Source organism: Heteronotia binoei, unplaced genomic scaffold (genome assembly GCF_032191835.1).
Source record: "Heteronotia binoei isolate CCM8104 ecotype False Entrance Well unplaced genomic scaffold, APGP_CSIRO_Hbin_v1 ptg000811l, whole genome shotgun sequence".
NCBI lineage: Eukaryota > Metazoa > Chordata > Lepidosauria > Squamata > Gekkonidae > Heteronotia > Heteronotia binoei.
This window is the reverse complement of record NW_026800103.1, coordinates 55,756-199,934: the sequence shown is the minus strand read 5'-3', so window position 1 is coordinate 199,934 and position 144,179 is coordinate 55,756. Positions and strand designations below refer to the sequence as shown.

Sequence of the window (144,179 nt, the reverse complement as noted above, 5' to 3'; positions counted from 1 at the left end):
GGAGAATAAATAGAGGTGAGAACAATGTAAGTTACTTTGGGTCCCCCCCAGGATAAAAAAGGGGTACAAATAATAGTTAATAAATAAAATGCACTTCAATCAGTTTGGCTTGGCTTAATCAATAATGAACATGCAGTTCAAATAGATCCATTCTGACCATTTAACTTATGTTCACTTGCAGGCTGGGAAGAGGCTGCTAAACTGGTTTGTCCAATGAGGTCTAGGAATACAAGGAGAGCTGAAGGTAAGAGATCAAAGTAGAATAGCGGGTTTGGGGGCAGGTACTTTGTTTTGCGACTGCCCTTAGTCTGAATTGCCTCCAGGCATATGCCTGTTTCTGCATATTAATAGTAACTACTAAACTCACACATTCGCAAATAGCCAGACAAAAATATTCTATATCTTCAGGGCACTGAACAAACCTGTTCCTAGAAAGACCCTAGTACTCAGAGGAAAAAGCAGGCAAAATTATATTCTTGTGAGATAATGCACAGACAGAACATGTGACTGCCCCCCTGCTCCATAGAGCCTTCTCTTGCTCTGTCCTGCATGTGATCCCTCCAGCCTCAGCAAGGTAAGAGTTACTTCATTGTCTGCAGGTGTCTCCAGCCTCCTGGTGTAGTGATTAAGAGGGAAAGGGGAAGGTCCCCTGTGCAAGCACCAATCATTTCCGACTCTGGGGTGATGTTGTTTTCACAACGTTTTTTTTTTTAAAACTTTTTATTGAATTTAATAAACATACAAATAAAGCAATCAATGACTGTATCTGCAATCATTCTTTGTGTATAAGCATAGCATACCAGCAGAAAACAAAAAAATATATATATACACAAAATACAAACAAAACAACAAAACACAATATATATATATATATATATATATATGTGTGTGTGTGTGTGTGTGTGTGTATACACACACACACACACACACACATATATATATATACACATACACACACACATACATAATTGGCAGCTGAATTAAAAAATAACTACTCTGTCCATATATTAATTACATCAAATTAATAACGTTTTCAAGGCAGACTTTTATGGGGTGCTTTGCCATTGCCTTGCCCAGTCATCTACACTTCCCCCCCAGCAAGCTGGGTACTCATTTTACCAACCTCAGAAGGATGGAAGGCTGAGTCAACCTCAAGCCAGCTACCAGAAAACCCAGCTTCAACTGGGGATTGAACTCAGGTCATGAGCAGAGCTTAGGACTGCAGTACTGCAACTTTAACACTCTGCGCCATGGGGCTCTTGTGTGATTAAGAGAGGGAGACTCTAATTTGAAGAACTGGGTTTGATTCCACATGAAGCCTGCTGGGTGACCTTTGGTCAGTCACAGTTCTCTGAGCTCTCTCAGCCCCATCTACCTCACAAAGAGAGGGGAGAGGAAGGTGATTGTAAGCTGCTCCAAGACTCCTCCAGGTAAGGAAGGGCAGAGTATAAAATCAATCCTTCTTACTTCTCCTCCCTGGCTAACTTCACCGGCTCTGCTTTTATCCACTCACCAATCCCATTGGTTAATTAGCATTTTGTTTGTTTAAATGACAGAACATGTGACTGCCCCCCTGCTCCATTGGTTAATTAGCATTTTGCTTGTTTAAATGCTTTGCTCTTCTATGCAATGTTTATTGATGTTGTTCCAGCTCCAGGTTGACTCAGCCTTCCATCCTTCCGAGGTCAGTAAAATGAGTACCCAGCTTGCTGGGGGGAAAGTGTAGATGACTGGGGAAGGCAGTGGCAAACCACCCCATAAAAAAAAGTCTGCCATGAAAACATGAAAGCAGCATCACCCCAGAGTCGGAAACGACTGGTGCTTGCACAGGGGACATTTCCTTTTCCTTCCAGCCATTATCTCTTTAGTAAGAAGAAAGAGAAAACTCACCATTGTTGATTGTTGTTTATAACCATGTAGCTGTTAGAACACAGCGTAGCATCTAGGAATGTATTTTTCTCTTTTATTTTCATCCAAATTTTCACCCTTTCCTATTTTTCAGTAATGTATTATGTGTTTGTATATAAACATAAGCACAGTGTGGCTCTTGTTTGTGTACTTAAAACCTAACTTTAAACATAAAATCCCAAGACTTCTACACCTGGCCTCTGCCTCACAAGCATAGCTTGCCTCTGCCTGGCTTGCCCAAGTCAGAGAGTAGGTAGGAGCAGGATCATATCAGTAAGATCCACTCAGACCAATGTGGTTCCTTGGGATGTGAGCATAGAGCTCCTGCCAGTACAGTTTTATGGCTCTCCCCATGCCATCTGGAGTGCCTGCATTTTCAAGGTTTCTAAGTGTATCCCGAGAGTGCTAGACATGTACCTGTGGAAGTCCATACCTTTAATGGATATATATAAGTTGGGGACAAAACTTCCATTGGCAATTCCTTCTCCTCCTCTTCGACATGTTCAATGAATATATGTTTGGAATTTCTGAACGGAACTTGCCTTGAGTTCCAATGCTCTTATTAAGACGTAAGCAAGGCTCTGATAAGATGAACACAGAATTCGGAACAAATCCTTCTGAACAGGCTAGGATAGGCCTGTAAATGTTAGTGTGGTGTAGTGGTTAGCCCAGGCTAGCCTGATCCTGTCAGATCTCAGAAGCTAAGCAAAGTTGGTCCAGGCTAGTATTTGGATGGGCGACCTCCAAGGAATACCAGGGGCAGGATGCAGAGGCAGCCAATGGCAAATCACCTCTGAAATGTCTTTTGCCTAAAAAACAAGTCTAGCTCACCACCTAGTGGTGCACAGTGCTAAAAGAGCTAGACCTGGGTGCCAGACAATCTTAGGATCTCTGGTTAAACTACACATAGAGCCATATGATAATTAATTAATTACTGTTGGACTAGGATCTGAGAGGTTCAGATCCCCAGTCTGCCAGGGAAGTTTGCTGAGTGATATTGGACCAATCACTCTTTCTCTTAGCCTAACCTACCTTTCAGGGTGGTTGTTGGGAGGAGATAATTGAGGAGGAGAGAACATTGTGTCACTTTCCTTTCGCTATTTGGGACAAAAGCAGGCTATCTAAATACATTAAATAAGCACAGGACTTCCTTTTGGAAAAAAAGTAAGGTATTTACGGTAAGTTAAATACATTCAATAAGATCGGCAGATCTCTGATTTCAGTAGCAGGAGAAAAAGTTCTTTAGAAGAACTTTTAATTACGTAGTTCATTCATTAATTAAAAACATTTCCATTCAAATAGGATCTCCTTTAAGGTTAATTGCCTTTAACCAATTTTAAAACAAGAAGCATTGCCATTACCTCAATTAACTTCAGAGCAGTCTCAGCAATGTCATTTCATATACAGTTTTATAAAAAATGTTTTACAAAGCTGTGATTGTGAAACCCACTGTAATACAAATCGAAGTACAGAAAAAGAAATATAAATTCATAAGCCTTTATAGAGCCAACATTCTCAACACGAGACAGCAAAGCCAATCTCTGTTAATTTGCATGTGTTTATTTTTATTTCAAGGCTGACTCAGCCTTCCATCCTTCCAAGGTTGGTAAAATGAGTACCTAGCTTGCTGGGGGGGTGGGGGGGAGTGTAGATTACTGAGGAAGGCAGTGGCAAACCACTTGTAAAAAGTCTGCCATGAAAACATCATGATGCGATGTCACCCCAGAGTCAGAAATGCCTGATGATTGCACAGGGGACTACCTTTACCTGTTACCTTTATTTTTATATATGCAGATACACAATTGGCTTTGGCAGTAAATGGTCAGATATATTTAAAATCAAGATGGCAACCAACAACATTCTAGAAATGGACTGTTGTACTCCCTCCCCCTGCTCCAGTCACTGGCCACTGATGCTTAGAATAATTCACATGGTTTGGGTTTGGAATGGAAATGGTTCTGTTGAATTTTCTGCACATGAAACTGGCTTCTCCTTAAATTTACTTAAATGCCTAGCCAATCAGGTTCCAACATTTGGAAAGCCTTAATTTCAAACAAGACTATATGATTCACTTCATTTATAGTACCATGCCTTACTTGATTTGGGTCACAAAGCACCTTACATTGTTTTCCTTTGCTACATTTTATCCTCACAACAGCCCTGTGAAGCAATTTAGATTGAGAATTTGTGATAGACTGTGGTACTGGGATGGCACCGGGAGGGACCCCCAAAGGAGCAAAGGACACCAAGAAGGATGGAGTCACCAACATGAGAACCAGAGAGCTAAAGAGAGTAAAAAGTGAAGTGACCAGTGGGTTGAGTGTGGCCAGGAATTCCAATACTGGGGTAAAGAGGCCATGGACAAGGGAGGAGGGTCCTGCTCATTAGGGTGGGATTTTAAGGAGGCAGTTCTGAGGATCTGGGTATCTCTGGACTGAGAAGGAAGCCAGAGAAGTTAACTACCTTGGACTGAGAAGTTAACTGCCTTGGGGAACAGAACTGGGGGAGGGGGGGGCTCTCTGGTATGAAGTATAGCGTGACTGAAGGATGGTAAAAGGATGTGCTGAAATCACTGACTGAGTCTCATCTTGGGGCAGGTGAGAACAGAGCCCCAGTCAACACCCAGCCTATCATCACTGACATCCCTGCAAGTGCTATGTCAACCCACCCCAATTATGGCCTGATCACACTGACTGATGGTCACCCAGCAAGTTTCCATAGCAGAATGGGGATGTGAACCTGTAGTCCTAACCTGTAACTGTAACCACCGCACAACACTACAATACACAGGCTCTCATAATATGTTTTCCCTAATATGGCTTTTTTCACATAACAGCAGGATCCAGCAATGCACAAGGAGAAAGGAAAGTATATAGTGTGAGGCTCCACTTGTGGAAACAACTGCACAAGAGTTGCAGCAACACAGAACACTTAATTGTTAACAGCTCAACAGTGTTCATATGGAGTGCTGGAAAGTACAACAGATGGTTTATTTGATTTTATCCTATTATCTTTTTAAATTGTTTCAGAAGAAATAGCTTGTGCTATGTCTTGCTTGGGTGGAAAAAGATAATCCACATACAGTCTAGTTCAGATAATGGTGCAACTTGCAAGATAATGGTGCAGGCAGACAGCAAGGGGTAATTTTAGCACTTCCATTTCTGCAAGGAATGTTGCACAGGTGGAAATCTTCCATGGAATCCAACCCAACTTACACTGTCTGGTTTCTCAAATAGATGTTTAAATAGATGGAATGTGTGAACCACACAAGTGCTGATATGAACAACAGTAATTCCTGTTTAGCTTATATTAAAAGTTTACTAGGTCAGGATGGATGTATAAAAGCGCACTGGGAATTGCTACTGGCCATGTGCGTAGGTGCTGAGTTCACTCATTCAGGGATAGCCTTTGTGATCCAGAATGGGTCCCCAGAATCACTGGCAATACACCCTGCCCCTGAGGACCAAGCAAAAGACAGTCCTCATTTCATGCGAGATGGGCAGAGCTGCTGCTGCCTACAGAAGCTGGCTGCCCAACCCCAGAAGGGGTGAGTGCAAGCAGCCACTACTACTTTTAACCATCAGGGGGACAGGGGCATGGCCGATTAGTCTCCCCACATGGGTTCTGGAGCAGCTGCCCCATGGCCCAGTTGTTAAGACCTCCCCTACATCCAAGTGTACAGAGCCGGATTAACAGGCCAAGTAGGCACTGCCCTATGGACCCCCATACCTTTAGGTGTCCTGGGCTGGCTTTCCCCCATGGTTTTCCCCCTGCTTGCAGCCTTCCCAGCCTGCACACGCATCCAGCAGCTGAGCTGCTCTTTGCCCAACTTGCCTGGTGCAGCTGCTGGTGGTGTCACCAAGTTTGCCTCTCTCTGCCTCTCCCCTGCAGCTTTGTCAAAGGGGCTTTTAAGAAGGTGGCTGCAGCGGGGCCCATGGGCAATGGGGCCAGCACTCAGACGCTGAGATAATTTGCAAGGGAGCCCCCAAGATTTCAATTGCCTAGAGGCCTCCACAGTGGAAGTGTATGCAACATGTGGGGTGGGTTTGATAACATGGAGTAAAAGTCATGTGAGTCGCTCAGAGGTGGATTTATGTGCAAGCTAAGCAAACCACAGGTTAGGTTCTCAAATTATCAGGGGCCTCTATATACAAAAATGACTTGAGTTACCTTTCTAAAATGTCTTTTTTAAAAAATGCTATGAGGCCTCTTAAACTTTGATATAGTTTCAGACCTCAGTATTTCTTAATCTGGTCCTGGTGCCAATCCTAGGAAAAGCCAGTGAAACGATTTCATATGATGTTATTATTCCTGTCAGCATCTAAATTGGACTTTTACATAATCCCAAAATGTGTTAAAAGGCCAAGGTAGGAACCACAGCTCTGTTTCATTCTGAGCAGGGAGGCAGCTATTTTAGCTTGTGAGACTGAACTGTTAATTATCTCCATAGCAGTTAAAGATCTTGGTTGCATAAGAATCAGCAGGTACTGATCAGCAGGTACACCCCAGCTCGGATGGTATCTGGATAGGAGCCAAATGACTGGGATTCTTTGACCATTTGATATAGTTGTTTTAGAGAGGAAAATAACATTTTACGAAACTGAGCATTTTGGCTGGAAGCCTAAGCCTCTTATGCTTGCACACCAAGGCCTGCAGCTGTTTTGCTACAGGTACTTGTGCCAGTGCACACCCACTGCCATGTGACAGCAATCCCAGATGGTTACATGAAACATGAATGCCACAGGCATATGAACAGGGCCAAAAACATTATAGTTTGGCCTCACTTCCATACAGAATTTGTGTGGAATTGCATCATGTGAAAGTAGCTGCCAGATATGAAGTGAGTGGCAATCAGCCCTCCTGAAGTGGACTTTTTCAGTGTGCTTCCCATGAATTGAAATCAGAACTGGTTTCAGATTTTGGCTAGTGATGAGCTCAACCTGCATTTTGCTTTGTGGCTGAACCACTAACCGAACCATAAACTGATACGTTGGTTCACGAATGAAACTAGTTTGTATCAGTTTGTGACCCCTGCTTTCTGTTCCCCCCTGTTTTTGCAAGTTTTTTCTGAGTGGCAGCAAGCAGAAAGCAGGGGGTTAAATGGCTCCAAACAGTTTCATCCCCTGTTTTCTCCTCCCCTCGAAAAGCTACAGGGAGAAGAACGGGAGTAAAATGGCCCTGAGCCATTTAATCTTCTGTTTTCTGCTCCTCTGCTTTTCACGAGGAGCAGAAAGCAGAGGTTTAAATGGCTCAAAACCATTTAAACTCCTGCTTTCTGCTCTTTGTGAATGGTCACAAATTGCCTTAAAAATTCATGGAAGTTCATGGTGGCTCTTTAGTTTATGAACATCACTTCACTAAGCAGGAACTGGCCCAAATTCGTGATGAACTTTAGTTCATGAGCTGCTTCATGCTCATCCCTAATTTTGGCCTTCTTCTTGAGTTTCCCTTCCTGCCCATCTACCTACATGCCCCCCTGGGCTGTGCTTACCACCAGTGCTCACAGCCATTTGCCCCCTCCCACAGACCTATCCTTCAGTGAGGGGGCAGTGTGTGTAGCAGGGAGTGTTTCCTCTATGACTGTCAGAAGTGCTACCACCATTGTGCACCACCTCCTGCCCTTCCCTGGTGACTGGGAGCACTGGGCACACTTGTGGACTGCTTATGAGTGAAGCGGCAAAGGTGCATGGGGGGGGGGGGTGCGGAAGAAATGTGTGTGGGGGGGGGTAGGGTTGCCAGTTCTGGATTGGGAAATATCTGGAGAGTTTGTATTGGATATTTTTAGCAAAGCTATGTTGCACAGCCGAAAATAAAGTGGACACAGACAAGTGTGTAAATTAGCTTAATTCAAAAGTTTACTAGAAAACAAGGGAAGAGTTACTATATTTATTAGCCAATAGTAATCCCCAAACTCATTTCATTATGAATTAATACCTCCTCTTTTCTGCTGGAGAGTACTGGTGAGTGTTGCTAAACACTCACACACAAAGCCCTATCTACACATACCATTAGACTGACCATCATAATGGTTTAGAACCTAAGTAGTTCTGTGCTAACACCTAAGTGGTTCTATGCTATCAGTATTTGTATGAAGGTGCGCTGAAGTACATCAGGAAAGCAATTGAACTAATGCCCCCTCTTTTTGTCTGCTCTCGCCCAGAGAGGAGAAAAAAAACCCTTTAAAACTCAAAGTGAAGGTTTTGTTCATTTCAAACCTGCAAAGACAAAATGTGTTTATCACAGACTAAACAGTTTGCAGTACAAACAGCCAGAAAACTCTAGACCTGTGGTCTTAATATTGCATGCAAATCAGACACATCCATCAAGGTTAAATTGACTTTCCTAATGTACTTGAGTTGGGTAAAGGAGCTGATATGGGCAGAATTTGTACTTTTGGAAGCTGAAAGGATGAACTGGATGTCAAGAAATCATACATGAGGGACACAAAAGAACAGTGCTACCTGTATCTAATCAAGCCATGAGTCTTAAACTATACTGTGCATCAAGCATTTAGAAACATATGATCTGGCAATAATTTATCAACCATTAATTCAGATTTTCAGATCTACTATGTTGCATCTTTGCCTCCAAAATCCTAAATTGTAACAAAGGCTCATAAATGTGAGCAATGTGGATGCAGCTGTAAAGAATGAATGTTACACTTGACGGTTGACTCAAGTGAAGATGTAACTTAACTGAACACAAAGGAGAAAACCTGTATTCTCAAGTTATCCCAGACACTCATGGAGTAAGAAATGTCAATTATTTGGGGGCATAATTGAGCATCCTCATAGGATCTACAGCTAGGCTCCTATGCTGCCATAGAAAGTATGTGCTCATGTTTCAAGAAGCAACAAGATTAGTCTTATGAGATCCATAATTAGATCTCTTGAAATCTTAAATTTTATGCAATAGCAGTTTTGGGAGAGATTTGGATTGGATCCAAGGCATTAAGTAGGGGGTGCTTCCTTGCATGCACTGTTTCCCTGAAAGAAATGGATCCCCTGAAGTACTATTAGCACTAATGGCGCCCCCCCACCCCCTTATTTTCCCCCTACTATTTTATTGTTTATTCATCCCATCCTTTCTATAAGGAAATCATGGCAGAACACATGGTTCTTTGCTCCTTTACTATATCCTGTCACTTACATTGTGAAGCAGTGTACAATTTATGAAGCAGCTTATATTGAAAGAGCCAGTGTGAAGGTACAGAGATTTTCCCAGTAGAGGTCCCCTGAACCAGTCATCCATCTATGAAGAAGCTCAACATTATGAGATTCCTGGTAAGTTAAACAGGTTATGATGTTCAAGCTAATGGTATGTATAAATAGGGCTTGTGTGTGTGTGAGTTTTTAGCAACACTCACCAGTACTGTAAGGGGAAATGGTGGAAATTAGTGCAACCGCATATATATAAGTACCCAGGGCTGGTTTTGGGATTGTGTGGGCCTCGAGTTAAGGCATATAACTGAGCCCCTACCCCCTTTTTATTGCTGAGAAATGCATCGCTCAGTTTGTAAAACAAGTTACATCTTTGATACAATTGTCCAATAAATATCACAATCCAAATCTGTAATTGTTGGGTTTTATATACAAGTACTGTTTTTTAAAACAGATGTGTATTTTTTTTAACTGTTCATTACTTTGATGGCCCCGATTGGGTACAAAGATGGTCAAGTACCTTTTTTGCCTGTGTGTACCCATAATGATCAAGATGTGTACCATGTGAAAACACCTCTAACTAGATGTGGCAATGGCAACAAAGCAGCTTCTACTCCAACATGTAGCACTCCAAGATGTCTGAGACGGAGCTTTCAGGGTCAGTTTTGGCAAATGTCATATGGCCACTGTTAGGATTAGCAAATTTGCAACACTTCAGTAATTATAGAGTTAACCTTGTTTTTGTTAGTCAACTGGAAGTCACATGTGTTCACTGTAACCTATCTGTTAGCTAAAGAGAAAGCCCATGAAAGTCTGTAGGAGGTTCTAGTTAAATGACCTGCAATTAAGTGTTGTGATTGGAAATCAGTGCATTGGCTATTCTGCATTTTATGGTTCCTTTTCTTCCCTTTGTCTAATAGATCCAGGTGGCAGCCGTGTTGGTCTGAAGTATTTGAACAAAGCAGGAGTCAAGTGCACCTTTAAGACCAACCAGTTTTTATTTAGACCTTAAGTTTTCATGTGCTCTCTAAGCACACTTCATCGGACGAGGGGATCAGGTATTGTGGCTGGAATGCATGCAGTTTGTTGATTAAGAGGGCAAACTAACTGATCACATTGTCGCATAAAACAGTGTGGCTTGGCCATTTGGTCTGGATAGCCATAAAAGGTAATAAAATTCCCTGCCAAATGGTGTTTCTGCAAATCTAGGTAAAACACAAAAGGACATGTATATCCTAGTTGTAGTCCACCCAATCTAGTTATCAACATCAATCTATACATTATAAAAATCATTCTAGTCTGCCATTAGAAAACAAGAATACATAAAATGAAAATGGATTAAGTATATGTAATGAGATAAATAGCCAATATCCCTTATTTGAGTATGTCAATATAAAACATTATTCTGATACACTATTATAAAAGAGAAATACATTGGAATATTGTGGATGTATAGCTATACTCACTGAGAGTGGGTTTAGCATATGTAATGAGATAAAAAAAAATATCCTTGTTCAGTCCTGAGGAGGTTTTTGTTCCAAGTTTCATAATAATTTGTTATTCAGCAATTTCTCTCTCCATTCTGTTCTTGAAGTTCCTTTGCAGTAAAACAGCTAACTTGAGGTCACCCATTGAATGCTTTGGAAAGTTAAAGTGTTCCCCCACAGATTTCTCAGTTCTGTAATTCCTAATGTCAGATTTGTGTCCATTTATCCTTTGGCGTAGGGTTTGTCCTGTTTGCCCTATGTACAGAACTGAAGGGCATTGTTGGCATTTAGTGGCATATGTAATGTTGGAAGATGAACAAGTGAATGAACCTGAGATGGTGTAGTTAATACTGTTAGGTCCAGTGATTGTGTTGCCTGGATGTATGTGGCAGCAAAGTTGGCACTTGGGTTTATTGCAAGCTCTGGTACCAATGTCCATGCTCAGATGAGATGTTGTATTGTTGTGGGTGAGGAGTTGTTTGAGATTAGGGGGGCTGTCTGTGTGGAAGAAAAGGTTTACCTCCCCAGTACTTTTGAAAGAGAGTTGTCACTGTCCAATAGAGGTTGTAAATTGATGATACGTTGAACTGTCGAGAGTTGTGTGTGACCATGAGTGGTGTTCTGTTATTATCTCTTTTGGGTCTGTCTTGTAACAGGTTTTCTCTGAGTATCATTCTGGCTTTGTTAATCTGTGTCCTGACTTCATCAGCTGGGTACTTTATTTCCAAAAAGGTTTGTTGCAGATCCTTCATAAGAACATAAGAGAAGCCATGCTGGATCAGGCCAATGGCCCATCAAGTCCAACACTCTGTGTCACACAGTGGCAAAAAATTTTATATACACACATACACTGTGGCTAATAGCCACTGATGGACCTGTGCTCCATATTTTTATCTAAACCCTTCTTGAAGGTGGCTATACTTGTGGCCGCCACCACCTCCTGTGGCAGTGAATTCCACATGTTAATCACCCTTTGGGTGAAGAAGTACTTCCTTTTATCCGTTTTAACCTGTCTGTTCAGCAATTTCATCGAATGACCACAAGTTCTTGTATTGTGAGAAAGGGAGAAAAGTACCTCTTTCTCTACTTTCTCCATCCCATGCATTATCTTGTAAACCTCTATCATGTCACCCCGCAGTCGACGTTTCTCCAAGCTTCAGGTGGGATCTTTCCTTTTGTCTAAGTTTGGAGAAGAGAAGCCATTTCTATGTTTGTTCTCTAACTGTAAAGATGTAGGAAGTCAGTGTCTGTTATTTTCTTCCCAGTTTTACTCTTCCCTTATAGTTCTAAGAAAAGGAGTCATATTCTTTTAAACACACACACGTTCTCTGCATATTCTTTGCTGTGCTGCTAATTTCTAATTCTGCTAAATAGTATTTTTCTCTAAGAATATCCAACAGCCACTTTCCAGCATTTTGTTGCTCCAGAAAAAAAAGTGACGTAATGTTACCTCCCCCCCCCCCCCCACCCTCCAATCCTTTGCCGGGTCAGATGCATTTGTAACATCCATCAGCACAAGATTCCAATTGTGTGGAGAGCAAGGCACAAAAAATTCCTGGAGATTTTTCTCCCCCATAGAACAATGGTTTACACTCCTTTGGCACCACTATTAGACAGCAGCAATCCATACTTTTATGTCACCCTGCCCAATACAATACTTACAAGACATTCTTCCTTTGTATCTGTGACATACAGAAATCTCAAAAAAAAAAAAAAAACCCAACAAGGGCCACTGATTTGCTGTTAACAAAAGAGAAGAAGTATGTCATTGAATGGGCAATTTGTCCATTGACACCTTGGCGAGAACTTAGCATCCATCACCATAAAGTAATAAAGCTGCCATTTTCCACTTTACTTTTGTGTAAAGATATGGAACAACTGATTGGTTTAGAATAGGAAAAGGAGTTCGACAAGGATGTATATTATCACCCTGCTTATTTAATTTATATGCAGAGCACATCATGTGGAATGCTGGTCTGGATGAAGCACAAGCCAGAATTAAGATTGCTGGGAAAAACATCAACAACCTCAGATATGCAGATGACACCACACTAATGGCAGAAAGTGAGGAGGACCTAAAGAGCCTCTTGTTAAGGGTGAAAGAGGAGAGCACAAAAGTAGGCTTGAAACTCAACGTCAAAAAAACTAAGATCATGGCATCCGGCCCCATTACACCTTGGCAAATAGAAGGGGAAGTAGTGACAGACTTCACATTTCTGGGGTCCAAGATCACTGCAAATGGTAACTGGAACCATGACATTTAAAGACATTTGCTACTTGGGAGGACAGCTATGGCGAACCCGGGCAGTATAATAAAAAGTAGAGACATCACCCTGCCAACAAAAGTTCATATAGTCAAAGCAATGGTATTCCCAGTAGTAATGTATGGCTGTGAGAGCTGGACCATAAGGAAGGCCAAGCGCAGAAGAATAGATGCATTTGAGCTGTGGTGCTGGAGAAGAATCTTGAGAGTCTCTTGAACTGCAAGAAGATCAAATCAGTCAGTCCTAAGGGAAATCAACCCAGAATGTTCTCTGGAAAATCAGATGCTGAAGCTCAAATACTTTGGCCACCAAATGAGAAGGGAGCACTCAGTGGAGAAGATCCTGATGCTGGGAAAGACAGAAGGCAAAAGAAGAAGGGGATGGCAAAAGATGAGATGGCTGGACAGCGTTACTGATGTAACAAACACGAATTTGAGCAGACTTCGGAGGATGGTGGAAGACAGGAGGGCCTGGCGTGACTTTGTCCATGGGTTCGCAAAGAGTCGAACTTGACTGTGCGACTGAACAACAACAAAAAGTTTGCAATGTGAGGGGGAAAATACAATTATTTCACAGCAAGGTAAGACTTGTCACATGTGTCCCATCCCACCTAGTACTGACACAGATGCTATGAATACCTACACTTTCTCTTTTTCCTTTTAACAAAAAGCACTGTATGTAGAAAATGGATCTGAGAATTTTTTTTATTTTATAAAATTTATATCCTGCCTTTGTGCCCTCAAATGGGCACCACAGCAGTTAATAATTTAAAATGTACATGATAAAATCACATTTTAAAACCATTAAAATCAGCCCCTCCCAAACCACACATCAATAAAACAATTAAAAACAGTTAAAAATACATACCAAGAGATAAAAACATCAATTATAATTTACGGTTTTTATTAAGAAATCTGTAAAACAAGTGATTAGATTTCATGCTTTTCTGGAAAATTTGTGAAACCTTTGTGGAAGGGTTTTTTCAACCTCACAAGGATTCTAGAAGTACACCAGGATCTGAACATCACATTTCACTCATAAAGGATCTTCTCCAGAAAGCTCTAAATAAATGTGCACAAGTTCAGCTACAACAGCCTAGGTGAAACCCAATCTTGACCCTAAGTGTCTTGGTCTGAGTTACACAAAGGGTGCGATCACACGTACCATTAGTGGCAACACAGCTCCATCTCGCTGATGGATTAGATATGTTCGTCCAGACATCCACATCTGGCAATCGAGCGTTTGGAGGTGGGAAATCAAACGTTGCTTCAGAGGCAGGGGGAAAGGGGGAAAGTTTCCGGAATTAATGTTGCCCAAACACTAAATCAGAATCCTTACTGAAAACGTTTGCATAATCTGTAACCACAGACCACATATATACAGAAGAAATTCAAAACTTGGCAACACATATACACATATCTTCTTTATTTAGTAGATTTCTGCCCACCCTCTTCCATATAGCCTAGGGTTACATCTAGATCTTCAGCTTTATCCTCACTGCAACCCCAAGAAAGGCTGAAAGTATGTGATCGGTCCAAGGTCATCCAGCCAGCTTCCATGGCAGGGTGGGGATTCAAACTTGGGTCTCCCAGATCGTAGCCTGACATTCTAACCATCACACCATACTGGCTATCTGTATGGAAAATTAGCAGAGCACTAAAAATGCACAGTGGAATAAAAACAGCACATAGTCTTATGTGTTTTGTTATAAAGAACACTTTACTAAGAGATAAAAGAGGGAAGGATACATCAGAACTGAAAATAACAAAGCATAACGAGACTAACCAGCTTCTCCTGATCTAAACATCATCTTAGCTAAAACCCTTGTTATCTCTAGAACAAAAAAGAAAGAAAGCCCCCAAAACTGCCCCAATAGAACTGTTCAACCAATAGAGAAACTTAGATTCCTTTATTTAGAATACTACCTCTCTAGCTGAGAACTTCTACACAATCTCTAATTGGCTAATTGGTTCTATGCTAATTAACTACTAGTTGTAAACTCCAACAACAGATTAACTCTTTCATGACAGATGTAGGGATACTTGCAGATTCCAACAAAAAGGTGACTATTCAGTTTATTATAGCATCAAAATGCATATATGATTTATTCTCAGGTAGCTGTTAACCCATATTTTTGTTATTCTATGCCATTCCAAATAACGCTGCCTAAGATATCTTTAAATAATGTTTGAGTTCAAACTTATTATTTAATTAATTCACCTGTCCCCCAAAGTGGCTTACATCTTTCTCCTCTCCTCCATTTTACCCTCACAACAACCCTATGAGTTAGGATTAGAGTTGCCAGGTCTTTGTTGGAAAATAACCTGAAAACTTTGGGTGTGGATCCAGGAGAGGGTGGGGTTTGGGGAGAGGAGGGGCCTCAGCATGGTACAATGTCATAGAGCCCTCCCTTCAAAGCAGCCATTTTCTCCAGGGGTAAATATCAACAGGTTCCAAGTGAATAATAAGTGAAAAAACACCAGAAACAGAGGGAGCAATTAACATTCGTTGATCCAAGTTGTTGAATGTTGTACTGAGGCTCCAGGATAAAACACTGAGAGAAAAAGGCTGACAAAAGTCTGAAACCGTGAGGAACCCTGGACTGCAGTCCCTTACTCTCTCGGAGACAAGCTGTGCTGGAGATTTGAGAACTCCACCCAAGTTGCTGAACATAAGGGAGAACAGCAGGAAGGCAATTGCCTCTGAGGAACTGTACCTTATTAACTTCAAACAGCAGACAGTGTGGGGGAGTGAAAAGAACTCTTTTTCCAGCTATGTTTGTATTATGAGCATTTGTGAATTTAGTATCAGGAGTGGTTTATAATTTACTAATGATGACTACTGCTATGCATGTATTTTGATAAATGTAGGTTGCATAGACACTATATTGTGTAAAAGTGTTATTGTTATTCCGGTGTTTTTCCACTTATTATTTTCTCCAGGGGAGCTGATCTCTGCCAGCTGGAGATCAGTTGGAAAAGCAGGAGTTCTCCATGCCCCATCTGGAGACTGGCAACCCTAAGGCTGAGTGTGTGTGACTTGCCCAAGGTCACCCAGCAAGCTCCCATAGCTGAGTGGGGACTCACAACTGGGTCTCCCAGTATACCACACTATGCTATTAATCAGACTGAAGCTGCTGTGTCCTATACACACTTATTTAGTAGTAAATGTTGTTTAATGGAAGCAGCAGAAACAATCAGAAATAACTCTGTGCTTAACAAAGGACTTAATTGTTCACAAACAAAATACTTGGGAGATTCAGGGCAAAACTGACACTGGTGCAATCAACAACAAAACATGTAGCTTGTAATTTGGACCTAGCTCCTCCTACATCCTTTAGATGAATAGCACCAGCTAGCTATTCCTGAAAGCCGTGTTTCTCTTGCTGCCTTGCTGTACTACAAAATTGCTATAAAGCAACTGTATTGCTGGTATGAAACAATCTGCCACAAAGCATGTACAGTCTGCTGCTGAAAAAGCAGGAAGGCACAAGAAACCTCACTGAACTCAGTATGATGACTGAGAAAATGTACATAGGATCAGACTGGTACATTGTTTAGTGCAGAACATCTTTTTCAGTAATCTCTTTGGTGTAGCCCAGTTCCCTGCAGTTTTGAGCAAGGGGGCCACGGTGTTTTTTGTTTTCATGTCTCACCATGTCAACATAAAACCACAGGTCTATGTCTAATTTATTTGTTGATATTGTGTAATCTGACAATGGTAGAGTTGCTAGCAGGTGACTGAGCAGATAGTGAAGAAAAGTGGCTCTAAATGTCATCTCTGATGATGTCCCCAATCAGTCCTTTGCACCAGGTAAGACAATAGAATTACAGTCAGTTCATACATGATGTTGCAATTGCAGTGGAAATTGTTACCATTTCTTTATTAATAAATTGGCATGTTTAAAAATGGCAATAATAGCCTCACCAAATGCTTCTCAGTGTATTGAACAGTCATGGGATATGAGGTTACAGATTGGTATCTGAAAAAAGCAGAACCAGCAGGTAGCAAAAACCAGTAGGGGTTTTGCAGTTGAGAGAGGTGAGCAGTGGAGTTCCCTTTGGGATCTGTGTTGGGAGAAGTACTGCCAATATACTGAACACAGGTGTGACTTTGTACAATAAGTGGTTGATTTGTGGAACTCATGGCCACCTGATATAGTAATGGCCTCTGACTCAGATGGATTTTAGATGGGGATGGGAGTGGGACAGATATCTGGAGGACAGGTCATGCTAGTTGAATGAGGTCTTTGGATTCAGAGGTTCTATTGCCAGATACAAGGGGATAGGTATAGTCTGTGGCCAAAGGTACGTGGGCTTCCTTGTGGCACAGAGAGGGGCCATGGCTTGGTGGGAGAGCATCTGCTTGGTGTGTAGAAGGTCTCAGGTTCAACCCCCAGCATATCCAGTTAAAATGATCAGGTAGGAGGTGATGTGAAAGACCACTGCCTGAAACTCTGGAGACTCATTGCCAGTCTGAGTAAGCAATACTGACCTTAATGGACCAACGGTCTGATTCAATATAAGGCAACTTCATGTGTGTTCATCGTACGGGCCACTGTTGGAAAAAGGATGCTGGACTAGAGGTCTGACCCAACATGGATACTCGTATGTTCTTACGTAACATGGGAATGAATGTCATCTAGGTCCAAGGAATAACTGGAATGAGCAAATAATGTGAATACTGGAGAAAACAGCTACTATGCAAGCACCCTGATGGGCTTTCCTTCTGACACCTGCCAGACATTAATACACACTCATGCCTATTTGGCCCTACAGAACATGAACAGAAGAAAATTTCTGTTGCAAAAGAAAATGTGCATCACAACCACAAACTTTGGATTAGGGCAACCACAATTTCCACACTGCTCTTGGTGATCTTTCATTAATCACAGAAGTTACTTCCTCTTCTTCAGAGCTTACAACATAGCCAGCTAATGTCAGATTTTTACGCACAAAGACTTGCTTAAATGGCTTCAATACAATATGATGGGGGAGGGGGGGATTCTTCTCTGCCCCCATCACCAAAGTTTTATGTCTATGCCAGCATTATTCTTCATGTACCAATTCATTAACATCCAATATAAAAGAAGGTAACTATTGGATATTACATTCATATTGTAATGATTGTTTATCATTTTTGTTGAGAGAGTTGTTTCAGAATGAAAAAAGTGATCTGATATAGTATTATATTGTAATTTTCCTCCTTTGGAAATAAACTGACCTTTCAAAAAAGAAGTTATCTATAGGAAGTATCTATAATTATTCCAATCAACTTAATATTTATTGATTTATTTTATTCTATTTTTATTCCATCCTTCCCATAGAACAGGCTCAGGGTGGGTTACATAATAAAAACAATCAACAGTTAAAAACAATAGAAATATTTAAAATTGAAAATTACAGAATAACAACAGAGACTAAAATGGCAAATTCTATCTCACAAACATGGCCTATTGTCCAGGTCCAGCGGGTCCTGCAGCACTGTGATGGAATAAAAGGGGGGCGGCCGATAACAAGTGACATCTACTACCTTAGCTGAAAGTCTGGTGAAAGAGCTTTGTGGCCCTGAGGAATTGAAGTAAATCCCACATGGCCCAGATCTCTAGGGGGAGCTCATTCCACCAGGCAGGGGCCAGGGCCGAAAAGGCCCTGGCCCTCGTCGAGATCAACGGATGTCTCTGGGGCCGGGTATCGCCAAAAGGTGTTGGGTCGCTAATCATAAAGACCTACAGGGCTCATAACTCATACAGTTATGTACTCCGCACTTCACCAAGCAGGGAGAAGTGCCACGGACAGGGCTTCCTGCGTTTGCCTTCCTTTGAATGACAGAATATCAAGGATATATTATCTTATGGTTTTATGAACAATAATATAAGTGGAGTGAAGCAGGGGGCAGTAGGATCAGTCCTACAGTGCCTGGCAACCAACAGGTGGGGGCATTGTCTCAGAAGATAAATTTTAAAAAAGACTTTGGGTACATTCACACACTCTTTTGCAAATCCACTTGCAAACAGTCACCATGTGAAAGCACCCTTTGTCTGCTTACAAGACGTCCCTACCATATAGCTTCTGTCAATTCCTAGAGCTACCTGGAAGCCCTGCCTATAAGCTGCATATCCCCCATCTCACATCAGAAAAACAAACAGTCATAAGATGCTGTCTTATACAAACCCAGTTCACATGTAATGGTGAACACATATATGTGCATACATCTGTTTGTAAGAAAGAGCCAATGTATGTTTACTATGCAGTTGAAACCAGGAACCAGTACCTTCAGGGTTTGTATCGTGCATCCAACTTGATGAGTGTTGAAGGTTAAATGAGCATTAATTAACACACACATTTTTAAAAATCAAGGTTACAGTGTACACTGATTGTAGGTGTGTTCACTGTCTCGTATCTCACCCCCTGTGACCTGGCTACAGTCACCCATGCAACGGTTACTTCCAGACTGGATTATTGTAACTCTCTCTCTGTGGGGCTGTCACCTGGAGAGCAATTGTAATATTGGGCTCTGGGCGATTTGCATCAATAATAGTGGGAGATCTCCAGCCACTACCTGGAAGTTGGCAACCAGGTCAGAGACCACTGATCCAGCAGGAACCATCCCTATTTAGAACCCAACAAGGCCATTAACAAACATTCACATTTTTTCATAGCCCTCCCTCCCACATCCATTTCCTTCCAATTGTATCTCTTTAGTCAGAACCCTAGACCCACTTATAGTAATCAGAGAACAATCCCACATCAAGCGAGGCTTCGGGGCATTCAAAGCACTTAACCTAAGAACAACTCAGTAATCTGTACCAAATCCTGGTAAAGTAGGTTGGTATTATTTCTATCTTGCAGAAGGGGGAGCTGAGACAAGAGATAAGGTCTTGTCTGAGGCCTCCCAGTGCGATATCGACTGAGCTGATATTTGAGGGCCTGCATGCTGCAGCTAGATGATTTCCCAAAAAAGTAGGAGAGAAGACACCACAAAAAGCAACCTGCAGAAAAAGCAGGAAGACAAATGATTAGCAGAGTGAACAACTGGATTTTCTGTCCCCAGAACGCATGCAGTGCGTGCTCACTGCAGTGTTATTTACTGTACTGTTGTGGGAGGAAACTGACCATCCAGAAACACTCGAGTGAGTTTAGCAGATGGGCTCATGAGCAGCTCAGAGTTCGCTAACCCTCACAGTAACCTCATGTGTCACGAGCATGGAATGCTGATGCATGTCTGAGGGTTTCAAAATAGATCTGTGCAGGCATATGAGTCTGGGAGGCAGGTCAAGGGGGGGGGAATGAATTCAGGGAGAAGAGAAACTGCAGCCTACAGATTGTTTAAAGCAAAGTGGGATGGGGGGGGGTGTGCTACCCTAGATGGGAATTTCTGTTGCATCTGTTTTAAAATTCAGTGCTGTTTTAAATGCTCTTTTATCATGTGAGATTTGCAAGGAGCTTTTCCAACATTCCTTTCATACAGAAGCAGCATTTGTTTTTGAATGATGACTAGTGCGCTTATTAACGGGATGGACATGCTGTTGCATTGATGAACAGGAACCACTAAATCACTGCACACCTGATTCTAAATATTTATCTGCCAGCAACATGAAAGTTGCATTCTTCCCATGCAACTGTAGCAAGAGGCTTAACTGCCACCTTCCTTCAGCCCTGAATCTGCTCTCAAATCAGAGCAATTAAACACATGAAATAGTTAAACTGTCTATGAACGCCTGTGAAGTTTATTCCTATTACCACTGAATAATTGCAGCCTATTAAGGTTGCCAGTTGTGGGTTGGGAATACCTGAGGATTCGGGGGCTGGAGCCTGGGGGCAGGGTTTGGGTAGGGGAGAGACTTCAGTGAGGTATTCTGCCCATAGAGTCCACCTTCCATAAGGACCATTTTCTCCAGGTGAACTGATTTCTGTCACCTGGAGATTAGTTGTAATCCAGATCTCAGCTACCCCCTGGAGATTAGCAACCCTAAACCCTATCCTTACCCACATCTGGCATTTGGGGACAGGGTTTTTGTTTTTTGTTTTTGTCATGGGATGTGGTTTCATGAACACCTTTCTCGGTAGGGGTGAGTGTTGGCACCTCACTTTTTGAGAAACTCAACACCAACTTTTTGTGATGTTGCACTCAGTAGTTATTGACCTTCCATATTTGCTTTTCATTTAGGAAGAGATAATATGGGTAGTTATGCTCACAGAACAATTTATCTGTCTCTTGATAACAACTGTGAAACAGGACCTAATTGTAGAAAAAAAAGGAAATTACACCAATTGAAATAAAAGATTATTGTACACAGGGCTTTTTTTGTAGAAAAAGCCTAGCAGGAACTAATTGGCATATTAGACTACACCCCCTGACATCACCAGAAATAACATTCAGTAGGTTATGTCCCACATATTGACACAGAACAGTACAGTGCCATCAGCTGCATTTCATGGATGTGTGTTCTCATACAGCCCAAGAAGAGATCTTGTTTCACTCCCCCCTCCACCAAACATGACCAGAGAGAAAGAGAGAGCCACATGCAGTAGAGCAGACTGTGGCAAACCCAGCTGCTCCCAGGAGGGAGCACTCATGGGTGGCTCCACATCTCTTGCTCTCTTCTCAAGCCTGTTGGAGACTGGAGGCAGCAGAGAGGACAGAGCACATAGTCTGGGAGCACAGGGCTGCCTAGTGCCTTCCTTCTGCCGACCTTTTTTTGAGCTGGAGCCCAGGCCAAGCCAGCCAGAATGGCATTCCTGTACCTTCCTGCTCAAAAAAAGTCCTGATCATACATAGAAGGGATTGTGCATATGAATTCTTCATGTGTCATTCAAGATTCAAAAGAAGTTTTATGGATTATGAACCTACAACAAAGCATTGGCTGAATCCAAGGGAGGTACATGCAGAATGTCCTACCTGTTCTAACTAGTTTTTACTTAACATCTGCATGCACAGGGTCTTGATTAAGCACTTTATCACTCCGAATGCTTCTTGAATTGCATTTTTACTATGTAACTTGAGCTGATGTACATGTAGACTGAAATATGTTCCATTGTTAATGGGGGCTAGAGATAACAAAGGCTATGGTCAGGGTTTCATTCCATTTGTACTGGCTATTACCTTGTCAGGTTTAAAATAAAACAAATGCAGTATGAATGGCTATATTATACCATGCCACATCCTGGTTATCATAATATCTGGGGACAATCCTGAGCAGATCTACTCAGATGAAAGCCCCGTTTTATTTGATGGAGCTTAATTCCAAGGAATTCTTAGGTCTGTCATAGTTATTCAATGAACTGGTAAACAAGCCTCTCTGATATTTGTGCTTCTGTTCAATAATCAATCACAGCAGATCTGAAATGAAAGGAGGGGCTGTGCCATTGCCTTCCTTAAATAAGGACTCTGTCTGTTCCTCATATTTTTCTCCTAAACATCAAAAGTATAATTGACTCAAAGTTAAGCACTGTTGAGTCAAATTAATAGATCTCTTTAAAAAACAATGAAACTGACAAATCAATAAGGTTGGCTGCATTGTGTCCACTACTGTTCTCACATTACCTTTTCATATATCTATAGACTTTGATATGGTTCATGATTGTGCACATTATGGTGTTTTCAGAAGGTATGCTAAGAATGTTTTTATGAATGCCTCAGATGATGATAGCCTTTGTGAATGTTGTTACAGTGGAGCTGAAGAGGAACCATTTTCAAATCATGTATCCATACCTGCCAATACACAGATTTACAATCAAGGATCATCAGCTCAGATATCTTTCCTCCTGTATATGCCTAACCAGAATGCAATACTGTGAGTATTCTGAAGTGTGCACACACACATTTTAAATTAAATGTTAAATCTAGACATTGTATATCTCTAAGGCATAAAGCTTTTTGATTCCAGAAGATAGCAAGGTTCAGAAACCATCACAAATTAATTACAATTCCTTGAGAGTAAATCTTTCTCGAATCAATTGGTCCAATTGTTTAATTGACTTTGTAACAGATCCATAACAACCATTTAGATATATCATTGAAAGATGTAAAGTTCTTTAACGTGAGTGGCCGTGTCTTGAAATGAAGCCAGGATGCCCAGCTGTGCTTTCATTTGAAATCCAGTTCAATAGAAGTACCTGGCTGAATGTCCATAGCTGAGTGTTTCTGACAACTAGGGTTGCCAATCCCCAGTTGGGGGCAAGGGATCCCCTGATTTGGAGACCCTCTCCCCACTTCAGGGTTATCAGAAGGGTAGGGGTTAAATATCTGCTGGGCACTCCATTATACCCTGTGGAAACCATTTCTTATAGGGTATAATGGAGAATCAATCTGTGGGGCTCTGGGAAGGCTTTTGAGGTGGAGGCTCCAAATTTTCAGCATAGCATCTGTGCCTCTCCTCAACCCCCCCCCCTCCCCTGGTTTCAAAAAGATTGCACTGCGGGTCCAATTCTATGAGCCCCCAAAGAAGGTGCCCCAATCCTCCATTATTTTCAATTAAGAGAAGGCATTTAAAAGGAGTGCTGTCCCTTTAATTGTGATGGCCAGAACTCCCTTTGGCATTCAGTTGTGCTTGTCACAACCTTGATCCTGGCCCCACCCCCAAAGTGTATTTCCTGAGTTGGACCTGGCAACCCTATTTCTAATAAAACTTCTCAAGCAGTTTCTCCTTGAGCCAAACTAGACATTGCAGTGACCCCAGGTCCAATCCATGACATCCAATACAATTTCACAGAAGAATTTGGCCATTGGAAAATGCCAGGATGATCTTGTTTCCCCACACTCAACCTCAACATGTCTTTTCAAGAGCCAGAATAGGGCCCCTGAGATATTTAAACAGCCAAATCCTTCTCTAAAATGACCTCTGTAGCCATGGATTGAACCTGTGATCCACATAATGTCCAGATTGACCCCTAGACTACATTAGTCAACATTTGGTCAGTGTCAGGAGGCTGGAGACCAAGAGACCAGACCATTGCTGAGGCCAGTTGCAGTCAGACATGGCTCTTAACACACTCTTGGAATGAAATAAAAGTGAGGCAGTTAAGCAGAAAATAGCCTTGGCCACAATGAGGCAGAAAACACAGCCCAAATTGTTGGTAAATTGAATGTAAGAAAACAAAACCACCCTCAAAATCCAATAGAGGGATGCAGGTGGAAACTTACTAATCAAGATCAGGCAGGGAAAATTCCCTGGCATTTCCTTTCCTTAGAGGAAAAACCCAGCTGCTTATTTGATACCCCACCCCCAAAAGAAAAGGGTGTGTGTGTGTGTGTATTTGTTTGTTTTAATGGATGCCAGAGCCATATGGAATTTTCTCTACTAAATCAATACATTTGAAGTAATGTCTAGGATGGGGAATTTGAATCTGCCTCTAAATTAATGTATTAATTAATGTGCTTTTAAAATATGCAGTTGATTGTGGTTCGATGATTAAGGGGTCAGAATCTGGGAGACCCAGGTTAGCATCCTCACTCTGTCCTGGAAACTCACTGGATGACCTTGGGCCAGTTACTGTCTCTCAGCCTAACCCTCCTCACAGAGTTGTTGGGAAAATAAAACAGAGGCAAGGAGAACAGCATGAACTGTTTTGGGTCCACCTTGAGAAGAAGGAAAGGAAAAGGAAAGGTCCCCTGTGCAAGCACCAGTTGTTTCTGACTCTGGGGTGATGTTGCTTTCACAACGTTTTCACAGCAGACTTTTTACGGGGTGGTTTGCCATTGCCTTCCCAAGTCATCTACGCTTTCTCCCCAGCAAGCTGAGTACTCATTTTACCGACCTTGGAAGAATGGAAGGCTGAATCATCCTCGACCCAGCTACCCGAAAACCCAGCTTCCACCGGGATCGAACTCAGGTTGTGAGCAGAGCTTAGGACTGCAGTACTGCAGCTTTAACACTCTGTGCCACGGGGAGAAGGGTGGGTATAAAGTCAATAAAGAAATGCACTTAAGTTGATTTTTTCTTCTGTGAAAGGCAATCCAGCTGTAATGGCATTGCGATGAACAACTTACGTACCATCTAGATTTAAACAATGTTCCTATGGTTCCCTCAAACAAATGAGGAAGAAAATAACACTGCACTGGTGAGTAGGAGAAAAAGAAGAGGAACAAAGTGCAAGGAGGGAATAGTTTATTGGACCTTTTAGGTCCCCAAATCCTGTGAGGACGGTTAGGCTGAGAATATGTGAGTGGCCCAAGGTCATCCAGCTGGCTGCCATGTCAGAGTGGGGATCTGAACCTTGTCTGAAATTCTATGCACTGCTCACATTGGCTTTTGTAATCTAAAAGGTCAAGTAAACTACTTTTCCTTCTTTGTTCCTCCTTCCCCCCCTCATTTTCCTAACAAATAACCTCCCTTTGTTATTTGGAGAGACTGGGATAGTTTCCCAATAAGCAAATAGCCCCCAAACATCATGATGTCCTGACCTGGATCACCCAGGCTAGCCCAATCTCGTCATATCTCAGAAGCTAAGCAGGGTCAGTGCTGGCTAGAATACCAGTGTTGTGATGTGAAGGCTGGCACTGGCAAATCATCTTTGAATCTCTCTTGCCTTGAAAATGTTATGGGGTTGCCGTAAGTCAGCTGTGATCTGATGGCACTTTCTACCAAAATATTATGATATGGTGGAGATCTTCTCTCAAGGCTTTCGTGTAGATGTTTTTGATGGCTGGTGTGGCTACTGACTACCGGATACGATTTGGATAGCAGCTCAAGGAAACTGTTTGACAGTTGGAAAGTAGCCAGGAAAGAAGGGGGGAAATGTTAGCTTTAGAAGCTAGCAAAAAACAGCCATGAGTAAACAGATGGCTGCTTTGATGATTTAGCAGTGTCTGCTGCACATATTCAATAGAACAAATACTGCCAGCCTCTGGCACACATCCCCAGTAATGGCATGCTAGTCTGTTTTGTATGGCACAACAGCTCCCCAGCACAAAAACAGGAGTGTAATTAAGCAAGGGAAAACATGGTCAGGCTACAGTGGGGAGATGGAAGGGCAGGCTGGAAGCCAGCAGGATTCTGAGGTGGGATCTCCTTCCTGCTAAAACAGCAGTTGTTTACAACCAGAATCTGCAGAGTGGTAGTTCTGAGAATGAAAGTTTGAAGTAGTCAAACTTTGGTCAGAAAAAAGGGGAGTCTGTGTCTTGGCAGTTAGGGCATCTGCTTTGACTCCAGAAACTCTGAGGCTCAGTCCCCCACATCTTCAGTTTAAAAGGGATCAGGTTGTACATGATGTGAAGGACCTCTGCCAAAGAGCAGCAAATACTCCTGTCCTCAATAAACCAACAATCTGGTTCAGTAAAAGGCAGTTTTCCTGTGTTCATGTTAGGGTTGTTAGGTTGTTCCTGTCAACCAGTGGGGGGTTGGGCGGACTCACCAGGAGTGGAAGTGAGACCGTGTTGCAGGAGATGCAGTGACATCATCATGTTGCCAGCGTCACAGAGACGTTTTGGTATTTGGCAACCCTAGTTTATGTGCTAGCATACCAATATCTTCACAAGTAGACTTTCCCCAACCCACACACACACATATATATTTTATCTGTGTGGGTTGGGAAAAGTCTAAAAAAAGATAAAAGTAGTCCCCTGTGCAAGCACCGGTCGTTTCCAACTCAGGGGTGATGTTGCTTTCACAACGTTTTCACGGCAGACTTTTTTACAGGGTGGTTTGCCATTGCCTTCCCCAGTCATCTACACTTTCCCCCCCAGCAAGCTGGGTGCTCATTTTACTGACCTCGGAAGGATGGAAGGCTGAGTCAACCTTGAGCCAGCTACGTGAACCCAGCTTACACTAGGATCGAACTCAGGTCGTGAGCAGAGCTTAGGACTGCAGTACTGCAGTACTGCAGCTTTACTAGTCTACAACACAGCAGTAGTCTACAGCAGTTCAAGCTAGCCTGCTCTGTCCTAAACCAGCAGATTTTGTGACCTTTCCTTAGTAGGGGAAAATGACACAAGGTTCTTTGGAAGTTGCCCAACCCTGGTTCTGACTGCCTGTGACGTCAAGCTGGTGCAATGAGCCCGTGATTTCCTTTCTCTAATAATATAGCTGCTACTTTACAAAACCTATAGTCACAATCACAGGAGCAGGTCACAAAACTATGCCTGATAGTAAATGCCTTTGTAAGGAAAAATTGGCTGGCAAATCTTTGTGTACGTTTTATAGGAGAAACCTAGATGCAGCAGTAAATAAACATCTTTTGTTTTTCAGGCATGTAGTAGAGCTGGAAATCCTCTGGTTATAATTCTGGTTACCCAAGTCACCTGGATGGCAGGATAAATGCACTATATTGTTCCATAACCTTAGGGCAAATACCACACCTGTTGCTTTAGAAACACAAGCAAGCAAGAACTAGAACTGGCACATTATGCCTTTGGTAGAGAGAAGCAAGCATTACACCACTTAATCCAGTGCTGAAGCGACTTCTCTTCCAAAAACTGAGTTTCTGTGATCTCTTCTTCTTCAGCTTTCCATCCAGTTTCCTTTAACAAGAATGTTTGAATGGGACATTGCCAATTCACATGTTTGTAAGGATGACATTCCTGTATTACAGAGTGGTCCATTAAATACGGAACATTATTTTGGCATTCAATGTGGAGCAAGGGGAGCAACCTGTAGAAGTTGCTCTTCTCCTTTGCATCTGTTTCTCTAGCAAGTCCTAACAAGCTCATTATCATTCTGCAGTCTAGGCATTAATATAAACAGGACTTTAAAAAGAAGAAGAAGAAGAAGAAGAAGAAGAAGAAGAAGAAGAAGAAGAAGAAGAAGAAGAAGAAGAAGAAGAAGAAGAAGAAGAAGAAGAAGAAGAAGAAGAAGAAGAAAGCAGGAACGCACAGGAATGTAGTTCCAGCTGGCTTGGTGTCAGGGGTGTGGCCTAATATGTAAATGAGTTCCTGCTGGGCTCATAAATGTCTTTTACAATCTGAATTATCAGCACCAAAGGTTTATATGTGGAGGTGTTGTGTATGACCTCTTTAAGAGGGTAATCCAGAAGGCCTCAGCACAAGCAGGAGAGAAAGTTCACTTCCCTTCTTAGTAGGCTGCAGGGCCACTGGGCCTTCATGAACTGTTCAAGAATAGGCAAGAACAATCCTTAAAGTTGCCAACTTCCAGGTGGGGGCTGTGGATCTCCCAGAATTAGAACTGATCTCCAAATGACAGAGATCAGTTCCCCTAAAGAAAATGGATGCTCCAAATGACAGAGATCAGTTCCCCTAAAGAAAATGGATGCTTTGGAGGGTGGATTCTATGGCATTATACCCCATTGAAGTCCCTGTCCTCCTTAGGCTCCAGCCCCTAATATTCAGGAGTTTCCCAACCTGAATCCAGCAAACCCACATCCCTTGCCCAATGGCCACAGCAGACCTAGGAACTCTAGATCCACCTGTTGTTAAAACACCCACAAGCTGCCAGAACAAATTTGATACCAGAGCAGCTTTCCTTTCCTTTCCTTTCCTTTCCTTTCCTTTCCTTTCCTTTCCTTTCCTTTCCTTTCCTTTCCTTTCCTTTCCTTTCCTTTCCTTTCCTTTCCTTTCCTTTCCTTTCCTTTCCTTTCCTTTCCTTATGACTGCTGGATCTCTATGGCTGCACTGGGCCATATAGAAGAATTTGATGTTAGTCAACCAGCCTCTTGGGACTCTTATGCTGAAAGGCTATCTTGCTATCTGTTGTTCAGTTGTACAGTTGAGTCTGACTCTTTGTGACTCTATGGACCAAGTCACACCAGGCCCTCCTGTCTTCCACCATTCTCCAAAGTCTGCTCAAATTCATGTTAGTTACATCAGTAATGATGTCCAGCCATCTCATCTTTTGCTGTCCCCTTCTTCTTTTGCCTTCTGTCTTTTCCAGCATCAGGGTCTTCTCCAATGAGTGCTCCCTTCTTATTTGGTGGCCAAAGTATTTCAGCTTCAGCATCTGACCTTCCAGCAGCCCCATAGCTAGCAACTTTTTGCTCAGGGGGCCCAAGTGGGGCCTGCTATTATGTGACTATGTGGAGCTGTCACACCATGTTTATACTTAAAAATAACCAATAAAGAAATAATAAATACAAGTGGTTTATTGCATAAATGTTTCAGGGTTGTTATTATTATTGTTACAAATAAAAGTGGCTTATTGCCCAATAATGTTTCAGATTTGTTATACTTTATTACGGTTTTAGTCAACTCTAAAGTAAGGTCTGGACCACCATATATCACAGGGGTGGCCAAACTGTGGCTCGGGAGCCACATATGGCTCTTTCACACATATTGTGTGGCTCTCAAAGCCCACACTACCCCATTGGCCAACTTGGAGAAGGCATTTATCTCTTTAAAACACTTCCCCAAGTCAACAAAGCTGGCAGCTTGGAGAATGCATTTAAAGTTGCTTTCTTTCCACCACTCCCTCCCCCAATCTATTTGCCTTCCTTCCTCCCTTCTCTCCCTTGCTCCCTGCAGCTCTCAAATATCTGATATTCATGTCTTGTGGCTCTCAAACAGATGACGTTTATTGCATGTGGCTCTTATGTTGACCATCCCTGATATATCATATGCCCCCACATTCAAGGGATTTTCTCCTTCTAGGGAACGTGTGCTGGGTCCTTCTTCAAAGAGCAGTTCTTGTGCCTGTTGCTCAAAACCAAGTGCCCCCAGGACAATCACACAGGAAGAAACAGAGCATCACTATGCTCTGGCACCTTTAAGACCAACAAAGTTTTTTTAAAAAAAAATTGAAATAATCTTTAACATACACCAAACCAATATGTCAATACCTTGATATAGTTTACGAATGGCAAATACAAAGGATGATAACAGAATCCAGAGAAACAGATGTGTTACAGAAAAGATATAAATAAGGAATCTCAGAGCGCTCACAATCTCCTGTATCTTACTCCCCCACTGACAGAGGCCTGAGAACAAAAGAAGCAATTGATCTGGCAAATGGTTACTTTTATGGCTTTGAAGGTGTGAACAAATGCTAATTTCAGGGAGACATGATTTGCAGCTGGAATTGGGACTCACCAGAGTTAAAACAACGCCTGTCATTACTCTGCATTGAAAACACACAGCAAAAGGAAAATTACTAAAAAGACTGTGTGATAGGGCCTGTAAAAAATGCTAGGAAACATGGCTCCCTCCAGCCCCTTGAGAACTACGGCGCTGCCTTCCAGGGAACAGTCAGGGTTGATTTCCCTTAGGACTGATTGGTTTGATCTTGCAGTCCAAGGGACTCTCGAGTCTTCTCCTGCACCACAATTCAAAAGCATCTATTCTTCTGTGCCTGGCCTTCCTTATGGTCCAACTCTCACAGCCTTACGTTACTACTGGGAATACCATCGCTTTGACTATATGGACTTTTGTTGGCAATGTGATGTCTCTACTTTTTATTATACTGTCAAGGTTTGCCATAGCTGTCCTCCCAAGGAGAAAACATCTTTTAATTTCATGGCTACAGTCACCATCTGCAGTGATCTTGGATTCCAAGACTGTATAGTCTGCCACTACTTACATGTCTTCCCCTTCTGTTTGCCAAGGAGTGTTGGGGCCAGATGCCACAATCCTAATTTTTTGATGTTGATTCAAGCCTACATTTGTGCTCTCCTCTTTCACCCTCAACAAGAGGTTCTTTTGGTCCTCCAATTTGGGAAGAACAAAAGTGTACAATTTTGCTGAGCATCTGTGGAACAAAAACATTTGCTATTGTCCATTCTCTAACAGCAACTGCTACACCACAGGGCTGTAGCCAGAAAATTTTTGGTGGGGGGCGGGCAGGGAATAAGATTTTAGGTGGAGGGACCCCCCGCTCTGGTGGCCCCTCTCTCTCCACTGCCCCTGCTTTGGCGGCTCCCATCTTACCACCACTTCTTGATCCCCTGCCCTCCTCCATGGTACCTCCCCCTCCCTCCCACCCACTCACCCGCCTGGTAAAGCACCGGCTTCTGGGGTTCTTTCAAAGAGATCCCGCCGCCGCTGATCAACGGGAAAAGCGGTGCTGAGGCCGGCAGGTCCTCTGCTGGCTTTCTGGTGCTCTCAGCACGTTCAGCGCTGGGGCGGTGGTGGAGGGAAGGACTGCTACGGGTGTCCTGGCGCTGAATGTGCTGAGAGCACTGGAAAGCCAGCAGAGAAACCGCCGGCCTCAGCTCCACTTTTCCTGCCGATCAGGTGATCGGCCGGGGGGGGTGCTCCTTGAAAGAGTCCCAGGTGCCAGTGCTTTACCAGGTGGGTGGGCAGGAGGGAGAGATGGGGGAGGTGCTGCAGAGGAGGGTGGGGACCGACAGAGCGGTGGGGGGATTGGTGGCCGCCAAAGCAGTGGCAGCAGAGAGAGCGGGGCAACAAGAGCGGAGGGGAGAGGGGGGATGGGGAGAGCAATAGAGGGGCCATATAGTTGGAAGGGTGGTTGGGTGGAGGGGTCTAGCCCCCCCGCCCTTCCCATGGCTACGGGCCTGCTACATCAAAACCTATGATGAACTGATAGCTCTGTTTTATGCCTATGACCACCAGTTGCCCTGCAAAGGTTTCATTTTTTTAAAGCATGAACAGTATAGCAGCTTCATAACCTTGCAAAATTTTGCACAGCTTCATGACGTTGCTTAATTTTGTGAGTTTGGGAATCTCCTGGATGCCTTGCTATGAGATCAGCTCATCCGTGGAGTCAAGGATAAGGCAATACAGCTCTGCCTCCTCTCTGAACAGAATCTGACTTTTGCTGCTGCACAGCATCAAACATTAACAGCTGATGCTACTCCATGTAATGTCCACACTCTCCAGTGAAACCAAGGATCAGATGAACAGATACAGAGGCTCATTCACTGGATTACACAAGCCAAGTAATGCAGCTACTAGTTTAAGGTGTGGAGGACAACATATATAAAGTGAATGCAAGAGTGTCACACCTTCAACAAGAAGGGTCCATAGAAAGCTTTTTAGTCAAGGTCTAAGTTCAGAAAATAAAGAGATGGGGGAGGGAGCATTTGGCCTTAATAAGGTAAATGCAATACAAAATGCCCCTAGACCAAAATGCAGCCAAGTTCTTCAAGCGGTGCTGGGATTCCTAAATTTTTATCATGCTTTCTTGAAAAACAAAGCCACTGTAGCAGAACCCCTTCAGTGTTGGTTAGATAAAGGTGCTAAATGGAAGTGGATTTGCAAAGATGAAGAAGCATTTCTGATTGAAAAGAAGCTACTGATTTGTGATTATTTGTGTTCACTGTGATGAGCAGAGACCTCTGTCCATTACATGTGATAACTCACCATTTGAAGTTGGGGCTGTTCTCAATCACATACTATCAGAAGCACAGACTGCCTTTGATTTAAGGACAATTACCTCAGCTGAAGAAACTATGCCAGGACTGATGAAGAAGTTGTTCTTTTGAAATCCAGATCACAAGCTGCTTCTTGGAATTTTCACTAAAGAGAAGCCAACACCTCTCATTTTGTCTCTCCATATACAACAATAGAGTATTATGAATGCATACAACTACAAACTGACATGAAGACCAAGTAAAGCAATTGCAAATGTGGATGCATTAAACTATCTGTCTCTGCAGATATATGGCTGACTGTGCCATTCCCCCACCAACAGAAGTCCTTATGCTGGAATCAATGCCAGAACCTCCTTTTCAGGCTGCACAGAATGTTAGGATGACATGTAAAGATAAGGAGATAAGAACAACCTTGCTGGATCAGACCAGTGGCCCATCTAGTCCAGCATCCTGTCTCACACAGTGGCCAACCAGTTCTTATCTTGACACATGTGCTCAACTGGTTATGGAGGGGCTGGCCTACAGAAAAAGTGACTGAAGTATTCAGGCCATTTTTCATCTAATCCAGGGGTGTGTTGAACTCATTTGTTATGAGTTCCGGATACGACATAAATAGGACTTTGTGGGGCTGGGCCATGCATACTATAAAATGTAATGCCAGGTAGCCGAGATATAAACTTTATAAAGAATACAGACAAACACAAAGAATTTTTTTACTTAGAATACAAACATGCTTAAAACTCTTGTGATATTTTGTTTAAAGTGGAAAGGTGGGGGAATAGTGGGATTTGGCAATGCAATTTTTAAAATAAAACATCAAGAAAAAGGAAAAGGGTCACAGCAGAAACTATAATATATAAAATGCTCCGAGCCTAGGAAAAAATAAAATGGCTGGGCATTGCAGGCTTCTCCCCCCCACTGGGTCTACTCAGGTTGGCAATGGTTCTCTAGTGTTATATCCCCCTTTGGCTGTGGGTTCCTAGGTTACTCACTAGGCACTAGTTCTCAGGTCCATTCAGCAGAGAGCAGCTGGTTCAAAGCATCAACCTTTTATTTGCAAGGACACAGGAAACAACAGATTCAACTGGCCACAAGAATGCTGGAAACACTCCACTCCATTGAAACACACTGCAGCATAAAGTTGCAAGGAAAATGTGGAATGGATTTTCTTTGCAGCTTTGCAAGCCCAGAAGAGCTTCCTGCTGCAGCCAGTAGAGACAAAGAGCTGGGAACTTCAGCAGCCTCAGAGCTTCAAAGGCTGAGGACAGGATTTTTTTTTGGGGGGGGGGGAAGAGCCACAAGCCTGATTAAAGCCCTGGGCAAGCTGCTTCTGTCCTGTGGGCTGGACATTTGACACCCCTGACCTGATCAGTATGAATTGTCAGCTCATAAGGGTTGTCTATTATGGGGAAATAGAGTTGTAATTCTAGAAGTGGGACATCAAATCATGTTGAGAACCTTACATGCAACACATGCAAGTATTGTATGGATGAAAGTATTGGCTGGAAGTTTTGTGTGATGGCCTGGATGGGACATTGACATAGAAAGGGTTGTGAGCGAAGGCAGTACATGTCAAGCTACTACCACAATCCACCAAAGGCTCCTGTATTTCCTTGGGAAATGATAAAACTTAGGTCATGTCTCCACATAGACTTCACTGGCCTTTTCCAGGGCAAAACTTTTATAATTATTGTGGATTAATTTTCAAAATGGTTTGAAGCAGCCATTGTCCCAGCCTTAACCTCAATTGCTGCCATCACAGTTCTTTGTCAACTCACAGAGTGCTAGACACAATAGTTTCAGACATTTTTGTGGTTCATTTCAATCCATGGCTGAATCATTAACCAATGTGAACCAGGAGGCTAGTTCATTTGTGGCCCCTGCTTTCTGCTCCCATGAAAAGTGGCAGAAGACCCTGGGGGGGGGGGGGAGCAGAAAGCAAGAATTTCCCTGAAAAAAGCAGCAGGCGGCACGTTTTTAATGGCTCTGAACCATTTAAATCCTGGTTCTGCTCTTAGCAAAAAACCAGCTGAACAGTGGGGAAGCGGGGGTGGGGGGTGTTTAATGTCTCAAGCCATTTAAACCCCTGCTTTCTGTTCCCTACCGCTCAGCTGTTTTTTGTGAAGAGCAGAAAGCAGAGGTTTCAGTGTCTCGGAGCCATTTGAACTCCTGTTTTTTCTGCTCTTAAAATTTGTGGAAGTTTGTGGCAGCTTTTCAGTTTAGAAACTTCAGCTCACGAACCACAAACTTTCCAAAATTAATCATGAACTAATGTTCATGAGCCAGTTTGTGCCAATCCCTAGTGGTGCAGTTTCACCTCTTCAGTTTTCCAAGATTTTGCTAATTACAATCTCATTAGGGTCATCACAGGGGTACCACATAGACCGCAGGCAAATAGAGGCAAGCAGAGTGGATAGTACAGACAGCAAAAGATGCACCAAAAAGGATAAATTCTGAGGCCTAGGCAACAGAATTGGCAAGATCTCTGAAATGAAGAAAAAGAAACAAAATGGTGCAGAGGAAAATTGAATATTTAATAGTTATACAACCCCCATGCATTTCGCATGCTTCGTCAGGAGGGATCTAATAAAATAATTTAAAATCTGTTTGGATAACATATTACACGCTACCCTACAACCGGGTCCAGTCTAGCTGAGTTGCTTATGGAGTGTTGCTTCAGGATAAGACTAGATCATGTCCACCCTGACACTGTAAGAGCCTTGCTGTCAAAGAAAGAACAGGAGCTGTACTCTGCTAGGAATTATGTACTTTCTCTCCTCAGGAACCAGTGTTGGCTTGCAACTATGGAATTGGTTCACATTGAGTTCCATCTAACATCATGGTAGTCACAGGGCCTGTCTCATATATAGCATAGACTGCTGATGCATAGTTATGGAGACATCATGTGGACCAGCTGCATAGTCACACTGACGCTTCCAATTCTTTAGCAGAAACCTCTTTTTAAAAACTCTTACAAACACTGGCATCTGAATCAACTGAAGGATGCCACTCTGATCCTATCAATAGAGATTCTTCTTCATCACTGGTCAGTGAGCTCCAAGAAAACACTAAAGCAGCATCAAAAGGACGGCTGACATTCTATCTTAGGGAGAAGGATGTTGTATCAGGCCCGACTGATGGACCTTCCTGATGGCACCTGGGTGTTTGGGGCCACTGAGTGACACAATGTTGGACTGGATGGGGCACTGGCCTGATCCAATATGGCTTCTCTTATGTTCTTATGTTGCATACTGCTTCTTTAAGAGGCTAATACAGAAGAACCCGGTGCAAGTAAGAGAGACACAGTTCAGCTCTCTGCTAGTAAGCTGCAGGACTGGTGGGCATACTTGAACTGTTCAAGAATAGGCTACAACAATCCTGGGACATGAAACAGCTTTGGTTAAGTATTGTTGTATTTCCTTCCCCCCCCTCCCCAGCCAAATTATCTTCCCTGAAGTTCAGTGTTAAATAATAAACAATAAAGGTAAAAGAAAGAGGGTGTTTGTTGTTGCTGTACTGTGCAATAGGAGTACCGACAAGTAATAAATGGAACAGAGCTTGCTTAAGATGAGAGTGTGCAGAAACTAATGGGGGGGGGGGGATCATTATTTCTCTCTCTGTTCACTGAATCTCTTGCTCACCCACCAAGACATCCAGCATTTTCATGTGGTAATACTGATTCCACTGAAACTACTGGCTCTTTTAAAAACATGGTCATTGCTATAATGCTAATCTATCACCACTTACCTGTTTCCATTTAAAATTTCAGTTCCCAGTTTTCATTTGCCAAAAGCAAAAACAGAGAAGAAGATGGAGGAGGAGGAGGTCTCCAGCCCTTTTCACTGACGAGAGATAAGGGGAAAGATCGGGGCAGTTTTTGTCCTGACTTCCTAGTAATGAGTGGAGAGGACAAAGCTGCAAGGTGGCCGGAAGGGTACGATTTGTATTTTGATATTTAACACCATAATGTTCCAGTGTCACCTGCATTTTTCACATTTTAATAGAACCATTATACCGCTACTCCATATGTGCAAAGAAAAGAGCAACCACCACCACAACATGGCCACCATAATGACCTCAAGAGCCAGTGTGGAATCACTTTATGGAACACTGGGGTGGAAAGTTGGACAAAAGATGGAGAAAATATGCTTAAAATTCCCTCATATAGAAGCTCTATTATCAACATGCATGCCTGCATTTCTGGCACCAATGGAAGGAACTCTTCACCATGACTCTTCACCATGAGGAAGTACCTTAGGAAAGCACAAAGACTGGATTACTGGGCAGCAGGCTGGACTTGCTCCTGGTTTAGCAGAGTTTGTAACCAGCTTACAAGCACACAAATAGACATGAGTGCGATCATCACATGTGACAATTAGGCTTGCCAGCTTTAGACTGGGAAGTCTGGAGATTTGGGGGTGGAGGACAGAGCTTGGGGAGGGGAGGGACCTCAGTGGGATATAATGCCCTAAAGTTCACCCTACAAAACAACCATTTTTTCTAGGGATGCTGATCTGGAGATCAGTTGTAATTTTGGTGTTGGTAGGTTGTTTTGTTTTTTGGGGTTGTTTTGCATTTTTATATGTGCATCTCTGTGTGTGCATGTGTGAGTGTGTATGTGTACACCTGGAAGCCACGGTGACCTTCGGTAACTGGCCCCTACTGGGGGCCTGGAGGATATTCAGGGAGGGGGATGAATAAAGCCTGTCCCCACCTCCTGACAGCTGGTATTCCAAGGAGGTCTCCCGTCCAAGTACTTTCCAGGGTCGGCCCTGCTCAGTTTCCGAGATATAATGAAATCAAGCTTGCCGGGCTATCCAGGTCAGGGCAGATCAGTTGTTATTCCAGAAGATCTCCTGGAGGCTGGCAACCCTAGCCCAAGCACCCTTGCCAGTTCAGCAGGGGGATTTGGGGGGCATTCTGAGGGTAGGTGGGGATGTCATGCAGGGGACACTCTGGTTTTTGGGCAGACTCTGTGGTTAAATTTAGCTTAAATCATAGAGTGTGCTCAAAAACCAGAACATCCCCCACATGATGTCCCCAACACATTGACTTTGCATAGCAGTGTCTCTGTTTAGGGGAGGGGTTTCCATTGCTGGCCAGCTATGGTGGGGAGAAGCTGCTGAAACTGGGGGATTCTTCTACTGGGACCTGGAGGCTGGCAACCCTAATTGGGTGCAAATTCCACTTTTTGTAATTACATCCATTGTCAACAGCACCAGCCTGAGGGCGCGTGGAGCCCCAGGCAAGCTCCTTCCCCCTGCCACCCCTGCTGTTGCCCTCCTTCCCAGAAGTGAGGGGGAGTGAAGTCTCCTCCTGCAGGTTCTTCAGAGGATTAGATGCCATGCCAGCTGCATCGAAACCAGTAAGGACCAGCCTTGGCATGCTCCTCAGGTTGTGGGCGGAGGGGGGGCAGGCAAAGTGCAAGGGAGGGGGTGGGGGGAGGCAGGCAAACTAGGCATTTGCCATGGGCACTAAGGGGGAACCCAATTTGGTGTTCCCCACCTCCCGGCGCCCTAGGGAACCGCCTAGTTTGCCTAATGGGCGAGCCAGCCCTGACTGTCAAACAGACATTTTCTTAAGCATACGAAATTGGGCCAGAGGCTGTCACAGGCACAGGATTTCTCCAACTTTTACATTGTTGAATTCTAAGCAGAAACCCACAACAGGCAGCACAAACAGGCAGTTCACAACTCTTGTGAACTGATATCTGTTGGATTTATATATATATATATATATATATATTTGGCCGCTGTGTGACACAGAATGTTGGACTGGATGGGCCATTGGCCTGATCTAACATGGCTTCTCTTATGTTCTTATGTTCTTAAGCCACCAAATTCTGCACAGGATAGCAGCCATAGCAAATAAGAATCTCCGAAACTCCAAGCATTGTCATTGATCAAACAGTGTACACCTAATTGTTTAACATAACTGAAAGGATTGCCAATCCCCAGTTGGGGGAGCAGGAGATCCCCCAGTTTGGAGGCTTTCACCCCACTTCAGGGTTATCAGAAAGCAGGGAGAGGGAGAGGGAAATGTCTGCTGGGCAGTCCGTTATACCCTATGGAGAATCAATCTGTGGGAATCTGGGGCTCTGGGGAGCTGCTTTTTGAGATAGAGGCACCAATTTTTCAGCTTAACATCTAGTACCTCTCCTCAAAACATCTGCCAAATTTCAAAAAGATTGAACCAAGGGGGTCCAATTCTATGAGCCCCCAAAGAAAGTGCTCCTATCCATTATTTCCAAATGGAAAGAAGGCATTTAAAAGGTGTGTGGTCCCTTTAAATATGATCGCCATAACTCCCTTTGGAGTTCAGTCATGCTTGTCACACCCTTGCTCCTTGCTCCACCCCCAAAGTTGAGTTGGATTTGGCAACCCTACTAAGAGTTCAGAGAAACAGCATCAGAACACAAGACTATAAAGGCTCATCTGTTCCTTAAATAGGTTGACTTTTTTGTGTTTCTTATCACATAGTAATATAGTTGCCAGGCCCCGCTTGGCCACTGGTAGGGGATGGAAAGGTCAGGCTGCCAGATCCTGGTTGGGAAACTCCTGGAGTTTGGGGAGGACAGGGACTCCAGTGGGGGTATGATGTCCTAAAGTCCACTTTCCCCAAAGCATCCATTTTCTCCAGGGGAATTGATTTCTGTAATCTGGAAGTGATTTGTAATTCCAGGGTTCCCCAGGTCCCACTTGGAGACTGGCATCCCTATAACCGGCATCTGGCATAGTTTAGGAGCTAAGCAACACAAGAAGGGACAGCTGGTGCTGTATTATTCGTTCATTCAGATTTTTATCTTGCTTTGTCCTTGTGCCTCCTGGATAAATATTTTGCTCCTGGTAACACTTTCCTATTGTAAATCTGTAGAATAGTCTTTTCTTGTATTGTATTCACATTACAGATTAATATATTTATTATATTTGATATGATTATTATTAAGGACATTATTTTCTGTTTGATAAACAACAATTAGGCTTTGCTTGGAGGGTCCATGAACTATGAGGTGTCATGCATTTACTGGGGATTATTGGATTTGGAGAACAGTGATCCTGAGTACATACTCTGATGCTTTTATACTTATTTATTTTCTAATATATTGGCCATCTAGGAGTGTCACATGTCCAGATGATTTTCACTGCTTAAGTAATAATCAGAGGACTACTTATTAAAGCAAGAGAAAATAAACCAGAAAGATACCACAAGCATGTTCTTTAAACTGATGAGGGTTTATCACATGCCATGACCAAACCAAGGTCTGTTTGATTGGACAGAAGCAGAACAGAGGAGAAGCCTGTGTTTGATTGACATGCAACACCAAAAAGCTACCATACCCCATATTTATTTTTTTAAACAAAAAATCGTTTTGCCCAATCATTTTAGGAAGCTGTGTGCCTTCCTTGAATGTGGCCTGATATTAAATAATTTTAATTACTCATCATAAGGTTGCTATATATTTTGAGGCTGTTAATAATTATTGTCAAACCTAATGCTAATTCAAGGGCGGACTCCTGATGGCATAGTGTGATCTGGAGTGTTTGCCCTGCCTAAAGTGAGTCTAGGATGACTAAGGCTGCAATCCTAAAAACATTTTCCTGGGAGTAAGCTCCATTGGAAGGGGGGGGGAAGGAGTTACTTCTGAGCAGATGTGCTCTCTAAGGCTCTCATCTCAATCTGGCCTAAATATCTGACCATACCTGATTATTTAAGTCCATGTAAAATGTCTATAACAGGGGTGGCCAAACTGTGGCTCGGGAGCCACACGTGACTCTTCCACACATATTGTGTGGCTCTTCAAGCTTCCTCCATGCTGTTGGCCAGCTTGGAGAATGCATTTTAAATTAAAGTTGCTTTCTTTCCATCTGTCTTCCTCCCTCCCCTCCATCTATTTTCCTCCCTCCCTCCCTGTCTTGCGGCTTTCTAACATCTGACAATTCATGTCTTGCGGCTCTCAAACATCTGACATTTATTTTATATGGCTCTTATGCTAAGCAAGTTTGGCCACCCCTAGTCTATAAGCTAGTAGTCTCAGCCCAATATTAACAGATATCTGTCACATTTGAGAAGGCACAGTCATGACATTTCTTAAGAACGTCTTACCTTTCTTTTCCTGCTAATAGTGGGACACAAGCACTGTGGAATCACTTCCAGGGGTGGAATTCTAGCAGGAGCTCCTTTACATATTAGGGCACACCCCCTGATGTAGCCAATTGGCTACATGGGGGGTGGCCTAATATACAAAGGAGATCCTGATAGAATTCCACCTGTTCACTCCTCCAGGCACTCGGGGAGCACTATTTTATTCAAAGATCGACAAAAGACCATCTTCTTTGTGTGCTATTGCTCCCTGTGGCTTGGAGACTGCAGGGAAGCCCTTCGCCTGAAGACTCAATGCATTTCCCACCACTCCCTGGAGCAGTAAATCATGTGTGGACAGATCAGAACTGGGACTTAAGAGCAGTATAGTATCCTACAGAAGGAAGGGTGCCTCCATAGAGAGAACAGCGTGGTTGTTTACAGATGGGAATACCAGGTTCCATTTTTTTAAAATAAAGCTTTGTGCACCATTAGGAACATGCAGCCAGTTGCCAGTGGTGACCAGAACTCCCCAGTGTCAGATCTTCCATGGTTATCTAAGTTGGTCCAGAAGGTAGAGACCAAGCCCACAGTGCCATATAGATGTGTGCCTTCCAGTCCATAGAGTGCAAAGAGGCTGTGTGCCTGCTCCACCCTTATGCGCTCATTGTTAGTGCCGGAGGACAATTGCATAGCTTAGATCTGCATATTCCCCAAAGCTGTCTTCATTGACAATAGAGTTACATCGTATCTACATGCATTCCTTACTTTATTATTCATTTAGAAACATAAACCCAACACAAACGTTTCCAGAGCCAGCTATCAACATGGCAGTAAAAGAATAAAAATTAGAGAATTACAGATACAATACAAATGGCCAAAATAGAACAGCAACCAGCCATAGAAGCACAGACAGCCTTCCATAAAAATCTAATTCAGCAGCTGTTAAGAACTGTATTGCTAACAAAACAAAGTAGGAGTCAAGTTACACCTTTAAGACCAACAAAGTTTTATTCAGAATGTAAGCTTTTGTGTGCTCCAAGCACACTTCATCAGACGAGGAATCAGGTACAATGAGCAGAACTTCATATAGCTGATAGGCAGTGGTTTAGAATGCAAAATGGTACAAATTTAAGATCCAGTGGCAGAATAGTAAAATTAACAATTTGAGCAAACCTTTGATCTGAGTAGCATGAGCTTGAGAAACCAATAAAACAGTAACATGTCAAAATGTGAGAATGTCTGTTAATCATTCTATTAGCTGACCCACATAAATGGATACAATCAATATAAAAACTGAACAAAAGCCTAGTTTCCCAAGAAGAATGAAGATAATCACTGTTGGTAAAAGAATGCTTATTGTTATTAGGAGATATGAGTATTTTAACAGTCACCTTTGTGAAATATCCATCACTGTGTGTTTAGGAATAAATTCTGTCGCTTCCAAATAAATTTGCAATGAATTGGAATTATAAGAGCTCTTTCTTGTTCAGTGTCAAATTTTACTGTTTCAGGAACTGATGCCCTAGCAGATTTACAATATTTCATGGGTTAATGTTTGGGTTTTAAACATCCCTTTTGTGGGTGTGACACAATTTTATTAACTAATGCGTCAAAAATAATATTAACTGAACTTGTGAAAAGGAGAACTCAACTGTGAAAGCTAATGAATAGCGTTGCCAGGTCTGTGTTGGAAAATACCTGGAGATTTTGGAAGCAGAGTTTGGGGAGGGGCCTCAGCATGGTACAATGCTACAGAGTCCACCCTTCAAAGCAGTCCTTTTCTTCACGGAAGCTGATCTCTGCCAGCTGGAAATCAGTTGTAAAAGCAGGAGATCTCCAAGCCCCACCTGGAAGATGGCAACGCTAGTTACAAATATTGGGTTTTGCTCAGGCATTAACTTTGTTTCTAGTGTCTTACAGCTTTTTCTGAACTCTTTGTGATCTTTATTTCAGAAACTGTTTTCCTGTTTGATTTGGCAAGCTGCTTTAGCCCTGGACAAAGCATTTTCCAATTATTCAGGTGAAGTGAACCCTGAATTTAGTTGCTAGGAGTTGGTTTGGATTGTGATGCAGAAGTATATAAATTCAGTGCAACAAAGGAGTGAAAGTAAGGTGAAAACAAAACAAATATATCTTATTTTTAGAAGGGATGCTGAGTTCCACCCTTAGTCCAGAATACATCAGCGGTGACGCTTGTTAAAACAAAATACAGATCTAGAGAGAAACTTTTATAACAGCCAATCAATTTGTGTGTCTTTCTTTCTTGGTCCAAGGAAAGTATATTCTACATGGCTCCAAATTGTGGGTCCAAATTACATGTAGAATATGCTTTCTTTGGACCAAAAGAGAAAGACTCATAATTGAAAACACCAGGGCAGAGGTATTTGAAAATGAGGCTTCAGTATTTTCTAGGGTTGCCAATCACCAGGGGGGCAGGAGATCCCCCAGTTTGGAGGCCCTCCTCCCACTTCGGGGTTATCAGAAAGCAGGGGGTGGAATGTCTGCTGGGCACTCCATTATTCCCTATGAAGACCAATTCCAACAGGCTGGGTATAATGGCAAATTCATCTGTGGGTATCTGGGGCTCAGGGGGGGGGGGACTGTGTTTTGAGGTAGAGATTTCAACACAGCATCCAGTGCCTCTCCTCAAAGCACCCTCCAAATTTCAAAAAGATTGGACCAGGGGTCCAATTCAATGAGCCCCAAACAAAGGTGCCCCAATCCTTCATTATTTCCAAATAGAGAGAAGGCATTTAAAAGGTGTGTAGTCCCTTTAAATGTGGCCAGAACTCCCTTTGGAGTTCAATCGTGCTTGTCACAGCCTTACTCATGGCTCCACCCCCAAAGTCCCCAGATATTTCTCGAGTCAGATCTGGCAACCCTAATTTTATCCGTTCCTTGAATCACTGAGATTTCTTATACAATCATTTTCAAGTGGTCCTGTTTTCAATATTCATCATACTACCTGGAGCTAATGTGCAATATATGATATAATGTTTGGCCACAGAGGAAGGCTGAATTGGAAGAAATGCATATGGTTGGTCACATATGTTTTCTGCTTAATACCAATGTATGATTTTATCCTGTTTCAAGGCTACTATTGGTCCTGTATCTGCTTTTCTCTGATTTGTAATTAATACATGTATTTTGGTATATTTGATAATATTGATGTTGTACATTTTTAATTGATATTATTTGGCCCTTGTGGTAATTAACCTTGGATTCTTAATTCAGGTTGTTTGGGTTAAGTTTTTCTTCCACTCTTCTTGTTCCCAGTCAACAGAAATAGGAACATGCTGCACACTTTGCTTTTGTTGCACGAGTGTCACAACCAAGACTGGATTAAGACATGTTGAGGCCCTATGTTATGTCAAATTTAAGAGGACCCATAGCAATACAAACAAATGCATAAAACTTGAAATTTATTTATTTAGCGGTCCCTCTAAATTGGGACTCACAGCCTTTTGAGTCTGAATTCTGAATTTTAAACAAATTATTGATAACATGTGGTAACAATATCTGTTTGTCATTACTATCCCTAACCCAAATGATATTTTCTAATCCCCCCTCCCTCCGTTACTAGACTCCCGCCGAAGTCATATACTTGAGTTCACTTATAAAGGTACCCTTAACCAAAGTTCAATTTCTCCCTTTTCTTATACTCATTATTAAAAAATTGTCCAATATCCTTTTAGATTCTACTCTTTTTCTATATATCCTCTAAATTTCTTCCACTCCCTTTTAAACATTTCCAAATCATAGTCTCTTAAAGTTCTTGTTAGTTTATCCATCTCACTCCACGATAAAACTTTCACAATCCAGTCCCATTTCTCTGGTATTTTTTCTTGCTTCCATAACTGCGCATACAATGTCCTAGAAGCTGAGAGCAAGTACCAGATTAGAGTTCTATCTTCTTTTGGAATTTTTTCCATTTGTAGTCCCAACAGAAAAGTCTCTGCAACTTTCTTAAAATCATATCCCAAAATTTTAGATATTTTGGAATATTTTAGATACCTTTGGAATTCTGACACAGGGTGGTGGTTCCTTCCAATCACAAAATGGTTGCAACAGGAGGAGGAACCAAACACAAAATGTCAAGGAGAAAGGTTATATATTACTCTAATAGTAAGTCTTAAACATTTCAGGAAGCTTTGTTCAACGTGATGCCTTTTAAAATGAACATACCCATTTGCAGGAACTCATTTGCATATTAGGTCACACCCCCTGACATCACCATTGTTTCACACAGGGCTTTTTGTAGAAAAACCCCAGCAGGGACTCATTTACATATTAGGTCATACCCCTTGACACCAAGCCAGCCAGAACTGTGTTCCTGCTAAAAAAAAAAAAGCCCTGAACATACCATTTCAAAGTTTTGTTTTGTCTGGCATATGTACAGCTTACCTTCCGTCGCACAGTGAAGACTGAATCCAGATTTCAAACCATTTTCCTAAAACTTTGCCAGTGCTAAGAAAGGGAGGGCAAGAAGAAGCATTTGCTTTGCAGATGCCACTTTCTTTGTGCTTTGATTATAGAGCTTAGAGGAATCTGCTTGGGTGGTGTAGCCTGGATGAATCTCCAGGTGGGACCTAGAGATCTCCCACTTTTACAACTGATTTCCAGCTGGCAGAGATCAGCTCCCCTGGAGAAAATGGCTGCTTTGAAGGGTGGACTCTACAACACTGTATCATGCTGAGGCCTCTCCTCAAACCCTGCCCTCTCCCAGATCCCACCCCCATAAAGTCTCCAGGTATTTTCCAGCACAGACCTGACAACCCTAAATCACCCAAGAGCAACTGAACAGGACACCTCTGAGCTGCAAAGAAGGTGCTCTCAAAGAGGAGGAGGAACATAGGGACGTCAACTCCTTCTGCTCTCTGTTCTGAGGCCTAGCTGGCCCCCTTGAGCAAAGAAACAGAAGGCTCAGTTGAGGAACCACTTGGGAGGACGGGTGAAGCTGCTTTATACTGAAGCCGATCACTGATCCATCAAAGCCAGTTCTTTCTACTCAGATTGGCAGCAGCTGTCCAAAGTTTCAGGCAGAGATCTTTCACTTAGGTAAGGAGATACCAGGGTTTGGATCTGGAACCTTCTGTATGCCAATCCAATGTTCTGCACTGAACTGTAGCAATACTGCTGTCTCCCCACCCCCAAGGAGCATGGAACTGAACCACTGCACTTCTTCCCTGAATAGAATAAACAAAACAGCACAAGCCAGCTTCCTCAATGTCACTTCCAGCTTCTTCAAGCAGAGCTGGCAAGCATGGCACCCTCCCATCTACATTCAGGCTTGTGTGCGTAACCTTTAAGCTATTTTTGGTTTTTTAGATATCAGGAATGGGGATATTAGCATTAAGTAAAGTTAGACCTCTTCCATTGGCTTCTCTAAGCTTTCTGGGTAAATTACACTCTGGGAAATGTAAATAAAAAGTAAACGATACAGCTGAATGGATTAATTTTCACCCAGAAGATCCCTTTTTTTTCATTGTACTCCTTTAAGACCAAAATGACATATATTTTAGCATTAGAATTAGCATGTGAGCATTACATCTGAGAACCACTTCTTTGATAAAGCCACTTTCTAATGACGTAAAGCTTTTGTTTGATTGTGATTCTCCCATCAGATTTTGTATCTTCCTCCGCTGCCTCATTGCTCATTGGTGAAAGTACTCCCATCAAACTTGGTTGAATTATTATGTTTAAATAAAACTGTTGTCAATGCAGTGGAAAATTCTGGCATTAATTGCTACCAGCAACTGCAAAGAGGTAGATCTTCCATTCTCATTCTCTCTCTTCCTTATGCTACCTCTCTGTGGAAATAGCTCCAATATTTTCCAGTTACTTTTCCCCTTCCATTTACAGATTTTAGCAGTGACAGGATGTATTTATGTGGCGGCAGAGAAGTGGAAATGTGGGTCATTATCCTTTTGCTCTGTCATTTATATATCGCCATCATAAACCAAGTTATTTTAACTGCAATGTTTTATTGATAAATATACAAAAGACCTGAGCTTCCTTTTCAATGAGGCTATCAACCAAAAATGTATAGTATTTTGCTCTGTTTGCTGCCAAACACAGAGACAAGATTGTTAATGCTAATATATGTTTGTTAATGCTAATGCAAAAGATTGTCATGAGGGTACGCTAAAGTAAAACACCTGTAGTCTGGTTTTGCTATGCACCTAGTTTTGTCTATATGTATGTGTTTTCTTTTTATCTTTAATTGTTGTGCCATATAGCTAAGACAGCAAAAATTAGAGTTTCTTTGACACATCTAAATACAATCCTTTAGTAGCATGCAAGAGGCACTATGACCATGCCCAGAGTCAGTGTGATTCAGGGATGGTCATAATTTTTGGCTACTTAAACTAATATTCTTAGCCATTAATATACAGCCTCAATATCCTTCTGAAAAATATAAAAGACCTCTCTTTTAGTATTGCTTATACTTTTTTTCCTATGCAACATTATGCATAATACTAAAGATGGTCAATGGCTGTTCAACTGCTTCAGAATTTCTACTTCCATATAAAAATCAAGATTCTGTTATCATGATCGTAAAGCATCCAGTGAAAGCTTGAAAAGAGGTTGGTCAGAAAGTTCAGGACACCACATAGCTCCCTGCTTCCCCTCTATCTGTACTTCAAGTACGCTACATACATCCTCTTCTACTATGGCTTCAGTTTTTTGCTAAAAATTCCAAATTTAAAAACAGAAAGCTCAGAAGCAAAAAAACCCCCCCACCCACCCTGCATTGAAAAATATGTATTACTCTTAACAATTGTATGTGGAAATAAGTCCTATTAATTCTAAATTGTGTTGTTCAGTCGCACAGTCGAGTCCAACTCTTTACAACCCCTTGAACAAAGTCACGCCAGGCCCTCCTGTCTTCCAGGACCCTCCAAAGTCTGCTCAAATTCATATTTGTTACATCAGCAATGCTGTCCAGCCATCTCATCTTTTGCCGTCCCCTTCTTCTTTTGCCTTCTGTCTTTCCCAGCATCAGGATCTTCTCCAGTGAGTGCTCCCTTCTCATTTGGTGGTCAAAGTATTTGAGTTTCAGCTTCAGCATCTGACTTTCCAGGGAACAGTCTGGGTTAATTTCCCTTAGGACTGACTGATTTGATCTTCTTGCAATCCAAGGGACTCTCAAGATTCTTCTCCAGCACCACAGCTCAAAAGCATCTATTCTTCTGCGCTCGGCCTTCTTTTTGGTCCAGCTCTCACAGCCATACATTACTACTGGGAATACCATTGCTTTGACTATACGGGCTTTTGTTGACAGGCTGATGTCTCTCCTTTTTATTATACTGCCCAGGTTCGCCATAGCTGTCCTCCCAAGGAGCAAACGTCTTTTAATTTCATGGCTATTACCTCCAAGAAAATCTAAAATGTGACAATATCCCATTAATTCTAAATTATCTCCAAGTAAATCTGCAGTGCCATGCAGATTTACCACTGAGCTCAGTGAGACCTATTTCCAAGACCCATACAAAGAGCTGCCTCCACACAGAGATTTAACTTCAGCTTTTAAGCTGGAGCGCTTCTTTTTGGAGCATCCATACAGTGCCGTATTCTAATGATCCTTCAGCCAACCTCAGTACACTCTTTCCCAAACCTGCTTTGCTCTGATCTTTTGTAAAGAGAACCGTCCAAATATGTTATTATGTCTTCTGGATAGAAAGGTGTGCATTTTCTTGCCCTGCCCACATCATCACCATTTCCCCACTGTCAGCCCCTGGCAGCTTCCCTTTTCCCTACTACACCACTGTTTCCCCTACTTCACCACTGGAGCGCATTTTTTTTTTAAAAAAAATCAGCAATTGCTATAGCAGTATAACAATTACCAATTTTTTTTAAAAAAGCCGTTTGGTGGTGCAGTTGAAAGAAAATGCAAGGAAAATGGCAGCACAAGAGACTGATGGAGGAAGGTGCTCAGAAAACTCTCTTGTGGGAGCTCCACTGTGAATGCATATGCCTCTGCATTAATGAACAGTGAGAGCAACAAGAGAATCCTTACCATGTGTAAGCAGTCTTAGATAACCTTTGTGTGTGTTTAGCATTACAGCCTCATTGTATAATATAGTCGGCATGCATTACTTAGACTTGTTATTAATCAAGTGTGTTCTCTATGTTCTCCTTTTTATTTTTATCTAAAGACATTTTGATATTCATCTGAGTGAAATATAGTAAAGTTACAATTTTTCTTCTGCATGTTGCAAAATTAAAATGTCATATTGCAAAAAAATGTTATCAATGTGCTTACTATTTAAAGATGAACCTTCAGGAATATTTTTACAGCCTCAATAAAGGGAACAACCAGGAAACAGTGGCAGTAAGTATGTCTAACTAGAAATAGTAAAGTGGGATGGATGATTTTGAAACCAGTCCTCTGAGAATATGTAGCAATGAGGAGTGAGCATAATGAGGCTATGCTGATTAATAAAACCTGGCTGTATTTCACAAATTCAGGCATAGGTCAGCTTATAAAACCTTCTACTCATGGAATTCTAAAAGTTTATTTAGCCCACTGAATAAAAATGTTCTAAGGGTATTATAAAATAGTAGCATTTTGTTCATGAGGCACATGTGAATGAAATCCAACACCAGTTTAAAAGGTTCAGAATAGAATTTTAAGATGCAGGCATTCTTCTAATTCCATTTCAGTTTGACTTTTTGCCCACATTACTTGCTTCTGTCAGTCAACTTTGAGCCTGTCTCTGATTACCCCATCCTGACCTGGATGGCCTAGAATAACCTGATCTCATACAGTTTCAGAAGCTAAGCAGAGTCAGCTCTGGTTAGTACCTGGATGGGAGACAGAGAGTGTCAAAGAAATCCAGGGTTGCTGTTGCAGAGGCACACAATGCCAAACTATCTCTATTAGGCTCTTGCCTTGAAAAACCTCAAGAGTTGCTATACATTGGCTGGGACTTGATGGCACTTTCCACACATAGACACGTTGACTGCCCTCACATTATAAACTGACATCAGTGATTCATGAGCCTATCTCATACATATTAACTTGAAGAGGATTAAATATAATGGAAAAATCAAAAATAAATTTAGTAAATTTATTTATTTAGTAAATTGTTAAATTTAGTAAAACACCTCCAAGTAAAATGTAGCCAATTCCATTTTAAGCATCTTTACTCAAAAGTCCTCCTGAATTAAGCTTACAGCTGTAACCTGAGAGCCAGTGTGATGTTGTAATTGGAGTGTTTTGTGAGACCCCACTCTGCCATGAAGTTTGCTAGGTGACCTTAGGCCAGTCATTCTCTCTCAGCCCAATCTACCTCACAGGAGTGTTGTGAAGGTCAAGTGGAGGAGGAGCGACCAATGTACACCGCTCTGATATCCTTGCAGGAAGGGTAAGGTGAAGAATGTATTTAATAACAACCTTTAAGTATATGGCCTGTCTGGTTTAGGAGATGCTTTAGAATGATGCTGCTAGCTAGGATTTTATTTTCTCTCTTACACAGTATTTTGACTTTCTTCCCATTCTGGGACTCAAGTTGGCTTTTGTGGAATTCTTAGTCTCTCACCATAACACTGGTTTGACCTCTGCCTGCAGTCCCTCCAGTTATAAAGGTACATCCAGACATTGTTAAGTATCTTTGTAGCAGAGCAGCTGGCTTTTCCTGCATCTATAAAATAATCCAGTTACAAATAATCACTACTGCACACAATGATAGGAACAATGATATCCCACAAAGGAAGAGACTTGTTTGGTTTTGTTATTGTTGCCGTGGCTGCAGATATGGTGCACAGCTACAGGGCATCCACCTGGCAGGTTTGCCTGCATTTCTTCTGCCCTGTAAGTGGCCATTCCCCCATCCCTGGGGGGTTCTGTCATTGCTTTTAAACTATTGCTGTAGCATTATAACATGTTTATAGAAATCTCAGCTTTCTTCTTTTTAAAAAAGTGCACTTCTACCCCCTATATTTACAGATGATGAAGAAGAAGAAGATATTGGATTTATATCCCGCCCTCCACTCCAAAGAGTCTCAGAGCGGCTCACAATCTCCTTTACCTTCCTCCCCCACAACAAACACCCTGTGAGGTGGGTGGGGCTGAGAGGGCTCTCACAGCAGCTGCCCTTTCAAGGACAACCTCTGCCAGAGCCATGGCCGACCCAAGGCCATGCCAGCAGGTGCAAGTGGAGGAGTGGGGAATCAAACCTGGTTCTCCCAGATAAGAGTCCGCACACTTAACCACTACACCAAACTGGCTCTCTAATAAAAGGAAAGGCACATCTTTGCAACAAAAGGGGACACAAGATTTACTTTTTAATAATTGAAATCTGGGAGGCTAGAGATGTGATGCAGCACAACACAATGATAATTGCCATTTTAAAACCAAAAGAGCTGTACAGTGGTGGTGGTAGGCGATGGGGGCAGGACTAGGAAGATCTGGACTTCCCCATCCACATGAGTACCACCCTGGATTAACTACAATTGTTCTCAAAATACTGCAGGTAAAATTTTTGAGAAATATTGCAGGAATTATAAGTAAAAGCCAGAAGCAGCATGTAAGCATTGGGGGGGGGGGGGCTGTTTCCCAATAGCTTCCTAGACAGGGCAAGCAACCCATGTGTAAGAAATCTTACACATCTACACGATTGAATGCTATCCTTGTAGGGCTGTCAAGCTCCAGGTGGTAGCTGGAGAGCTCCCATAATTACTGATCTCCAGACAACAGGGATCAATTCACCTGGAAAAAATGGTCACTTTGGAAGTTGGACTCTATTATGCCCCAAACCCAGCCTTCCTGAGGCTCCACTCCCAAAATCTCCAGCTATTTTCCAACCAGGACATGGCAACCCTATATCCTTGCCCTATAGCAACCATTCATCTTGAGTCCAAGAAAAGCCAGTTGTGAATGACTAAGCCTACTGCTTACCAGTAGTTTGCAACTCTGGGGTGACGTCGCATCACGTTTTCACAGCAGACTTTTTACAGGGTGGTTGGCCATTGCCTTCCCCAGTCATCTACACTTTCCCCCCAAGCAAGCTGGGTACTCATTTTACTGACCTCGAAAGGATGGAAGGCTGAGTCAACCTGGAGCTGACCCAGTTTCCACCGGGATCGAACTCAGGTCGTGAGCACAGAGTTTCAACCACAGTACTGCAGCTTTACTCTACGCCAAGGGGGCTCCACTATATGGCACAATATCCAAACATATGGATGCAGCCACAGACCTACTACTCATTCCCTGCCACAAATGTTGTCAGTCTTTAAGGTTGACTTTTGGCCCAATTTCGCACTAGACCTTTAATCCTGGTTTAGCCCTGACCCCGTGCTGACATTCTGCACTAAAACCATAGAATGATAAGAGCTGGTTTCTCTGATTCTATTATTAAAGTGTAGAATATCAGTTTGGGGACAGGGCTAAACCAGGATTAAAGGTCTAGTGCGAAATTGGTCCATTGCTCTTTTCTACTGGAATAAACGCCGCTAGTCTTTAAACTGCCTCAAAACTCCTGTTTTAATTTAATCCGAAAAACCTGGTGTTGTTACCTGCTTCCCACCCCGGCCGGAGTCCCTTTCCTCAAATATGTGATGCAGCAACACAGAGCTTCTGAGCCGGTGCAGAGCACCGTCCCGCCAGTCCATTCAAGGGCCGCCAGAACACACGCAGGAGCACCCAGCGCTGCTCCGCCGTGGCGCATCTTGCATTCTCCGCCTCCTCTCCTCCCCACCTCGATTCCTATTGGCGGCGGGCGCCGGGTGAAACAGCGCAGGCCCACCGTCGCGCCGGGTCCTAGCGCCTCCCAATCCCTTTGACAGGAAAGGCGGGCGCGACACTACGCAGCCACGCTTGGCTCTTGCGGCGGCTGCTCTCGCTCCCCACCCACCCTCTCTTTCTCTCGCTCTCTTTTTTTTTTTTTTGCGGGCGGCTTAAATAGGAGCGGCCGGGCGCTCCCGCTGCAGAGTAGCTGGCTGCGGTGAGAAAGGCCTGGAGGCGAGAAGAAAGCAGGTGGGTGGGAGCGAGGGAGCGGCGGTTTGCCGTCGTCGTTGCTGCTGCTGCTGCTGTCGTGGTGGTGGGTCAGCCTGGCTGCCTGCGGGTCGGGGAGGCGGCGGCGGCGGCGGCGGCGCTGGGTCTCGGCGGTCTGCAGAGAGGCTGCGATGTAGCTCTTTCCGCCGCTGCCCTCCTGCTCCCGCCGTGGGGTGTGCGTGTGCGTGACAGGCAGCCGGGCGGATGGGTTCGGCGAGCGGCCTGAGCTGCAGCCGCGGGGGAAAAAAAGAGGGCGGGAAGCCGAGTCCGGGGAAAGGAAGCTGGATGGAGCCTTCGGTGGATGACGATGGTTGTTGTTTTTACGCAGAGGCCCTGCCGAGCGAGCGAGCGAGCTGCCTCTCCACCCTGTTCCTGGGGCTTTAGACGAGCGCTGCTGCTGCAGTAAAACCTCGGATCGTTGTTCTCTGCGCGGTGGGGAGAGGAGCCGGCCCTGGAAGGAAGGTGTGCTGTGGGGAGCTTCTGGGGGGCAGCAGCGGCGGCTTCCCTTTCCCTCTCCTCGCCCCCTTGCTGTGGGGGCCTGAGGTGGTGGGGATGGTGGGCTTTTTGATTGGGGCGAGGGGCTGTAGTCATCGCGGGGTTCGCACCTCTCCTTTGGGGGGGGGGTGTTGTGACGCTTGCCTGAGGTGGGTTAGAGGCAGGAGATGTTAGTTATCACCATTCAAAGGAGAAAAAAACTTTTTTTAAAAAAAGCCGAAATTATGGAGAAGGAAGGGAAAGAAAGGAAGACGTGCGGTGAAACCTCTCAGAAATGTTTGTTTTGGTGATGGGCTGAGGGCAGCCAGACAGGGAAGGTTGGAGTCTGCTGCTCTGGATGCTCCTGGAGTGCTCCAAGGCGAAGGCAGACTTGCCTTTTTTCTGAAAGGGAGTGAAAATGAGCTTGACATTGGTTTGCTGTATTTGGGGTAGCCTTGTTGATCCGGGGAGATAATCTTTGTTCAAAACGACTCTCATTGTCTTGGGAGTATGTCTGTGGAACAACACCTGAAAGAGAGGTGACATGCTATCTGGCCAGAAAAGGAGTCCAGGTTTGCAGCCCACTTCCTGTTCCCGGTCGATTTCTTAGGGGGTTTCAGGGCCCTCCTTTCCTTGCTTAAGTGGTCTCTCATCTTACATACTAGCTGAGATGGAGTTGGAGTTGAACAGCTCTGTAGGGAAGTGCATTTACACTAACACAGGTAGGTATACACCTAGTTCCAAATAAAGGGAGCTTTGATTCTTGGAAATTCATACTCTGAAAATCTTATTGGACTCTAGGATGCTACTGGATTTGAATCTAGCCGTTCTACTGAAGACCAACAGGGCTACCCTCTGAACCTATTATAGGTGTGGTTGTGCCTGCAGGAGTGTTCAGCGCTGCTACAATTCAACTTGGGGCTGCTTGGAACTGGGGTTTTGTATAGATATGCCTAATGGTGGAATTGTTCTAGAAGTTGCCCTGGAGCAGTGTGAAGTGGAGCCAAAGGAGGCTTTGATCCTATTGCCAAAGCTGAGGCAAGCAGCTAAACTAGTTAATTATTCTGCTGCTAAAATGTGGAATTGCTTCTCTTCTCTTCCTCACCTTCATCATTTTTTGGGGGGGGGACGACTAGGCTGTGGTGTTAAGCAGTCTCTTTCAAGAGAGATTTGTGCACCACATCCCATTTCCAAGCCTATTACGTACTTTTGGTTTCGGTACTTGCTCCTAAGGATTTTATTTTGGTATTGTTGAACATGGGCTTCCTTTGTTTCTTAAATACTGTTGGTACAACTATAGAATTTTGTTTCTCACTCCCCTATGAAGCCTTTACAGGTGTGGGGAGGAGTAGAGAGGACAAACTGTGGTAGGCTGGAGGAGATGGCAACTGTGCCATCGCTCTTGTGTTAAAGACTGCAAACTTGGCTGAAATTAATGGTGAGACTGGATCAATGAAGCTATGAAAGCAGGCTAATGGCTGTTCCAAGTAAATTCCTGTGCACCTAAAAATACTGCAGAGACAGAGACTTTTGCAGCAAGGTGGGATAATTTAGTGGAACTCCTTTGAATGTTACATTAAAGTGGGGCTTTGCTGGCCTTTAGGGAATGTGGTTCTGGAGTTGGAATGGCTCTTACAAGACTAGCATTATATGTCTAGAACTTCCTTGCTTGGGACTGTGAAGTGAAGCCTCTTGTAATATTGAACAGATCTTTAACCTTGGTTAGAAATGTTTCTGATCAACACCTACCAGGAGGAATTGTTACATTTATTTCACTGAGGAATGTTTTAAGAACTATTAGAGGGTTAAATTATATACTTTGGAGACAGTGGAGTCCAAAGGCCTACTGAAGCAAATTATTACCAAAACCCAAATGTTCCTGTTCCCAGTTAGGAGAGGTGAAGTCCAACTATAGTTAATAGTTGAAAGTGATCTGAAAATGTCTTAGGTCAGCTCCTGACTTTTTGCTTTTGTACTATTATAGGTACTTGGCTGTATCCACAGCCAAACTACAAATGAGTTACTCATTCAGCAGGAGTACCCTAAAACAAAATGCACAGAGAACATCTTCTCTGATCCACCTTGAGGCTCAATGAGAATGGCAGACTGTGAAATGTTGCTTCACTGTAAGACTGAAGTTAATGGTTTGATTTCTGGGTGATGCCCTGCATGGCTACCCACATGCTTGTTAGGGAAAAGCCTGATCATGTACCATTTATAAACATTACATTCTTCTTACAGAAAACCTGCAGAATTATTTCAACAACAAGATGGTTTTGTCCCCACTGATGGTGCTCTCTCTGATGTGAGCTTCATAGTGCTGGTTTCTCAAACTTGCTTAAAGTCACGTTTGTCTGCTTCTAATAAGGTGTTGCTCATATGTTGGTTTTAGAATGTAATTTGATGCTTAATTCATTGGAAGTAATGTGCTGCCAAGGTCTGATTGTTCAAACACTTAAACACATTGGAAGCAACACTTGATTTTGTTTGACTGGGAAGGTTATAAGAAATGAAGTCAGGCTCATCTCTTCCTTTTTCTTTGAAGTGAGGTCCAGTGCATTCTCCAGGTGTTCAAAATAAAAAGCTTGTATCTGAACTGGTCATAAATGGTACTGAGAAAGTCCATGGGACAACTAAAGGCTTCTCTGTACATGGATTATAGTTCTAACCTTAGATAGGTATGATGGTAGTTGTAACATTCAACATATAATATTTCTTCAAACATTTTTCAATGAAATAAACATTAAAAAGCATTGACACCTTAAAACCAACCTAAAGCCTAAAACAAAGCCTGAAGGGTGATTCTTGTAACACTTTCACTGGCAAGGGATCTTGCACAATGTGAGATCTTGTGAGAATAACCCCTTGTCAGAATGCCTCATGAATCATGATGCTTGTTGAAATTGCACACATAGATTTGGTGTGCCAGCTTAAGTGGTACAAAGCCTAGCTGCCTTGATTAGTGGTTAAGATGAACTTCATAAGTAGCGTTAGAATGTTGTATAGGAATGACAGAATACTGCTATTGCCTGGAATGTAATTGGGCTTTGAAAGCGGATGTGCTTTGCAAGTACTTTGAGTGCAAGAAGACTAGTGACTGTTAAGCAAGTAGAATATTTCTGGGAACAGTGGCTGGCACTATTGGGCTTTAATTGAGCTTTGAGTCTTACTGGTCTAGTGGTCTGTAGAAGCATAAGCATTTCTGTGCAACATCACAATACAAAGTTTGTTTATTTATGCCACACTTTTCTCCCCTACAGAGACCCACAGTGGCTTTCAGCATTCCCCCCTCCTTCCCCTTTTTAAAAAATTGTTGCAAGATCCCTGTGTGGTAGGTTAGACTGAGAGTATGTGAGTAGCCCAAGGTCACTCAATTAGTTTCCTTGGCAGAGTGGGTATGGGTTTCCCAGAACCTAGTTCTGCATTCTGATCACTACTCATGAGCTATCAGAACTAAAAATGAAAGGTTTGGCTGGGTCAAATCATTGACGGCTGTCCGCTTGCAGGAAGGGTTCTGTTGCTGTTCCAGCTTTCCAAATTGAGGAACTGAAATCTTGGTCATTTTCTATTACATAACTACTGGCTTGAATTGAGTGTTACTCTGATTCATGTATCTCTGTCAAAACAGTGTTCGTAAATGGGACTCATGCTATGCACCCCTACAGTTGAGCAAGAGTGGTGCTTTCCAAGCTTACTGTGAAATAAGATCTTTGCACTGTGGAGTACCTTCTGCAGGAGTAATATGGGTGAGGAGAAAATCTCTTTGTTTAAGCAAATACTTCCTTATAGCAGCTTAAATGTCTGGGATGTGAGTCATAAGTGATGCTTGACTTTATTTATAAAATCTTTTGAACATGTGGCAACATAAGTTTTAGTAGAAAGGAAATACTTAACAAAAATATATGCAAGGCTCTTGATAACGTTAGCTGTATTTTCATTTTAGCTAACCGTTTTGCTCCAAGGAGGGAGGCTGTGAATATAATCTGGCAGCTTCTAAACTAATGTAGCCTCTGGGGGGGTAGAACTGACCTTTCGCTATTTCTGATCTTTCTGCAGTTTGTAGAAATTCTGATTTTGCTCAATAACTCTTTGTGTGTATGTTTTTTCTCAATTAAACTGCAGAGCTGGAGGGGACTGCAGCGATTGGCTGCTCGTGTCTAGCGCTACAGTGAAGAAGTTGACAGTTGCCCTCGAACGATGTCTGTCTATTGGCAGACAAAAGGAGAGCATTCTGCCCTGTGTAAATAGGGTATTGTGCTTGGTAAGGGAGGGGGAGGAGCTAGGAATGGCAGCGTTGGGCTGGCTTGGCAGTCTGCCGCTAAGCTGAGTTCAGCTAGAAAGATCATATCTTGGCTGATCAAGTATTTTTACTTATGCATGGGTGAAGAGGCTTTTTTGCTAGTTTAGGAGAAGCATAACGTTTTATTTTATTAACTGAATAAGTATGGTACAGAGAAGGACGAAAATGTGCATGCCCAGCTCCCTCAACAAAGACATTTGCTAAACTCTTTAGCCTCTAAAGTGATGACCTCATTAAGTCCCCAAAATGGAAGCTCTAAGATTCCCTCTTTAACAGTGTGCTAGTCCTGTCCAGCACTGAAGTATTTGCTGCCAAAATGAGGCTGTTTGGGTTATTAATGCTGATTAATGCACCTTGGCACTTTATTTTCACAGATTTATTTCACCAGGTCTCAGATGTGCATAAAGAGTTTAAACCTTTTGCTATAAAAAAGGTGGATGAGGGATTATAGGAAATGTATTATTGACTTAAATCTCCAGATTAAAAACCCTCAAAATTCATTAAAAAGCTTTCTAGTTATTCCTTACTACCTTTAATTATAGCAATACCTTTTCGTAGAACAAGGCTTCTTGATTTTAGTGGGTCATAATCGGGGGTGGACTGGCCCTTTAACTTCCTGAGAAAGTTCCCAGTAGGCAGTGCCCTGAATGGCCACTGGTGGTCTAGAACAGGCTGAACCAAGTAGCCCGTGGCAGTGCTTCAGAGGCCATTTCACGTGGACCACGGCCACGGCAGCAGTGATCTCAGCAATGATATCAGCTGGTGTGACGTCAGATCTGGGAGAGCCAGGTTCAAACCACTGGTCTGCCATGGAAGCTCACCTTGGTCCGGGCACACACTCTGTGCTTAACCTACTTTACAGGGTTATTGTGAGGACAAAATGGAAAACAGAAAGGTGGAAGCTGCTAAAATGGAGGAGATGAGAACAATTTAAAGGGCTTCTCTGTATTGGAGAGAACCGTGGGGAATAAATGAAGTAAATGAAGTCTACCACTCAGTTCCTGGTCATAGCTCTAAAGAGGTTGTATCTTTAAGTGACAGTTACTTAAAGTAAAATGTAAAAGTATTCTTCACATCTGCTTGGGTCCTAGCTTACTGCATGTTTTGTTGATTGCTATGGCTGAGCTGAAGCAATTAAGTTATCTATATCTATCACACCTGACTCTATATAGCTTATTGCAGGGGTGGCCAACGGTAGCTCTCCAGATGTTTTTTGCCAACAACTCCCATCAGCCCCAGCCATTCGCTATGCTGGCTGGGGCTGATGGGAGTTGTAGGCAAAAAAATCTGGAGAGCTACCGTTGGCCACCCCTGGCTCATTGGATAGTAAAGCCTTGACTCTTGTTCTCTTGCCATGTTTAAGATCTTCAGGGACAAATAACATAACCATACCTCTCTACAACAAAACTATTGTCAGCATGCTGCAGTACGACTGCTAAATAGATTAGCTGTAGTTGACTTCCAATCAAAAGTTTCACTTTGCTTGATCATATTATGTTAAAGTGGGTTGGGGGAGGGAGGGTAACAAGCAAATAGCAGCACTTTGTTCTGAAAAGTTGGTGGAAACAGAGATAATTCTGAAGAAGAAATAGAGAGGGACTGTTATGTAGCACAACAGAGATGGGAGTGGAGTTATGAAAGGGTAAAGAGAATGTGAGGGTGCAGCTAATAGGTTATGATGCTTTAGTTCAAGGCTTTCAAAAGACTGTTGTGTAACTAGAATATTAAAGCTGGGTACATGGGTGTGGGGAGAAAAGATAAGATTGTAATGGAGAGACAGTGTGGTATAGTGGTTAAGATTGATGGACCCTAGACCTGTCAGTTTCTTCAGAACTCTCTCAGCCCCGCCTACCTCACAAGGTCCCTGTTGAAGGGAAGGGAAGGATTTTGTAAGCCACTTTGAGATTCCTCCAGGTAGAGACAAGCAGGGTATAAAAACCAAATCTTTTTATTGTAAAAAATAATAAAGCTTGACATTAATAAAAGTTTTTAGAGCGCAAAATCTTTGCTACCATCCTTCACTATTCTAAGATATTACATGTCTAAGATGGATGCATGAGGTACTGAAACAATTGTTTGGCTTTGACCGCTTAGTTATTATGGCTGACCTCAAGCTTGAACTGCTGATAGCAGATCTCTTGAGCTACCCATAGCACCACATTATACAGGTGCTGGCAGGTTTCTTCTGAAGCTTCTGAGTTATTTTGCAAATTGTGTTCTAAACATTCACACTAGGCCACTCAGAACCAAGGGGAGTGGTGGTGGTGGCAGCATTCTTACTGATGAGGTGAGATAGCACATGGCCAGGGCTTGATTTCTAAGGTAGCCCTTTGAGTGCTCCACCTGAAGGTAATACAGTTCTGTATCACCTGGGTACCACCCAACATTGCCCCAATGCAGGGGTTTTGCAGCTGTGTTCCAAAAGAGCCTTGGTTTTCTCTGAAGCCCATCACATTTCACTTGATGCAATCAACCAAGGCTGTGATCACACAGACAAAATAATGCACTTTCAATCCACTTTCAGTGCACATTCCAACTGGATTTTGCCTGTTCACACAGGAAAATCCAGTTGGAAAGTGTACTGAAAATGGATTGAAAGTGCATTATTTAATGTGTCTGATCGTTCCTTTGAATAGGTCTTGTGCCTTCTTCTGATATTGGTGCCTTTGTCTGGCATGGTAGTAACAGGAGACTGCAGTTGTGTTATAGACTTCACACACTTTGCTTGGTTTGTATTGATATTGGGGAACTTCATGTGAACTGAAACGCATCCTGGAATCCTGTAACATGTAGAAGTTTGTCCACATTCAAACAGATGTAGAGGTTTCTGGAGGATAGAAGGGCTGCGAACTGTTGACTTAAAGGATGATTCAGGTCTCCATGAAATGTGCATAAAATGTATCACTGATGGTCTGTAACCCTAGTGGTGAATTCATAAGCACATTTATATAGAAGGAAGTCTCCATTTCATGCAGAGTGGGTTTTTTCCAAGTAAGTTTGTATAGGATTCAGTTTAAGAATAGTAGTTGTTTGGCGGAGTGCATGCCATAATAGTCTCGTCTACACAAATGGCTATCCAGATATGTGAAGTTTATGTGCCAAATTAGCTCTTCCAGTTATACTTGAGAGAAAGTTTGTAATTCAGGTGCATCCTAAAATGGGGATTAGGGCTCTTGCACACATTAATGGGTTTGTTTAAATCCAAAGGGAAAATGAGCACATGTTATGCTCTAAAAGTTTGATTTGTTTCTGCATTTCTGGTACCGTCATGTACTGCAGTAAAAGATCTTGCTGACAGAATGTTGTGAAAATGCTTACAATGTTTGTGTCAAACATAGCAGAATGGTTTCTGCATGCCAAAGAAGGGCAAGTGACTTCTGTATAATGGAGTACTAGAACATCAATCATTGTATATATCTTCTTGAAATGTTTATTTGTAACCTAATTTTTATTTACTGAAGAAAGCTTCCAAGTATCCCAAACAATGCAAAGACAAATGTGTTGTACCATGTAAAAGCCTATTAAGAAGCCTCTGTGCAGAACCATAGACTTTAGGTAGCAATCATTCGTACCACTGTTCTGCTGAAGCTTGTTGCTGTCAGGTTTGAAAAGCAGATGGATGTGTGCCAAAGGATCTTGGGTATGCTTCCCTGGCCTTTGTCTTGTTCAGTTTGGGTGCACAACTGACCTCTGTATTTTGTGATTACTATAGAGCGACTACGGTCAATGTGATTGCCATATGTGGTGGAGTATGAAGTGGCTTTCAGACAGTTAAATTTCCTGAGCCCTTTAAGCTTTCCATCTAACTTTTAGGTCCTATATTACTTCTATTATTGCCTTGTTTGTAATACCTGTGGCCCAACTGATTGTGCTTTGCTGCTTGGCTGTCTACGTTGTAGTGGCAGTAAAAGGGCTGACCCCAAAAACATTCACCACCTCATGGTGTGGTGCAGTGGACAGTGTATTAAGACTAGCAGCTGGGAGACCTAAGTTTGAATTACCCCTCTGCCATGGAAGCTTGCTGGGTAACCTTGGACTAGTCTCATTCTCAGCCTAATCTACCTCACAGGGCTGTTGTGAGGATAACATGAAGTTGAGAATGATGTAAGCACATTGGGGAGAAAGGTGGAGTATTTATAAATAAAATAGACATTTAAACCAAGGGCATCCCAGCACCTAACAGCCTGACTTAAAATGGATGGATGTTTCTTCACTCTCAAGTTCTGAACATTTCTTCTCCCCCCAAAACACACACACAAGCTGCTTGTATCTTCAATGTTTCGTTCAAAAACAGCACAAGCTTCTGCAGACAACTGTACACTAAAATCTTTTTCTTCTCTGAAAAGGAGTTTTTTGTCAGCTGTGCTCTGGAGATAGGAATGAGCTGATGAGCAATTAATGAATGTCACTGCCAGTTGTGAGTTTCTGAGACAGACATTGTTTCCTCTGCCTGCCACCCTCTGTGCAGTGGGGTGATCCCAGGCTGTGTTTCCATTGGCCCTCCTCCTCTCAAGGCTAAGTATGGACTATGTCTGCTAGTTACCTTTGGCCTAGTGGGCAGGAACCATAATGCTTTAGCACGTGACTAATGTCCTGAGAGACCTTGGCTGTGGAAGAAAGCGTCAGCTGAGCAGAGGCAGCAGCAGGAGGCTTTTTAAAACAGAGAGCTCTGTGGCTTTGCCATGTTTATGTCTGTCAGGAATGTAAAGGTATTGGTGGGAATGTGGTCGCTCTTCAGTTTTCTCCTTTGGTATGTTATGACATATACAATACAGCTTGGGCTAAAACTCTGTGGGATGCCGACGTTTAGCTTAGGGTGCTTTAAAAACTGCTTTACAGAAGAAACAGACAAACTTATTTAGTGTGTTCCTGGGAGAGAAGAGCACCGCTGCTTGTATACCCCTTGTGATCTGGATATTCTGAAGACGATTTCACATCTTCCAAAGAGATTCAAAACATGTTTTCAGACTGAGATAGTACTTCAGTTAAAGTGCACGCTGTGCCAGCAGTTGTCTGACCCAAACCAAGATGAGAGAAACCTGACACTTTCCTTCTTCCAGAAGCACAGGATATTACCAATGGCAAAATTCTTCTTGGTCATGATTACGTGGAAGCAAAAAAATAAGCTTTTTGTGTCGTTAAGAAAACGTATAGGGTTAATCTCAAATTTAGAAATAAAGTGAAAATCAGAATATGTAGAAATACAAAGTAATAATAAGAGTAATAAAAGTAATTTAGTGTGGCCTGAGTTGAGACCTTAGGTCAAGTGAGTCCACCATCAAAGCAAAGGGTATTGGCTGCAATGTTTGTTTCCAGCTTGCTATAGCCACTTAAAGTAATTCATCTTCTTTTCAAGGGAAGCTTAGGCTGCAGTCACACTGAAGGCTTGGCATGATCTGGCTGCACTTCTGTTTGTGGCAGTTCAAATAGTGGGAAGTTTTGATCAGACACCCCACCCAGAACCACCTTCAGTGAAGGTCTGCCCCACGGTCAGTTGTTCAGATTGTTGCAGCATCTTCTCTATTTTTCTTGATTTGTCTCTTATCCGCGCACATAAGGGTGTATCTGAAGCTCTGGCTCCTTTTTTGACAGCTCCGCAATTTCTCTGCCAAGTACTCTGACCCCTCTCAGTCCTCTTCCCTTCGCCTGTCTTCCCTGTAATAATTGGGTGGGGGAGGGGTTAAAGTACAAATTTACATGAGACTAGTCTCATTTACTTCTGTGCATTTATTCTTGTGTCAAGAATGGGAAGCTCTCAGACTCTGGTGCTGGAACAGGAGAGAGAGGGGGGTTTTATTGGGGGGGGATTGTTGCTTGAAAACAGGTCCCTTGGGGAGTTTCGATCCAGAGTGACTGCTTGGCTGAGGTGATTGGCAGCACCAGGGGTGATTATGCACTTATGCGAACATTGCTACCTGACTGAAAAAAAGGAAACTGGAAGGGAAGGTTCAGTGGCTCAGGGGAGATGCTCAGTGGTAGAGCATCTGCTTGGTAAGCAGAAGGTCCCAGGTTCAATCCCTGGCATCTCCAAAAAGGGTCCAGGCAAGTAGGCGTGAAAATCCTCAGCTTGAGACCCTGGAAAGCCTCTGCCAGTCTGAGAAGACAATACTGACTTTGATGGACCAAGGGTCTGATTCAGTATAAGGCAGCTTCATATGTTCCCAACCAGCTTGACTTTGCAAGAGGGCAGACATTCAGAAACATGGAGTGGAAGCACTGGCATCCCTGGTGCCTGATTACTCCACTTCCAAAGTGAGGCAAACTGGGATGCCGACGACTGCAACACGGAAGGCAGATGTGGTTATCTGATTGTGCTCTTTAAATCCACAAAGGTAGCACAACTATGCCAGTGTGAACTTAGAATCCTTAGAATCCAGTTTTTCTTTCATATCAAATTGGGTGCTCACTTTTTTTTTTTTAAATCAACAGATTTCCGCTGTTCCCAATGTTGCAAGAGACTGCAATGCAAGCTCATGAACTGTTCAGGCATCTGCGAATGCCAGAACTTGGTGATGTCAGACAGTACATGCGTACCCTTCCAACAAACACGTTGATGGGATTTGGTGCTTTTGCAGCACTTACAACTTACTGGTATGCCACAAGACCTAAAGCTCTGAAACCACCATGTGACCTAGCCATGCAGTCTGTGGAAGTGGAGTCAGAGGTAAGAAGTCCTGTTTCTGAAATGTTTGTTTTTTAAGGCTAGGATAGCTGATTATTAAGTATATTAGGCTTCACAGTGTGGTTCTTTATTGAAAAAGTTGTAAACAGCCATATTGGTCCATGCAAAATCCAAAAACAAGAGCAAGATCCATGCATTTTTATTAGACCATCCATTGGCTCAAAACATTGTGTAAGCTTTCAAGCTCACCAGAATGCTTCATCAGGCTGGATGTTACAAAGTTTAAATGACAAGAGGTGAGGTTGGCGCTCTGGAATCCACATAACTTTAAATGGGTCATGTTCTGGGACTATAAACACAACTGCACACAATGGATCTCGTTTTTCCGTGGTGTACTTGCAATACTCTTCTTTGGCAAGGCCTTCTGATATTCAAAGGAAGGATTGCTAGGTGTGAATGGGGTGTGGATGGGAATAATGGGGAGCCTTGCAGAGCAGAGAAGCCAGTGCCAGAAGAAAACTGCCATAGGGCATCCTTTGATTTGTCAAGTGTACAATGCTACCTACACCTAAACCAAAGCTTCCTCTGCAACGAAGTAAGTGAGAAACATGCTTTGGAGAAATGTGGATTCAGATAATAACAGAGGTGACAGAAAGCTATTTTTGCTTCCTATGTGTTAAGTCTGCATGAATCTCTTGTCTTGTCACTGTTGTATGGTATGATCCGAGCTTGCTGTACCTAGACTTCCTTTCTTGAAGGAATTCTGAGTTGTGAAGAGATGCACACTCCCTGTGGCTGTGACCAAGCAGAATACAATCCTGTTCACCCTGCTTTACCACTGTGTGCTTTTGAACTGAATGCAGCCTGAGCCTCTGATGCAGGCTGTACTTTGGAAGCACATAGTTTCAGTGTACAGCTTGAGATACGGGATAACAATTTACAGCCCCATTTGCACCAAGAGGTGATAAGGGTGACAGGAAATCAGTGTCTTCCATCTGTTCTTGTGTATGTAGAGACTGGGAGGCCCATTCTTCATTACAGGAAACGGAGCACAGGGTGAGCAAAGCCTGTCCCTTCCCCACTTTATATCACCTTGTTCTTTTGTGCTCCGATGTATCTTTCTTTGGTGCCAGAAATGAGCTGCTGGAAGAAGTGCTTAAAGCAGGATGGTGTATGGCAAGGTATTTGTGGAAGCTCCCTTCACCAATATGCTGTATTTATAAAGAAACCTCTCAACTCTTACTTTATTCAGATGCCTGCTTGTTCTTATGTAGCCCCACCCCTAACTGCCCACCCTGGACACATGTAGCTGATCTTTATCCATCTGCTTGATTGGCTCCAGGTCAGATATGCAACGTGAATGAGAGGCTGCTTGAGAATAGGATCTCATTTGATGGGTCACAGTAAATGTATGCAAAAATGGATTTTGAAACAGCAGTGTGCTTACCTGTGGCATAGGCTTCAGTAGGCCTAAAGCTGTGTCCAGCTCATAGAGAGATTCTTCTTCCATTCAGTGCTCCTTGGCTTCAGAGACAGAATTGCTTTGCAAATAAATCTGAATAGATTTTCTTTCCCCTCTTCTCTCCCTCCCCTGATAATGATATTGGTGCTATTGATGCACGTTCCTAATTACTCTTCAGTGCTGTGATTGAGGCCTAATTCTATGGGTCCTGTGATAACTTGTTCTTAAATACCAAAACACTGTGATTAATTTATGTGCTTGGAAAACTAGACTTACCTGCTTCAGTGTCATTTTTTTTACTATCTCTCCTGATATTTGGTCACTCCACATAAAACATGTGTGCCCTGCCTACAGGGAAGGGTGGCCTAATAAATCCAATTTAATAAATGAAATATGAAGCAACCTACTTAGAAGTGGTCCTATCTCTTGTTCAGATAAAGATACTGGAGCAATACTTGTTAGGGTAGTATCATTATAATAAGTTTCTTGTGATTCTGTATAGATTAATATCTTTTGTAGTTGGCACCTGTCCAGCTGCCTTTAAATACTTCACTGGTGTTAACCTGGATTTTTTTGAAAACAAAATAATGGTATAGAGGGGATACAACAGGGAGAAGAGGGATTACATAACATAATTATATATATCAAAGACAATTATATATTAGTGTATAAAGCAGTAAAAGTTTCTCTTCAACATCCCCTTCATTATAATTTTTAAGAGTACAAAGTTGTACTATAAAGTACAACTTTCCTTACTACTTTTGGAGTACTTTTATATTTAACATTTCAAATTTCATAACTGAGCTATTTTGCAGCTACTTTTAATATATAAAACTACAAAGGAGAATTTATTATAAAAATGATTCTGCTCAAAATCCACTTACTTATACATTTCTATTCACAACTTCTCATTCTGCTTCAGCATTGCAGTACATTTGTATACAATTTTTAAACTTTCTCAGTTTAAATCTGTCTCTTGCTTGCATAATACACACAACATCTCTCCTCAGATTTCACAATTTATCTGTTTCTCAAATAGGTTGTTAATTTCACCATTACAGTATAGTTGGCAAGTTTATATTCTCATCCTTCTAAACTTGGTCAGATGTCTAATTTCCATTTAACTGCATAGATAATTCTAACTGCTGTCACCATATATTTGAATATCTCTTCCAATTTTTTTGGTAGTTTATTAGGCAGTATACCTAATAACATATTCTTAGCTTCCATAAGGAATTTAGATTTTAATAAGTTCTGCATTTTTCCATGTATCTCCTTCCAGTATCTTTCCTTTTTTAAAGAAGTTTGCTGCATATAGTAAAAGGTTTGGTGACCATACAAGAAGTCATTGCCAACGCCTTGCCGACGTGGGGATTCAGGGGTCTGCCTTACAGTGGTTGGCCTCTTTTCTCCAAGATCGGGGACAAAGGGTGGTGATAGGGGAGGAATCATTCCAAAGGCACCCACTTATATGTGGTGTGCCACAGGGTGCGGTTCTGTCCCCGATGTTATTTAACATCTATATGCACCCCCTTGCCCAGATTGTCAGGAGGTATGGGCTGGGATGTCACCAATATGCAGATGAGACCCAGCTCTATCTATTGATGGGTGGTCAGTCCGACTGTACCCCAGAATATCTAGACCTGGCTCTTCAAGCCGTAGCATCTTGGCTCAGGCTGAGTCGATTGAAGCTGAATCCGACGAAGATGGAGGTTCTCTATCTGAGCCAGGGTGGTCCAGGGGGGGAGATCCCTCTGCCGGCTCTTGACGGGGTGTCGCTTATACCGGCCCCTAAGGTCAAGAGCTTAGGTGTGCTCCTGGAGTCCTCTCTTACAATGGAGGCCAAAGTAGCAGCCACTAATAGATCCGCCTTTTTTCATCTTCAGCGGGTGCGGTAGTTGGCCCCTTTCTTGGAGCGCAACAACTTAGCAATGGTGATCCATGCTATGGTCACCTCAAGAATAGATCACTGTAATACTCTCTACATGGGGCTACCCTTGGCACTGACCTGGAAACTACAGCTAGTGCAGAACGCTGCGGCACGACTGCTAATGGGGCTCCCTGCTCCCTCGGTGGAAGCCCATTCGGCCAGTGCTGAGAGAGCTGCACTGGCTACCTATTGTGTTCCGAGTCCGTTTCAAGGTGTTGGTATTGACCTTTAAAGCCCTTTATGGTCAGGGGCCTGTCTATCTATGGGACTGCCTTTCTCCACACGTTCCCCGGAGAGCACTGTGTTCAGGGACAACAAATCTATTGTCCATCCCTGGACCAAAGGAGGCTAGGTTGCGGTTGACGCGAGCTAGGGTCTTCTTGGTGGCAGCACCAGAATTGTGGAATGCTCTCCCGAAGGCCATAAGGGCCCTGTGGGATCTCTCTACTTTCCGCAGGGCCTGTAAGACCAAACTGTTTCAACCTTCGAGATCTAACCGGGAGAGAGCTGCCACCCGACATCATTATAGCGTACCATGATCACCATTTATATTGTATTATATTGTAGTGATACAGCCCTATGAAATGAAATGTTTAACTAATTTTAAACTGTAACTTTTTATTGGTTAATTTGTAAAAATGAATGTTAGCCGCCCTGAGTCCGCTTGTGGAGAGGGCAGGAGAGAAATTTAAAGTAATAAATAAATAAAATAAATTAAGATCCAGGTAACACCATCCTGTATCTCACCAGGGCACTCGTTGACCCATTCTCCTGTATGGCCACTCCCAGTGTGTTGAATTCTAAAAACATGACTCTAATAACTTAGCATGAGATTAACTTTTGATTTCATAGAGAAACACGGTGCTGTCTGACTTCCAGCTCTTTTGAGAAATTTCTAGGCCTTGATATTCAAAACAAATGATTTCTGCATGTGGAAGGAGCACCAAGCAAAAACACCTGCCTCTTACAATGTATAACGTAATGTAGCTGCCTAATCAGGGTTTTAAGTATGACAGATATATTTAAATGCAAACCAGTGTCTGCTTGTTGTTTACAGTAATATCAGCATGTCGATTAGAATGTGAATTAAAACCCATTGGGAACTGATTTAGACCTGCCTCTTCATTGTGCAGCAGCAAGCTTGCTGTTGTTGAAATACTTTCAAGATACTAAAAGTATAGGATGGAGCCCTGTGTGCTGGGCACATTTTTTCGCAGGCAAGAAGCAACTGGGGAGAAATCTTTGTTCTTCCCTCTATAAATTGTTTTATCTGGGACCAAGTTAATGGTTTTGCAACTGGAATGATGATATTCACAAACTCTGTGTGGTGTTTATTTCTGTAATACTAATGCTATTTCCATAGCTGTTGGCTTACTAAGGTTTGGTAATTCCTTGGTTTCAGTTATTAACCAAAATAAGTGGCTGGTAACTTGTATATGACTGGTTGGGATGGGGTGCTGCTGATATAAGCCCAATAATTCCCTCCAGCCAGCAGCATTCACTGACAGACTTCCCACCCACCCCACATTCAAGAACTTCTTTTCAGAGAAACATGCCTTCATCGGTAATTTTCATGTACCACTAACATAGCCTGACAGCAGCACAGTTGCTGTAACAATTTTTTCCCTGTTCTGTAGCTACTGAATTTAGTCACAATACATCATAATATTCCAGTAATCTGCCCCATTTCATTTATAAAGAGCTGGAATAGCAGCCAAGAATAGGAGCTGGGAAATCCCCATTCAAATCCCAGTTTGTGCCATGGATTTTCTGGCAGCCTGTGGGCGAGCCACTTTCTGTTCTTGGCTCCTGTTTGCAGTGTGAGGATATTACTAATCTACCTTTTGTCAGTTTACTGACAAAATCTGAAATGCTTCAGGGCCTAACTATACACTTGGGCTCCATGGGGGACTTCTAGTAAAAACTTGGTTCTTAAGGTTGTGGGGCCCACAATCCAGGTCTGGACTGTAGTACGTAGGGAGAAAGGGATTGTCTTCTCTCCCCACATCCCCTTTTCTAATCAAAACAATTCTGAGGAGTTCTAGTTTGTCCTGTTGCTGGCAGTTGCCAGTGGAGCAAATAATGCCACCCACCACCTGACTGACTGGGAACCAAAAATAGGGTTGCCAGGTCCGACTCAAGAAATATCTGGAGACTTTGGGGGTGGAGCCAGGAGACTTTAGGGATGGAGCCAGGAGCAAGGGTGTGATAAGCATGATTGAACTCCAGAGGGAGTTCTGTCAATCACATTTAAAAGGGCCAAGCTCCTTTTAAATGCCTTTCCTTCATTGAAAATAATGGAAGATGGGGGCGCCTTTTTTGGGACCCCATAGACCTGGACCCCTTGGGCCAAAAGTTTCTTTTTGAAACTTGGGGGTGTTTTGAGAAGAGGTACCAGATGTCATGATGAAAATTTGATGCCTCTACCTACCCAGTCCTCCAGATATCCACAGATCAGTTCTTCATTATGCCCTATTAGAATCAGTCTATGTGATTAAAACTCCAGCCAGTGAGCCCAACTAGTGTGAAGTGGGTCTCAGTAAAAGAGACTGCATCTTTAAGGAGCTGAATAACCTTGCCCTCAATAAGAATTTATTTAATTATTGGAGTGGTTATATTCAGTTTTTATGAAGTCAAGCTGACCGGAATGTTCACTCTATTTAGCAAATTTTTATGCTGCCTCTCCAGGATACCTGATTGAAGTGGCATAGAAAATAAAACATCATAACAATAAAACATTAAAACTATTAATTAAAATACAGTTTATGCCATCACCATGTGTCAGCAGTGCCTTTCTGCCCTCTGCACTGGACAAACAGGTCAATCCCTATGCCAAAGAATACATGGATATAAGTCTGGCATTAGAAACTACAACATTCAAAAAGCAGTGGGGCAGCACTTTAACCTTCCAGGACATTCAGTTGCTTACCTAAGAGTAACAGATCTCTTACAAAGGAATGTCAAAGGGAAATTAAAAAGAAAGACTGCTGGATTGCAGCTGATAATAAAGTTCAAGACAATGCATCCTGCTGGAATGAGTTGAGGCCTCAGTTTCCTGTCTCATTCCCAATACTGATTTCTACATGCCTACTACCCCTCTGCATATCACACCTAATCGAATCACATCTGTCCTTTGCCAGTTATTGTCTTCTGAAATCCCTCCACTCTCAGAGATATATGGACAGATGGACTCACATTATAGCTGTATCTGAAGAAGTGAGCAGTGACTCATGAAAGTGCATATTTTGCCACAAATTTTGTTAGTATTTAAGGTGCTACTGGGCTCTTGCACTTGAAATCCAGTGTTACTGACCAAACTGCAGCATAAAAGCATAGGCCACTGAGTAGGGTTCGCAGCCTTCCACTGGGGGCAGAGTTTCCCCTTGTTTGGAGGCCCTCAACCCACTGGCATGGACCTGGCTGGTGGGGGGATCCCCACCCCCAAAGAGCTCTGTTGGTGCTCAACATATCTGGTGTGGTGACGTCATCTGGAAGTGCTGTCATCACACCAGGCACATTGTGCGGAGGACACTCTAGCATTTGTGTAAAAACTCTATGGTAGTCCTACCACTGATTAGCTTAAAAGGTTTCAGACTAAAAGCACGGTAAAATGGTGTTAAAAGAACCATTAATTAAAAACCTGGGTGAATGGAAACTTTTAGCCTGGTGCCTGAAAACAGTGTGGGCAGGAACACTGAGAAAATGGCTTGTGAGGTATTTTATTTATACTTGATTTATAGCCTGCTCTTCCCCGCACAGCAGGGCTCAATAAATAAATTAGGTTGAAGACCTATGACAAAATTTTAAAACAGCTATAAAATTTATAGTAATCAATAATCAACAGTCAACAAGCTAGAGAGAGCACAAGCAATACCTCCTTTCTTGGCAGTACAAGAGGGGGTGGGGGGGGGGGAAGGAAAGGCAGATGGTGATCAGCCTAGCTGGAAAATTGTTGCCGTAGTCAGCCTTAGGCCTGGTGAAACACCTCCATCTTACAGGCCCTGCAGAACTGCATCAAGTCGCACAGGGCCAGGTTCTTGCTTGATAGAGTTCCTCTAGCTTCAATTTATTAGCTCTCATCACCAACTACATGCACCTGTTCAGAACTTCCATGACCCACCTGACTCAGCTGTGAAGGACAAGTGGAGCTGGGTGTCATCTGCATATTAGTGATACCTCACTCCAGATCCCTGGATGGTCTCTCCCAGCAATTTCATGCAGATGTTAAACAGCATGGGGACAAGATGGACTGCCCACAAAAAAACCAGAAATGTGAACCTAGCAGACAGCTTGCATATGCAGGGGGGGATGAAATGGCAGGATGGACATCCTCACTGGACTGCAGGTGGAAGGCTGGAAGATTGTGTTTTTGGAAAGTTCTCTTGTTTAAAAACTCCCTGCAAATAGAAAACAAGCAGAGCTATCAGAGGGGGCAGAACCACTTGCCATGTTATGCTTAACTTTGGTTTCCATGGACCCTTTAATGTAAAGGGTTGTACCACTTTATTCTCCTGCACCTGTGAATCAGGATATAGTAGAGAGTTGCTGATCTTGGCTGTCTCTCAAGATTATATGTTCACTGATAAAACCAAAGTTTGCTGCTGGTTAACATATAAATCTTGTACTTGATGAAAAGGTAGAGTAGAACTCAGGAAGTTCTTTGTTCTTACTTGGCTGATAGATTACACCATTCCTATCTGATACAACTTCAAAGGCATTTTTGACTGGGTGATTTGTTGAAAGCTCAGAACCCTTGAGAGGGGGGGTGCAAATAAAGTGGGGAATATGGAATGGCTGGTTGTACCAACAGTGTTTTCTTTTACCGTATTGTCCCCCAGTAAGTACTTGCTTTGTGCTATGCCTTCATTGCTTGGAAATTTCAGTTTATACAATATTGTCTGGTGATTGTTGGTGTCTATGTTTGTAATGCACCTTTAAGAAAGCTTTAGACAACTAGAATGTATCTAGTAGTAGTTGAACCAGTTCTTGTACTTAGTTTAATATTTAACACCAAAATAATGCCTTTAGTGAATGAACAGTTCATAAATACACCCAAAGGGAGTTTCTGACTCATTGGCTTTTCTGGAAATGGTGGCAGCGTATGTTTATCCAAGGGGTGTCAAACTCATTTGTTATGAGGGCCAGAACTGACATAAATGAAACGTTGTTGGGCCGGGCCTTGTGTGTCATAAAATTTAATGCCAGGTAGCAGAGACACAAACTTTATAAAAGGACACAGACAAATACAATTAAATATTAAACAAAACATGCTTAAAAGACAAAACATGCTTAAAAGATTAGCACTCTTGCAATATTTTATTTAACAGTCTCTGAAAACTGAAGGAAGCAGACTTGCTCGTGGGCCCGATAGGAACCCTCTGGGGGCCTGGTTTGGCCCCCGGGCCACATGTTTTACACCCCTGGTTTAGCCCTTTTTAAAACACACTGTGCAAACATGGCAAGTATAAGCCTGTGACCTTTCCCTTTTGGTATGAGAGAGGACCACTTTGAGCATCCACAAGGAGGAGAGGCACATGTTTAAATGTTCAGCTTGGCTAGTAGCAATGCAAGCTCTGAAGGGGGGAAGCTATAATTATGGTTTTATGATATGCAGACTCAACATGAGATGGAGAGACTCAGCAAAGGAAGTCATGGCCCTCAGTTTGCAAGATCTGAGCAAGGCTGTTAGCGACAGGACATTCTGGAACTCATTAATTCATAGGGTTGCCCTGAGGCAGAAAGGACTTGACAGCACTTAACATACACATACAGTGACATGAATGTGCTGTAGGAATGCTTTAGTTATGGCTGTATCAAACCATTCAGCTGTAAGGCTGAACACTTTATAAACATTTATTTAATTATTGTGACCAAAACATGAAGTTGTCAGCTTTCCATTCTGGGTTTAGCGGTAGCTGGAAAACTAACAGTTTGCCTCGATTGATAAACCATCAATTAATCTTAGTTTAAAGCAATAGCCAGAGTAACATTGCCATTATAGAGTATTAATATACATTACATTGAGGAATGACTCAGTGCATTTCAGAGAAACTTTTTTTGTTTGTTTGTGCAAATGTAGCTTTTTCTGTTATTGAACTTGATCATGTAGATATTTCATTCATAGTGCAGTGTTGCTAGAAAGAGGACAGAAGGTGTTGACCATGTACTGATGTCCAGTTTCTATCAAGATGCTTCTTTCATCAGGCACTAGTCCTTATTTGGTAAACTGTTACACCATCCTAATCACCTAGCTACCGTAAGCTGCCTGACATCAAAAGGAATGGTACAGAAATTCTCTCTAGCAAGGGGTAAACATGTAACTCTTTTTTGACAGGACAGTGAACATGCCCGGAGATCTTCATTACTTGATAGTGACGAGCCAATGGAATGCTACTATGATGATGTGAAAACAGCCTATGATATTTTCCAAAGGGGATTACATGTGTCAAGTGAGTACTGTTACTGGGGCGGGGGGTGGGGAGGGGACAAAGTGAGGCAAATCAGGTCTCTTACTTGGAACAGGATAATAGCCTATTGGCTTCATGAGCCAGGAGAAGATAGAATTGCTTTATTAAACAATCCCCCTCCCTTATATAGAAGAGCATGTGCTTGCTACTTCAAATACCAATCAGTTAAGCTTTTAATAGGGGAAGGGTGGACCTATGGACGAATAGGAGGAGCATGGAATTGGATCTGTTCTTGTCTTCCCTCTGTATTTCCTTTGATACTTGGGAGTAGTTCTTTGAGATCCTTGGGAACAGAGAAGAATGGGAAGGAATATAGCCTTGCTTTTCACACCTGAAGCTGAAATATCAAGTCTTTGAACCTGAACCACTCAATGATGAGGTAGAATTTCTTCCTTATTCACCCCCCTAAAATTATTTAACCTTTACATTTAGACAATGGTCCCTGTTTGGGTGTAAGAAAACCAAATCAGCCGTATGAATGGATCTCATACAAAGAGGTAAGTGGCTACAAAATTTTGTTCATCTAGTTATATATGCTTGTTTTTTCTAATGACTATAAGCTGCTGTTCTTCAAGCAATGTTAGTAGGGAAGGAAAGCAATATCGAGTGCAGTTGTTATGGCACACAGCTGTTAGATGTTCATGCTTGGGACTTAAAGTTGGTATTGGCTTACTGTTGAGCATCCTTTGCATTCAGAATCCTAGTACTGCACAGCTTAGCTAATAGTTGAGGCTCCAGTTGGCACCTTCAGGATGCATTGTAAAAAGAATAGCCTGTCCGAGCTTGCTCCATTGGGCTTCTTATATATAAACTAGCGGGAAGGGCCACTTGATAATGTCTCACAATAAATGCATTGTTTGTTAGATGAGCAGCATAACTGTGATTTCCTTTACCCATGTCCAGTTCAAGTGGCTATTTTAAAAAGCTATGTACTGTCCAAGCATTAAAACTGGTCAGGATGCTTGTGCAGCTTTGCTTAGTTCTCATACAGTTGACGTGATTATAGAAAAGCTATACTGATTTTCTGGGTACCAGACAGGAAGAAATTAGTTTCTGCTTTAACAAACTGAAGTTGTAAAAATACATTCCTAACTCAGAAATGACTTGTGTAAGCCTCATTAAAATTTTGTTTAAATTCAAGTTTCTTCAAACAAGCTGTATTTTTGGGCTGCTTAAGTGTCCCAGCATCTGCACTGATACTCAGTAGTACCTATTCCATTGAGTGAAACTCATACATCTGCTGGGTGTGGCGTTAGAACACATGTTCTCAAAGGAATGCCTTAACTGTTGTTTCAACAGTCGATGCATCAAACATGATTCTCATGTAGACAAGTTGTGCCTTTAAAAAGGATTTCATCCCATTCAGGTATAACAATACAGCGTAATTTAAGCTCTGTCTTTGTCTTGAATGCTTGAAATGGTTGAAGAAGAGCCTAATGAAATGAGAACCTAGAAACCAGAAATGCCTGCACAGAGATATATAAGAAAGATACAGTATTATATCATGGTGTTTTGGTTTTTGCCTCAGGTTGTAGAGAGAGCAGAATGTGTTGGCTCAGCACTTCTCAACAGAGGCTTCAGACCATCTCCTGATCAGTTCATAGGAATCTTTTCACAGAACCGGCCTGAGGTAACTGAGAACAAGGAGCTTTTATGGGATAGGGCTGATAAGTAATATAAATATGCATATTCTGTGAAGTTTTTCACTTGGCATGGCTTGCTGGTTGGGTTTTGGTTATAGCAGATTTTTGCTTCCCTAGGTTGCAGTAGCTCCGGAATTCTTGGGGGGGGTGTGTATCTTTTGCCTTGAATTCTTTAAGAACTTTACTTGGAATTACTTGCTCACTGTGTAGTGCTGGCTATAGCAGAACCCCAGTCTGAGTTGAGGTTGTGAGGGTATTTATGGTAATTCTTTGTGATTGGGAATGGCCAAAGTGCTGGGTACTCTCCTATTCTGGAATGCTGATTCCTGGGGAATAAGAAATATGTATAACAGCTCCATCAAACGTCTTGGCAAATGCATGTGGAAATCCAGTTGCTCTGTCTTGTGTTCAGCATTATTAGCTTTCTGCAAAATGAAAGCTATGTGCCAGTCTTGAGCTCTGATGAGGGAATCTACTGTTTATCAAAGGCCATTTGTTTAGTTATCACCTCTTCACCCTAAACTGTCTTAATCTTTGGTTAGACTGTGTACCTGCTTCACACTTGACTTACGTGTAGTACGTTATCTGTATAACCTGCAAAGCTAGCTCTTCCTGTTTGGAAATGAAGGCTCTTATAAAGCCTTTATCCGAACTAGTTAACGTATGAAATCTAGCACTGGAACTGTTAAAAGCTGATACCACTAGCCCCAAACTATCTGGTGTAGCTGTCAGCAAGTCCCCTGACCCAATTTCCTCACTTGGGCCCTGTTAGAAGGCCAAAGATTGAACCAGAGACCTTTCAATGTGCACTTGGTTTCTGGGTCTTGTACAGTAGTCTGCACTCTTAAGAAAAGGCCTATATATACACAGGCTGGAAAAATTTGCTGAAAGCTGTTTCTTATAAAAGTGTTTATGCTTTTTGTCAGGTTAACAATGTCAGCAACTGGTACATGGCCTTAAAGGCAGGTTACTCCTGAAGAGGCAGTTTCTTCTAATGCATACTTCCTTTTAACTAAATGTGAGCTGAAGATGAGATGAGCCTCTAAGAGTGGGTGTCAGTGGGTTTTAGATTAGATGAAACTTGCATAGGGTTGTACTGTAGAAGCTAATAAAGCTAAGGCTTGAGGCTATGATACAGAAAGTCTCCTCTAATGATATTTGTTCAGGGACAACCTTACTGGCATTTTCCTTGAATGCTGCTGCTTAGATCGGTAGACTTCTGCTTTTCAAAGGAGGTATTGATTGGCCCAGTAATGCAGTGGTATAAATTAGAGAGAACCAGGAGGTCAGAAAGTCTGGCATAGATATCAAAATGCGACCACTGTGCTTGCAACCTAGTCTCTAACCTTAATTCAGTCCTATTTCCCACTCTACACTAGACCTAGTCTTGGATTTAGAGCACCTTAGCATCCAGATGCCTGTGTTTAGTATTTAACGCACACAGCAAATAATTCCTATTAGCAAAGGGCTATTTGGATGTGTTTTTATTTATTTTATTTATTTATTTGGTGACTTCTATCCCGCCCTTCCCATAAGTGGCTCAGGGCGGCTTACAACAACAATAAAACAATAAAACAGTAAAATCAGAGCAAGTTATTACCTCTAAAATCAGACAATTAAAACCTAAAAGCCTTAAAATTAAACATTAAACTATACAGTATAAACACAAAAATCTGGTAGCTACATTATCTCATCAGGCATAGGCTAACCGGAAGAGGGCTGTCTTACAGGCCCTGCGGAACTGAGCAAGGTCCCGCAGGGCCCTCGCCTCTTCCGGTAGCTGGTTCCACCACATAGGGGCCATTGTGGAAAAGGCCCTGTCTCTAGTTGCCTTGAGACGCACTTCCTTGGGCCCGGGGATGATGAGCAGATTTTGAGTGCCAGACCTCAGTGCTCTCTGGGGAACGTGTGGGGAGAGACGGTCCCTCAGGTAGGCAGGTCCCAGGCCATATAGGGCTTTAAAGGTGATGACCAGCACCTTGTACCGGACTCGGTATATTATTGGAAGCCAGTGCAGAGCCCGAAGGCCCGGCCGGATGTGCCCCCACCTTGGGAGGCCCAGTAACAGCCGGGCCGCGGCATTCTGCACTAGCTGCAATTTCCGGGTCCGGCACAGGGGCAGCCCCATGTAGAGGGCATTGCAGTAATCCAACCTCGAGGTGACCGTGGCATGGATCACTGTTGCTAGGTCGTCGGGGGCCAGGAAGGGGGCCAACTGCCTTGCCCGTCTAAGATGAAAAAACGCGGACTTGGCAGTGGCCGCTATCTGAGCCTCCATCTTTAGGGACGGCTCCAATAGCACCCCCAGGCTCCTGACCCTGTCCGCTGGCCTCAGCGGTACACCGTCAAAAGCTGGCAGAGGGATTTCCCCTCCCGGTCCCCGACGGCCCAAACAAAGGACCTCTGTCTTCGCAGGATTCAATGTCAGTCCACTCAGTCTGAGCCACTCAGCCACGGCCTGTAGTGCCTGGTCCAGGTTTTCTGGGGCGCAGACCGGTCGGCCGTCCATAAGTAGATAGAGCTGGGTGTCATCAGCATACTGGTGACACCCCAGCCCATACCTTCGGGCAATCTGGGCAAGAGGTCTCATGGCTTTTTCCCTCCTACATAGCCATACAAACAATAAAATGAGTTCTAAAATGTGTTTGTTGTGAAGATCTGTGTGGATAGCCTTCCCATTGGACTACAGTACAGGAGATAGCGTTAGACATGCCTAAGGTGGTAATGCAGTTTCCAGTGGCAGTATGATGCCAAGATTCCCTCTGCCTACTAGTGGTAGTACCATGCCCTACATATAGCATTGGAAACTTTGGTTACTTATATATCCAGGGGAAGTCAAAGCAGTTTCGGCAGCAGCTCCTTCCGTCGTGTCTAGTCCCACCCATAATTCTATCCATGCTAACAATCGAGGAATTAAGTCCCAGGAGTCAAGATACGGCAGATTGCTTCCACTCTCCTTCTTTTCTCTTGGTGCAAAATATCCTAATATGCTACATCTACTTAAAATATTGCCCTGACCTGGATAATCCAGGCTAGCCAGATTTTGTCAGACCTCAGAAGCGAAGCAGAATCAGCCCTGGTCAGTATTTGGGTTGCTGCTCAGAGGCAGGCAATGGGCAAACCACCCCTGGACATGGTTTGAAAACCTTATGAGGGGTCGCCATAAAGTCAGCTGTGACTTGACGGCACTCTCCACCATCCCCATTTAGAATACTGAACCTAAGTGGTTCTTAATGGGTCCATCTGCACAAAGAACAATTTTTAATGGAAGTATTCTTCCTTGCCGATCCTGTTTTCACATATGCAAAACTCAGCAAGTGGCCTTGTTAAAGGCTGACTCTTTCCTGGTAACAGGAGCCAATCAGGCATAGCTCATTTGATGGAGATCTGCTGCTGACTATAAAATGGCCCTTACAACCATCTGAAATGTTGTATGAATTGGCCCATAGCTTGCTTTGCACCTGTGCATGTATTTGGCTGTTGTGTAGTTTTATAGCAGCAGCAAAGTGCAGTCTTCCCACTTGTCTTGTTATCTTGGCAGAGGTGGAACATGTGACCGTTTTGTACTCTGATGGATGAAGATTCTGGTTATTCTTTCGCAATAATATCTCTGACACAGCACTCTAAGCCATTGGCTGCTTACTAGTGCTCTGTCCAAAGTGCTGCCTTTACATATTGCAGTTTAATCTGTGTCCACTGATCCTTTCTTCATCCCCCAGTCTCTTCCTACTGGGATTGTCTCTTGTAGATGACAGTGCTGTCTGTTCCCATTTTCTCACTACTGTCTGATAGGGAATAAGCTGTTGTAGTCAGTATGAGCCCTGACCTGGACTGCCCAGGCTAACCCAGTCTCATCATATCTCGGAAGCAAAGCAGGGAGGCTCGGCTCCTGTTAGTGCTTGAATGAGAGAACATAGAGAGGAAGCCCAGGGTCACTATGCAGAGTCAGGCAATGGCAAGCCACCTCTGAATGTCTCATGGCTTGAAAACCCTACAGCGTGGCCACCACTTGGCTGCAACTTCATGGCACTTTCCACCACTGCCGCCAGTCAGGAAGAAGCTGTGCCGCATTCTACTGGCAGCAACCAATTTCCACTGGCAAGAAGACTGGAGAGTGCCTGTCATGCTTTGTTGCATACCTTTTGCTCTTGCAAATGATCGGGTGTCCATTCCAAGATTTGACAGTGGCCTTTGGATTGAGTTGTGGTGGTGCAGGCCATCAAGAGCACAACTTTTGACTGTACACTAGATGCCACATCCGCATTGCTCATTAGTTTAAACCCCAGGTTCATGTAGCTTAGGTTATCAGTGTGTTTTGCCTCAGATCCTGGTGTAAGTAGAAACGCTACTTCTTGAGTGGAATGCTAGAGCTTGCATTTGGCAGAGGGGTGTGTGCAAGCCAGCTGTGCAAGTTGCACGTAGCAATTGTGTAGCTGTTCACTGGCCAGAGATTTGTTTGGTTTACACACTGACAAATGAATGCACATACTTGTCAATTCCTAGTACACTTTCAGATATGCCCATGACTTATATGATTAAGTGTTGAATAAAATTCAAATACTCCAGTTTTATCCAGTTTCCCCGGTAGAACTAATCAGTTTATATTTCTCTCCTTGGTGATTGTTGTAACGAAATGACCCTTAAAGTAGCCAGACTTTGTGCTCAGGCATGTTTAATTAAACAGAAGGGCATGACCCAGTCTTAATATTTTAACCCATTATTGCATTTTATGTTTAGTGTGTTTAAGATGTGGAACCAATGTAAATGTTTGTTGATGACTTTGATTCTGAATTCTGATTTCGGATTGTAATAAACTTGATTTGAATAAAAATTCTGAGAAGATTGATTTGTGCCAGTGTTCTGTTTCGAGAGGTCTTCGGCATATGGAAGGAAACAAATAGAACCCCCCCCCCCCCAATTGTTAGATCAATGCCACAAAGCCCCATCTGGTTTCTGAATTTTTTTTTAAACTATCTGCTAAAATATTAAGCAATCTCCAAGCCTCTTAAAAGCAGCACTGGATACTGTGCCTCTCTGTAGTGTTTCCATAGCATGCATATTCATCTTACTTGAATAGAATATAAATTTGAGAAACTTAATGATGTCTTTGTGGATGCATGTTTGAAAGCAGTGGGTGTTTTTATAATGCTGAAAGTTAAGTCCACTGTTCATTTGCTGTGTAAAACATCAGGGATTTTCCCCTTTGCAGCTATTGGAGCTTCACTTAGTTCCCCTAATGGTAACGCTTTTGATTAAAGATATGCATCTATGCTTGAGGCTGGAATTTCTACATTTGAATCAATACTTAAATGTCAGACATCTCAGACAAGTTGGCTGCAGCATTCATGCTTGGCAAATAAGCACTATGTTAATGCTGCTTCTCTTGCAGTGGGTTATCATTGAACAAGGATGTTACACTTACTCCATGGTGGCTGTACCCCTCTACGACACACTGGGGACTGAAGCGATCACCTATATTGTAAACAAAGGTATGTTCTGGATGACTGAGTAGAAGAAATATCTGTATTCTTCTCATTACTCTATTTAGTGAAGAGCCTCTAGTTCAAAATTAACATCAGTAAATACGGCCAACTTTGCAACTGCAAGAATATTTACAGGACTCAGACTGCTCTTGCAGCAGAATACTGACAGAGGACTTGCTGACTATAGGAAAAGGATCCCAGGAATTCAGGTAGTCTCTACCTGGGTTAAGACAAATTGGGAGAAGTGGCATGAATTTGTTTCTTCTATGCTAGAATCTTAATATACTTTGGGCTTGGTCCCTTCCATGAAACAAACCTCTTGGAGTAAAATGGTAGGTTCCAGACTTGGCTTCCTAATCTTTGACACAGTAATAATTAGACCCAAATGACAAGATGCTTCTGGTTACATAGGTTTGATTGTTTTTCTCCCTCCCTTCTTTCTTTTCAAATTAGCTGACATAGCACTAGTTTTTTGTGACAAAGGTGAAAAGGCAAAACTTCTGCTGGATAGCACAGAGAAGGGTGACATGTCAGTCCTCAAAACCATTGTGATTATGGATGCCTTTGACAGTGATCTTGTGGCTCGTGGAAAGAAGTGTGGAGTGGATATCATTAGCATGAAAGACTTTGAGGTAAGCAAGGCCACTTCTGCGACTGCCTCCAGTTTGGGTTGTATAGCTTGAATGCCTTCATTGAGGCAAGAAAAAAAAGCAGAATCAAGTCTGTTACAAAATGCTGATCTTTGGCCAACAGAATGAAGGATAAAGGTTAGACTTTATTGTGCAAAAGACTGAATCTCCTGACCAGTTAACAAATTGCCATAGGCATTTCACAATACCTAGCGGACTCTAAACATTTGTCAAGATTAAAGATACACCAACTAGTACAGTTGGTTCAAAGGTTGCGTTAATTCTGAAATAACTCCCTTGAGATAAAGAGTTCAGATAAATCTGCATTGAAGTTCCACATTTGCATACCTTAGTTCTGCCACCTTTACGAATGCTTCTAATTAATAAGTTTGTTATTGTGAGCAAAAGGTAGCAAAGGCACATGGTATGGAAATGTGGTATTTTAGTGTATATAAGATACTGAGTTTTTTGTCATAAACTTCTGAGTTGGCATCCCAAAATCTTAACACCTGTACCACATGGTATGAAACAATACTTGCCTTCAAAATACCCAGCACTGATGCCTGTGTTTCCAGTTGAGGCTGAGTAGCAAACTATTTGCCAGGCTGTCTCAAGTGAATCTTGTTCCTGTAAAAATGTAAGATTATTTTGACAGCAGGGTGGATTCTACACTTAGGCTGTGGTCATGCTTGGGGTGGTCTCTCCATACCTGGGGGTTTTGACTAGACATGCCGCCCTAATCCTGCCACACAATCTGGTCGACCATTCAGACTACTGCTGTGTGGTCAGCATGTAGCAGGTAGCTGCTTTTTTTAAAAGTCTATTTTGTGCATGTGCATAACTGCTTATTTGCCAGGGGCGAATATGCATTAATGCACATACTGTTAACTGGAAAAAAGGCAGTCATGGGGCATAAGCTTCAGCCCTCCCAAATGGCTTGAGCTTGCAATAGAGAGATCAGACATCCAGAAATGTGCAGTGAGAACAATTCGTTCAGTAAATACTGGACTTTCTCTGGTGTTGGAAAAGTCAGGAGCGAGGCTGTGGGGGGCGGGAGTGACGACTGGGGAATGAGAAAGAGATGACGCTTTCTGGATGCGCATGTTAAATCCGGTAGGGAGAACAATGACATCGTATCAAACTGCTCATCTGATCACAGCCGTAATCTAACACTCCTCTGAGCAGTTATTTAACATATTTATATCTCACCTTTCTACTGGCTCAAGTTTGAATCCTTCCTCCAACTTAACTGGCTCTTCCTTTGGAGAAAGGCTACTGGGAGGATGGTTAGATCCTACCCCAGTATGGTTAGGTTCTCATATCTATCCCTGGATGAAAGAGGAGAACGTTCTCAATGAGACATAAGTAGGGTAGTTTAAGTTGTCTTGCTTCTGTCTTGTTCCCTAGCACTTTTAACAACTGCAGTAGCCAAAGCTGTTCATGACAGCTGGAGAAGTAGCTGCATGAAAGATTGATAGTGAATGCTGGCTCAGCATTAGAACTTTTTCCCTCTGGGAACACGGTTGACTTTTTAGGTCACTGTTTCTTCATCACAAAGCTGATTGGCTTTCTACCAGGTCCTAGGACAAAGGTTTACTCTTGAAAAATCTTTGTTCTGGTGCTCGGCTGTTTCCATCTTCTTGTTCAAAAGTGGCTATTGCTATAGCTGAGATGTTACGTTAAAGCAATGTCATGTATTTTTGTGATAAAAAGGGTAAAGGGAGAGATGTGTTCAAGCACCAGTTGTTTCCGACTCTGGGGTGACATCTCATCATGACATTTTCATGGCAGACTTTTTACAGGATCGTTTGCCATTGCTTTTCCCAGTCATCTAGACTTTACCCCCAGCAAGCTGGGTATTCATTTTACCAACCATGAGTTAACCTTGAGCCAGCTTCCACCGGGATTGAACTCAGATTGTGAGCACAGCTTGGACTGCAGTACTGCAGCTTACCATGGGGCTCTTTTGCAGACCCTCTTTTGCCATGTCTCATTAAGCATGCCAAACTAAAATGTAGGGCGGAGGTTTTTAAACACCACTGGAAGCATAAGGTTCTACTTCAGTTGATGAAGGCATCTTTCCATTTTCCTGATGTTGTAATTCTATGTAATTTATTTAGAAACTATGGTTGGGATGTGTGAGGAAGATTACATCCATTGCTTGTGATCAGACTTCATATAAGCTGTTGCTCAGGAAAAATATTAACAGTCCTTCGTTTGCCAAGTGAGGGGAAAGATCATAATGTGTGGACTTAATCTCCTGCCCTGTCCTAGCTTCATGATCTTGAAATTGGGGTATTAGGTTTGTAAAGGAGGTTGGGACTGACTGTACTGTAAGTTCTGTTTTTTAAGGCAGTAAAATTGAGTTTTCATGAATAAAGTGCTGTGGTTGAAGAGTTTTTCCAAGTAATTAGTTTGTTAGTCAAAAGCACTGCCACTCTGGAGGCACTTAACAAGTTGCTAATCATGGCAAAAGTGATGGTGTCTTCCTTTAGCTCTGACTGACTTGTTTCTCATGTGGCTTCTCTTTCCCCCTTTTTAAGGCATCGGGAAAATTCCACAGACACAAACCCGTAGTAAGTACTCAACAGATTGCCAAAATAAAATGAAAACTTGTAATGCATTAAAATGGTTTTGTCTTGCAAACTCTGCATGAATTACTTCCTTCTAAAAGCAAAATAGTAATCTGATCTCTTGTTCTTAGCTTCCCAAACCAGAAGATCTAGCCATAATCTGTTTCACCAGCGGAACCACAGGTAAGTTTGCCTTGAAATAAGTCTGTTCCCACGCTACAGATCTCTCTCCGTGAGAGTTTCTTCCAGAAACACATCACTTTCCCCAACCAGTCCTTATTATTATTATTATTATTTAAAAAAACTCCTTTCTGGCCTTAAACAGTAATCGTCAGTGTGATCATCTGCTCTTGGCTGACTCTGTAACATGTACTTAGAGATTTCTGTACTGCAGTGTTGTGTAGAAAAGATGCTGTTGAGACTGAAATAGCAGATCCTTTACCAAACTGCTTTGACCACAAGATCTGACAAGACTTCAGTTGTGTCTTGTGGAAAATGCAAATATGAGACATGTGGTAGAGAAGGGAGAATTCTGCATCTCTTGGAGTATCTGTTTCCTAGATGTCCCTTACATATGTTTTTTAAGAAATATGATGATACAGCATTATAAATACCATCATTATATACTATTAGAAATTCCCAGACTCCATTTGCATGCTCACTGTCTCTGCCTGAACTGTTGCCTGTCTGAACATCTCTTTTTTCCCTTTAGGGAACCCCAAGGGAGCTATGATCACTCACCGAAACATAGTGAGCAACATGTCTGCATTTGTGAAGGCTACAGAGGTAAACTTTGCTAATAAAAGATTTGAGAACATGTCTTGGAAAAGGATTCCCTCATGCTTCTTGTAGCATGGAACTTTTGAAAGTTGGCTCTTTGAGCCAGTCAAATGGAACTCTGGGTTCCATCTGCAGAGTATTTCAAAGACAGCACTCTGTGCTCCGATTGTGTTCAGCTTCAGAAAGTCTGCAGCAACTTTATTCACGTTAAGTTGTATTACTCTGGACTGCAATGCTATAAGGATTGTTCTTTCTGTGTATGTTAAATGCTTGATAGAATGGTGATTAAGTCTTCCCCACACTGGAGGATTATTTTGGTCAGAAAGTGAAACAGAAGTGCAGCTGACAAATGGAATATTATGTGGGTTGTGGCTGAACTTCTTAGGAGTGGCTGTCTTCCATTCAAATCCCTTAATGTGCAGTATTTGAAGGATTATTGAAAGTATGCAAGATAATAGAGGCCAGTATTACCCTGTAGTGTATAGAAGAGCCACTGCTGGATCTGATCAATGATCCCATCTAGTCTGATATCCTGTTCTACACAGAGCATAAAGACCAACACCTTCCCCTGATGTTGCCTCTGAGGACTTAATAGCCATTGTGAATGTGGTGACCCCAAGACTGGCTTCCCTGAGGTTACATGGAGTTCGTGGATGAGATGAAATTTGAATCAGAGACAACCTGATTTGCCGCTTACATACTTCAACTTCTCTACCAACTTCTCTTCTGGCAAGCTATGAGCTGGAGCCAACCAGCTTTTCTGTTAATGAAAAAGAATATGGGTCCCTTTTGATTACTCAAAAAGGCAGTGTTTGGGGGCTTGTGGCACCTGCATGGACAAAAGCCATACAGGACAGCGGAATTGAGGGAGACTGAAAAAGCTGTCTGGATCCAACTCTTTGCTCTTTGACTGGATGATTTTAATGTTCTGACTGATCTGGAGAACGGGGGAGCGAAATGTTAATTTGATTGATATTCAAGATGTCCAGCTGGATTTTGTCACTTTTGCACCCTTTTCTAATAGAGTTGAATTAAATGCAGGATCAATTACATGGCATTCATTGAAATAGTAGCCTGCTTTCTGCGGGGCATTTGTAAGGCTGCTAAACCATTCCTCGCCTGCAGGGATCTCTGCTGTGGTGTGCCTTGCTTTGCCCTCTGCTTATGGTCATAATTCAGTGTCGATGTTGGTAGATCTGTTAATATGATGAAGGCTTAATATGATGAAGGATCTTACTAAGGGCCAATGGGCTTGGATAGCTTTGTGTAAGCTTCACCCCTCTGTAATCTGAAATGCTAAATGGGACCATTATCCATCCAAAGGCAGGACTGACTGGTTTAAATAATTATTCTCCTCCTCCTCTGTCCATGATTTGGATGGGTACCATGTTCAGCTATAAAGGCTGTGCTGGATGCTTTCAAGCCAGTCTGCAATGGAGAAGATTGGAACCACCTCATATTTTTTTAAAAAATAAGAAGATGGGGGGGGGGGTGAGTGGCAGGTTTTTAGCCCAAGATCCTTCATTCTAAAGAATAAAGGCTTTTGTGGTGATTATCTGAGCTTAAAACTAATTATAGATATTTTATCAAATTTACACTTAGAGTTATAGATTCCTGGGATGCTATAGCACAGTCATGCTATGGCATTGTAACCATAACTCTGGCATTCTGTATGCAACTGCACTGGGGCAGTTGCATAGCTGAATCACTTAATACTGTTGTACAGATCTGCTACTTCAGTCTAGAGGGTTAAAGTATTGACTTCTGATTGAACAGCAACATTCAATTCAGCCTTGTGGCCTACTTGATGTTGCTATGGCCATAGCACTTCAGTACTATGTTAATCACATACCAGTACTGTGGGATATATGAATGACCAGCTTGACTAACTGGCCAGACCATCCTGACTAATTGTAAGGTGGTTCAGTCTTGCTGGTAGCTTTGAAGCCAGGGCAGACTTGGGCTCATGCCCACTACATAATTTGCAGCCTATCCAATGGCTTTGATTCTATATACTGCTACTTCTGTTTTTGTTTTCTATTTGGTTTAGGTGTTTTTGTTTTTTTGATTGGCATGAAAATTAATAATTGCCCCCCAAAAAACAATCTTAACAGCATCTTAACCAAATGAAATAATGTGCGTACAGATCTCCTTGGTTTCAAGGTCAAATGTGTAACCAAAATGATAACTCAACCTCAAATTCATTTTTAAAAGTTATTTAGTACTGAGAGCTATGGCAATCTGTTCTTGTCCTATACAAATCACAGTGATCTTCTGTTTTAATACTTAACCTAATGGGTTTCTCTTCTTCCTTGCTTTGCTGGTGCTTTCCCTCACAGAAAGCAGTTTTTCCTTCTCCAGAAGATACCTTAATCTCCTTCTTGCCCCTGGCTCATATGTTTGAGAGAGTGGTGGAGGTAGGCATTTGTGTCTTCTATGTTGTTGTTAAGAAACCTTGTCTCTTTGCAGAGTGGCTATGTAGTGACTCCCAGCGACACACACATTTCCTTTTTGCCTCTTGCCCATATGTTTGAAAGAATAGTCCAGGTAAGTTTGTTTTGGGCGGGGAACAATATTGGTCCACCTTCCTACCCACAGCAAGCAAGCAAGCCCCTCATCTGTAGTTCAAAGGCGACTGAAATATATGTTTAATGTTTTGGAAACTGGCTCACTTTCTTTCCTAATCTGATAGAAATTTCTGGAAAAGCTTCTCTAGTAGTGCTGATTATTCAGCTCTAAGAAAACACATGTTTTTACTGTGGAAAGTCATTTGGGTTCAAGAGAGTTCTTGTAAATTAAACACCAGTTTCTGCAAAGCTAAGAGGAGTCAGTTTGGCCTGTAGTACGGACTGCATATTAAGATGGGTTTCCTTCTACTTTTATGGAATGTCAGATTGGGCCCTAACAGCAAATTCAGCTGGGGCACTTTTTGTCTAAGTTGATGAGTTGCCTTTGAGAAACACTAGGAAGGAAATGGTAAGCTAAGCAAGTAAACTCTGACATGGAGTTTTTGATATCAGTCTATCCATTCAGCTGCCTCACTCTTCTGCTGTAGACAGCCACAAGCTAAAATCTGTAATTCATTCTGCTCATTCATATGGATGCTTTTTCCTAAAACTACTCAGGAGAAGATTGAGGCTCACAAAACAAAATGTCCTGCTAAACATACAGAAAGAAGGACCATGATCAGCCTGACAGCATAGTATCATAGAAGAGCACTGTGAGGACAGTGGTAACAAGAAAATACCATTTGCTGCTTGTTTGCTTTCAATGTGCCAGTTACAAAACTGGGAAAGAAGAATGTGCCTATGTAATTCTAGCTGTAAAAGGATTACCCTGCTGTTGCACCTCACCCTTTAAAACCACAAAAACAGCAGAGGAATGTTCTGTTTTGTTGTCATGATATCCCTGCTGTGCATTTGGTTTCAAATGTTAATAATGGAGAGATTTCACATCTGCAGTGCTGATCTCTCTTGCTGGTCCCTTACCTTGTCTCAGCACCATAGCTAATAAGACAAAGCACACCTATTGCAGTTAACAAACCTGTTCCTGTTATAGCCCTGACAGGAAAGAGAATGAATCCAGGTGTGGCTTCACAGCATTGCCCTCTGTTCTGGCTGACCACTTGTTGCCTTGCCCAGTATACCCGAGTGTTTTAGAATGTCTGAGGCCCTCCTTTTAGCAAATAAAATAAGGTGAGAAGAGGGCCGGGCAAAACTACCAGTCTCGTTAACTGTATTGCATGGTTCTCTATGCTTCTACTTGGTACTGGAGTCACAGCTTTTCATAAGGAGTTAGCCAATTATGTGCATGGAACACTGGTAAGTTAAAACAGTCAGTACCCCTTTCACTGTGTCACTATTAAAATAAGTTTCAAGTGTTCTTGATGAATATTCCCTGGTTTAAACGTGCTAATGAGAGATAGTAGGCTGTATATATTCCACTGTGCTCTTCACCCAGCTGTTCCTTGCCACTTCTCCCCCCTCCCCATGATATCGTTGGCCCACAAGCCTGAGAAAGCTTTGATATGGAGAGAGCAAATCTTGGCTTTGGACTTGGCTTGTAGGAAGGTAAGCAAAGCTCTGCACAGGAAAAAGAAATGCTTAGCAGTCAGGATTAGGGACTATGAAGCCTTAAGAAGTCTGTAAACTTGATGATTGAGCTCATATGCACATATCTTCACCAAGCCAGTATCTTTATTATCTGAAGATATGTGCATGCACACAAAAGCTTATTTCTCAGAATTAAACTATGTTGTTCTTAATGGTGCCACTGGAGTCAGACTTCATTTTGTTGCTTCAGACCAATGTGGCTACTGACCTGGATCTAGTTCCCTTTACTGAAGCATCTTTTGGAACCACTGGATTGTAACAGAGCCTTGTTAGCTTTATTAAAAAAAAACCCTCGTGAACAATTCTGTTTTATATAGTTTGTGGAATGCCCATAGAGTGGAAGCTTTCCTGACCTCCTCAGGTAGGCCATTCTGTAAGGAAGAGGCCACTTCAGAGAATGCATTTGTGTGGGCAGTTGCTGACCCTGCAGAAGGTCCTGCTCAGATAAGCAATGTTGTCATGGTGGCACAAAGGAGAAGGCAGTCCTGTGGCTAGGAGGTTCCAAGGCCATGCAGGGCTTTGTCTGTAGATGGCCATTGCCTTGAATTGAAACTTGTAACTGATGAGCAGCCACTGGAGTGACTGCAGAATGGGTGTAATATGGTGTGCTCTGCCTGTCTCCTAATAACTAAGCTGCAGAATTCTGCAGTAGCTGGAGTCTCCTAAGTTAACTTTTGAGGGGACACCTATGTAGAGTGCATGACACTAGTCTAATCTCAATGTTATTGTGGCACGGGGAAAAGTGGCCAGATCAGTGGAATCAAAGTAGAGGGCCATCTCCCAGGTTCAACTAAGTTGGGAAAAGAGCATTCTTTGCAACTGTGTTAACTTGCTGATCCAAAAGGAGTGCTGGGTCCAGTATAAGCCACAGGCTCTTAACCAAGCCAGCAAGGATCAGGTAAACAGGGTGGCTTATGTAGTTCTCCCTTCCTCACTTTTTACCCACACAGCAATTGTGTGTGTATATCAGATGTAAAAGTATGTGTGACTTGCACAAGCATCTGAAATGAGCTCTGATGCATGAAAGCTGTGTGTGGGGGGCGGGAATTGTTAGTCTTTAATATGCCATTCGACTTCTGTTTCATTTGACTGGTTTCCCTGTGAACTTTGTGGTCTAGTAAAAAAGCTCTCTACCACTTCATTTCTTGAAGGCCTCAGGCACATGGTGGAAGAGGCACTTACTAGGACTTGTAATACTGGTGGGTTGAAGGAAGTAATTATTGAAGTTGAATGTTTTTATTGGATCAGAGCACAAATGCACTGCTTTATTTAACAGACTATATACTGGCAAGTGCGTATGAAATTGCCATCCAGAGGAACTTGTGGTTTGATGGGTGATGCTGCTTAACACATGTATATAGAACTTTTCTCAAGATGGAGAAAAAAAATCAAGTTTGCTTGCCCTTAATCTTCTGTCACCTTGTTCTACAGTGTGTAATTCTCTGCCATGGAGCTCGGATAGGATTTTTCCAGGGAGACATCAGGCTACTTATGGATGACCTTAAAACTTTACAGCCTACAGTGTTTCCTGTTGTGCCAAGGCTTTTGAACAGAATGTTTGACAAAGTAAGTCCACAGAAGACTGAAGGACATCAGTGCTTTCTTCTGTACCTTCATGCAAGTTCAGAGAACATGTCCAGTTATGAACATTCACTCGACATGGCCATTGTCACTTGCTGCATCCCAGATGATTTGTTGATAAGCTTGTGACAAATCTCAGGCTGCTTTTCCTGCATATAATAATCATGGTTGTCTTTCCTTAGATTTTTGGACAAGCAAATACTTCACTTAAGCGGTGGATACTGGATTTCGCTTCCAAGAGGAAAGAAGCAGAACTTAGAAGTGGCATCATTAGAAATAATAGCCTGTGGGATAAAGTGATCTTCCGCAAAATACAGGTAACTACAAAAATGCATTTTCAAATGTACCAGAGCAGGGAAGTCATCAGCCCCCTCCATTCGCCCTGGGAAGTGATAGAGCCTCTGAAAGAAGCGGAAGCAGCTGTATCCCAAGTATACCCCTGTATTTCTTTAAAAAAATATTTCCAAATGCCTAGTTCAGCTTCTCTCACACTTCTGAACCATTTTGCTGCAACTGGCAGGGCAGGAATTGTATTTGTAGATGTTAACATTCATGTAAAAAAGCCTGCCTCATTGCATGTGGAAAACTAGTAGGAGAAAGGCTGGTTTTCCAGAAGCAGGAAATAATTGACATGGAGGGGGGGGGGGGACATTCAAATCCCACATCTGTCTAAAATAGTAATTCACCTTTATGGTCTTATTAATCCAACTTGTATTGACTTCATTAATCCAACTTGTATTTGGCTGTCAGAGTATGCATGTGAGGCCAGTGTTTCTCTGGTCTGGGACTTTAATGTAACAGCATAATTCAGTTTGATGTACCAAGAAGGCAGTTCCAGAGATGCTTCTCAATGTGGACATTTTTTTATAGTTTACTGTGTAAGCGAAATATTTAGAAATGCTTTTTGTTTGAAAGGACTCAAAGCCTCTCAGACTCTCCGTTGCCTGGCCAAGCACAACAGAATGAATCCAAAACCACTTGGAGTGCAGTTTTCATGTGGCCATCATGTAGAAGGAGCTTGAAATGCTTCCTTGTAGTGGCTGCTTCATTTGTGTGATGGGACAGCCCGTAAAGGAAGCCGCTACATATGCTGTTGGCTGGTACATAAGAGCAACAGCTGTTGAGTTGCATATGACAGCTGTAATGCATGAAATAGCCTTTAAGTCCACTGCAAAACGTATTCACTATACTGTACACTTTAGCTGATACAAGTACCAGGGTGCAGCGATTAGCGGTGGATTGGAGAGATCCAGGGACAAATTCCCACATAGCTGTTTATTTACTGGAGGATCTAGTGGGAGAGTTGCATGCTCTCTCAATTGAGCCTGTTTTACACTGCTGAATTCTAATGTTGTTGTTGTGAAGGAAGATAAACCACATATGCACCCTGAGTTCCTTGGAAGACAGGCTGGACAAAAATGTCCTTTTACTCCTGGGGATTACGGCAAGAATCTTTGTGTACCAAATATGAAACACAAGGATGAAACTTAATTCAGAGTTCAAATGCAAAGGCTTTACATAACAGCAGTATTAGTCTTCACACCTCATTATTAGAGGCATTTCAAAGAGAGTACTATGTCCTGAATGATTTCAGAGTGCATGTTTTTTAATAGGTGGATTACTTCTCTGCTGCAGGAGTTAGGCTTATCAGTTGAAGCTTGTTTACTAGTCCTTTTGCGGTTTTTTAAGAGTTCTTCTTTTAACTTAAAAATTTATCTGCTGCCCACTGTAACTTGAAGCACTGGATCTATATCCATTATATTCTTAATGGATGATTTTAATAAGGAAATATGATGCACCCTGTCAGGCTGCAGTGAAGGACCAGTTGTAATGTTAAGCTTATACATATAGTAGCAGCAAAAGAACCCTGTAATACCATGGGCAATCTCTCGGGGTCTTCTTGCATGAGGGAAGCAACGTCTCCTTTCAGATGGATGGCTCCAAACCTTTTCCTGCCAGTTTTCTCCCACTCTTTTTGCAAGAAGCTCAGAGCAATTTTTATCCATTTTATCCATGCAACACCTGTTAGGCTGAGAGGAGGCAATTGGCTCCAGGTCATCCAGTGAGTTTCCTGGCTGAGCATGTCTGCCTGCTCTCTACACTTTGCCCTTGCTAAACTGCTAGATTCCACTACGGTTTTCCTTCCTCTTCCTGACATGGGATTCCAAAGGAGGCCCATTTATGCATTGGTTTCCTAAAGTGCATGTTTATGCTCTTCACTGAGCACAGAACTCTTATTACATCTTGGGGCAGTTCTAGGAGAAGAAATTAGCATGATAGCCAGCAGTATTTTAATGGAACTGTCTGGGGCAATGATGCTCTGTATTGTTGGTGCTTGGGGGTGGGGGGTGGGCAAAGTGGAAGGGCTTCTAGACCCACTTGTAAACCTCCTCATGGCACTTGGGTTTTTTGAGGTTTTTTTTGCCACTGTGTGACACAGAGTGTTGGACTGGATGGGCCATTGGCCTGATCCAACAAGACCTCTCATGTTCAGTACATTTGCAAGGGATAGTCATTAATGGAATTCATTACTATGAGCTATGTGGCTACAGTCTGTGATTCCTAAACACACATACTTGGGAAGTGGGGAGATATATTTAAATCAGCCAGGCTTCATCTTGAGTTCTATTTGGAAGTGTATTCAAACCATTTTCTCCATGAGCTTTTCTTTGAAGCTGCTGTTAGAGTAGAGCTAATGTTGTGGATGTTTCTTTCTTTTAGGCAAACCTTGGAGGAAAAGTAAGATTAATGATTACAGGGGCAGCTCCTGTATCTGCAAATGTACTGACTTTCCTAAGAGCAGCTCTTGGTTGTCAGGTGAGATTGCATTAATGCTATATTATATTGCCTAACTTTAATTTTTGCCTTATAGGCATAGGATATGCAGAGGTCCTTTCTGCAAAGCAGTCCCTATGTGATCAGCGCCATCCGAAACAAGCTGTTATAGCTGTGCAAACCCATGACTAGTATGCTCTGTGCATTGCCACAGTGTTAGGTTGTGGATTAGATGCCAAATTTGATTATGTTGTGGGAATATAAAATTCAGCAGACCCTCTTAATTGGGGGAAGCGGATAGCAGCTGGCCTAGGGAAGCTATTAATCTGCTTCTGATCATTAACAAGATTATAAGGCATGTAATGGATGGCGGAAGACTTTATGCACAGAGGATTTGCAGGATAAAATGAATAAAGATCAAGAGTAGTTTTTATTCATCTGCACGTATGTGCACACAGGCAAACTTGTAGCTCATTTAGTCATAGAGCTCAAAGCCCTGTGGGTTCTTACGGTTCCCAGACAGTTTCCTCTCCAGGGACCTGCTTGGTTCAGCAAGGTTGCTGCCATGCATGCTTTCAAACCCTACTCTGGGCCTAGTCCTTATGCGTACAGGGGCTCTGTACATGGTGATCCTGTGGGGTCTCTTTAGTCCCATTTCTGAGTTGTAGAGACAACAGCATGCTATTCCATCAGGGCCCTGATCTTGTTAGAAGAACTCCAGTAACTTGTGTCTTCTGCTTAACAGTTCTACGAAGGCTATGGACAGACGGAATGCACTGCTGGGTGTTCTTTAACTGTGCCTGGTGACTGGACTGCTGGTAAGAATTCCCTTGAGTGGACATGAGCTGTTTTTAAGCTATAATAGTTCTAGGCTGGACACAGATGTTGCCTGACTTACTAAGTAAGAAGTAGATTCAGTTGGGTAGCCATGCTGGTCTGAAGCAATAGAACAAAGTTTGTGGCACTTTTAAGACAAACAGAGTTGTATATTATTGTTATTTATATTCCACCCATTCCCTCGTGGGGGCTCAGAGTGGAGTACATCAAATATATGATAATAAAAACAAACAATTAAAACAGCTAAAATCATAATAAAATCAGTTACAGCATCAAGCTCAGAAACTAATCAGCGCTTTACATGCCATGTATTATGAGTTTAATTCTGGGTATAAACATGCACACAAAAGCTTATACCCAGAATTAAACTTTGTTGGTCTTAAAGATGCCACGGGACTCAAAGTTGTTTTAAGTAGGAAGTAGTTCACAAATACCAGCATTTATAGCTTAATAGGATTGTTATATCTTGTAACTTGCCATTATAGTATACTTGCAATATGCAAGTTGATATGAGATGATAGGCTTCAGCTTGCCCACACACGTACTAGTCATTTTGAAAATAAGTTCCTGAAGAGATGGGTGGAAGGGGTTGGAGGAGGACTTTCCAGGCTATCAGAGCTTCCTTGTCTGGAGTCTACAGTCCTGAAGTTACGCTTCACCTTTTTGTAAACACATCTTTCTCCATCTAATCTAAACTTGAACCGAATTTGTAGTAAAATCTTCATCTTGTTGCTTGAAACTCTTGAGAAAGGCCTAGAGGCATCAGTATAGCAAATCTTTCAGCTAGGAGGACCACAGTGCGCCAGGAGCATGGTGGACTTGTTAGTTAGGAGGTGTTTGACTGTGCTTTTCCAGGGGCTGAAGCTATGGTAGTGGATTAATAGTTCTTCCATAGAGAAACACCAAGTAAATAAATAGGGCTTATGTTAGACATGAGATTGTATTTCAGCATTGTGGCTTTAAAAACGAATGAAAGAGGGGGCTTAAGAGAACATTTGGCAGACTGTGACAGTTTGAATGATCAGCTCTCGTATCAGAAGCCTTGATGTCCTTTTCAGGTTTAAAATGTATGGATTTGAGATGAATGAATGCTGTGTGAGAACAATAAGTAACACTATCCGAAGGATAGCATTTTTGCCTGGGTAGCCTTAAGAGTATAAGATTATAAACTTGGCGGCCTCATCAGGAAATTGGAGTGCCACTCCCTTGCTTAAAAGGCCTTTATTTCCTCAATAGGCCATGTTGGTGCCCCAATGCCATGCAATATTATAAAGCTTGTTGATGTGGAGGACATGAACTATTTTGCTGCCAAAGGAGAAGGTGAGGTAAGTAGCACTTGGTTCCAAGGAGTAGCCCTGCCAGACATCCTCAACTTCCAGTTTCAGTGACTTGAAAACAAAGCATGCCATTTGTATCCTATTAAAAGCAAATCAGAAAAAATCCCCCTCTACCACAATGGCTCTGGATTGTGAGTCCTAGCTTGATGCAGCTTGTCAAATACGGTAAGTGCGAAATATTCAGTGCTAGAGCATCTGCTTTGTATGCAGAAGATCCCTGCTTCAATTCCCAGCAGCACCTCTAGTGAAAAGGATCGGGTAGGAGATGATGTGAGAGACCTCTGCCTGGGGATTCTGGAGAGCTGCTGGCCATCAGAACAGGCAGTACTGTCCCTGACAGATCAGTGATCTGACTTGGTACAAGGCAACTTCATGTGTTTACGCTCATTCTTACTGATTATTATGAGGCAGAATCCCTCTTGTTCCAGTGTGTTGAACGAAGTCAACCATTGGCTTCTGACACTCCGTCTAATACTGGAAGCTATTTTGCCTGTCTTACAGTAACTTGTTCTACTACTTCAGGTGTGTGTGAAAGGGCCAAACGTATTCCGAGGCTATCTGAAGGATCCAGAAAAGACTGCAGAAGTTCTTGACAAAAATGGATGGGTACACACTGGAGATATTGGGAAATGGTTACCTGTAAGTGAATCTCTCCTATATGAATCTGAAACATCTAGAAACTAAGGTTTTTTTCTGCAGAAAAGATACTTTTTTCCTCTAGTACTTCAGGCCTTGTTATGCAGTGGCCACGTTGCACCTTTGACGTGCACAGCACTCTTACAGAGTAAAAGATAAACAAAGTTTGAGTCCAGTGGCACCTTTAATACCTTGAATAAAACTTTGTTAAAGGTGCCACTGGATTCAAACTTTGTCCTGCTGCTTCAAACCAACACAGCTGCCCATCAGAGTAAAAGATGTTGACCATTTTCACACACAGCTCACCTCGCAGTCACAATCCTGTTCCCTCCGCAGCGTCTGGTCGGATTTCCCACCATCTGTGCCGAAGTTACAGGAAGTGCCGCAGCTTTTGCGTAGCAAATGTAAACCGCTAAAACCCAGTTTACGTTTGCTACACAAAAGCCGCGGCACTTCCTGTAACTCCGGCGCTGATGGTGGGAAATCCAACAGATGCTGCGGAGGGAACAGGATTGTGACTGCGAGGTAAGCTATGTGCGAAAACGGTCATTGAGTCTCTGCCTTGAGGAACTTGAGATCTAACATTTTAATTAAAGGAAACAAGCAAATGAAAGGGAAATGGATGGTGCTGGGGTTAGGTGTTCATTTTTTGAAGTACATGAGCTTGCCTTCAGGGGGTTGTGCCAAAGGCACTCAAGACACAGGATCCTGCCCAAAGACTAGGACAGAACAGTTGTGTTTAAAGTTGATATTAGAATAGGGTCGCATTTCAAAAGCTGCACCTTGACTTTGTATTCTGTTTTACATAGTAACTCTGACCTGCGGTAGGAAGAATAAGAGAGATTTGCCGCTTATGGCTAGAACTGGACTGACTTCTTTCTTCTTTTACAGAATGGTACCCTGAAGATAATTGACAGGAAAAAACATATATTCAAACTTGCTCAGGGAGAGTATATTGCACCAGAAAAAATAGAAAATGTTTATGCCAGGAGTGAACCTGTTGCTCAGATCTTTGTTCATGGGGAAAGCTTGCAGGTGGGTATCTTGTTCAACTGAAACATCTAGTGGGGAAGTTTAGCCTTCAGAACACAGGAGTATGTAGGCTTAAAGGCTTTGATAGGTTTGATTATGATACAAGTTTACTTTAATGTGTTCAGCTAGCAAATATGTTACATTAATGCTGAAGTGTATACTAGGCCAAGGATAGCTGATACTAAATTAAAAGTAGGAATTTAGGAACCTGAAGATGGCTGAAAAGCTTTCTGTGTTTAGTCTTTAACTTACTTTTTAAGATCATATGATTACATCTAGCACCGCTTGCTACTTGACCTTTCTCTTGCTCTCTTTTAATTGAACACCTGGAAATGAATTGTGGGTTAGGATTTAAGCAGTTTAGTGGTGGAAAGTGTCATCAAGCCACAGCCAACTTATGGTGACCCTATAGGATTTTCCAGGTGAGACAAACAAATGTGATTTGCCTTTGCCTATCTCTGTGTAGCAATCCTGGTCTTCTGGGTAGTCTCCCATCCAAGTACTAACCAGGGCTTGATCCTGCTTAGCTTCCAGCATCTGACAGGACCAGGCTAGTTTGGGCCATCCAAGTCAAGGCTAAGCAGTTTAAACATGCTTTTTGTCTGCTTGTTGGTAGGGTTTTCTAATAGCAATTGTGGTGCCAGATCCAGAAGTTTTATCCAGCTGGGCCAAGAAAAGAGGACTTGGAGGCTCCTATGATGAACTATGCAAAAACAAAGTAGGTCATTTGTGACTATGTAAGTTCTCCCATAGGTTCTGAGTACTTACTTTTTCAAATAGTATTACAAATCTGTTTTTACAAATAATATTAGACTTGGTTTTTCTCCTGTTCAGGCAGTATACTGCTACTGTGAACTCCTGGGTGGGTGGTTGCTTATAGAATTTGGTAAGTCTATCCCTACTATCTAATATTCATTCTGGATCTCAATAGGATATCAAGAAACACATTCTAGAAGACATGTTGAGAGTTGGGAAAGAGTTTGGCTTGAAGTCATTTGAACAGGTGAGAATCTCTACAGATGTGTGCTGTATTAAATTATTAGTAATCAAGCTTTCTATTGAGTGCATACTTTTGGACTCAAAGTAGCAAAATTCATCCTAAAAAGAGTCCTTTCAGCTGGTTTTAGATGTAGGACTGAGCTGAAGGGAATACAGATCTTACAGCAGTGCTGTGACGAAAATAAGAATGGACGAGATGAAGATGGCCTTTTCTTGTGAAAACAAAATCTTGGATCTTCTAAAGTGCTTTCCCTTGTAGAATTTCTCTTTATGTGGAAGAAGCTTGCAAAATCTGTCTGCTCTTAGACTAACTTATAAATGTTTGGTTTTCTACCTTTCACCCACAGGTTAAAGCCATTACCCTTCACTCTGAAATGTTCTCTATTGAGAATGGCCTATTAACGCCAACATTGAAGGCAAAGAGACCTGAGCTGCGCAAATACTTCAAATCCCAGATAGAAGAACTCTATTCGAATATCCAGATGTAAACTGAAGCAAAACTGTTGGAGAGAACAGCATTTGCTGTTTGACCTTCATATCTGTAAATTAACTGCAGCAAACATAGCAAAGGAAACTGTGCAATCATTAACTTTTTACGCAAAAGGGTACTCGACATAGGAATCCTGGAGAAAAATGGAACACTGCCTTACTGTCCACTGGTGTTGCAGACCATTTTTTATATGGTGACATACAACTTCCTCAATGAGCCTTAAACTGTAAATGCTATCTGTATGTGATTTGTAAGTTATTTAAGACTTTCTCAGCCAAAAAAAAGTGACTTGCCAAGGCATGTTAAAGGGATGTGTGTTGCTAGCACATGTATTGTCTTTAGTATATTGTACATCTGATGAATTTCCTAAAGGTTTGGCATTTGAAGGCTTTTCAGGGCAACACAAGAAGGGAGCACTGAGAACACAAGGCGTTTTGCTTGCTTATGTTTGCTCAGAACTTGGGCAGGCTCCCTGCTGACTAGCTGGAAGCTTTATTTGGTTCCTGGGCATTGAAATGCATCCTGACACATGATTATCAGATAGTGTAGAGAACTAGCTTGTGCATCTTTGATCTTCTGCTCTGAAAGTCTAGATGAAAACTACCAGTGCAACACGAGGAAACTTCTTCAGGACCTCCAAAGATGGATTGTGGCAACAGCATGCTGGAGAATGAGGTTGAGGGGGGTGGCAGTGATCTGGGGCTAGTGATCTCTCTCTGTCTTTGCCAGCCACTAGATTGCTTCCGCAGAGCAGGCTAAACCTTGATCATTTTAACATGCTGGTCTTTGTACAAAGCTTCTGTCTTATATCCACTGAACGTAAAAGAGGATGGAGGGAGTAAAAAGTAACTGAGGAACTTCATTGAAATGAATGTAATCAAAATTAATCTTGGATCAACTAGGTGTAAAGAACAAGAAAAGCCAACAGAAGGGAATAGGATGTGGGTTAATACGGGACAGCACTGGGGATGTGGGGCGGGGGGAGAAGACTTCACTACCAAGTGTGTACATCTGTTTGGAGGAGAATGGAATTGAGATGCCTTGTAATAATCCAAGCTTAGATTTTGTTTTCCATACAGCAGTCATTAATTTCTGTTAAATGTATGTACAAGCACAACAAAAAGTTTGCACTAAAAATTGTGTGATTGTAATGCACTACCCTGCGGCATAATTTCATTACACGTATACCCAAATTGTACACCAGTATCCAAGCCAATACTCCTAGAGTATTCTGTCATTTGTTACATTGGAGTTGAAATGTTTGCTTAGTGTTGGCTATTTCTATATTTTATAAAACCAAAATTTCCAAAAACCAATGAAGGAAACCAAAATAAATATTTCTGCATTTAATTGAAGTAAATCTTTTGTTGTTGCTGCTGCTTTAAATTGATCCTAAGAACTGCGGCTTCTCTGATGGAAACCAATTATAATGCAGCTAGTATGTTCAAGGGAAGTGGAACACTGTTGGCTATAAAAAGAGCAAGTCTGTTTTTGAGTTCTTTTCATACCATTTGGGATCTGAAACAATGGAATGTAGAGAAAGTACTAGCTGTTACACAGCAATCTCCAACTTGCTACATCCAAAACATGTAAACCCTGGAAAGGCAGTAGCCCCCTTTCTGGGTCATTCCATTGCTGACCTAAGAATGGCAGCTCTCAAACAGAGAAGTTTCAAGAGGAGATTAAAACATGAGATTGCTGAATTTGAGTTAATTCACAAGTTTTGAACTGCCCTCCCCTTTGCCCAGGACTCAGAATTCTTATCTCACTATAGATGATAATTTTCTTCCCCCAAGCTTTCTCCCTTCCCCCTGGCTCTAATGATCCCCATTGCAATGCTCATTGTACCTCTGCATCCTGAGTTCCTCCTTTGCAACACCCCTCCCACCTTCTGACTTGGATATAAGGACTCAGCTCTCCACTCCATCTGATGGAGATTTGACTCTCAAAAGCTCATCTGCCTCCCCCGCCCCCCCCGCATCTTGTTGGTCTCTAAAATGCTCCTGGACTTGTATCTAACTGCCCCTTTCTGAACTATCTCACTCAGAGTTTCCTGTACTTGACCTTTGCAGAGCCACACAATTTCTCTAATATGTCAGAACTGCTGAGAAACTAGTAAGGACATGAATAGAAGCTGCCTAGAACTCCTTAAGTTTAGAGCAAAATAACCTACAGTCTGCGAATGATTCCAGGAAGCAACTAGCATCTCAGAGGAACAGCTGCCTTGGCTTGCAGCTAGATTCTGCAATGGGCAGAACACATTTGTTGCTATAAAACATAGCTGTTCTTTCTTTCCTGGACTCCTCCCTCCCCAAATCTTGGGACATAATTTGCTAATGAGTCTTGATGATGTACAAATAAAATTGCCAGTTAAGTCAATTTCTAGCTCTCTACCATCTGAGTGTGGTTTATATTCAGTTGGATCAGAATGCACAAGGAGTGTGCCAATTCTCCTGTTCCTAGCCTTTTATTTAAATTTGTACATAGGCAATACACTGCAGGAAGTGTTCAAGAATTCTCTGTGACTGTCACCTTGGTATATTTGATGCTCTTATGTTAGGAGAAGGCTATACCTACTGTTGCACTCGATTTTAAGTTATAGGACTATGCTTAGATTGGAGTTTGCACAGCGCTCACTGGAGTTCAGGGCCCTTCAACTTGGCACTGGAGGGCCTCTTTTCAATGCCCAATTGAGCTGCCCAAAAAATGTGTGTTTGTGTGAGGATGTCTTTTACATTAACTAAAGGAAGATTCCTTTAGAAAAGTATGAGAAAAATGTGTGGATAGTCAGTTTGAGTTTCTTGGTTCCCCTTTTATTTACAAATATGGCTATTCTGATGTGTGGTGGGAAAGGGTTGAGTTTTACCATGCCAGCACAGAGGCCCATGCAAGGTGTGCGTGCTCTACTCTCACAGTGGTAATTCCCTCCCCATCCCTCATATCTAAGCCTCCTTGCAGCTCCTGGTCACAGGTGTACTTTTATGTCAGGCAGACTGAATGTCCTGCCAAACTGCAAAACTCGGAGTGTGGGTGTCGCTAGAACTCTGTATTCTGATCACGACTGCTACTGTGCATCTGGAGCAACAGAGACCATGCATCACTTCATCTTATTCTGTGACTGAGGAACACCACTCAGAGACCTCTGGATTACATCTGTCCTGAGTAAATATCAGCTGCCTGTCAAATGCCACATGATCTCATTTTTTGCGGGCAGACACCAAGCTGGAAATAACACATTCTGTTGCCAGATTTCTAGCACTTGTGGTTTCTTTTTGTTGTCACAGAGATGGGTTTTAATTCATTGTATTTTAATATTTGCTGTGTTGTATTTTATCCTGCATTTGTTTTGACTTTACTCAAGATCCTTGGTCAGATGATGAGAATAATAAAAGGGAAGGATAGTGTGCAAATAAGGAACAAAAAACAAGACAAACCCAAACTATTCTGAGGCTTATTAAATCCTAAATTGCAATAATTGGGTCTTTAGAAGATTGAAAGAGGAAGTGTTGAACTTATTTGTGCAGGTATCTACCTACAGAAAACTTTAAAACCCTGGGGATGCTGTAATGGGATGGTTATAGGATACTTTGTGGCCCATACTACATTAAGATGTATCACAGAAAAGTCCTGCCTTAAAAAGGTAGATATCCAGGACTTTTTTTTGTAGAAAACACCCAGCAGGAACTCATTTGCATATCAGGCCTCACACTCCTGACACCATCATTGTTTCACATACGGCTTTTTTTGAAGAAAAAGGCTCAACAGGAACTCATTTGCATATTAGGCCACACACCCGATGCCAAGCCAGTTGGAACAGTGTCCCTGTGTGTTCCTGCTCAAAAAAAGCCCTGGTTAGATCACTTAATAGTGAAAGTTAATGCAATCACTATTGCATCACTGCATTAATGCAGACTGACTGACTGACACTAAGGAATGCTAATCTTACACACAAAGGTAAGTGCCGCATATATTTCCTTCCTTGAACACAAATGAACTGTCGAGTCTGAACAGCCCTCCAGCTATGGAATCCTTCCTTTTAAGCGGCAGGCTAGCTTTGCTATGCATAGACTGCTCTGGAACGGGTGTCTGGCTTACAGCACTCCCTCACAAGTTCCTGTAAGTCAACTGTTTGTTTAATGTCTTCAATTGCCCTTTAGTCTACGGAGGCAGGCAGCAGTATCGTCTCAACTGCTTTTTAGAACATGTCCTTGGCTTGTGTGTAAACATTGGCAATATAACCTGTATGTGGCACAGCTGGACTCTTGCAGAAGTGCCCTGCAGTTTGCTTGATTAGGTCATGTCACCACTATGATTGGAAGCAGGGGCAGGAGAGGGAAAGCAAACCCAGACTATGGAACTGTTCAGTGGTAAATATGCAAAGTCATTCACATGGGGGCCAGAATCATGTAGAATGTTCCAAACTGCAGCTTCATCTGAACCACTAAGTATGGTTTGTTCCCACCATTTCAATCTTGGTTTGCTTCAAACACGAGTATGGTTTGTCATAAAAGTAGGAAAGTTTAATTTCCAAGCTATGCCTGAGAAGGAAAGGCTTTGAAGTATGAGGGCATGTGAGTTGTGTATGTTGCTATAGCAACTAAATTGTGATTTACCTCATACTATAGATTCTTGCCCTAACCTGGCTGGGTTCCATTGCTGTATTTATCACAAAGGTGGTGTTGTCTCAATTTGCCACTAGATGGAGGAGCTGTGCCAACCTATAATCCACATTTTAAAACCCAGAACACAGTCCGGTTGCACCTTTAAGACCAACAAAGTTTAATTCTTGTGGACATTCACAAAAGCTTATACCCAAAATTAAACTTTGTTTGACTTAAAAGTGCCCCTGGACTCAAACTTTTGGGAGGTTTTTTGTTTGTTTGTTTGCTTTAGACCAACATGCCTACTCACCTGATTCTATCCACATAAAAAAGTAAAAATTGAGGTTCGCAAGTGTTAATACCGATGATAGTTTGGCACTAGTGAACAGTCTCTGTATTTTTTAGTTTAAATTTGAATTTTCCATCATTACATTTCACCCTGCACTTCCTACATTTTAAAGAACGTTATATGAAGTAGGCTCTAGTCGAAATAAAATTAATTTCTAAAGTGCCACAAGAAATAATGTCGAAATAAAATTAATTTCTAAAGTGCCACAAGATTCCTGTTTATTTTTGCTGTTTATAAAAATACAAAGCAAGCCACCTCCATTATTTCCCTTTAAAATTAAAAACATTTTCTTGTAATAATGATCCCTAAAAATATCTGAATTAGATGCATTCTGAAGACGCCTTTGTTAGATTGACGTTTGCTTGACAGGAAGGTCTGTCATAATCTCATACGCGAAATCTCAGGGCAGAAAAAAAAAACCCACAGAGGCAGGTCCCGTTCCATACCACAGACCACAGGAGTTCCTCCTCCCGCCACTAGGCGGCATTGCTTCCTTGTTAACTATAAATTTAATACGGATTCAGGTGGGCAGCCTTCTGTCTGAAGCAGAACTGTTATGCATGTGGACTCAAGTGAGAAATGAATGGGGTGTTTCTGCCTGGCTCACTGGAGCCAGCGGATCAGTTTTGGAATAATGGGCAGCAGGATCCTAATCCCTACAGCCCTGCTCCAATCATGGCCCCCCTGCTGGTTTGAATGGACCAATAGAATGATTGCGAGGGAGCCCTGACACGTGTGTGTGTGTGTGTGTATGTATGTATACACACACACACACACACCCCGATCCACAGAACCCACTATATTATAAGAACAAAGTGTGAGTCCAGTGGCACCTTGAACACCAACAAAGTTTAATTCTTGGTATGAGTGTCCACGCGAAGGTCACACCCTGAATAAAACTTCGTTGGCCTTAAAAACGCCACTGGAGGACTCAAACTTTGTCCTACTGACACGAGTCTTCTCCTCTATACCCGGAAGCAATGGACCAAACCATCTGTTGCGCGGAGGGGGATCGGTGTCGAGAGTCAAACGAGGAGACTGTCGCCACGTGCGTCCTCCCCCCCCCCTGAAGACGCGTCCAAAAAGAGAAGGGCCCTGCGCATCGTGTTCTCGCAGGCGCACGGGGGTAAACGGAGCTCAGTGACACTCCCCACACGCCTCTCCCTCTCCGTGTGCTCGCTGAGGCAGCTGTTCCAGTCACGGCGGCGAGAACGCGCCAGTTGGGCGGTTGGAGAAGAGCGACCCCCCCCCCCCTATGGCTAGCAGACTCTTCCGGGCTTGCCGGTATTAGGGCGGTGTCTTCAGCAGCAGAGCGGGAGACCAAGCGCGGACGCGGGAATTTTATTCAAAGTGGCCAGGCGGGTTGAGTTGAGGCGAGGCGAGGGAGGAGCCAGGTAAGAAGGCGTGGCTTTTGTTGCGTAGCTGAGGCAGAGCGAATGAAAGAACGCTAGGGAAAAGGGGAGGGATTTAGTAGTGGACAGCGAGCGCGCGGGTTGCCAGGGCGACGGACGTGGACGGGTAAGTTATCGTTGACGGGGCCTCTCGGTTTTAACGTTCCCGCCTCTAACGAGTTTAGGGCGTCTGCGCGGGGGATGTTCTGTTTTCTTCCTTCACCGCCGCCATGGGTCCCGAGAAGGCTATTAGGTCATTTGGGATTTTCCTGTTAGAAGTTGTTCTGTTTCCAGTCAGCTTTAAACCTCCCTTTTCCCACAGCTTGACTCAGCCGGTCTGACACCCAGCTGAACTAACTGGTGTTTCCCTCTCACCAGCATTCTGTCAGCTGCCATTGGCTGCTCTTAGGGAGAGGTGGAACCTGACCTGTCTGTCACAGTGCTCTTGACTTGTTTGCATATAAATGAGAATTATTTAGGTGGAGTCTCCGCTTTTACAATGAAAGCGATAGCACGGGTGGGAGAGCTAAATCGTCTCCTTCCTTATTTCCTAACAGTCTACTATTAAGCTAATGTGTAAAATTATCCAGAAGTGCCTGGGGTGGTAAGACTGGTAGGAAGGAGAAGCTTCCATGCCTGTCACCCGCAGTCCTTTTTTGGCTTTGAAATTAAGTTCTAACCCAGTGATGGCTAACCTTTTCAGCTTGGTGTGTCGAAAATTGGGAAAAAGTGTAGTCTTCCTCGGGTCGCGTGTCACTTCAAGAAATATCAATAATTTGATGATATTTGCAGCCCCAATAAAGAAAGAGGGTTGCCAAGTCCAATTCAAGAAATATTTGGGGGCGGAGCCAGGAGACTTTGGGGGTAGAGCCAGGAGACATTGGGGTGGAGCCAGGAACAAGGGTGTGACAAGCATAATTGAACTCCAAGGGAGTTCTGGCCATCACATTTAAAGGGACAGCACACCTTTTAAAATGCCTTTATCCATAGGAAATAATGAAGGATAGGGGCACCATCTTTTGGGGCTCATAGAATTGGACCCCCTGGTCCAATCGTTTTGAAACTTGGGGGGGTATTTTGGGGAGAGGGGGATCCCCTGCCCCCACCTGGGGATTGTAACCCTGCGGGAAAGGGTGCATCTTTTTTTCTTCCCGCCTTTTCTCCTCCAGCGCTTGCCAAGGGAAGCCAAGGGGGGGGCGACCCAATGCTCCCCTCCCCTTGCTCTTTTGCAACCCACACACAGCCCCCATCGCCCACCCCCTTCCTCCTCTTCCAAGCTGAAAAGGGCAGCTTGTCCTTTAAATCTGAAACCCCGCCTCCGGCAGGCGGCCATGAGAAAGAGCGAGATGCAAAGTGAGAAAGATCATGTTGGTTGCAAAAAAAAACCCAGGACCGGGTGGAGGAGGAGGATGGGGGGGGGCAGCCCCACAACAGGCCCAAGAGCGACGCCCCCTCGGGCATTGCACCCCACACACACTGCTGCAATGCCATCTCTGCCTCCCCCCCCCAGCCGCTCCGTGCAAACAAACGGAAAAAAACACGCCTGCCTTGCTCCTGCATTTGCAAAGCCCTGGCATTGCAAAGGCGCGACCCGCCGAGGAGGGCACTTCTTTCCCCCCCTGCCTCTTTTTTTGCAATGCTCTTTTTTTCTTTCTTGCTGTACCCACCTATTTCCTCAGGCCCCGGGGAGGGCGGGAAAAGGGGGTTGCAAAGCTCGGCCCTGGTGCGAGGAGGAGGAGGCGCGTTTGGCTGCCTCTGCTTTGGGTGGGGGACGGGTTGCGCCAGGAGGCTGTCTCCTCCCACCCCCAGGTCAAGGCGAGGCGCTGGCAGCGTCGGCCAACCTTCCCTCCCACCCCCGGCCTGGAGCCGGGGAAAGAGGCGGCGGCTGCGGCCCGCTGCGCTGCTGCTGCCTCTTCTCGCCTTCATCTTAGCAGCTGCTGCTCCTCCGAGACGGGCTCAGCAGCCTCCGAAGGACTCGCAGCTCGCCAAGCTCCTTGGTTTCCGGTGTGTCAACCAAATTGCCTCGCGTGTCACCAGTGACACGCGTGTCATAGGTGCGCCATCATGGTTCTAACCAGTCTATGCAGAATTTATACGTGAACGGAGACAGATACACGAACAAGCAAACACGCCTGCCCTTTTGTAGTGGAGATGCTACTTCAGATCTTTAGGAGGATGGCAGGAATGCAACATATTTTAAATACCAGGTGTGATGTATTTATCTATTTGAACAATTACAATGTCTTTCTGTTTAAAAATAAACACTCAAGGTGGATTACAATATTGAAATCCATGCAAACGGTTTAAAAATTAGTTTAATAGTTTAAAACTATTAAATATTTACAGCACTTTGAACAAAACTTTTTTTTTGTTTCAGAAGGTCTTTTAAAGTTTTCAGATGATGCTAGAAGCTTTCTAAAGGAAGGATGAGGTCTTTGAGTGCAGTCAGATAAGCAAGCTGTCCCAAAGCCTCCTCATCATGTGGTGTGAAATTGGGGGCAAAAAAGTGAAATATATGCAATACCTATTGTCTTATCAAATCGAAACTGATTTTACTACTTTATAACAATATAAAACACATCATTTATCTTAACACATGAAAGTGCAGTATTTGGTATTTATATTTGATTTATTAATGACTTGGTTTTTTACAAGCAAAATTATAAATATGTCCAATACTTGACAGAAAACGGCAAATTGAAGTATCCTATGCTGTCTTAGCATACATACCATAATTTTTGCTATTTGGTTAGAGGTAGCTTAGTTCTCAATTAAATGTTCAGTTTTCCCCTTAGGCTTTGGTACAGTTTCTGCTTCATTTCCTTCTAATATTTTTTTCTGCCTTTCCAGCAAGGTTGGACAATACTTGTTATACAAGTATAAATTGTATTTGAATGAAGCCCTTGCTTTTAGAAGTTCCTGGGATCTTCTGTTATGCATTTTTTTAGATTGATCAAATGGGCTTTAACTGATTAAAACAACACAATAATCAGCTGCAATAAAATTCCTTACGTCTTTTAGGTATTAACAAGTTTTTAAAATTTAAAAATTATTTTTTAGCAAGCAGCAATTACCAGTCCAGTATCATCAATTCTTTCAACAGACATCAACCCTTCTCCTGCTCTCTGATTGCCACCCAGCATGTTTTCCTAAGTAATCACTGATTTTTCACGTCAAGAAAACTAATTTTTAGACTGCATTCATTCACTTGCATGTGTTCACGTGCACAAAACAGATAATCAAACAGGTAATTAACTTACTGTCATACAAGGTACACGCTTATGAGCTTAAAGAATCATGGAAATGTTCTGTGAGCTTCTAAGAGCTTCTGAAACCAGGCAGCACTGAGTCAAATACTTGAACAGGAGATTGCAAAAATACCCCACAAGAGGTGATGCCTTGGCATGTTGTTTTAGGAACCTCAGACACACCATTCTGTGGTCTACTGAAGAAGAGTTACAAGTATAATAAAGATTTGATATTAGGTAAAGTACCTAAAGATAAAGAATGGGTTATATTTAAAGTAATGTTCATGTTGTTCTTATTTAAGTAGTTAATATGCCAAAGAAAAAACCACGACAAGAATCAAAGAAATCAGAAGTAAGTTACACATCTTTTTTACTCATACACATGAAGCACTTTCTGCTTCTTAATTTGAATTGATCCATATCTTTTGTGTTGTTTTGATTACATGATAATTTTTCATTTAATTCTTCATTGCCTTTGATATGTAAGTGATATTCTCACTGCAGAGAGTGCCTTAGGTGCGACATTTTCATTATATACTAGTTTGAAGTGCAGCACAGTGTATTTGTCAGCATGGATGATCTGTCATTTGTAATTTTTAATATACAATTAACTGTTTGCCCTTCTTATGTATTTTGTTAACAAAAATATTTACTATTTTGGCCTTGTTAGCTTTCTTCATATTTTCAGCATCATCTCATTCATAATTTTTGGGTAACTGGTTCTAATATGTATTTTTTGTGTTCACATTATATTTCTTTTTCAGTAGAATAAATAGAATTTTTTTTAAAACTGGTTTCAAATTCTGTTTTACTGCTTCCTTCTCCAGGGATGTAAAACCAAGTTGCAAATGCATAATAAATGGCTTCCTCCTGAAATGCCAGATGTATCAAGAATTTTGAAAGTTCCTGGAAGTGAGCAAGAAGAGGAGTCTGATGAGATTTTTAGTTAGTGTTCACCTTTTATGAATTTTAGCTGATAGTATATAGTTACTAGATCTGTTGCCTGGTAAAATAATCTTAGGTTGATTATTCATATGAGCTTAATTAGTCAGTTAATTGAATTTGTGCATGATTAGCAACAGTGAAGAAATAAACTTCTATCTGAAAGGTGATATTCAGATGGTACAAGTGAGTTTTACAATAATTTTCTCAAAGCCAACTCATATATTACATATAGAGTGGAACAACAATACCAGTCTTTGAATCCATTTTTATGCAATGACACGTCTCCAGCTGAATGTCTGCATCAGCAAGGATGAGATTGGAAATGGTGCTACAGGCCTTGTACAGCTTTAGATCTGTGACATATATGTAGACTGGAATTGCAAGAATGTGGAAATGAGAATTTGTGCAGATTCAAGAACTCTGGACTCTTTCTGTATTTGCAGTTTTTGGGTCTTGCTCTCTTAGCCGTGCAAAAGAAACATCAATCCCACAAGCAGATGGTGCAAATGACTGTAATGTTTTTATTTTTATGTAGATTTACCCTTGCATAGTACTGCTGTGTCTGTTTACGAAGATGAAGAAGTAGAAAAAGACCAACATTCAGAACATGATGAGTCCATCAGTAATTCACCTGGCAACAGTGAACTTCGTGCTCCTGCCATCAGTAAGGTAGCAAAACAAGGTCACAAACAGAAAAGGTAGGAGGTTGTACAAACTTGGTGGATTCCCTTGTGATGCAGAAATGATCATTTTGAAACTAAAAGAACCAGGGAAAGGGGATTACTTAAGATCAAAGGAAAACTTAAATTTTTTCCAATCTCAATAATTTGCTGCAAACACATGTACTTGACTCTAGATTCTAGACAGATGGACAATATACAGAAATGTATGTGTGAAATTAGAGTCAAGGGATGTGCACAATGAGGTATGTTTTCACTGACCCCAATTCTTTTTAATCCCAATTTTTTTAATGTAGTGTAAATAAGAAAAGGGGGAAAAATGCCCTTTTCCTGATCTGTAACATGTGAATGTTTTGGCTGGACAAACAGTTTCCTTCTCAGCTTGCTCCAGATCTCAGCATTTAATATTATCAGGCAACTGCAACTATCCTAGACTGCTGTTTCAGGGGTAGATGAGAAGGAAGCTAATAATTTGTTTGATGATCTCTGCTATTTCCCAATTTGTTTCATTCCTAGAGAGAATTTTCCAGGGTTTGTTTTTTTTAATCCCCTATCTTTCAGTTCCCCTTGGACTCTCAATTTTTTCCATATAATTCTGAACCAGAAAAGCAACATACAGTAGAAAGTTTACCCCCTCCCCTATCAATTTGAGAATTAATTACATTTAGCTGCCCAAATAGCCTGTCTTAGCATGAGCTTCTCAGAATTTGGAAGCAGAATCAGCCATAACAACAAAAGAAGAGCCCTGCTAGATCAGAGCAATGATCCATCTAGTCCAAATCCTATCTCAAACGGTGGCCAACCAGTTTCTTTGGAGGGCCAACAACAGGGCATAAAGGCCGAGGCCTTCCCTGATGTTGCCTCCTGATTCTTGAGTTCAGAGGTCTGGTGCCTCTTAATATGGAGGTTCCCCTCAGTCACCATGATAGTAGCCATTGATAGACTTATCTTCCATTAGTCTTTCTAATCCTCATTAAAGCTCTTTATTCCTGTGTCCATAACTACATCCTCTGGCAGCAAATCCCATGGTTAGTATAGGATTGGGAGACCACTGAGGAAGACTGGGGTTGCTCTGCAGAGGAAGGCAATGGTATCATGTGCCTGGAACACCCCGTAGATGGGGTCACCATGTGCTAATTGTGTGACTTCAAGTCACGTTCTGCTTATTCATTCTCCACCAATTCTCCATTCAGTCACCATTCACACATCCCCATATAGTTTTATTTATATTTATTTATTTATTTGGCTTATATCCTGCCCTTTCTGCCGAAGCAGGCTCAGGGCAGCTTACATATTCATAAAACATCATATAAAAACCAGTTTAGCAAATATACCCCTAGTACATTAAAAACATAAAACAATTTCAGGTGCTATGGCAATCTTTAAATGACAGTATATTTAATGATGGCGGATAGCTGCCTATCCATTCTTTGGAGTGCACTTTCCTGGAAGTAAGCCTCATTGAATTAAATGGGATTTGCTTGTGAATAGACCTGTTTAGACTAACCCTGAAATCATATCTAACACACACATTTGCACTTGTGTATACATGGCAACCAATTCAGTTTGCACATAATTTGATTACCACTGAAATAGTGCTGCCTCCTTATTTCTGACTGAGCCTCTTTCCAGCAGCTGAAATTTTGACATTTTTATATATAAAACAGAATGCTTGGATATATTGCATTATATTAATTTTCTCCCCCAGCAAAAATCAACTTGCCATAAAATCAAGGCGAGTGATGAGAGAAGATACTGAATCAGAAATGGTAGAAGAAAATATGGTACGTATGTGATTATAAGAGCAAGCCTTCAGTTTGTTTATTGGAGGTGTGTGTGGAAATCAGCAATATGTTGAAGCTTCGGAATTTATGAGCTTTGCAGTATGTGTATATATTTGTGTTTGTGTGTGTATATATATATATAGAGAGAGAGAGAGACTTAGCTTTGCGATCATATACACATAGTTTGCAAAGCTCATGCATATGTGTGCAAAAATATAAATTTGTATAATTTTACATTGGTGTAGCATTTTGTATGATTTTAAATACCTTAGCTGAAGTTTCAGGGCAAGCTGGGTTCAAGGGAGAACTCTGTTATTACTGTCCCCACCCTACATGACTGAAATCAAGATGCAGGTCCTAAGAAACACAGTATGATGTTCTTGTCTAGGAATGGAGCTTTCAAAACATGTTACCACCATATAAATGAATGCATTTCTCACTGATCTGATTTTCCAAGTGTTCAAAAGTCCGATGGACAGCAAACACACCAGGAATACAATCATATATGTGTAATCATTTGCGTTACATATGTGTAGATGCAATAGTCTGTACACAAGCATGTGTGTTGTGTCAATGGAGCAGGCATATAGTTTTCTGGTAATTTTCAGTTCTCTGACCTGAGGTGATTCTCTTCATGGTTTCAGGTCTCCCAGAAACCATGAATGTGAGAAACTTGCATATGAGGATGTGACAAGCTTAAGGAGTATAATTAGAATAATTTGTCCTCATAGTTAACTTGGTGGGCATGTATCCGTCAGATTGCAGCAGATCAAATGTCCTAGTTTAGTTTCTGGTTTTAGTGATATTTTCACTAGTGTATGTATATTAATGCTGTTCCGTACTATTGTGCATAAGCAGATACTGACCTCTGGCACTGCATTCCTTATTAAATTCATATACATGCCAAGAATTAGGTAAAACTGCAGCTTAAAATGATGGTGATGTAAGCAGATTTTAACAGCTCCAACTTCCTGATATTACAGAACTCTTCTGGCAAACAAGTTTGTCCATTTGTGTTAACAGATGTCTATGGTGACTGCTAAATCCCCTGTGCAGCAAGAGGAGGGATGTTCACCAGAGATGGGGGCAGAAAACACTGGTAAGGGAGTTATCATTTGTAGCATTGTATTTATCCATTGAAGGTTTTTCAGGATTAAATTAATGCTTGTGGTACTAAGGGCATTAAAGTCATACTGTCAGCTATATGGTTGTACTAAATTGCAGATAATAATTCTTTTATCATTTTCACTGTCATATAAAATGTTATAAGAGGCAGACATTTCTTTATATAGCTGAATTTTAAGAAATCTTAAATTACCCTCTTACATTTTCATATTGGAGGAGGAAGGGCACCATAATATCAACGACTGATTCGAAACTTCTGCTACTTTATTAGATCCAGATGGTGATACTACGCATTCAGTAAAGATTTGGCACCCCAACAGGGTTTCAAGGCATGTCACTGAATCGGATGTTATTCTGGATGAGTTCGAGAAAATAACAGTCCAGTACAAGTAAGCATCTTGCCTTGTTGCTGAGAACTTTCCAGCTGATATTCAACCTAAAACATTGTCTGATATGTTGATTACTGACTTCAGTACAACAGAGATTCAGGTGGTTAGTCATGTTGGTCTGAAGCAGCGTTATAAAAACTAGCCTAGTTATGATAGTTGTGTATGTGGTGACTTTTTCTATAATGTGCCATCTAGAAGTTACTTCTATGTGTGCTGTATCTGTTTTTCAAGATGCAAATTTAATTTGTTGCTTTTTCATTACTTGAGTTCACAGAGAACAGTTTTGTACTAATCTGTAAGGTTTGTTTTCTTCTCCACACCGTACCTACTGTCCAAGGATCATAACAGAGCTTAATGAATTAGATTTTTAAAAATTGTAGTGTAATAGTCTCAGATTTACAGTAGATATAACCGATGGGTACTATTAACAAGGTTAAAATAAGTTACTACAATTAATTTTTTAGTACTGGATCTGAGTAAATGTTGAAAAGGAGAAATTGAAATAGCTTATGGGGATAACTAACCTTTGGCCATGCAAATGATATTAAGTTCAAAAGCTAGATTTGCATATTCTATTGTATGAGTCAGTTTGTCATTTTTGTAGTTACAAAGAAATATGATTTATACATGTATGCTGTTCCTTTTTCAGACGGGAAGTGGAGATCAAAACAATTAGGAAAGCTATCGATAGCTTTTATATTGGTTTCAGAGACCAGATCATCAATACTGTAAGTGTGATGACACCAAAACAATTGAGTAATTTTGGTGTAAAAACAAAGACTTGCATTTTTCAATTTACAGATGTGAAATGTTATTGGTTAGCAGTGCTACCATACAGAACAGAGGTGTCAAACTCATTTGCTACAAATGCCAGAGCTGACATAAATGTAACTTGCTTGAACCAGGCCATGTGTACCATAAAACGCAGCAGTTTTTTTAAGCACGAACACAATTCAGGTTGGCTTTGCATCAGGGGGTGTGGCCTAATATGCAAATGAGTTCCTCTGAGCTTTTTCTACAAAAAAGCCCTGATAAAAGGTAACACAAGAGTACCAGAGATATAAATTTTATAAAGATGATTTCAAATGCCAAATGGCAATAGCAGGACTTAGTTGGATTAGGTGTAATATTTAGAGGGATAGTAGGCGTGGAGATATCAGCATTGGCAGTGAAGACAAGAAACCTAGGTCTGAATTTGGTCCAGGAGGATTCCGTCCATGAGGATGCAAAGAATAAATGGAAATAAGTCTAAAGAAGCAAGCAGTGACGAAAGCTCATGTCCTGTTCCAAATTTTGTTAGTCATTAAGGTGCTACTGGATTCTTGCTCCCTTCCGCTAATAAAGATTGCAAGCTATACTTTTAGGTTCCATTCCTCATTTTTCATGTTAGAACTGGAAAAAAGGATCTCTCCAAGTAAAATAATGTGTTGATTTCAGACTGGGCAAAATTCACTCAGTGCTAGTGATGGTAATGAAACAGTTAAAAAAGCAAAGGGAGGGGGTTAATGTGAAGCGAGGCAGCTAGTGAGGTGGGAGGGGAGAGAGGGAGATGAGAACTGGAATATTATTATTTATTTATTATTTATTACATTTGATTTATATCCCGCCCTCTCCGCAAGCGGACTCAGGGCGGCTCACAGTATCTACACAATTAAACGAGTACAATATATAAAACCATAATTTAACATTTTCAGTTTAAAAAACATATTACAATTAAAATTATTAAAACCATTTTAAAGTGCTGAATCCCTACATTATAGCGGCATTAGAATTCCAAACAGTGATCACCGGTGTTCTGTGTGATGTCCGGTGGCAGCCATCTTCGTCAAGCATCGAAGGCCTGCTTGAACAACTCGGTCTTATATGGAACCATAAATGTATTTTAAAATATTTATTTATGATTTATATCCCGCCCTTCCCACCAAGGTGGCTCAGGGCGGCTTACAACAGATAAGTCAGACATAAAATATTAAGTTGGTATTTAAATATATAAACATTTAAAACATTCAAAATACTTAGTCATCTAGTTCCAGTCATTAAACAATGGAATCCAATTCAAGTGTTCTAACTCCTAATCTGAGTCTTTGAAAGAAAATAAAGTCCCAGATAAGCAGAGAAATCTAATCTTAAAAAACAAAACAAAAAAACCCACCGTCATTTCCTTTTAATTCCTTATCTCAGATGCATCTCTTTCCTGCCCCCCCCCTTCCTTCTTTAACACGCATTTGTGTGATCAGGTCTCAAAGTATACAGTAGAACAGGAAATCTTAAATCTAAATTGTGCTTATACCCCTTCCCTCCCTCTCTTTGAAGAAGTGTGCACTCACACAAAAAGTGAACTGCAATGCAGGAAACAGGAGAGAGCCAATTGCTTACAGGCCCAATAGGAGTTCTGCCGGGGCTGGTTCTGTCCCAGGTGTATGTTTGACATGCCTCATTAGACTATACTTTCATAATCTCAAGATAGTGTAGTTAGTTTCATTGTGCTCATTTACTGTTCTTTATTTTGAGATTAACAAATGTAGTTTTACACTTTCGTGTGTCTTGCATCTTGTAGTACTTTGAAAGAAAAGATATTATGGCTGAAAATAAAGGGAATGTAGAGATGCTTTTAGCAGTTAGAGAACAATAAGATTTTATATAAGGGCATTCCAGATTGGCTAGCCAAAGGGCTTGAGAGGAGTGAAATAATGAAATGAGCTGAAACAAACAGAAGGTACTTGCCAAAGAAAGAACCAAGTGTAATGTCTTAGTGATTATAAAAACACAAGAAGCAGAACCAGGTATGCAAAGCACAAATGCTTAGTAACTATAGAACATGTGTATTAGCCATTGTTAAAACGCAGAAGCAGAACTACTGTAGTAAAAGAAATGACACGAACAGGCCATGACAACAGTAGAGTTTAATAGCAATAGAAACTAATAAGTAGCAAGTACGCAGGCGTAATCAAGTAATGAATATTAACTGACACACCTTACTTCGGAGAAAGGTACATTTAAATGCACATGCAATGTATGTAACGGGAGGGGTACATATCAAGGAGGGCGTATGAAGTAGACGTCCAGGTAGGCTGTACATTCTGAGTACCTCAGCCTATGGGGAAAGGAAACTGCAAAAGTCTGGTCTGTTGTGGGAATGCAAAAGTCTTGTATTTCTGAAGTGCTGCTACTTAAGAGTTTTCATCCCAGCAGGTACAGAGTATGGTTTTTAAAGAGCATTTACAGAAAATTCCTGAAATGATCATATATTCTTCAAACACACTTGGTAAAGATTACACTTCCAAATAATTCATTTGTGATAATGAATTATTTTACACCCAATATACCACTTTGAGTGGAAGGCTATATACTTTTACATACCCAACCGAAGTTACAAAAAACTTCAGTATTCCCAGGTAATGTGCAATGATTCTCGATTGGTGATAATAGAAAAACAATTGGTCCTTCTATTCTTTGTAGGATGCTTACAATTGTTGAAACTTTCTAAGTTATGTAATGTGTATGACAGTAATTGAACAAAATGCCATCATTTTCCCTGGGTCCTGGTGAGGCCTGGCCTGGGATTTCAGGCCAGGCATCATGAATACAGATGTGCTTGCCAGAGCTTTGTTTGTATCGCTGTTGTGTCTGCAAGGAAGCTCCTGGGAGGCAGATGGATCTAGTGCCTAGAAGCAGAAGCAGAACTGCAGAATAAAGAGCCGGACCACTTTGGGTTCCCGTTGTGATTACCTCTTTTCCCCAGCTGACTACATTCTGCTTTTCAGTTAGTTGCCTTCTACTGCCTTATATAACCAGCCTCTAAGGCCAGTCTTCTACTGGAGAAAACAACCATCTGTTCTGATGCCAAGAACTGGGAGGGGGCAGCAGGCTGATATATGGCTGTAGAAAGGGAGACACTTCATCTTGGGAAAGCAAACAATATACTTTGGGTACTGGTTATAGGGATGGGCACCAAACAGGCCAGTTCGGGAGAATGTGCCTCCAACGAGCCCTCTCTGAACCTTCATGGAGATTTGTGAGGTTCAGGGAGGCACTGAAATACCTTTGTAGCCCACCTCTGGGTCAGGTCAGCCTGTCTGAGCTCTGAGGGCTTTTATAGGCCTTCAGAGCCCACTTCCAGGTGAAACCTTATAAGGCCTATAAAAGCTTTCAGAGCTCACTCTGGGAACTCAGTCAAGTCAGGCAGCCTGGCTAGACAGAGCTCCCAAGGCCATAAAGGCCTCTGGAGCTCAGGCCATCCCGAGCTGGAGGTGGGCTCCAAAGGCATTTCAATGCCTTTGGAGCTCACTCTGGATGGACAAACCAGTTTGCCTAATGGAGTTTTTTTGAGGTTCGGGGTTTTGGGGTTTATGAAAACCATGAACCTCCATTTTCTGGGTTCGTGTCCATTCCCGACTGTCATTTCCTAGGGGGCCCAACTGCTGGAAGGTATAAACTCACAGTCCAAAATCAGGAAACTCATATTAATAGATGAAGTGTGCTGAGATAGACTTTGAAGCTAATTGGTGTTTATTTTAAATAGAGCACAGCAACTGAGGAATTGAGGAAAACAAAGCTGAAAAGAATAAAGGTAAACAATTCTGTGGGTGTTCTTTAATTGTATAGAATGTGTATTAAGTTGTGACCCTTTTCTCATGTTGAGTGATCAAAAGCAGCTTACCAAAAAAAAGCAATGTAAACTAGGTACAAATTAAGTAAAGACAAAATACAGTGAGTAGTATTCCCCAGAGCTAGCCTGGTACAAAGATCTGCCTAAGATGGCCTCTCCTAGATGTTGTGACGGCAAATCAATAAGGAATATTAATAAAGGATCAATAAGGCATAAGAGTTAATAAGAGCTTGTTGCAGTATGACTAAATAACGCTAGTAGAGCTTGCACTAGTAAGGCAGGAAACAGAAGGAACAGGTGCAGAGCAAGAACTGTAGAGAAACGGAAAAGCAGAAGTAGAGGGTTGTGGTAAGGCTTGGTGCAGAAAGAAGGGATAAATATTTGAAGTAAATACTTGTGAGGAAGAGGGATGAAATCATACAGAAGATAATTGGTCAAGAGATTGTGTAAGGGGGTATAAAAGACCTGCGTGTCTTGATGACCATTGCCCAGACGCCCTTCCTGGTCTGGGTTCGCACGTGTGTATCAAATAAAAGCCTGGCTGTTTTCCTGAATCCGCCTCAAGCCTCGTTTGTCACAACACCGGTTGTAAGTATGACAAAGTAGGCTTATTTCCTGCTACAATGTCACTCAGGCCCAAAAAACTTCCATACAGTCCTGGAGCAAGTACAGAATTAAGGTCTACTCCCCAAATGGCAGCTCAGCTGTGCTAGTTTCCAGGGCCACAGGCTATGAGCCCCAAGGCAAAGTGGCTCATTCCTTTCCCCTTTAAATTCAGACTGTGGTTAGTCATGATCTCTTATTCCTTCTCTGCCTTCCCATATAATCAGTTATTGTCAGAGTTTTGAGACAATTGGAAACAATCTCTTTGCTATTTTTCTTTTAAAAATAAAATTCCAGGGACAAATGGCCATGATGAAATTTTTTACCTATGCAGTTCATATTGTAAAAAGTGTATTTATAATTGGAATGACAAATGAACGTATCTTCAGTTAATCTCCGTATCCTACTTCTGATGCATGGAAGATACAATGCATTGAGTTTGTTTAGAATCAGTTGGAATTTTGCCACTGACTTCCTTGGGAAGTTGGCGCACCCTACAGCTGAATATGAAGACGGTATAACAGAAAAGGTACTTTATTTACTATTGAATTCCATAACTTGGATAATGTTTCATAGAAAGCAAAACTCTACTGAAATACCTAATATGTAAGAAATGTGTCAATGTTAAACTTTAGTGTGCAGTGAATGCACTATATAATACAACACCACTGGGAAGCTAATTAAGCATTTCATCTTGTGTTTGGGTTACACATTTTAAAAAACATTTTCACTTATATTACAGATGGGTGGAAAGATAAATAAGAAAAGGCATCGTTTGATAGAAGTTAAAGAAGAGCTAATTAGGTATGTTTCACTTGTGTGACAATATTACACCAAATAACTTCTGAATGTTTAGCTCTGTTTACGCAATGAAAAGAAGACTTTATTACTTTTTATAATGGTCTGTGTCAATTAGTAGGGTTGGAAAACTCTGCCAGTGCCACCAATAGACAAGGTAGGAGTGGAAAATTCTTGTTCCAATTTGAATAAATCTTCCTTCAGAAGAAGGCAGAGCTAAAAAGTAGCTTATAGTATGCTGAAATTGATGAGTGACAGTTGAAGGGAGGAAAGTAGGATTAGAGAATACATGCTGAAGAGAATCTCCCATACAGCACTGGAAAGGAGAGGTAAAAATACCCCACTGTGTGTTGTACCATTCATGTTTAGAGTTCCAATTGATACATATATGAACATATATACATGACTGATTATATTCAGTAATATTTTGATTTGTATCATAACATTCTCTTTGGAATAAATTCTCTTTGTTATACGTTGACAAACTCTGGTTTAGGTAACTGTTCTCTCTTTTGTGGCTCTCTTGTAAGAAGTACTCCCAAGTAAGACAATAAGAAACTTCTTCAGTTTCTTATTTTTTAAAAAGCCTAATTAAATAGATCTACTTAAATGCCCTACTTTTTGTATTATTTAAGCAATCAAGAATTTTTTTTTGCACGGTGAAATTAGTCCACAGTAGCCTGCCCTCCTTTCATTGGATGAGAGTGTCAGGATATTGGGTCACTAACTTACACCTGTAGTGTAGGATGTCTTCCAGAATCAGTTCAAAGTACATTGCAAAAAATAATGAATCAAGGCATAATGTTCACATGCTTATGTTTTGCAGAACTGAACCACAGCTGAAGAAACTGCAAAGAGAAAGCACTGAACTAAAAAAGAAAATATCATCTCTCAGAAATGCAAGGCAGTTACTAAAAAATTTAAATGACCTAATACATGAATATGGCTGCAGCCAGAAGAAAGATCCACAAGGAAAAGTAGTAGTAAGTACATATTTAATGATCTGATACTAAACAAAAATGACATTTAATTTCAGCTAGTAATGAGTTTGCCGTTTGAGGTGAAAAATTTTTGAGTCTTAGCGTTTACTACCTCTGGCACATGCAGTTAAGGACATTATATAGGCACTGCATTGAAGGCAGAAACCAAGGTGATTGTGCTGAAGTTGTGCCCATTTGCTTGCGGCCGTGAAAAGAGCTGTAATGCTGGCCATCTCCAATCTACTGCAGCAAAAGTACAAAAGTGACAGTATGACAAGTATAGAAACACTGATTTCCCAGTTGGGTGTAGTGGTTAAGAGCACAGACTTGTATCTGGGAAAACCAGCTTTGATTCCCCTCCACATGCAGCTGCTGGATGACCTTGAGTTAGTCACAATTCTCTGAGTTGTTCTCTTAAGAGTAGTTACCAAAACAGCTCTCTCCACCCTGCCTACCTCACAGGGTGACTGTTGTGGGGAGAGGAAGGGAAAGGAGTATAAGCTGGTCTGAGACTCTGGGTGAAGGGCAGGGTATAAATCCAATCTCTTCTCATTTAAGTTAAGTTAAGATCCCCCCCAAAAGTCCTTTTAATGTGACATCTTCCATTTAAATACTTACAATTGTCTTGATATAAAGGTTTTCATTACAAATATGCTTCCAGACATGAACAACTTAACACAATTCTGATATTAACAATTTGCTCACATTGGATCCTGGGAGCCATGAACAAAAAACACTTGCAGATACTTCCTGTCTTAATGACAGAAATATGTAGCACAGAACTGATGTGAGGAAATTAGCTCACAAAGTGATGTCCTGCAGTAATATAACTTTCTCTTTTTTCTATAGTATGGAGTTCAGAGTCTTCCTGCCCTCTTGGTGGAATCACGAAGGATTTTAGGAGCTGAAAGTCACTTTCAAAATATAAACTCAAAATTACAACAAATGTTGGATTTGCAGAACAAGTAGAGAAAAAATGAAATACAAACAATAATGCAGAACTTTTAATAGGACAATTAGTCTTAAATGTTGAAACAGAGAAATAACTCAATAGACCTGCAGAGCACCAAAATGGCTTAGTATACAACTGCTTTGACTGCATATTGTATCAAGCACACAAGCTTGGCACAGATTGCTGCAGCTTTTTAATTTATGTGCAATGTGTGTATGATTTTGCTATTGGTGTATTTGTCATATTCTGATATCAGGTTTTTCAGCACATGAGCAGTAATCTTTTCCAAAATAATTCTTAAGAAGGTATAAATTATTGTCACTTGATTTGTTATATGCTTAGTGAAGGTAGGACAGACCAAACTCTGGGAAATTCTATTACTTCAGAAGCTTTTCTGATGAGCTTAGGAATGACAGAAGGCAAGTTGTATGCAGATACTTTTCTGTCTTCTCTCTAAGTATTAACTAGTAATCCAATAAAGCTAATTTTGATATTTTTGCGTAAAAATGCAGATTGTACTGATGTGTATAAGGAAGTGTTATTAGTGTGTTTCAGCTGAAATAATAAATACAATAAAAGATAATAGCTTTTCATTTGAGCCCTACTTATGAGAATTCATTTTACTGTCATCAAGAGTACAGGGATAGTGCAGGTTACATCAAACCAATATGTTCTTTTTTGGTCTGACAATGGTAATAGGGAGGAAGGAGAGGGAAACCCACCCTGAAATGAAGGAAATCTTTTTCTCTTCTATTAAGCAGTTAATGCTGCAGTCCCCATTCTGTGTCAGCAAAGTCCCTATTCTATGAATGATACAGGTATTTTGATCTAAATGAATTGTAAAATATGTGGTTACAGTGCCACGTCAACACCAAGTTAATTATTTGCCCACCTACACCTGAACGTCATCAACTTCATGTTTTCTTAAAGCATCTATTAGGAGTTCATCTGGTATCTCATCAATGACGCAGCTCTTCTGAGGATGTAAATCAGTAACAGCATCAGCTAGTTCCACATCTTCTGAAGCTTCCAAAAAACATATGTCATCAAGCTCATCATCCAGCCCAGCACTTGAAGTTCTTTGGTTTTGTCCTATATTTTCATATTTTGTTAATGGCAAACCTGTAGAATTATGAATGTTGGCCTTTTCTTCTATGTTCCCATTTCTGTCCATTATATATAAATAGTTTTCATCCTTAAAAAGAATTATTTCAGTTTGAAAACAGTTTATTATCAGTATGGAGATTTTTTAAAAGTATTAATATTAGGTTCTGAAATGGTTGTTTTCCATATAACAACCTATCCTCCCTTATAGAAACGGTTTCCCATATGAAATGTCCAGCTTGCAGTCATGTAAAATAATACACTGGCTTCCATAAAATTACAAATTCTACCTCTGTAATAAGTAGAGGACTCCACACATCAAGTAACTGCTGCCTGCCCATCATAGGGATGCTACAGAATCCCTGCTTTTAAATAAGGAATAGCTAAGCTTGCCTTTGGAAAACTTGCCTTTGGACTTAGTAGATCAAGTGTTTCTAAACAAACAAGGTCAGGTCACTCAGTCACAGTAATAATAATTTATATATTATAACATGAATATAACATCTAGTGATGACTTGGCATGTGAGAATGAGCCTTCAGAGAAATCATCCAGTGCTGACACACAGTAATTCTTAGAGGGTACAAATTTTGGGTTGAATCATCCACTGTTCAGAAATCAAAAGGCATAATTGTGTGGAAGAGGACACCAAGGGGAGCATTCTGGAGGCAGAAGGCAAGAAAATGGGCTTCCTCTGCCTACAGAACTGTTAAGCTGTATGTTAGCCTTCACCCACTGTTCTGATTCACATGTTATGCAGATGGTTTAAACATTTTTAACTCCTGAATCGTTTTAATCCTTATTAAACTTGGGATACTGCTCCATGTCATGAAGCGGCTCATACCAGATTCTGATGACCTGATCAACCGACCCAGATATAAATTGCTTCACAGTAGCTTCATTTTAGCATGCAGTGACTGGGGGGTCCATATACAACAAGTCAGAACCATGAAAACTGCGATTTAAGGGTGATTTAAACTTTTCTTAAAAGCTGCAGTAATGTTAGATAAGCAAAGATATTTTAGATCAAATCTTTGTGCTTTTTACATACTTGTTTCAAGACTATCAATATATATAATTCAGTAACTTATTATACCTAAAGCAAATATTATAAATCCCATGAGATTAAACTATTAAAAAAGCACATTTAGCCATTGACTATATGCAACTCAGGTCAGCTACTGTTAATTAATCCACTGCAGATTGTTTATTTACATCACAGATCCTAAACTATGGAACATCAGTCACAGGATCAGTCTGAATATATTCGTCCTCTGAGTACTAGCTGTTACCTAGCTAGGACAATACAAAAAGTTAAAGCATTGATTTCTCAGGAATGCATTTTCTGGCAAATGTACAGTTTAAGGAATTTAGGGGGAAAGGGAGGGGAAAAGAATGTATTATAAGTAGAATTTTAGCAGAAGATATTATATATACAAACAAATAACGTTTTAGGTGAAATGTCATTCACCTTCTCCCCTGCTTACACTATTCATAATGTATATCCCAATTATTTCCAGAGGAATTGATTCAAATGTAAATAGGTATATGATAAGTACGGCTTAACCTTCTGGAAAAATTTTAGCAAGGCTAATGCAGCATTAAGTGGGCGCAGAAACTGTTTGTCTTCCCCTTTATCTGTTCATTTTTCAGATACCATTTAATACAGACCAAGACTTTTACAGTATGTCTAAAGAATTGTTAAATGAGAAAAAACATACCTCTTTAAAAAGGAATGGGAGGCATATTGTAGATGGTAATGGAAAACCTATCACAAATGCAAGAGAATTTACATTTACTTACGTTATACAATAAATAAATATATTAGTATAGGTTATACAAAGGTACTTACATTCTGACTTGAAGTTTTCTGCTCTGCAAACAGGATCATGACATTTTTGATACCAGATCTCCCTTTTCAGATCTACTACAATCCTAGAAATACAGGTGAAAGTATTAGATTCAGTTTGTGGTAGTAGTCCTTGGGAAAGGTCATGGCTGCAAATAGTAGTAGTAATTGTACATTTTGGCCTAAATATTTGTCTTCAATATAAAAGAGAACTAAAAAATCAATCCTAATGCTTCTCTTCTACCTAAAATTGCCAAACAAGCGATAAATACCATCAGCAAACCCAGCTTCCTGTTGCAAAGAATCTATTCTTTGGATATGTTGGAGAAAGGTGGGGTTAATTCACTATAACATAGATTAGATATACAATTTCAGAAGATTTTAATGCATCTGTTGGCATTTTTTTGTGTTTGATACTGTACTTGGGAAGCACATGTCATTAGGTTACAATGTTGAACAGAGAATTACACTAACCAAAATATGGTTATAGGATATGCTGCATATATTAAATCATATCCTACTGGATCTATGCAAAACAAAGACATGTGATTCATGTCTTAAAGCCATTCTGCCAAAATGGTGGGGGGTTTTCTGAATTAGTAAAGTACTGACAAAATATTTTAAAGGATAATGCTACATACATTATATTGTTACTTCTGTGCGCTCTGCCAATATTTCTACACCAGCAATACTTGGAGATGTCATACACAAGAAGCTCTTCAAGAGAAAAATAATTCCATTGTCGTATCCCTGGAAAAAGAAACACCTGGTTTTCCAAGCAACTGTGCATGACATTTAACAAGCACTTCTTCCGTTGGACACACACAATAATATTTCTTACCTCCTTGAATGTTATCTTTATTGACTAAAGACACAACGAAGTTATCAATTTCTGGATAGGGCGAACTCTGGTATCCTCCAATGGGGACTATAAAAGAGGGATGCAAAGAGTACTAATAGTTAGGTCCTCTTTGCCTTATATAACAAATCATTTCTAAAATTACAGGAGCTTGTCTGAGATTATTCTATTGTAATCGTTATCAGACACATAATTATACTGCACAAGGATAACTGGTATACAAGCAATCCCTTTTATAAGTTGGTCCATTCTTCTTTCATTCTTTTCTTGTGAAAACGAAGTGAATATTTTGCTCTTCATCACCACTTATCAGTAACATAAAATCACAACTATCTTCCTCCCATGTGCAATATAGTCTTTACATCAGTTACCTGTCAGAAGCTTGTGTTGTTACTGTACAAAATGTTAAAATTGATTAGAGGCACCTGGCCACAAGCATATCTCTGTAGGGTCTGCAATCAAGTCATATGCTAAAATCTACATCCAAGTGCTGAAATTTTCAAGACCAGAAAGTTATTTTTAAAACAAATTTGTATTTAACATGTGATTACCTGTGCTGCTACTGGAAAGGCTGCCACCTAAACAAACAGACTCTGTTTTTGTCTTTTCTGGATTATCACAGGACAACATTTTTAAACAACTTGAAAATCTATCACAAGAAGAAACACAAAAGGGATGAGAAATAGGTATTTGCTGGATACAAATGTCTTTTCCCAGCCACTGTTCTTTGGTAATGTGCATATTTTCTTCCCACACTATAGCCACACTTAAAAATAACCCATTAATGTGACTTGCAAAGTTTCCTCTGAGTGTTTGAGAAGTGCATTATCAGGCAGAAAAAGGAGATTCTTAGTCTAACAAGCAGTACCACAGACCTGTATTAATTATAAGAGCGACAGGGCAACATGATTTTTTCTTCCTCTAACCCTGCCTGTCCATTATGGAGTGTATGTAAATTTGCCCCCAATACTTTCAGATTCTGAACACTCAGAAAAGAACAGATGTACATTTGAGACTCCATTGATATTTCAAGTGAAATAACACACACAGTAATAATGTAAATTAATTTTAGGAAAATAATTTTAGAATTTCAGCAGAGAAATGTAATTGTTACCTCACATTACACACCAAAGAGGAAAGGAAATACTGCTCTTCCATGGAAGTATTCTCTACAGATTCAGGAACAAACTTGTTATCTTTAGCAATGTCTAAAATGACACCTTTTCCTGCTTTTGATGATTTGTACAGTCGAAAGTTTCTGTTCTTTGTATAAACACCTACAAAAAAGTAATTATGTTGAATCTACAATTGTTTCTTAAAAAAACAATTTTAAATGGTCACAGTCAAGTCCAATTTAAAGTTTAAGTATCCTTAAGGCTGGTGATATCACTTAAATAACTTTAAATATGAAATGATATAAATTATAAATATGATAAAAAGATTAAAGTAGTATTTAGAGAATTTGTTTGCTGCTTATCCAGATCTACTGGAGGCACCTGACAACTAAAACAATAAAAACCAAACAAGCCAATAAAATGTATCTATAGGAAATAAGGCAATAAAAACATGCCAGGGCATAAAAGCAAACAAACAAGGCAGTCTATGACATTGATAAAACAATCACCAAGCTTACTGCAGTTAAGAGAGATAAAACCCTGAGTTTTGCCTGGGACCTAAAGGGCAATAAGGTAGGTGCCAGATAAACAGGGCCTCAACAAGAAGAGCTCTCCAAAGGTGAAGTGCTACCACTAAAAACACTGTCTTTAGTTGCTACCCATCCCTGAATGCAGGGGCACATTTCAGCACATTATCCAAAATCCTCTTTCACATAAGATGCTTGAGGAAAAGCGTCCCTTTCCACCCCCTTTTTATTATTTAAAATATTTATATCCCACCTTATTTCCATGGATTAAAGGCAGCCTGTGCAAACAAGCTTGCAGTATAAGCTTCTGAGAAGACCAAAAACATATCCAACTAAGACAGCAGCTTTACTCAGGAGTAAATCTATGTTATGAAATGGGGTTTCCCAGGAAAGTGACCAGGCCTGTTAAGCAAACAGTTTCTACATATTTGAAAATAGTATATTAACACACAGTGCATGACTAATTTTAAATATTTACCAAGATCCACAAATAGTTGCTTTTCTCCATGTTTTCCATTCACTATAAGAAAAGAAAGATCTGGATTTTCTGTCTGTTGAGATATCTCTTTCTCCTGTGTTCTGTGTGAATTCAGCTGCCAGCTCTGTGATAAGCCCTTGGTTACCGTCTGGTTTTCAAGACAACTAGGCAAATAACCAACTGCTTCATAACTCTGAGAGACATTAGAGACCACCTCTTCCTCTGGAACCAAAGGATCTTTATTCTTAGTTAAAAGAACAGCAGGTTGAAAACTTGCCCTTAAAAAATTACCTTAAAATAACAAAAATTGAGAACATCGTTTAAAAAAAACTCTTTCAGATTTCAGAAACAATTTTGCTTGACGGGAATAAATCTAGTTAAGTCTAGAAACAAAACCAGAATGTACATAGAGTACAAATTTCTATAGTTAATAAAGCGACCATGAAGAACAGAAGGTAAAGCCTTGTACATATAAATTGTGCAAAACTGGAAACATTGAACCAGTGTATCCAATTTCCCGAATTTAGTGCTGCCTCAGCATGCCTTCAAGTTTCATGAAAACCCTTTCCCCCCACTATTACATGTGCTCCATATTATATGACTTCAGTCAAATAAGGCTGTTTCACCCTCTAAAGGCACCCAATCACTTTTGTATACAGCTAATCCAGCTAGAATGATCACGGGCATTTTAATATTTACTTAGTTCATTTATATCCTGTTTTTCTACTCAGTAAGAGTCCTGTGGCACAGTGTTAAAGCTGCAGTCCTAAGCTCTGCTCACGACCTGAGTTCGATCCCCGGCGGTAGCTGGGTTTTCAGGTAGCCGGCTCGAGGTTGACTCAGCCTTCCATCCTTCCGAGGTCGATAAAATGAGTACCCAGCTTGCTGGGGGGAAAGTGTAGATGACTGGGGAAGGCAATGGCAAACCACCTCGTAAAAAGTCTGCCGTGAAAACGTCACCCCAGTCGGAAACAACTGGTGCTTGCACAGGGGACCTTTCCTTTCTACTCAGTGGGGACCTTTCTCTACTTTATCCTCACAACAGCCCCGTAAGTTTTTTTGGCTGATAGTCAGTGACTTGCCAAGCAAGCTTCCATGGCAGAGTAGGGACTTGGATGTTGATCTCAAAGGTGGGGCCTGGTGGGAATCCTCAGGCCAAAGGCCCAGGAGGCCAGGGGAATTCACCCAGCCAGAAACCTTCACCTCTGGGGAAGTTTCCATGGCAGAGTAGGGACTCGAACCTGGGCATCACAAGCCAGCTTCCATGGCAGAGTAGGGACTTGAACCTGGGATCCCTAATCATTGTACCATGCTCAAAGTGTATACATTCTATGTTTACATTAACCCTTCTACATGCTGTGGTGCAACAAAATCTGGGGTCTACTTGTATAGGTTATTTGAAAACCAGAGCCCAGTCACTCTATTCATTTAATTCAAGCAGGAAACTGGGGGTGGGGGGGTGAGGATCCTACCTTCACAGGTTATTCTGTTAGCTTGGTAGGCTATAGTAGTCAGACTTTGGGGTGTCTACATCAGTACAGAGTGGTAAAGCTGCAATACTGCAGTCCAAACTCTCTGCTCATAACCTGAGTTCGATCCTGGCAGAAGTTGGGTTAAGGTATCCGGTGTAAGGTTGACTCAGCCTTCCATCCTTCCGAGGTTGAGTACCCAGCTTGCTGGGGGGAAGTGTAGATGATTAGGGAAGGCAATGGCAAACCACCCCGTAAAAAGTCTGCCATGAAAACGTCATGATGCGACGTCACCCCAGAGTCGGAAACAACTGGTGCTTGCACAGGGGACTATCTTTACCCTTTTTTACATCAGCAATATCCACCTCCCCATGGAGACTTCCTGCTGGCCAAGAAAACCTTGAAGCTCTGAGTACTTTAGATAAAGAGAAATGGTTTCAGAGAGGGGCAGTTAGCTTAACCCCCACAAAGTCCCCTTTTCTTGTTGTTCCTTCTCTTAGATTGGCTCATGTGCCTTTTCTACAGTTAATTCTAGAGACAGGCACAAACTGAACCCTTTTTTTATTATTTATTCATTCATTCATTCATTCTTTCTATAACTTATATCCCGCCCTTCCCATAAAATGGCTCAGGGCGGCTCACAGCAAATGATAAACAATAAAACAAAGTGCAGAATTATTACATTTAAAAAGTCAAAGCATTTAAAAATCTAAAAACCTTAAAATCTTAACATTAAACTATACAGTATATTTCACTGAAATCTGATAAGCTACCTTTATCTAGTCAGGCGTAGGCTAACCGGAAGAGGGTTGTCTTACAGGCCCTGCGGAACTGAGTAAGATCCCGCAGGGCCCTCACCTCTTCCGGCAGCTGGTTGCACCATGTGGGGGCTATTGTAGAGAAGGCCCTGTCTCTGGTTGTCTTGAGACGGACTTCCTTAGGCCCGGGGATGGTGAGAAGGTTTTGAGTCCCAGACCTCAGTACCCTCTGGGGAACATGTGGGGAGAGACGGTCCCTCAGGTAGGCAGATCCCAGGCCATATAGGGCTTTAAAGGTAATAACCAGCACCTTGTACCGGACTCGGTATGTTATTGGAAGCCAGTGCAGGGCCCGAAGACCCGGCCGAATGTGCCCCCACCTTGGGAGGCCCAATAACAGCCGGGCCGCGGCATTCTGCACCAGCTGCAGTTTCCGGGTCCGGCACAAGGGCAGCCCCATGTAGAGGGCATTGCAATAATCCAACCTCGAGGTGACCGTAGCATGGATCACTGTTGCTAGATTGTCGCAGTCCAGGAAGGGGGCCAACTGCCTTGCCCGTCTAAGATGAAAAAACGTGGACTTGGCAGTGGTTGCTATCTGAGCCTCCATCTTTAGGGACGGCTCCAATAGCACCCCCAGGCTCTTGACCCTGTCCGCCGCCATCAGCAGCGCACCGTCAAAAGCCGGCAGGGGGATTTCCCCCCCCCCGGTCCACGACAGCCCAAACAAAGGACCTCTGTCTTCGCAGGATTCAGTCTCAGTCCACTTTTATGGTTTGCAAACAAAAGTAGGTGAAGGGTCTATCGTCAGAAACTTCCACAGACCTTCAAAGCAATTCATGGATGGTGCAGAAAACGAGTTTAAAGGAACTGAATTTAGGCAGCACCAGTTTATAGGTTTAGGTTATAGGCATTACTATAAAAGATGCAAACTGCATCATGAAATGTCAAATTCTAACACTGAGTTTAGGTGCTGCAGTAAATAAGCACTATTTGTAATAAAAAATGAATTCCTATAATAAATTGATGGTTGTGGGATTCGGATGTTTTGGGCCCCCATTATTTATTATTATTAGTATTATTTTAAAAATCTGAACATCAACATTTAAAAGCAAACATGACATAGAATGTTTACAGTACATACAGTAACAGACTCGTAGGGATCACATTTGTTTTGAATGCTTTTGAAATAAACGCCACTTACCTATATCAATATTATTTTTAAAAACAGAGTTGTGGAGTTGAAATATTAAGTGGCGACTAAACTTTTCTTCAGTGCTAGAATCCAAATTCAAAACATCTTCAGCTGAACATTTCACTCCATAGTGTTGTTCTAATTTTTTACAAATGAACTAAAAAAATAGAAAGTAGTATTTATTCTGACAACTTTGCCCTTATTTTCTTTGGGGCAGATTGATTTTTGTATATACAAGAATTGAAGTGACTTTAAAAAAGAATAAAGATAAGGAAGGCTGAAAAGCCAAACATACATCCACATGAGAACAAAGTAAGAGTCAAGTGCACCTTTAAGACCAACAAAGTTTTATTCAACATCCCCATGTTGAGTGTATTATGCAGAAGCAAGTCCCCATTTTTCAGTAGCAGCTCCTTTCATATGAAGGCTACACAGAGAGTTTGGCTGTTTTCCTTCCCAGCAACAGCTCCTTAAGCTTCACTGAAAATGGCTCCAGAGGCTCCCTCACTATTCGGTGTGGGTTTAGAAGTGGTTCAGGAGACTGTCACTGAAAGGGGGATGCCTTAAAACAGGGATGTCAAGCTTATGGCCCATGGGACACAACTGGCCCATTCAGGGCTTTAATCAGGCCCATGGCTCTTTTCTTCCACCCTTCCTGTCCTCACCCTTTGAAGCTCCAAAGTTTCTACCTCCTTCTGCCTTGTCTGTAAGCTTCAGCTGGAAGATCTTCTGGGCTTCCAAAACTGCAAAGAAAATTCAGAATGGATTCTCCATTAAGGCCTCTGCGCCCAGATAGACTACTCTGGGACTGTTTCTAGCAATAGAAACAGTGCTCTGGGACTGGAATGACGGCCCCCAGAGTAGAATGATGGTCACCAGCAACAATCTGTGTTCTGGGACTGGAATGACAAGGTGCAGAGTAGAATGACAGCCCCTGGGAGAAGCAGCAACATTCTGGGAATGGAATTCCACTCTGGGGGCCCTCATTCCAATCCCAGAATGCTTGTGCTACTCCCAGGGGCTGTCATTTCACTCTGGGGGCTGTCATTCCAGCCTCAGAGTAATATCTGGGCCCAGAGACCCTAATGGAAAATCCATTCCGCGTTTTCCTTGCAACTGTCTGTGCTGCAATATATTTCAACAGAGTGAAGCTCAAGTAGTTTCACTTTCCAGCATTTGTTTGACCAGTTGAATCTGTTGCTTACTAGAGATATCTCCTTACAAATAAAGGGGTTGATGCTTTGAGCCAGCTTGTCTCAGCTGAATGAACCTGAGAACTGGTGTCTAGTGAGTACTCTAACCTGGGAACTACAGCAAGAGATATTATGCTGAAGAGCCATTGTCAATCTGAGAATACCTGGGGGAGGGGAGGGAGAGAAGAGAAGCTTGCAATGCCCAGCCATTTCATGTTTTCATAGACTCAGAGCATTTTATATTTTTAGTTTCTGCTGTGATCCTTGTATTTTTTCCTTGATATTTTTTTTAAAAATGCATTGCCAAATTCCACTATCCCCCACCTTTCCATTTTAAACAAACGATTGCAAGACTTAAGCATGTTCATATTATATGTGTGTGTGTGTTTAACTGTATCCTTTCTAAAGTTTATATCTCCACTACCTGGCATTACATTTTATGACATGCATGGCCCAGACCCACAAAGTCCCATTTATGTCAGATCCGTCCCTGATAACAAAAAAGTTCAACACCCCTGCCCTAAAACTCCCGTGCATGCACAGTAGATGGTATACCCTTGTTTAGATCTTGGTCAATACATTTAAGATGGAATGACAGTGAAAAGTTAATTGTAATGATTTCTTTTTGCATCAAATCAAATGTTTCAACTCTCAGTTTAGCTTCCCTGCATTCTCCTGTTCAGCAATAAATATCATTTCTGCCACCAAATTGGAATGGAGGACAGAGCATGCAGGTCCAAGGTTCATTCACATTATGCCAAAGCCGCACTTTCAACCAGGCTTGTGACACTATGGTCTCACAGGCATTTGCAGTTTCCCCAGTCAGATTCAACTTTGATGTCCTCTGCTAAACTATGTATTCATGCTTGAAAATTAAGTATCCCATTGTGATAAAATTGATTGTATATCAGAATTCTGATGCAAATTTATATTATGAAAGTCAAATCTTTGCTCAAATTATAAGGGTTTATAGGTGTAACACTGCTTCATAGCACATCGACTGAGAAATTAATGCTGAGTTCTGCCTAATCTCTGTAGGTCATACTTAAAACTTCCCTGAAGTGACTGAAACTTCCATAGAGAAGTCACCTTTGTCAGTGTATTCATCGTCATAGTTACAGGATTTTTTCCACTAATGTTTAACTTAAATCCACCTTCTTAATTTTTCTTACAATATTACCTCTATCAAGACTGCAACCATCTGCTGTCCATCAGCTCCTGGATTCGTTGGTATGTAAAATTCCAAATCAAAGTACAATTTGCAAACAGCATTTTCTGGAATAACTTCATAGCAATGCATGAGATTTGTTTCATAATGTTTGCTAGATTAAACAAGAATCATCATATGTATTTGTGGAAATTATAAACATTACTGAACAAAAGTATATATTCAGATTTCTCTTTAATAAAACTGCAATAAAAGTTAAAACTTGCAGAGCCAGCAAAAAAGTGGCGAGGAGGGGTCATTAAAACCATTCTGCCAGCACAATGTCATAAAAAATAAGGTTCTATGATGTTATGCCAAAGTGGCAGGCACTGTAGCTAGCAAAATGTTGGGACTGCAGCCAAAAATCTGGAAAAGGTATATCTCTGCACATTTTTCTGAGACTTTCAGAGACCCACACAAAATCCCCCAGCTATTATTTAAATTCTTCCATGATCAAGAAGCTTTTGATGATTTCACACAATAGTTTTTAAAGAGAACTGGAGGTGGGAGGAAGCACAGTGGAAATAGAATGCAAGTTTGGCTGCATCTCTTGCACCAGATCCCAAACTATTGGAGTTTTAACAGCTCACAGGTAATTCATGTTCTGGTTGCTACTCTGAATTTTAATCGATTGGCTAAAGTAAGCTGAATTACAAAAGCTGTCATTATTGATCATCCTAAACCAAACAAACTTATTTGAAAGTCATTTTAGTGTTCCACTGAACACAAAACACACATGGATTTGATTTGAACCAGACAAATAGTTTTTTGTTTTCAGATACTTACTTGTAATAAAACCAAAGTTCTGTGTAAGTTGTCACAAGGTAAAACCTCTGCTTGTTTTCAGCATTCTTTTCCAATGCAAATACATGGACATCCTTTTAAATAATAACAATGATAAGTTAGGTCTCCTTTACCCATACAACTAAATAAGACACCTAAAAGCCAAACCGATTTCGCACTCACCTTACACCGCTGTCATGTTCGTCTTCTCAGTGCGGTGTCCTTTAGATTTCCCACTATCTGTTCCAGGGCTGCAGCAAACATTGCAGTTTTCACATGACAAATGAAAACTGGTTTTTAACAGTTTCTGTTTGCCATGTGAAAACCATGATGTTTGCTGCAGCCCCAGAGCAGATAGTGGGAAATCCAAAGGATGCCGTGCTGAGAAAAGGACCGTGACAGTGGCGTAAGGTGAGTGCGAAAAGTGTCCCAGTTAAGTTTGATTCCTTTGCTATACTTGGCTTCCAATGCATCCTCGCATGCACTACAGATAACGCAAAAACAGGAAGGCTAATGTAGTGGGTTTTCTGTGTGCAAACCAAGGACTTTGGCCAAAGGTTTTTCCACTGCCATTGCTCATCACTAACTGGAGGTTCAGTCTACATACCAGGGTTCATAACCAGCACTTTGTTTAGTGGATCTTTAAAGTACATTTCACTAAATGAACTCAAGTTCTCATGTGTAGTGGGAGGGAGTCCAAGTGCACTTCTAAAAAGCCCCCCAACTCTTTCTTTATACTTATTTACATTATTTAAGAAGTACTGCATTTATGTGCCTTGACCTGGATATCCCAGGCTAGCCCAATCTCATCAGGTCTCAGAAGCGAAGCCCTGGTCAGTATTTGGAATGGAGAATACAAGGATTGCCAGAGTCATTATACGGAGGCAGCCAATGGCAAACCACCTCAAAATGCCTCGTTTTGAAAACCCCACAAGATCGATTTAAGTCAGCTGTGACTATATATATACACACACACACACACACCGTATATACACATACATACACACGTTGGTTTTTATACCCTTGAATTTTAATCTCTTGTAATTTCATTTGACTTTATTGGTCATACACCTTCCTTTGCTTTTTTATTTTATTTTTCTCTACATATCTTATATCTACTTTTACCTCCAACAGTCCTCTATTCCCACAACTTCTGCTTTACTGTTCACAAGTCTTAATTGCAAACTGAGAGTCAGTTTGGTGTGGTGGTTAAGTGTGCAGACTCTTATCTGGGAGAAACAGGTTTGATTCCCCCCTCCTCCAATTGCAGCTGCTGGAATGGCCTTGGGTCAGCCATAGCCCTCACAGAGGTTGTCCTTGAAAATGGCAGTTTCTGGAAGAGCTCTTTCAGCCCCACCCACCTCACAGGGTGTCTGTTGTGGGGGGGGAGGGGAGGGGAGGGGAGGGGAGGTAAAGGAGATTGTGACCGCTCTGTTACTCTGAGATTCGGAGTGGAAGGCAGGATATAAATCCAGTATCATCATCTTCTAATCGAAATTTGCAAAAATAGTACTAGGTACTTTTCTAAAATTTGCTCTACAGGAAAGAGACTGCATGTTAAAGCTAGTTATCACAGTAGAGGGCTACTCTTAAACCCTATTTTATGATAAACTAGCTTTCCACATGTAGAAAAAGTTTGTGGGGTGGGAAGTTATACATAAGTATTGAAATATACAGTCCTTCAACTGCTGTTTAAAGCAGAACAATTCAAATGATTTTTGTTTGAGTTTGTCATTAATCATAAACACAGACAAATTTTAAAGTAAATAATAAATTAAAAATATGCTTCTTATGAAAGTTTCTAGGTGCTATCATTGACCTAAGCTTGCAATTCCTCAATAAAGTAGATTTTCACAAAAGAGAAGCACCCTAATAAACGTGATGGCTTGGAGTAGGACGTAGGAATGGGTATAATCTAGTTTGTGACAAATTTTGGCCAGTTTGTGGTTTGGGAAAGAAAGTTCATGGCAAGGTAACCAGCATGAACTTTCAACAAACTTTTCAGCAGTTTGTGAATGGACACACTTCCAGACAGACTGTCTCTGCTCAAACAAAACATTTACCAAACTTCCAAGCAACAGGGGTGGCGGAATTCTCTGGCCTTCAAAACACCAGTAGGGGCCCTCCAAAGCTTAACAGGCACTGCTGGCTGGCAGTTCCCATTCTGCTCTATGAGATCATAATGCTCTGTACCCGCTCCTCTGATAGGTGTTGGCAGTGAGACGGAGAGGCAGGGAACTTTTTAAAAGCAGAGCACATTCCCTTATTCCTTATTGTGAACATCTCTCCCCTGGTGGGGTTTGGGTTTTAGGTGGACTTGGTGCTCCGAGCCACCCCATCTCTCTGCTCATGCCAAGCAGAGGGGCTTAGCTACTGGGTGCCTCAGCTGAGGACCACATTTTATACCTTCCCACCCTTCCTGATTATGAACACCTCTCCCCTGGGGGGTTTGGGTGTTAGGTAGAATCAAGGCTCTGAGCCATCACGCTGAGCAGAGGGGCTCAGTCTGATAGCGGAAACAGAGTCCTGCAGCCCTCCTTTCCATTTTCAGCAGACCACAGTGAATATATTATAATCTCTCAAATGTTCTTCTCTGTCTTTGTAGGTGGGCAGAGGACCCCTTCATTTTGAAGGTGAGATTTGACAGGAACTTTGATGCACTTGATTGCTTGGAACTCACTGCCTTTGGAAGTCCACCTTAAAACATATTCGTCACATAATTTAAGTGTGACTACTTTGGATAGCCTGAGCTTGCTTTGCTGCTTTTTTCAAATTTTTTACTCCTCCAACTATATATCTTCTTGCTGTTTTTACTTCTTGTATTGTTTTATTTGATTTTGCTGTATAACATTTTGCAGTCTGAATAGAACTACATTTCTTAAATACATTGTAATAACTATTTATTGGAATTTCTAGCCTGACTTTCCCTGCACAGCTCAGAGTCAGTTACAACAGTAAGTCTATACAACTAATGACGGTTTACATTATCAAAACAGTATAAGGAAAAATTAAACATAAAATACCCTATGGGCAAAGCTTTACCACTAATTATTTGGTATCATACCTCTTTACAATTCTTGGCAAAGTTAAATGCTTGGATTTGACGATGAAACAGCTTCCAAACAGAGGATGGTTGCCAAGGTTTGGACAACAGTGGTCTGTAAGGTGAGCATAGTGGCTTTTTTTGATACTGAGATGCTAGCTCTTCAATGTCTTTCATTCTTTCTTCCCACTTTCTCTTTGTTTGTCCTAAAGCAATCAACGTATCAACATTTTGAGCTGTCCAAATCAAGAGGATTTTTTGGTATTTCATCAAATTTCCATTTATAAATAACAAGTAGAGCTCATGAAAATTCAAACAAGTGTTGCAGGATGCAGCTTAGGAAATAGATAAGGAATTGATTCTCTCCTTGACTAAAGAGGTAGATAAAGTTGTGACTGGTTGCTTATTGGCTTGCTCCAATCTTTTAAAGCCATAGGCAAATTCTCGCATTGGAACTGGGTGAACAAGAAGGTGAAGAACCAAGCACTTTCAGGACTACCTGCCTGCATCAATCAGTAGAGAGGAGTACTTCTCATTCTGACACTGGCATCCTGCGTTCTGATGGAACTTGAGCAGATGGTGGTTGTACATGCGAGAAACGGGTGCCATGTCAGAGGTATTCTACAGAGGACATACACCATAGGGCCACCCCATGTTTTCTGGGTAATGATATCTGAATATAAAACACTTACCTTGAGAAAGGTACATGTATAACTGTTTTTCCCTTTAAAATGCACATAAATAACAGTTGTCACTCATGAAAGAAAAAGTCATAACTGTATACATGGATGTGTTCTTCAAAATTAGTGCTGCATTTGGCACTTCTCATTCTCAGCATTAATTTACTGAAATGACATGCTTTAATATTAGGCTACTTCATCCTTCATAGCACAGTACCTATCACCAAATCAGTGCTAAATGCACCATCAGCACATCATCATAATATAATGGCATCACTACAAGAGCTGCAGACAAATATACTGGCCTAAGTATTCAGAAGCAAAGCATTTTCTTCCAAAGCATCCATTAACCCAGTATCTAAATTCTCAACAAATCATCCCTGCTTAGGTTTGAGAAACATCTATCTAATTCTGATCCTTGCCCCCATACAGATAAAAAAACACAGGGGATGAGGCCAAGTACAGACCTGGAGGAGCCTCCAGGGTTGCAGAAAAATATTTTTTAAAAAATTTAAATAAATGTTTTAGTGAAAAGACTAAAATTTCATGACATTATGTCACAAGGCTTTGCTGCTATTTTGAGGGAACTGAACAGGGGAGAAGGGATGGAAACTGCTACCTCCACATGAGCCAGGCAGGCAGCCCTACAGGTGGACAGAAAGAAGCAGGAACTGCTGCCGAGCACAGGTAGAGGTGGGGTATGGGATCCCCATCTATGAGTCTCATATGTCTACCACCTGTAGAAACATATTTTCCTTACAACAATCTGTATCTGCTGGGATTTTTTTCCAGTACTGTTTAATCAGTAACTCTGTGTTTGCTGTAAACATTTATAAAGTGAACTTACTGGTGCTCATGAAAGGCATTTGACAGAGAAGTAATCATTAACGCTGAATCATTAGACTCCTAATTAGATAGAGCAGACATGGAGGGGGGAAATATCTGTAATAAAAGACATAAAACACTGTATTAATACAACACAGACAATTGAATTTTTATCCACAGAAAATCCTTAACCTTAATATACACCTTTTTAATTAATAATAGCAAATGTAACAAATGAAGTAACAGCTTTTCATCCTGTGGGCCCCAATCCAGAAGTGGGTTTAAAAGTCTATGAAAATCAATCACAGGCTTTTGCAGTTTTATTAATTTGTACAGGCTGTTTTTAAGGTGGATTGCCATATCAAGTAAATTTGTATTTGTGGATCATCATACCAAAACAGTTACAAACATAGGAAATAGTAAATAAATATCCCACATTTGATTTTTGATGTTATTGTGGGTTTGCTATGTTTCAGCAGGGGTAGACAACCCCATAAACATGTCCCAACAACCCATCAGACTGTTTTGCTTAGCATCCAAGGCCAGATCTCTACCCAAGCAGCCAATGTACTGACAGCACTACTGTGGCAAGCAGGGCAGGAGAAAGCAACTGACATGGCTTATATACCATTATCACTCTTTAGAGCACCACAGCCACCAGCTGATTCCACCCTCACTCTCCAGCATGTCTAACCCAGCCTTAAGCACACAAGCACTGTGTTGGATCCAAATTAATTTTTCTGCTAATGGAAAGTGTTTCTGTCAGCACAACAGAACTTGCCATTTATTACTGCAGTGCTTTGATCTCCCCAAAACGTTACTCCTCCCAAAATGGCATCAGAGGCAAACTGGGGATCTGCAGCAGAATGATGTAATTAGCAGAAATTACCTTCCCTTTCTGTGAGTAGAAAATTTATTCTAGATCCAATTAGATGAGTGTCAGAAATTACCAGCAGGAGGTGTACTAAGGAAAAGGAGTTATATACTATGTCCACTCTAGGGAAGGATGCACCACTTCTCTTTTCTACAGTTCCAAGCATTAATTTTATCCACAGTTCCTTGTTAATTGAAATTTCAGAAGAGGTAATATGCAGGTATATTATCCAAAAGCAACAGAAAAAACCCCAACCAGACCTCCCTGCAAAATTTCTCACCTAAGAGACAAAAGCCATGTGATACCTTTTATTAAAACTGCACACTTTCATGGTCTTTTGAATTCTTAATCAGGCTGATTTTAAGAAACAAGGGGAAGGGGGAAGGATCTCACCTCATATTATCTTATGGGTTCTTTCTCTTTCCTTTTGTTTCTTTTCTTTCTACCCTACCCCCACCATCTTGATGAAAAGTCCCAGGAAATTGATAAGCTTACCTATGGTGCTGTGGGGCTTCTACTGATCTTTTAAAAAGTTTCACATGGCTTTTGTTTTCCTCCTTTTATTATAGACCACTGTGGCTTGCATTGTTCATAGCATACCCACTCACCAGAACAGCAGAGTCCAATAGCACCTTTCAGACTAACAAATTTTATTGTAGCATGCATCTGGCAAACAGAACTGTGTTTCTTGAAAGTTTATACTGCAATAACATTTGGCAATCTTAAAGGAGCTACTGGACTCTTTGCACCAACAGACTAACATGGCTAACTTCTCTGGATCCACTCACCAGAAGTGGGTCTTAGGCACCTACTGCCACCTACAATGTGTCAAAATTGTCCTTCAGCACAAGGACACTTCTGAATGGGGACTAAGTACACCCCATGATCTAAATTTCAAAACATACCCCAAAAAAGTTTGAGTTGGCTAGGGTTGTCAGCTTTGGGTTGTTCAAATATCTGGATATTTGGGATGTGAGATCAGGGTTTGGGGACAGGAGGGAATCCAGTGGACTATGTCATACAGTCCACCTACCAAAGTGGTCATTTTCTCCAGGTAAACTGATCTCTGTAGCCTGGAGTTCAGTTGTAAACCCAGATCTCCAGCCACCACCTGGAAGTTGCAACCCTGTTTTACTATGTAAGAACAGCAAAAATCCAGTTGCAAAATGCATTATTTAGCATAGTGTGAACACACACCTGAACATAAATGTAATAACCTAACTGATGTACGCTTCGTGCATTTGATGAAATCAGCCCCAAGGAGTTTATACAGAAATAAATGCTGTTACTTCTCCCAATGGTGCCAAGTCCTATTTTTCCTTCATACACACGCTGGTTAACTCAAAACAATATATTTTCCAGCGTCAGGAAATACAACTCTCAAACACCGTTCCAGTTAAAAATATTATATTGAGAAAGGCACACCAAATTGAAACAACCCGGTAGTACAGCATCCCCAGAGGCATTTGGAGATTAGGCATGGATTTGAATGCGCGCCAGGAAGCCGAGTAGGGTGTGGGGTTGGCCAGCTGGGCTTTCCTGACTACCACCTACCTCAAGGGAGCTTGGAGACTGAGAGACGCAGCTTTTCAGCCCCCTGGTAACGAGGGGAAGAGACAGCAAAGGCACCAAAACAGAACCAACCGCCCTTTCCCGCTCTTTTCATTGGTTCGGACTCCTTGTTGCCGCGGCCGTTACTACTTCAGCAGCCACTTCCTTCCCGCTGCTCCTCCTCCTGGGCGGAGCTGATAGAGGAGACCGAAGGGAGGAAAAAAGAGCCGACCGAGCGGCTGAGCTGCGGTGTGGGAAACTTAGAAAAGAAGGCTTCAGAGGTCAGTGACTTTCCTAGGACTGGTGTTTGGCTCCCCTCAGCAGGTCCCACTTTTCCTTCTCCGGGAGATCTCTGGGTGCCGCTTCCATGGGGGTGGGGGGTGCTGTTGGAGGAAGCCTGTTTCACTAACGTGTACACCAGAAGTGGCTTTCCTAACCCAATGTGGAGGGTGAAAGGCGTGGGGGAGGGAGGGGGAGACAGTGAAAAGTCCTTCTAAGAAAAGCTGTTGCTGCTTAGTCTAGCCCAGCCTGCAAAGAAGAGGGGGGTGCGAGAAACGTTGCTGCTACTCGTCGCCTTTTCTTTCGGTCTTCCCTTCCCCCCCGCCCCTTACAGGCGCCATAACTGTTATTGTTCTTTTTTAACGCGCCCCTCTCGCCTGCAACGGATCGCTGAAGTCCTGGGATCCTAAACTGAGCCCGTGACTGGTGGTGGCTGACTAATATGGAGACAGGATGAGTGAGGGTAGCTGATCCCCTTCGCTTTCGCAGGGCTGGTTTAGACACGTTAACCAGAGTCAGAGCCTTTCATTTTCCTCTCTACTGTGGGAACGGGTTCTTATCTCTGCCGCGCTTTCAAAGAGCGGTTTGGTGCTGACCAGCTGCCTCTTCTCCTTTGCGGGTTTTTTTTTGGCTCTGCTCAGCTGCACGCTCGAAATCATTCCTGACGGCTATGAAAAAGCGAAGGGATGCTCTCCCCCCACCCCCCCGGTAATGTAACACGGAGGTCCGTTGTTTTGCAAGCTTCTGTGTTTGCAAACTGTATTCAGGCAGGAAACCGACTAGTTCCCAGTTGCCAAGAGCAGGGAATCTTTGCTAATAGTACCAGGAGGAAGATGGGTGATTACTTGGGGTTAATAAAGTTAGCCACATTTAAAGGATGTGATGCGAACAACAGTTTAATAGCTTTTCTTGACACATGACAAAGTCAACCTTTATTTTTAATTCATGAACTTGCCTTTGCTCATACGCCAACTCTTTTGTTATGTTGCATAGCACAGCCCCTCTTCCAAGAGTGCAGGTAGTACACATGGGAATTTTCATTCTTTTCCAGACCATGAGCTAATGAAGGTTCACGGGGCTTTTTTGTAGAAAAAGCCCAGCAGGACCTCACTTGCATATTAGACCACACACCCCTGGCAACACCATTGTTTCACACAGGGCTTTTTTTGTAGAAAAAGCACAACAGGAACTCATTTGCATACTAGGCCACACCCCCTTGTGCGAAGCCAGCCGGAACTGCATTCTTGTGCTAAAAAAAAAAGCCCTGAAGGTTCAAATAACCTTCTAGATGAAGCTACATTATATGTCTAAAAATTAGAGGCGTACCAACCCCAAGAAATTGTCTTGGTTTTAAATCACGTCCTATTTCCCTCCAGTTTTGCTTCAGATGACATTTCAGTTGTAACTTTACTGAATACCAGTTACTGGGCCTGTGGAGGACAACTGAGGAAAATAGGGACAGATTTTAAATTAAGTGCACACCCTCACAATTATATATTTATTTTGAGATTTATATCCTGCCCTGCCGCACAAACGGGTCAGAGTGGCTCACATATCAGTAATAAGCAGTTCCAGAAAAACATTTAATCATAAAAACACTAATTCCAACAATTTAAGATAGGATTAACTAATTAAAAATTACTTGAACGGTAGCTTGGTGGTTAATAATACACACTGAGTTTATGCCAGGGAAGACAGTGGATCGCAAGGCCTGGTGGAAGAGCTCCCTGTAAAATTGCAACAGATCCCATAGAACCCTGATCTCAGGAGCGTATTCCACCAGGCTGGGTCAGGTCTGAAAAGGCCCTGGCAAGGCAGGATAGATGCCTTTCAGACCAGGAACTACTAGGTGGTGTTGGTCAGAAGAGCTAAGAGCTCTGACAGAAACTGCTGTTGAGCAGAACAGCTCTGAGAGAGTTATGACTGACCCAAGGCCACCCCAGCAGTTGCATGTGGATGAGTGGAGAATCAAACCCAGTTCTCTCAGATAAGAGTCCACATACTTAACCACTACACCAAGCTGGCTCTCCAGTACACTAAACTGGTAATCAGTGCAGTTGGCACAACACCAGCTGAGTGTGCACCCACACAGATGTCCTAGTCAGCAGGCGCACCGCTGCATTTTGTACACACTGAAGTTTCTGAATCAGGTTCAAGGAAAGGCAGTTTGCAGTAATCAGTCCTGGAAATGACTATTGCATGGATCACTGTTGCCAAGTCACAGGAGCAAAGGTAAGAAACTAGTTGCCTGACCAGCCAGTGATAGTAAAAGACCGATCTGGCAACATTAGTGACCTGGGCCTCCATAGAATGAATATAGGGTTTCCCCCTGAAACGAGATATATATATATATATATATATATATATATATATATAATACACACACACACACACACACACTATATTTTTCGGACCATAAGACGCACTTTCCCCCCCAAAAAAGTGGGGGGGGGGAGTGTGTGTGCGTCTTATGGTCCGAAGGTAAGTACCTTTGGGGGCGGGGGGGCGATCTGCTGCCTCTTCCTCCGATCCGGCGCTTCCCCCGCGCCTGCCTGCCTGGCTCCATCTTCTTCAGGCAAGCGCTGGGATCACTCCATGTGGCCCCAGCGCTTCGCAAGCGCCGGCTGCGGAGGGGGCAGCGTGCTTCCTCCTTGCCTGTGTGCCTGGCTTCAGCTGTGATGTTTAAAGCAAGTGCTGGGATCGGAGGGGGGAGGGAGCGATCCCAGTGCTTGCTTTAAACATCACAGCTGAAGCCAGGCACACAGGCAAGGAGAAAGCACGCTGCCCTGCCCTCTCCACAGCCGGGGCTCGCAAAGCACTGCGTTTGCGGAGGGGGCGGGTGCTTCCTTCTTGCCTGTGTGCCTGCCTTCAGCTGTGATGTTTAAAGCAAGCGCTGGGATTGCTCCCTCCCCCCTCCGATCCCAGCGCTTGCTTTAAACATCGCAGCTGAAGGCAGGCACACAGGCAAGGAGGAAGCACGCTGCCCCCCCCCCCGCAGCCGGTGCTTGCGAAGCGCTGGGGCCACGTGGAATAATCCCAGTGCTTGCCTGAAGAAGATGGAGCCAGGCAAGCAGGCGCGGGGGAAGCGCCGGATCGGAGGAAGAGGCAGTGGATCGTCCCCCAGGAGGAAGGTGCGTCCTATCCTCCGGAGCGCCTTATGGTGCGAAAAATACGATGTGTGTGTGTATATTTGGAAGGGGGAGGAGTACTTGGGCACATGGAAATGTTTTTTTCCCCAGTTTTATTCTGTGCTTTAGCATCTCTAATCACAGCAGCAGTTCTCAAACTTGAGCAACCTGAGACCTTCCCCTTTTTGATGAAACAGCCCCTGTCAAAGTATGTGTGTGCTCTGTAAAGGCTTCCATTCTCATTTGTCATCAGAAAGATACCAGCTATACTCTAAAAACATTTTTGTTATTGATGCACGGCCTATAAGGTCAGGGCTCAATGTTCACAACATAAAGGCTCTGACCCAAGCTGTAATCAATCACCCCCTCCTTTGGAAGGGTCTTTGCATTGGAGACATCAACAAACCTCCTTATTGGTTAACTTCTAAATAGTGGTCAGCTGAACAAGGGTGGGAAGGGCCTGGAGAAACTTGCAAAGCATTTAACAGAAAAATACCACCATCATACAAAACCTGAACTTCCCCACTCCTCC

At 42.0% G+C, this 144,179-nt stretch overlaps 3 protein-coding genes across 10 annotated transcripts; 2 read left to right on the top strand and 1 right to left on the bottom strand.

The window, feature by feature from the left end:
• The first annotated feature begins 51,995 nt into the window (after window positions 1–51,995).
• On the top strand, window positions 51,996–99,628 carry LOC132590812 (long-chain-fatty-acid--CoA ligase 1-like). 2 transcript variants are annotated; one of them, XM_060263735.1, is made up of 21 exons: window positions 51,996–52,098; window positions 63,320–63,554; window positions 73,239–73,353; window positions 73,804–73,868; window positions 74,900–75,001; window positions 80,404–80,503; window positions 80,951–81,129; window positions 83,670–83,702; window positions 83,831–83,882; window positions 84,412–84,485; window positions 86,949–87,026; window positions 90,023–90,157; window positions 90,355–90,489; window positions 92,894–92,989; window positions 93,693–93,765; window positions 95,021–95,109; window positions 95,644–95,760; window positions 96,649–96,792; window positions 97,406–97,507; window positions 97,721–97,792; window positions 98,136–99,628. In XM_060263735.1, exons 2-21 carry the CDS (start codon window positions 63,336–63,338, stop codon window positions 98,274–98,276), a joined length of 2,121 nt encoding a protein of 706 aa, XP_060119718.1. In that variant the 5' UTR covers window positions 51,996–52,098; window positions 63,320–63,335; the 3' UTR covers window positions 98,277–99,628. The 2 variants fall into 2 exon arrangements, with proteins under 2 accessions (XP_060119718.1, XP_060119719.1); XM_060263736.1 differs by lacking the exon at window positions 86,949–87,026 and adding an exon at window positions 86,819–86,896.
• Window positions 99,629–104,334: 4,706 nt separating this feature from the next.
• On the top strand, window positions 104,335–121,330 carry LOC132590815 (centromere protein U-like). Of its 5 annotated transcripts, XM_060263744.1 has the most exons (13): window positions 104,727–104,746; window positions 107,723–107,866; window positions 108,170–108,219; window positions 108,695–108,812; window positions 109,348–109,510; window positions 111,201–111,276; window positions 112,300–112,375; window positions 112,673–112,790; window positions 113,440–113,518; window positions 117,313–117,360; window positions 118,745–118,806; window positions 119,627–119,783; window positions 120,630–121,330. In XM_060263744.1, exons 3-13 carry the CDS (start codon window positions 108,178–108,180, stop codon window positions 120,747–120,749), a joined length of 1,059 nt encoding a protein of 352 aa, XP_060119727.1. In that variant the 5' UTR covers window positions 104,727–104,746; window positions 107,723–107,866; window positions 108,170–108,177; the 3' UTR covers window positions 120,750–121,330. The 5 variants fall into 5 exon arrangements, with proteins under 5 accessions (XP_060119725.1, XP_060119728.1, XP_060119726.1 ...); XM_060263742.1 differs by lacking the exons at window positions 104,727–104,746; window positions 107,723–107,866 and adding an exon at window positions 104,335–104,622; XM_060263745.1 differs by lacking the exon at window positions 107,723–107,866 and having other exon boundaries at window positions 104,515–104,746.
• LOC132590814 (DNA-directed primase/polymerase protein-like) lies at window positions 119,780–137,932 on the bottom strand. 3 transcript variants are annotated; one of them, XM_060263739.1, is made up of 13 exons: window positions 137,838–137,932; window positions 136,332–136,516; window positions 133,271–133,362; window positions 132,458–132,599; window positions 130,094–130,241; window positions 126,663–126,953; window positions 125,657–125,819; window positions 125,094–125,191; window positions 124,525–124,611; window positions 124,325–124,433; window positions 123,687–123,769; window positions 123,556–123,602; window positions 119,780–121,927 (listed from the first exon to the last, which is right to left on the bottom strand). In XM_060263739.1, the coding sequence occupies exons 1-13, from the start codon at window positions 137,854–137,856 to the stop codon at window positions 121,625–121,627; spliced, it is 1,767 nt and encodes a 588-aa protein (XP_060119722.1). In that variant the 5' UTR covers window positions 137,857–137,932; the 3' UTR covers window positions 119,780–121,624. The 3 variants fall into 3 exon arrangements, with proteins under 3 accessions (XP_060119722.1, XP_060119723.1, XP_060119724.1); XM_060263740.1 differs by lacking the exon at window positions 126,663–126,953; XM_060263741.1 differs by lacking the exons at window positions 133,271–133,362; window positions 137,838–137,932 and having other exon boundaries at window positions 136,332–136,493.
• Window positions 137,933–144,179: the final 6,247 nt, after the last annotated feature.

Bases quoted from the DNA above. Each gene is read 5' to 3' on its own strand.
- LOC132590814 (XM_060263739.1), bottom strand. The intron at 125,820-126,662 runs GTAAATATTTAA...ACTTTTTTGTAG, and splicing joins GCAACTATTTGTGGATCTTG to GTGTTTATACAAAGAACAGA. The intron at 124,434-124,524 runs GTAAGAAATATT...TTCTTTTTCCAG, and splicing joins TAAAGATAACATTCAAGGAG to GGATACGACAATGGAATTAT.
- LOC132590815 (XM_060263742.1), top strand. From the start codon at position 108,178: ATGCCAAAGAAAAAACCACGACAAGAATCAAAGAAATCAGAA. The intron at 112,376-112,672 runs GTAAGGGAGTTA...CTACTTTATTAG, and splicing joins GATGGGGGCAGAAAACACTG to ATCCAGATGGTGATACTACG. The intron at 112,791-113,439 runs GTAAGCATCTTG...TTCCTTTTTCAG, and splicing joins AAAATAACAGTCCAGTACAA to ACGGGAAGTGGAGATCAAAA.
- LOC132590812 (XM_060263735.1), top strand. From the start codon at position 63,336: ATGTTGCAAGAGACTGCAATGCAAGCTCATGAACTGTTCAGGCATCTG. The intron at 80,504-80,950 runs GTATGTTCTGGA...TTTTCAAATTAG, and splicing joins CACCTATATTGTAAACAAAG to CTGACATAGCACTAGTTTTT. The intron at 92,990-93,692 runs GTGAGATTGCAT...TCTGCTTAACAG, and splicing joins GAGCAGCTCTTGGTTGTCAG to TTCTACGAAGGCTATGGACA.